General features: G+C 39.0%; 11 protein-coding genes, 2 long non-coding RNA genes and 1 pseudogene across 19 annotated transcripts in view; 9 read left to right on the top strand and 5 right to left on the bottom strand.

Annotated features, from left to right (window-relative positions):
* Positions 1–595, top strand: part of LOC146484113 (uncharacterized) — a 2,369-nt gene extending 1,774 nt beyond the window's left edge. Inside the window, exons 1-2 of the long non-coding RNA XR_014863689.1 lie at positions 1–225; positions 275–595. The exon at positions 1–225 is cut by the window's left edge and continues 1,774 nt beyond it. This is a non-coding gene — a long non-coding RNA (uncharacterized LOC146484113). The remainder of the gene's footprint in view (positions 226–274) is intronic.
* LOC146484112 (uncharacterized) overlaps positions 1–6,023 on the top strand; it is a 13,767-nt gene extending 7,744 nt beyond the window's left edge. Inside the window, exons 3-5 of one of the 3 annotated variants that reach the window (XR_014863725.1) lie at positions 2,134–2,426; positions 4,130–5,200; positions 5,244–6,023. Coding sequence is in view for 1 of the 3 variants with exons in the window: in XM_085105433.1 (XP_084961559.1) it covers positions 2,134–2,426; positions 4,130–4,286 (450 nt within the window). In the remaining 2 variants the exon portion in view is untranslated. Of the gene's footprint in view, positions 1–2,133; positions 2,427–4,129 lie in introns of all 3 variants that reach the window. The other 2 variants (XR_014863724.1, XM_085105433.1) reach the window with 2 other exon arrangements.
* Positions 6,024–12,671: 6,648 nt separating this feature from the next.
* On the bottom strand, positions 12,672–22,036 carry LOC146484111 (uncharacterized). The gene is made up of 10 exons (XM_085105519.1): positions 21,850–22,036; positions 21,316–21,455; positions 21,022–21,205; positions 19,504–20,681; positions 18,904–18,990; positions 17,689–18,406; positions 16,969–17,118; positions 16,668–16,832; positions 15,799–16,342; positions 12,672–15,239 (listed from the first exon to the last, which is right to left on the bottom strand). Exons 2-10 carry the CDS (start codon positions 21,445–21,447, stop codon positions 14,747–14,749), a joined length of 3,651 nt encoding a protein of 1,216 aa, XP_084961645.1. The 5' UTR covers positions 21,448–21,455; positions 21,850–22,036; the 3' UTR covers positions 12,672–14,746.
* A 6,680-nt stretch (positions 22,037–28,716) lies between these two features.
* Positions 28,717–42,603, top strand: LOC146484110 (uncharacterized). Of its 2 annotated transcripts, none has more exons than XM_085105388.1 (7): positions 28,717–29,719; positions 33,683–34,579; positions 35,737–36,747; positions 37,734–38,033; positions 38,351–38,662; positions 39,171–39,461; positions 40,413–42,603. In XM_085105388.1, exons 1-7 carry the CDS (start codon positions 29,008–29,010, stop codon positions 40,499–40,501), a joined length of 3,612 nt encoding a protein of 1,203 aa, XP_084961514.1. In that variant the 5' UTR covers positions 28,717–29,007; the 3' UTR covers positions 40,502–42,603. The 2 variants fall into 2 exon arrangements, with proteins under 2 accessions (XP_084961514.1, XP_084961513.1); XM_085105387.1 differs by having other exon boundaries at positions 35,569–36,747.
* A 3,416-nt stretch (positions 42,604–46,019) lies between these two features.
* On the top strand, positions 46,020–49,768 carry LOC146484109 (uncharacterized). Its single transcript, XM_085105119.1, has 2 exons — positions 46,020–47,944; positions 48,573–49,768. The coding sequence occupies exons 1-2, from the start codon at positions 46,155–46,157 to the stop codon at positions 49,609–49,611; spliced, it is 2,829 nt and encodes a 942-aa protein (XP_084961245.1). The 5' UTR covers positions 46,020–46,154; the 3' UTR covers positions 49,612–49,768.
* Positions 49,769–50,517: 749 nt separating this feature from the next.
* On the top strand, positions 50,518–52,946 carry LOC146484108 (14 kDa phosphohistidine phosphatase-like). Its single transcript, XM_085105438.1, has 3 exons — positions 50,518–50,700; positions 50,975–51,099; positions 52,403–52,946. The coding sequence occupies exons 1-3, from the start codon at positions 50,544–50,546 to the stop codon at positions 52,496–52,498; spliced, it is 378 nt and encodes a 125-aa protein (XP_084961564.1). The 5' UTR covers positions 50,518–50,543; the 3' UTR covers positions 52,499–52,946.
* Positions 52,947–55,514: 2,568 nt separating this feature from the next.
* LOC146484105 (uncharacterized) lies at positions 55,515–79,522 on the top strand. The gene is made up of 2 exons (XR_014863728.1): positions 55,515–56,073; positions 78,244–79,522. It is a non-coding gene; the product is annotated as an uncharacterized LOC146484105 (long non-coding RNA).
* Positions 56,869–61,134, bottom strand: LOC146484107 (uncharacterized). The gene is made up of 2 exons (XM_085105431.1): positions 59,954–61,134; positions 56,869–58,136 (listed from the first exon to the last, which is right to left on the bottom strand). The coding sequence occupies exons 1-2, from the start codon at positions 60,428–60,430 to the stop codon at positions 57,849–57,851; spliced, it is 765 nt and encodes a 254-aa protein (XP_084961557.1). The 5' UTR covers positions 60,431–61,134; the 3' UTR covers positions 56,869–57,848.
* Positions 64,587–85,786, bottom strand: LOC146484104 (uncharacterized). Of its 3 annotated transcripts, none has more exons than XR_014863722.1 (4): positions 85,337–85,786; positions 82,353–82,887; positions 78,356–80,700; positions 64,587–65,236 (listed from the first exon to the last, which is right to left on the bottom strand). XR_014863722.1 is itself a non-coding variant. In XM_085105408.1 (3 exons), the coding sequence occupies exons 2-3, from the start codon at positions 82,827–82,829 to the stop codon at positions 79,651–79,653; spliced, it is 1,527 nt and encodes a 508-aa protein (XP_084961534.1). In that variant the 5' UTR covers positions 82,830–82,887; positions 85,337–85,723; the 3' UTR covers positions 78,291–79,650. The 3 variants fall into 3 exon arrangements, 1 of the variants encoding a protein (XP_084961534.1); XR_014863723.1 differs by having other exon boundaries at positions 64,587–65,230; XM_085105408.1 differs by lacking the exon at positions 64,587–65,236 and having other exon boundaries at positions 78,291–80,700; positions 85,337–85,723.
* Positions 65,874–67,768, bottom strand: LOC146484106 (uncharacterized). Its single transcript, XM_085105429.1, has one exon. It carries the CDS (start codon positions 67,065–67,067, stop codon positions 66,099–66,101), a length of 969 nt encoding a protein of 322 aa, XP_084961555.1. The 5' UTR covers positions 67,068–67,768; the 3' UTR covers positions 65,874–66,098.
* Positions 85,787–87,949: 2,163 nt separating the features above from the next.
* On the bottom strand, positions 87,950–92,767 carry LOC146484103 (uncharacterized). Its single transcript, XM_085105118.1, has 4 exons — positions 92,688–92,767; positions 91,508–91,569; positions 89,459–89,629; positions 87,950–88,105 (listed from the first exon to the last, which is right to left on the bottom strand). The coding sequence occupies exons 1-4, from the start codon at positions 92,698–92,700 to the stop codon at positions 88,040–88,042; spliced, it is 312 nt and encodes a 103-aa protein (XP_084961244.1). The 5' UTR covers positions 92,701–92,767; the 3' UTR covers positions 87,950–88,039.
* Positions 92,768–94,268: 1,501 nt separating this feature from the next.
* LOC146484101 (uncharacterized) lies at positions 94,269–132,947 on the top strand. 2 transcript variants are annotated; one of them, XM_085105386.1, is made up of 6 exons: positions 94,269–94,514; positions 126,778–127,047; positions 127,761–127,815; positions 128,875–129,090; positions 130,206–130,517; positions 132,184–132,728. In XM_085105386.1, the coding sequence occupies exons 1-6, from the start codon at positions 94,387–94,389 to the stop codon at positions 132,595–132,597; spliced, it is 1,395 nt and encodes a 464-aa protein (XP_084961512.1). In that variant the 5' UTR covers positions 94,269–94,386; the 3' UTR covers positions 132,598–132,728. The 2 variants fall into 2 exon arrangements, with proteins under 2 accessions (XP_084961512.1, XP_084961511.1); XM_085105385.1 differs by lacking the exon at positions 94,269–94,514 and adding an exon at positions 123,055–123,413 and having other exon boundaries at positions 132,184–132,947.
* LOC146484102 (uncharacterized) lies at positions 101,656–103,042 on the top strand (annotated as a pseudogene).
* A 6,532-nt stretch (positions 132,948–139,479) lies between the features above and the next one.
* LOC146484100 (glycine receptor subunit alphaZ1-like) overlaps positions 139,480–142,402 on the top strand; it is a 7,883-nt gene continuing 4,960 nt past the window's right edge. Inside the window, exons 1-3 of the mRNA XM_085105494.1 lie at positions 139,480–139,594; positions 141,787–141,854; positions 142,100–142,317. Of these exons, the coding sequence (XP_084961620.1) occupies positions 139,480–139,594; positions 141,787–141,854; positions 142,100–142,317 (401 nt within the window). The remainder of the gene's footprint in view (positions 139,595–141,786; positions 141,855–142,099; positions 142,318–142,402) is intronic.

Genomic DNA, 142,402 nt, shown 5'->3' with positions numbered 1-142,402 from the left:
GCGCCATTTTAACGCATCATGTTTTGCTGTGTTCCGCTGGATTTTGTGGGCCTCGAGAATGTCTTCCCAAGAATACGTTCCCCTTAAAACGGAACACTTAATTTCTAGCTTTCTTTTAGCGTTCCCTTTGCGTTCCCTTAGCATTTCTTAAGTGTTCCTCTTTGTGTTCCCTAAGCGTTCTAGTAATGCGTTCCCTGATAGGTTACTTCTGTCCGGTACTGTGGTGTATAAATAAATACCTTTCTTGTTGTTAGTAAACAGTAGTAGCAAGAAGAAATAAAAAGTATTCCATCTTGTATTAAAGAATGTTCCTCAATGATTAAAAGCGTTACCAAAATATTTTGCAAATGTCACGCAACCAATAAATTATTGCAATTTTTCTCTGTCAGACCCTTCACGGACTTGGTTCACCCCTAATCTCAGCTTTAGGGTGAAAGAGTGGAATAATCCCTCATGCTCCAGATTTTTGTTAACCCTCCAAATTGAGATTTTTGTTTGCCCATTTAAACTTTGTTTTTATTCAGGCTGGGTAAGCAGCAGAAGAACTGTGGTTATTAATTTGGAAAGGAAACTTCAAATGTTCTGTGAAGATGTACATGTATTGCAATAAAGAAAAAATGCATAAAAAGTAAAAACAAAAACAAATTTAGGCAAATTAAAATGAAAAGGAAAGGGCCCACCATAGCTAAGTTTGTGCCATTTTTAGGAATTGAATGCACTTCAATAATCTGTGATTACTACACTAGTTTTAAAATGGTAATTGATTACTGCTATGTCATTAGAGAGGCATTACTGTGTCTATTCAGCCTCTGCTTTCTGTTCCTTTGTCGGCTAGTGGTTGCAGTTTTTGCCCCAATGCAGTGAAGTCTCGGCAATCAACATTGGCAAAGATATATGCGTTATTGACCAAGTGTGAGGTCAAGATGGCTGTATGTTGGTCAAGTTCTTTTTTTGCGTTTACTTCTCTGTCCATAAAAATGCAAAAAAAGAATGAGGCCAATATCCAGCCATCTTGACCTAACAAGCTTGGTCAACATGGATTTATTATATTGCTTTACCTTCAAGTTAAGACTACAAGAACAAAACAAAACAGAAAATGAAACTGTTCTGCTTGGTAAGAAATTCTTCATAGCCGGCCTATGTAGGAGTTATTTTCAGTGCATTCTTGGATTAGCATGTTATCATGGAAAACAAGGAAGCCTAAATTATCTTGAGTTCTAGCTTTATAATGGCTTAAAGGGAGTATCCCAATATTGAGTACAAAAAATTAAGATTTTCACAAAGTGCGGGAAGAGTTTAACAGAATCTGGCAAACTTGCCATTTTCAGCTGATCATGCGGTGGCGTAAATAATAAACGTTTTTACACAGTTTTCGCCCTTCAATCGATAATTCTTGAATGAAACAATATATTTTAAAAATATATGCAAACATAAGCTGAAAATAGAGCGGGCAAATCAGAAAACTGGGCGAAACTTTTATAGGATTTGATTGTTTACAACAAGCAAGACGCAACTAAATTAAAAACGTGAGCTTCTTTGGCGAACTTGAGAAAAACGCTTCTGAACTGCTCTAAACACTGAATCCAACTTTCGCTACGCTATGATTTAAATACAGTCACTGCAAACCTAGCGAACTAATCAATTTAGCACTCGACTTGAGACAATAAGTTTTACAAAATCAATCTATCTAAGAGAGCAACTCACTAATTCAACTCACATTCATTGTAGCTGAAACAGAATTTTCACTACACCAGGATGATTCCATTCTCTTTCCTTTTTTTAGGTAAATGTTGAGAATTTACCCAACATTTTAGTGAGAGTTTTCCCCCAGAACAATGAGGAAATCAAAGAAAAAATTGCATTGTTACTCAGGAGTAAACTTTCGATGCCAAGCGGACGGGCAACGGGTAATCTTGAGTGGGCAAGATATCTCCATCTTGCCTGCCCGGGTAACCAATCACAGTGCAGGATTTGACTCATCTTGCCCACTTGCGGAGCCAACCATATAATAAGAGGTTTTACCGCATGCTTTGACAACGTAATAGTTTCAAACTGTACTGTGCAGTAATGTCTCCCTTAAAAGCATACTCTTCAGTCTTGAATTATTAATTATTATCATTTTTTTGTTTTCAGTCCAATACTGGTATAAAGGTATGCGATGAATTTGCTGCATGTTTCGAGGCTTTGAAGACAACTCATAGAATTGGCTATCTGGTCCTTGCCATTAAAGACAGAAAATCGATTGAAATCGAGGAAGAGGGAGCTCCATTTGTGACAAATACTGGACCCATTGAAGTGAACAAACAGGCGTACCTTGATCTCATGGAAAGGATAACACAAAGCAATGACCCAAAGTACATTTTGTTTGACTTCCAGCACAAAAAAAAAGATGGTTCACGTAGGGAGAAAATAGTTTTCATCAACTGGTAAGAATGTAAACTGAAATCACAAATTTATATAATTATGTATGTATGTATGTATGTATGTATGTATGTATGTATGTATGTATGTATGTATGTATGTATGTATGTATGTATGTATGTATGTATGTATGTATGTATGTATGTATGTATGTATGTATGTATGTATGTAAAAGAACATACCCTCAAAAATCTCTTATTTTTAACTTTGACATATAAGTTTTTTTTTTTTTTTTTTTGCATTTCCCACTGAATTTCAGGGGGTACAATACAAGGGTCACCAGTAGTCGTTTGTAAGATGGAAAATATTTTTCTCCCTCCCTTCCCCCCCCCCCTCCCCCATATGGACTCCTTTAATTGTTTTACTCAGCTAGCCCTGTTCTCTCTCAAACTTTTCAAACGGCAAAATGAACTTGCTTTGAATTTGGTGAGCTATTAGCTCAGAAGAAAAACATTAGACCTAGCTTTTTGTTTGGCTCCCTGAAGCAAAGTTTTGCTGAAGACATCATTAAGTCTTGTGAGGGAAAAAGTCTTACGGGCGTAACATGTGCCTCGTCTAATATGCTCCCTACCTAGTTCTCTTTTGAGCTAAACTGGTAATTTTCAGTTACTCAGGTTGCATATTGTGAGCTTTGCTTGAGGAGGTGACAGTCTTTGGTCGTAGAAAGTAGGTCTAAGGAGTGATTTCTAGTTGTGCAGCATGAAATTATCGGGAATTTTTGACCCGGCCAAAGACTTTTCTGATTGAAAAGGGCGCTAACCTTTCCCGTCCAAATGTGGATTTCAACATCCCGCTCAGAGCGCACTCCGAATTCACGTTGGCGCTATTAATAATTGCCAAATGTTTCACTTGTTTTGTCGGATCACAGGTCGTGTTTCATGCAGATGTCAATGTCATGTCTAATTCCAAAGAGAAGCCCGTCTTTTCTTCTCCATAGTATTCTCTGACCTTACTTTCTTGTGATGAACCGTAATTGAAGCCTTGTTGATGACTAGCATGTTCCTTCAGCATAGAAAGTCTCAGAATGTGCTTAATTTCTGTAGCCACCTTCTGGGAAATCATCTCAGATGTGGAGGTGTGTTCTCATAAATCCAGGTATAATATACCTGGATTTATGAGAACACACCTCCAGAAATATTGCTTTACAGCTGTACAGTGTGTTAGTTTTTATTATGAGATTTTCATATATATAATTATGTTTTTCATTTTCCTTTGGATTCTAAGTCAATAAGTAGAAAGTATATAAGGGTCATTAGCAGACAGTTATAAAATAAAAACAGTTTCTCTAAACCCCTCCCCTCCTCCCTTCCTGTTTTGCTCAGCTAGCCCCATTCTCTCTCAAATGTCTATAAACCGCACAACGATTTCACTTTGACTGCGTTGGAGGCTACTCACACAAACTGCATTGCAAGCTTTAATTACTCATTCCTTCTATTCAGGTTCCATTTTATGTTTTAATATAAGATTGCAGCTCCTCTGTCTTAGTACAATGTACAATTACTAGTGCATGGTGGATATGAAATGGTAGATGGCCAGTGAAACACATAGCATGGAGTTTTCCGTAATTATCCCATATCCAACAAACATGAGTAGAATATTAAAACCAAACTTGAAATATCGCTTGATTTTGTTGAATGACCAGATGAGTTAATGGTCAGGATTTCTCCAGCATGGGTTAGGTGATATCCTCTTCAATATAAATCCACAGGTGTTCTGATGACGCTCCCGCTAAAGCAAAGATGGTTCATTCTGGTACAGTAGAGGATTTAAAAAAGGCTGCCAATGGTTACCATATTTATATTCAAGCGAATGACAAGGATGAATGCAGTTACGAAGAAGTAGCTGCAAAGGTTGAAGAGAAGTAGTAACCTGTAGCGGCCTAGTAACTGGACATTTGCATGTGTTCTCGAGATACTCCTGAAACCATTGTCAGTGTATAACCTCTGTAATGTTTGGTGCAAAGGCAAGGCGCAAAAAGGATTGTACTGTAGTGTAGCAAAATTATAGCCTGAGTAAACAGGCGTCACTTTATGGTACCACCACTGGTCTCATTGCAAAAGCGTCGTCTGAGTTATGTCTGCAGAAATGTCATACTGATGATGTAATTACTTCCAAGATCTGGGTAGTGATTCTGATTGGTTGAAACAAATTTCCCTCACAGCATGCTGTGTAACGACCGTTTGCTTTTCCAAGATAGTGGAAAAGGTAAAACAGCTACATTTTTGTTGTGTCATCAGATTCTTCAAGTTGAGTGACCGTTAGACGAATATAATATTTGAAGATTGGAAAAAATGAAATATTCTCCAATTCTCTCAAAATACCGTCAAATGATTGACACCTTCGGTTCAGGAAACTGGAGTGTATTTTATTTATTCCAATCTTTAAGGCATATTTAGTCTTTTAGGGGTTGTTTATTTTGAGGAATCTTCAATGAGATAACAGGAAGTTGTCGAAGATTTTCTTTTCCGCGATATTGAAAACCAGGAATTAATGTAATGTAATGTAATGCTGTAATGGTGACTGTAATTTTTTTGCCATTATGTTCTCGTGCTCGTCTTGTCCCACCTCGACTAGCTTTGTGGCTATTTGCGGGACAAGCCCCTTATGTAATCGGAATTTATAAAATGAATTGTTGTTGTTGTCTTAATACATGTGCACCGCATGGGAATTTTATTTCAACCAATCAGAATTAATTGCATCATCAGTATGGCATGTCTCCAGATATTACTCGGACATTGCTTTCTCTGGGAGACCATGGTGGCACTGCCAAACGGTGACTGTTTACTCACGCTAGCGAAATATGAAATAAAATATGAAACAAGGTATTGCAACAGTTGCAGGAAGTGGAATGGAATTGATTTCTACAGTTTAAAATTTTTTCAACATAATATGATTTAAAACTCGCTTTGATCTCCCTGGCAACAATGCTCTGTATGCATGTTTCTGTCTCGTCCCAGTCCTCTTTCAGTCACCTGTGAGGCCTGGCTGCTGTAGCATGCCTGTAGAGCATATTAGATTGATTGGTGATAAAACAAGAGGCAAAATCTTTTTTACAGTGTTACACCAGCTATAAAGTGATCTCGTACCCAGAGTCCTCAGGCTTTTTGGTCAGCAGGTGGGTGCCAGGAGAGACTCTGGGGACTTCAAAAAAATTCAAATTTTTTGATTGGCTGTTCCGGAACGGTTTCCATTCACTGCAGGAATCCTGCGGTAACAAAATTCGAAGTCCCCAGAGTCTCTCCTGGCGACTAACCGCTGGCCAAAGAGCCTGAGAACTCTGAGTATGAGATTGGCTATAAAGTAAGTGTGGAGTTACTGTTTGATTGTGTTTGACACTGATTATACTTCTTTCCTTTAACTCCGTCAGTTTCTTTTTATTGGTGTCTTCTGTTATGAAGTCATTATTGCAAACTTGTTATCCTTACCCATCTCAATAATCTATAGATGACAATTGTGTATTTTTCTTTTCAAGTTTATCAGTAGATATCACAGATAATTAGATAGGACTTGTAAGTTATTAGATGAATTGAGTGATTAATAGGTGACTGGACAATAGGATTACAATTTACATGTATTTTGAATAAATGACAACATGCAATGCACTTTGTGTTACTTTGGATTTAGAGAGGCATGTCTTCCTAAGGCTTCTGTGGTTGGGAATTGGTGTTGTGGTAACCATGTTTAGAGATATTGTCATAAAATTGCAAATAAATTAAAGGCCTCAAAATCTGGACAGGTCGTTTTTGCAGGTCACATTCCATAGTAGGAAAATGCGAGATTAGAGAGTGGATCGCGTGACCATACATTCAACCAATAGCAATCCTACCATTTTGAATGTGTTGTTGAGCGAAGACTTCACAGAACCTAGTATCTTAGAACGACCCACAGGATTGGCTGAAAAAAAATGAACAACAATGAACAATCATCATGGGGATCCTAAAAGTTACTTGCTGAGATGGATTAGACGCCTTGGCGCTGAAACAATTGAGCTGTTCTAACAAAATTAGAGGCCCTAACGAACTACGTGTTGACTGTATTTTACCACACAAAAAATTAGCACGCTTTTATTAGGGATAGACCTGTGTGGAAGAAAAGAAGGAAAGCAAACGTGTTTCATGTGTAAACCTCGGGTTAGAGACTACGAGCAGTTCCCGCGTGTCGCGACTTCTCGAGGGAAACAATTTCGTAGCGTAAATAGACTGCTCTTAGTCTACTTAAATTGCTTCGACGTCGGCCAAAAACGCATAAACAATGAAATCTTTCGTTGGAAAGGGTTTCAAACGATTTTCTCGCACTTGTTCACACCTTTTATGACCGTATTGATAGCAAGTATGTGGATCTTACGTGGGAAGGGATGGGGGGCTTTTTTTCTCTCTCCCTTCCCAATTACGCCTGAAGCAAAGAAAAACGTCTGCACACAGGCTATGAGACACGTTACCAGATACTGGGACTTTGACTACGTTAAGTAACATTACAAGTGGTTGTGACTGGCTCGGCTTTCAATGAATAATATGTAAATAGTGCAAGCTGTCAGTAAATGGAACTCTACTGAAAACGGCCCGCTTTAACAAAAACAAGACAAAAGTAAAAATCCTTTTCGTCAAGCACTTCACCATAGTTCACTGATATTCATTCAAACTCTACTGCATTTTACTTTTATCAAAAAGTAGAGGACATTGCTGAGGGTGAAGTCGTTGATAAAAGAAACCTGAGTTCCTGGCTCCGAATGGCATTGGAGTGCCAAAATTGCTACCGGAAGTGATGAAAAGCAGCTGAATTCGCAAGTTACTGTGTTATACTCAACAGACATGATCCTTCAAGGAAACAGTTCATAAAGTACCATCCAATCCCCTTTTAGCCCCTCCCTCCCTCCCCCATCACAGTAGTATTGAGGTACGGTTCAGGACACGCTCCCACCCTACCACCCCTTACCCCTGCGACGGCTTACAACTTAAACAAATAGCTGCCGAGTTGCAATCAGATATAATCAGCAACCATGAGCCCTGCATGAAGATCTCCCACCAGTCTCTTCCCAGAGGCGCTGGGGTCGTTGCTGGGGCAATCTTGTTCCCAGAGTCCGCGTAAAGGGTAACGAGATTAGAACTGGGGTCGAGAGTGTCCTCGTACCAATCCATCCTGCCCTGCGCGCAAGGACCAACACCTTACGCGAAAATACACCGACTTTTCTCCCTTGGGATTTCGAAGATCAACGAAAGTACACGGAAGAAAGGGAAAGTACTGAAGTTGCGCTTCGGCAGTCGGTACCAAAAACAAGTAGGGAGGACCACTTGTACAAACAGTAGCAAAGTGAAGCCGGATCTTTGTGTAGATCAGGATCAGCAATGTTGAATGAAACGTAAAACCAAATACAAGGCTGATCGGGCAGGTAATTTTATTGCCCAAACCAGCCTTCTTCAGGTACAAAAACAAGGTTTGAAAACCCATCAAAAATGCCGTGTGCCTAACAAATCCTTCTTATACCAAAAAAATCAAACAACTCCTCCACCGTGGAAACCAATCAAGGGGCAGTTATTAAGTGGGACTCCGTCCTAGTACTCCCTAATCTCGTACCCAGATCCCCCACGGTCAGGCGGAAGGGAGAAACCTCACATTTCGACATTCCCGAACCGACTGAGATCGGGGTACAAGATTAAGTACTCCCCCCCCCCCCGTTTACCCTAATCTTGAAGTCAGATCTCCCACGGTCAGGCGGAATTTTCACATTTCCAAAACTGCAGAGTGAGATCTGGGTACGAGATTCGCTTTCCCCTTTATACCGTATTTATTCGATTAAACGCCCTGGGCTGAGTTGTTCGAGGCATGGTTTGCGCTAACCATTGGTTAAGAGGTATTAAAACCTATAGGTTGTTATGGCATTTAACCCGGGTTAGCGCTAACCATGCTTCGAGCAACTGGGCCCTGGGCGCTTATTTAATTTTGGGCCCATGAGGATGGGCGCTTATTATTTTCCCAACGTTTTCAGCAAGCGAGGACATTTTTAGAGAATAACAAAACAAGGAATAAATAAGTTTATTTCGCTTCAACAAGCCAAAACAAAGTAAAAAAAAATAACATGAACTGAAGCCATAAACAATATAAAAGTTCACTGACTACCGTATCCAAAACTGGCCAATCATCTTACTTCACGCTGGGCTAGTACAGAAATGTTCTGTGTTGGGATGGGGTGAGGGTGGGCGCTTATTAACTTTTTGGGCTCGAAGATGAGCGGTTAATCGAATAAACACGGTACTTGCCTTCCATCTGTTGTTGCTTTTTCTATACTATGTTATTTATGTTATGTTATCTTCTGTGACGATTCAATAAATAAACAGAGGGCATGTTAGATGTTAGAGAGCGGCGCTGTTGTGGGTAAAATATCACTATTTATTTGTGATGCTACGTCACTCGACCACCCCTTATCAATCAGATTCCAGGACGTTCCTGTTTAATTTTTCTTTTCGTTTTTGGAGACAGATTTTTTTAATGCCAGGTTAATTTTCTAATGAAATCTGTTCTCAATCTAGTTAAATTTTTATGGAAAGAAACTTCAAAGGATCTTTAATTCATTCGCTCTCTGAAGGTCCTTGAGGTCACTGTAGTTTTTTCTTCAGTCTTCTGGACAGCATTCCGAGCCTCACTTCTACTTTGCCTGCCCGTGGACACGCTAGCTAACAGCCAAAAGACGGCAGTACGGTCGCCGAATTAACTTCGGTAAGAGATATAGTCCTTTCTTGTTTTAGTCAGTGTTATTTTTAACAGGACCAAATATACAGTTCTCTTAGCAGGATATCATAATTGAAATCTTGACCATTGTATAGGCTGATGTATACAAAGAGAAACAAACTGTGCTTCAAGACAGAACTAGTTGTTCCGCTTGAAGCTTGCACTGGATTGCGCATGCTGACAAACTTAAAACATCCTAGATATCATCCACAAATTCAATGGGAATTTTGTTTGGTTAAAATCACATCCTTAAATCATGGTTTACATGAACAATAACTTTTCAGCTGGGCATCCAACGGATCATTTCGTTTGAGACCTCAATCGCCTCGCGTTTAGTTGTTATAAACACTTAAAATTTTGATGGGCGCGGAGCGTTACCACAAAGTTTCTCAATTTCCCAACACTGGAAAATTCAACTTTTTTTGTTTTGGGAGTAAGCTAGCATTTTCGGCTAGCTGTAAGCCAGCCAACAGCAGCTGAGAATTCGAGGGGTAAGATTCTGTTCCCCAAATTTTTTTTTGGACTTTAATTTTCATATCCATCTGATCCATTTGGCATTGAAATACATAAGCCAACCTTCTGTTGCATCGCACAGTGGTTAGGTCTTATGTTTGGTTGTTTGTCTAGTTTTGTGTACTTGAGGAAAATTATTTGGTTGTGCTCATACCAAAAAGAAGGCTATAAAACGTCTAACAGCGCTCCCAGGGCGAGCAGTTCGTGTGATACTGACTTCGAGCACTGACCGTCAATTTTACGCTGCACTCAGTATCATCTGTAATCCACTGGATTATCTTTGTAGCCTTAAAAATTGAACAAAACTACACAAACCAACATCGAAGCTCGCCAGCTGAAAAATTTTAGGATTGCAATAGATTCTCTGGCTTCCCAGGTTTTTCTTTATAAAGTTAATTTAATTTTTAAAAAATGTTATCAACAGCTCGGCCATTGTTATGTCTGGGTCAATTCCAAAAGCGATCATCCCCCCCCCCGGGCAAACCCCCGGGCATTTGACTTTTTTAAAAATGCCTGATCAAATTCCCCTCCATAGGGGCCGATTTCTAGGTCAAATGCCCCACTGGTTGGGGCTGAAAAGTCATCGTGTTGGTTTTTTTTTTTGTATTCGCTAGCTCTGTTTATATAAAAATTAACGAAATTCATACATTAATAAATTTAAAACAATTTATTATTGAAGATAATGCATAACATCACATATGAAACTCAACTAACAGAGAGTTTAACGATATATGTACCGATACTCGCTTTTCTTTTATATTAAATGTACATGAAGTTTGCTAATACGTGTGATAACAAGAACAATGATAAAAAACACTATGTTATGAAACCTAGACATGCCAACAAGTCGAGCTTCGAACGCCGAGCAAAGGGAGAACGAAGCTTGGGCATACCACTGAAAATGAGAAGCGAAGGGCAATATGTAACCCCGCCATGCCAAAAACAATCTTAGATATATTTGTTGGAACGCTTCTCTATGGTAGTATTAAATGGCTTACTACATTAAAAACTGTTTGACGCAAAATATACGAGTAAATTCTGGCTGTGAATAAAGCATTCCGACAATTTATGCGACCGCTGACCAGCATTTTTTCGATGGGTCAAATGCCCGATGGGTCGGGTTTCTATTCGCGTCAAATGCCCCACTAAAGAGGAGGTTGGACAGCAGCGCGCAAGTGATCATGGGACGAAACGTTGGTTGCATTCATTTGAGCCCAGATGCCGAAGAGGTCAGAGCTCCGCCAAGTGAGAAAATGGACGCGATCGAAACTCAAGAGGCACAGGCCGATTTATTTGCCAATTCAAACCAAATCTATCTGCACTGCTGCGACGTGGGAAATTGCTTCACTGTAACCGTCCCAAGTTTGCCATTTCTGACAATCAATGGGCTTTTTGCGCATTTCAGCTTCTTTGAATCGCCATCGGAAAGAAGGATGTGCATTGTACCATTAAGCGAACCATTGCTTAGGAAAGTAGAAGGGCTGAAGTCGCCAGCAGTTGTGAACGTTAAATCTAGCGTTATTTTCGAGGTAAGTTATTTGTTTCTGTTCGCGGAAGCCATATTTTCGGGTTACGAGATGTTGTGATGTACCGCCATTATCACGCGCAAGGTCGACGTTGTGCTAGTATTGTTCGATGTCTTGTCTGTTCCGGTAGTGTTCATATGTTTCAAATAAACCGTAAACTTGATATATTTCCGTATTAATGTAAGTATTCAAAGTTTTTAAAAATATAATCTAGAACTTTTAACCAGTCCTGTTGTGCTGCATGATTTCTAACAAGATACGAGGAATATGTGTTAGAAATCTTTCATTGTATTGCATTGTTTAAAGCTGAGATGCCTATGTCAGCTTTTGTTTTTCGTTTCCAGTTCGACCCCGAGGAGAGTGACGAGGAAAATATGTTGCTTATATGGAATTTTGAAGTGGACAAAGTTTTGTCTCAAACTGCCAATTCACAGCCTCCAAAGGTACCAGAAGAGACCCTGCCAGTGGCTCCATTGTTGGATTTGGAGAAATTATCTGCTAAATGCAACTGTGTCTCATTTCCGGAGACAAATGGCATATTTTTCGGTCAAGCATGCGATGAAGAAAGCCAGGATGAAGGTAAGGTTTGTCTTTTATGGAAAATGGGCAAGTACAGTTGAGTCTCTGCTAAGAGACACCTCCTGTAAGGAGACACCCCTCTCAAACGGACACTCAGACAATGTTTACCAGATAGGCCTTCTGATTACATGTGACATTCTGTAACTGGTGGAAAACCAATCCAAAACTAGGCCTGTTGTTTTACAGGTCGAGTATTGGATCCATTCTGGATTGGTTCCAGAAAGATCTTGTTAATAAACACCTGAAACAATTCCCAACAGTACCATGGAAACGAAAGCTGGTTCGCAATGGTTTCAGTCTGGTCCCATGTAAACATAGCCTCAGTCATGGTCCCAGGTCCCAATCAAATGCAATCCCTGTAGTTTCAATACCCCATAAGCGGACACCTCTCCTAAGGGTCCCCGCCTACAGGATGTTTGATACACATGTAAATGTATCACTGACAATTACAGTGTACATCAGTTGTGTGTTACAAATTGTTAGTTAACTGTGGATGTGTAAAGGGCCACTTTCTGTAATAGTCACCAGTAGTACTAATTTTCATCAATTGAAACTGAAACTAATCAATGGGATATTTACCCACAAATGTTGTCTCCCTGTGTATACTGTACATGCAAATACAGAAATCCTTGCAACCAAATTACAAATCAATCCTTCACATAAACTTTATATGGGACTATGTTTAAATTTTGTACACCTTTAGTCTTTAGACCAGAGTTCTCAGGCTCTTTTGTCAGTCACCGGCTGGGTTAGTATAAATTGGTCATTTACAGAGCAACAGCCGATAAAAAATTCCACATATATTCAAACAAATTTGGTTTGTACATCTCCTAACTCATAATAATTTGTATTGATTTGCATATCAATTAATAAAATTTTGTAAACTTTTAGGCCCAGACGAACAAACTACAAGCAGTCCTCCATGCAGTGACTTCGAGTCAAGTCAAAGCTCATATGGTGGCAGCGAAAGTGGTGGAAGTGATGATGAAAGTGTGCAGCACAAATTGGGATTTAAGTGTATTGGTGCTGCACATGAGAAGCCACGTCAAGCCTTTCTGAAAGTAGCAGAAAGAAAACTGCACAAAGACAAGTGTCTAGTCCAAGTGAAATTACGCCCAGAACCAACAAATGAAAGAGACAACAACGCAATAGCAATTGACATGGATTTTGGCACTGGCTGGTTTCACATCGGATATATTGCCAGCGAACTGACAAAGTTCCTTCATCCACTTTTAGAAAAAGGAAAAATTTTAGATGTTTCAGTTGAGCACATCTATTTCAGAGTGTTTTTTGCAAAGATAGGATATTACCCTTTAATTTCAATTACAAGGAGAGGGCAATGGGAGAAATATGTTGTGCATCGGTGCCGCAGTGCAATATGAGCAATAGTTTAAAAGAATTAATGTAAAAAAAAGAATTTCTTCCTAGAATTTTCTAGACTACTAGTAGTCCCTAGCCTGTGTAGCAAGCGCTTGAGCAGTGCGTGAGCGCAAAGCATGATTACAAGCACAGGGCCACGCATGGAAACAAAAAAAAATTCAAAAGCACTGCTTGAGCACCAGTTGTGCAGGCTAGTTCCATATAGTTATGTTCAAGTTGTCAAAGCTTTTCTCTTTATTGTGGGCAATTAAAACAAAGTCGGCAATTCTGAAGAGGGCACCAGACAGCCTTCTCAATGTCTGACTGCCTCTCTCCAGCATTGGCAATGTTTTACCATGAGCACTAGCAATACTACCTAGCATCCGAGTTATGGTTCTCACTTGTACTACAAATTATACGTGCCTTGTAAAGCCGACTATCTCTTCATGTGCAAACTGGACATGTATGCTCATGGAACCCTTTAACTTAAAAGAGATTACACATGTAGATTGCTTCTATAAGTGGTTTATTGAACCTACCTTTGTAACTCTTAAGGTGGCTCATAACAGTTTTCAAGTTTTAAATCACTACATGTATATGCGTTGAATAGTCAATGAAATAAGTCAAAGGAAATTTGTGACCAATTTTGGTAACATTCATTTGCCCTACCATTGGCAAAGTAAAAAATTCTGCTATGACATCATCTCCCATTACCATGGCAATAGTATATCTAAGTAAACAAGGCCTAGTTTGGAACTCCTGATGCTTATATCATGAAATTTAGCTTGGTGATCCGCAATTACAAAATATTATTTTCATGTTAAGAGGAAGCTATGTGCAAAGTTTAAAAAAATTATTGGGAGTGTATATTTTTCTGTTATTCGACAATTACATCCCAAGAATTTTTTTACTTTTGAACAAAGTCTCTTCTAAAGCTTCCCAAATTTAGAGCTAAATTTTGCTACATAAGCATCCGAAGCTCAAAAATAGGCCTCGTATACTTTGATATACCATTGCTATGGATGACATCATAGCACAATATTTTGGGTCACTACAAACACAGGCAAACAAATGTTTCGAAAATTTAGTAACCAATACTTGCTGACTTGTGTAGTTAACTCTCCAAAGTATACAGTGCTATAAAACATGAAAACTACAGTGAGCCACCTTAACTAATATACTTGTGTCTAGACTATTTTAATTAATATTCCGAAATAAAAATAAATATTTTAAGAATATTTTTAAAAAATCTCTCTCTCTAACGAACATTTCATTGAAGGGGAACGATCATTGACATCCCTTTTGATGCCAATTTAAAAGAATACAACAACTAGATTTCATCTCTCATCTTAAAACATACATGGGCTTTGGGAATGAAAATGTTGTCACATGATTTTGCAATATTTTAAAATGTAAATATTTGAAAATATTTAAATGAATACTTGGTGAATATTGATCAGTCTTGGAATAAAATTTTAACTCTTATGAGTTAACAATTATATCTAATATATACATGCCACTTTTATACACTACAGTCAAACTCTTATTAAGCGGTTAACTGGGTCCTTATGTCTCACATACATGACCAAAAGAAAGAACAACTTTGGGACCTTTTTGGGGTTCAACTAAGGTTCTGGTGGTGGTGGCAAATCCTCTGCTGCCTTAAAGTAGGCTGAACGGACTGTCAGCTGGCCTCTTTGGGGAATTATTGCTCTGTTGGCAACAAACACGCCTGGGTCTGCTCTCCTAGAAATCAGAACCCGGTCAAGGCGTTCTCCACCTGCAGATGGTCGGTTGAAAGATGGCTGAAATCCAGGATTGTACCGCTCGTTCACCCCAGTGTAGTGATAAAAGGGCAAATCTGGATCACACTTCTTGGTGTACTCCAACATAACTTTTGGGAATGCATCATGAAAAGCCTTTTCATCGAAGATTAGGCCCAGAAGCTCATGCAAAAAAGCAAAAATCCCCTCAACATCATCGGTAGAGCCAGCTCTGGGATGTTCTGGTGGAAGCCCTTTCTCCTGCCCATAGCGCCGTCTGAATTCCTGGCTCTCTATGTTTGTGGTTAATGCCACAATCACCTCTCTTGTCAACCCCTGGATTCTTTTGATAGGCCTACGACAAAAAACACTAATTTATTAAAAGTTCATCAACAATTACTGTCAAAGTAAGTCTGCTCACAGACCCTGTATTTTCTCTTACAATCATGAAGCACGCAAGCGAAAATAAAAACCCCAGAGATAAACCAGCGGGAATGCAAGGGGTGAGAGAGGGGTTGTTCTTACCACTCCCCTTGTGCTCCATCCTCACACTTGCATGTTCAGCTAAAAGGATAGACTATCAATCACATGCTTATCATGAACAGAAGCTTCTGATTCAATCCTTAATGCAAGACACAAACTGTCCCCTCCCCTCCTACAGCAAAATAAAAAACTTAACAAAATATAAATGTATCCACAACTTGATATCTGCAAATTGTTTTCACAATGAAGTAAGGAGAACAAAAATTATTTGTACACTTCATTTTAACAAAACAAAGGGCTGTAGGACCGGAAAATGGATACTGATAGTGTATTAAAACTCCGGTTGTAATTAATAATTCCTCAGGCGCTTATTTGCTTATACTGCATACTTTTGATCTCAATGTAAAATTTCTCAGGAAACGTTAATGAACCTGTTGGGATCCAAAGTTGAATAGTCCTTGTTTTCTTTGTACCATGGCATCCAGTCTTCCAGGATAAAGTCCAACATAGCAATGTTGTACTTCTTTCTTGTTTCTTCATCTAGTCCCCGGCCATCACTTGCTTTGTGCCAGTTTGCAATTACTTCAATAACCCGCCCCTCCTCTGGGTGGCCATTGTTCTTACACCAGTCAGCTACGGCTGTTGACAACAACTTTTCAGCATCAGAAACACTTTGTTTCCTTTTGCCAGTCAAGGCTGTATAGGTTAGACCAGTGTGTTGGTCATTCATGGCCCCAACAAATGCTGTCATGTCAACATTTGGTATGTTTCCCATCCTAAAGCAGGCGGCGATCCTCTTGAGAACATGGTTGTGGTCTTCTCGCTCGTGCTGTGGCTCGCCAGACTCATCCTCCTCTGGAACATATAAATGTTCCTTGAAGTTCACCCCTGTTGCCATGAAATCAGCAACCTTCTTTCTGAAGAGGTATATAGCCATCAACGATTTCAAACAATCTGACTTTGTCTCGGTTTTCCCTAAAAATTAGAAACATTCTAAAATTCAATATATTTAGCAAACTAAAAATTATTCAGGCAAAAGTAGCATAGATTAGGTTCTCACATGTATTTTCTCAAATTAGAATCCCATCAATTGCATGCAAATGCCCCATGGAATGTGAACCTGTTAATAATTTAAATCAGGGCTGAGGAGGGGGGGAAGCTGTTTCAAGTCTGTGTGCCCAAGTAAACTGAATGTGTGGCCAAAGTTGCTCATTTTGGTGTTGAAGCTTAGTTTCAGATTTAGTTTCCCTACATGGGAGGTGTTACATGTGGCTAAATGCAATTTAGGCTAAGTTCATACCTGGTACCCATGAACAAGGATCATAATCATCTGGAAACTTATTTTTGCGCAGACGTTTTAAAGCTTCTTCAAATGTGCAACCATCACTTTCCATGGAATCTGCAATCCAAACCACATCTTCCAATGGGACTGCTGGATGGTGCCTGGTTGGGTAAATTTCATTTCCTGGAATTGTAATAGCAGAGTAACATCATAAATATTAATCACTGGAAACAATTTAATAAAACATCACAAAGTATTATGTTTTAATGAATTAATGATCAAGTATCTATAGACATCAGGATATAAGTATTCTACACACCTGTACGGATTGGTGTCAAAAATGACTGTATTTGTCTTGATGGTGTCGACCGTGCCTCAGCTTTAGAATCCATAATCAGCTGTATCACTGACACTGGCCTGTGAGTACCTTGAGTCCGCAGAGAGTTGAACTCACCATCTGTCACAAATCCTACCAACAAGTTAAATTCTGGTTACACATTAACATGCGAAAAGCAGGATATAGAGCTTCACAAAAATTTTGACCTTCCCAACTACAAACCTGTCATCTAGAGGGTGCAAAATGTATAGTTAGTGTCATCATTTTAATAGCAGAACTCTTTTTAAGAAGCTGAATTCAAAGCATTGATGTCCTGAATTAATCTCACATTGCCTTACAGGGATTGGTTAATACACAGATAGCTACATATATAAATAGACACCTAAATCGAAAAAGGTTGCTGTCAATAATTGGTGTTTGGTCATTCATTACACCTGTAGCCTCTTCTACTAATAGCCCGAGGTTCAACACAAACCACAAAACATGCCATCTTAGATCTTGGGAGTATGATGTGGGCATACTGCGATCCATGACAGCTGTCGCACACACAGCGCCGCCAAGCACTATTCTTCCCTAAGAATGCACTGTGAGTAATGAGTGACCAAACACCAATTGACAGCAACAACCTTTTTTGATTTAGGTGTACATCAGTAGACTTTCTTATATGCATAAAATCTAATAATTTATATATATGACACATACCAACAGTCGTCATCCCACATTCTTTCATTGCATTTCGCAGCTCTTCTTTTAATTCCCGTGCCTTGGCATCGGTGATACTCTTGTACTTGACTACACGAACTGGTATGGCATATGGCTTAAAGTTCCTTAATTCATCACTCAGCATGAATAGCAGAAGGTGTGATGCAGCTTCCCGTTTCTTTGTGCTCAAGCCTTTGATGTACGGTTCCATTTCTTTCTTGAGTGCCGCCACATCAGCCTGAATATTCCCTCTCTCGCCATGGCCATCGATCCTTTCTGAAATCGCATGGATAGATGTTTGGATTTCATCACTTTTCTCCAGCAATTTGGCGTAGCCTTCTACATCCCACGCTAAGGCAAAGAGGGAATCTTCTGCAACATTCAGCAGCCTTCTCTTGGACTCGTATGTTTGTTTGGCTTTGTTGTGTCCCTCAACAAGAAATGCTCTTTCACCCACCATCTTCTCTGCCTGCTTCTCTAAATCAGCTTTAATTGATGCATATGACTTTCTTTGTTTTACTGCTATACCACGTACAAACTGCAGGTACTGAATATATTCATCATGTCTCCTCTTAAGGTCTCCATCACCCCAGTCCACATCACCAGACCACTCGTTCCTCATTGATTCACGGAGCCCAACTTGGATATCTGTTCCGTCAGCTTTTATCCACCAACGAGCACTTGGGTGGATTTCTTTTAAGTGCTTTAATGCTGCCATCTACAATAAAGTTCAACATTTTACTGTGAATAAGTACTAAGTTTCCTTATCATCAAATCAGCTTTTATGCAGAACGCAATTTGTTTATGACCAGTAGGAATAAGCCGGGTTGTATATTTTGATTGTGTTGTTCCAGAAAATATCCATACTCCCCCTACAGAGGGGTTTTTGGTTTGTTAATCACACACTCCTCTGGAAATTCCAGTTTAGCTTCATGCTGTCCTATGGCTTTTCAAGCGTCCTTCTTCTCCAGTGACCCCCTGTGGGGTGAGTATGGATATTTCCTGAGACCACACATTTGTAGTATTAGTTATTAGTATAATTTTTGCATTGCTAAGCTGAACCATTATATGCAGCACATTAATTAATATTCTCCATGTTTTGCTCAATTTTTATCAAGTTATTTTTAAGTCCAACACTCAAAATTGAACTAAAACAATGATTCAAATCTTTGTATTAAATGGATCTGTGAAAATAAACATTCATGCAACTTTTACCTGAATTTCACAGTCCTTAGAGTAACTGGTTTTTTCTACCATTCTTCGTATGGTCCTTGCGGATGGTCCAGCAATATTGACTTTGGCCTAAAATGATTAATCATACCAGACGGGTGAGTAGCATTCATATCAGTACTACTTTTATTTAAGGGTATGTTTAAAACTGTTTTGTAGGCCATCAGAAAAGAAGAATGAGAATCTTAAGATTGTGTAGTTCCAGAAAATATCAATCAGTACCCACAACAAGGAAGGTCTCGGGAAATTCTGAGGTGGAGTATGGGGGAGGCTCAAAATCCAAAAACCTTAAAAATGAAAAGTATGAAGATAAACAGCAATTTCTGTAGAGGCAGGAGGGGAGGGGGTCAAACCAAAAAAACTTTCATGGGAGGCATAAGTGTACTTTCTGGAATTCAACATTAGTTCTATGCCACATATTTCCCACAACAATAACAATTTATGCCCTGATTAAAAAAAATTGAATTACTGTCTCAATTATCCTGAAATCCATGATGAAATGAACACTAGCAGGGAGAATATTGTGTTAAAACTGGGGCTGGACACGCATATTATTATATACATTTACAGCAACAAAAATCTTACATTTAGAGGATTCCTGTCTCTACTTGACATATTACAAGAGCTGGGGCGAATACCATGCATCTCTTCCAGCTCTGGTAAGGTCAAGGAAGCTCCTTCCTGTTCTCTTCTGTCTGCGTCATTCATTGAAGTCCACAAATGAGATGTCACATTTCTTGATGTCAGATCTGGAGTCTCCACAGCAACAGCCAATGGCATCTGTTCTGTAGTGCTTGTTGTTGGAGTCTCCACAGCAACAGCGGGTGGCATCTGCTCTGGAGTGCTTGTTGTTGGTGTCTCCACAGCAACAGTGGGTGACATCTGTTTTGTAGTGCTTGTTGTTGGAGTCTCCACAGCAACAGTGGGTGGCATCTGCTCTGGAGTGCTTGTTGTTGGTGTCTCCACAGCAACAGTGAGTGGCATCTGTTCTGGAGTGCTTGTTGTTGGCTGCAGCAAGTCACTGCAGTCAGATCCAAATGTCTGCTGCAATGCTGCTGTTAAAATATCTGTGGTTTGGGTCAACTGGGGCAAGTCATCTTCAATGTCAGTATATGACCACATTGGCCCGCTATGTAGTGCAGCCCACTTGTTTCCAAACAAGGTATACATCGTCTGATACCAAGATTTGTAATCAGCTGGTGCTTCCAAATTGGCGGTGTTGTCAGAGGCAAAAAACCTCAGGTTGTGTGCAATCAACCCAAAAGGCATACGGGATAGGGGCATCCGAGGAGTGTTTTCACCAGGCCGCAACTCCCCAAAACAACGTGAAGCATGATACATGACATTGTTCTTTCCATTGATAAAAAGAACTTTCATGGCATTTCCAAGGAGGGGCAATAAATCAGATGGTACATAGGAGCTGTTAAGTTCTGGATGAAAATCTAGAATTAACCATTTTTTGAACAGATGCACCATGAGTTGTTGTCGCTGTCTCACAGTCAATTCAGTGAAACCTGAAGAGATGACATCCATCACAGAGCCAGGGAGTCTCCGCTCCTGTATGTTCCTTAGTGGAGAGAAGGCCAATAAAGGTGAATCTGCAGTTGGCAAAGTAGCACCTTGCTGTCTTGGTGTACCTGTGGTTACATCTGCGGGACACAATTCGTCATCAAAGTAATTGACTCCATACACTTCCTCTGCATCACTTATACTGACAAACTTTGCTTTCAGGTAGCGACGCACCTTGTCCCTACAGGCATTCCCTTAAAATGAAATGAGTTTTTCAACATTAGTAATTTGGAGAAAACTGCTCATCAATAACACTCTAGACATTGTTTCCAGTAATGTTTTGTTTTATATAGGAGTATATAAAAATAATGCCTGTGAGTGTAGGCATGGAACAGGTACTACAGAGACCTGTCTAAAATAATAGTGAAGTTTAACCTGTACATGCTTATATTGTCAAATCAATATTGTTTTTCAGGTATGCAATATCAGCAGTATCATAAATTAATTCTGACATGCAAATTTTAACACTTATGGAACACTGCTATAAATGTATAGTGACATCCCAACAACACTAAATGCGGATTTCATACTTACAACTTCGCCTACATCCACCACTGCGCTGCACTATGGCATCTGCACAATTGTCCCAGAAGTCTTGCCTCTTGTGCACTGGCCAAACATCAGTATTTCCTCCATCCTCACTGGGTGTATGATACAATGCAACAAATTCGACCAAAGCACGGACCTCAGTGTCACTCCACTTACTATCATGCAGTGGCTAAAAAAGATAAATTAAATAAAAAGTTGTAATTAGAAATTATGACAAACCATTTTTTGTAATGCAGTCACTGAAATAATAATCACTTTTATTGGTGTGTTACTACTCACCGGTGGTTTTGATCCTGATTGGAACAAGGTTTTCCTTGAACTTGAAGGCACTTTCGCTCTTTGTTTTGTTGGTGGCTTCCCTGGTGTCTGGCCACTTGGTGGTGCATGTCCCCGCTTTGAGCGGTTATCCATGACAAAATCTATGCATAATAAACAAAAATCTTTCATCAAAATAACAACGAACACAAAAAACATAACAATAAAATAATACAGCTAATATTCCTCTGAACAAAGCGCGTACTGCTTTCCACGTGTCTGCTGTTAAAATATCACACCTCGAGCAATCTACTAATTAATTTCACGAATTTCAACTAGAAATATCTCAGAAACGGTTACGGGGGCGAGGGGGGGCGAGCACTTAGAAATAAAGCCCAGATATCGATCTTACAAGAAATGTAAAAAGTAAAGCCAGTAACTGAGTGAAACGCGAAAGAGAGCTATTTGAAAATGTGACACTTAAAACGACGTAAATGAGCAACCACAGTTCGCAGCCTCGTCAACACATGATGAAAATAATACTGAAAATCAACTCACCTTTAAAATTTCTACACCATCATGAAGCTAATGCTTTCAGCTACCCAGTGCTGTCGTTTGCAACCGATAATTTTCCAAAAAACGGGGAAAAAAGCGAAATTAATACCACGTTCCGAGCTTTGGAATATTTTTCACGCTATCCGCCATGACCTCGCTGAGCGACGAACGTGATTGGTCAAAATTGACACGTGATCGGTGTCCAACCTCCTCTTGCCCCACTATGTGGAGCCGAACAGGGGTCAAATGCCCGGGGGTTGCCCGGGGGGGGGATGATCGCGCTTGGAATTGACTGATACATTACGCTTGAATAAGCGCGTTGCATGCAGTCGCGCGCGTCGGCCGGTTCAAGGAGCGCTATGTAACAGGGTGATAAAGGGGTTATGCGTGACGCGTGATTTGAGCAAAAGTAAAAATAAAAAATAAATAAAATAAAAAAAAGCTCGTGACAGTAAAACGAGCCCAGTTGTAGTCGTGATCCCTGATCGTCTTGTTTTGTGAACCGTGATTCGTGAATCATGAGAAAATTTTTGTGAAAACCGAGAATCCGGCAAAAGCAACTGAGCAATGGTGAATAATACTTCTACTGTCAATAATTAAGTAAAACACTCGTTTAGAATACTTCTGCTAAGAACCTTCATTATAAAACATGTTTTATTTGTTATTTGATGTTTAATATTTTGAATGTAAAAGCCTGTTTAATATTTTAGGGGGAACATTCCTTGGAATAACGGGTCAAAAATGGTGAGTTACTGAAGCTTTATTGTTAGCAGAAGAATATTTAACAATTATTCCTCTTGCGCTTGTTGGATATGAGATGATTGGTGGCCAACGAGACTTTAACCATCTCATGTCCAACAAGCGCGAGTGGAATAATTGTTTTATTAAAAACAATCAAGAAATATTGCAAGATCTTGTTGATTCCACTTTGCAAAAACAACCTGAAAACAATTTAATGACCGCTATTTCATATACCATGGCCGCTACGCCAATCAAGTCCCTGAGTTGAATTATATACAATGATCCAGTTTTTTTAATAATTAACTCCACGGAATTGATTGGCTTAGTGGCCGTGGTATATGAGCCATTATACCATGCCCGAGAAATAGCAACCATTAAATTGTCTTCTGGTTGTTCTTGCAAAGTAAAATCAGCAGACAGTGGAACCTCGATTGAGCGACCTATAAATATAAAAGAAGTCTCCATGAATGAATCCATTTTGACGCCTTATTGCGTAGGATCATTTTAAGAAAACATTAGAAGTTTGGATTTTCTGTTAGACGTTTTCAAAGCATTTTAGTCCAAAAGTAATTTTGGGGTTTTATAATTTGACATTTTAACATCCCTTCCACATGTGCCTGTGGGGAAGTTTTTACAGTTGACAACTCCATGATCTGTAAACTAGGAGGTTTCGTCATTCAGCGTCACAATGAGCTCAGAGATCTGGAGGCTGAACTCCTGAGTACAGTTTGCAGTGACGTTGAGACTGAGCCAGTCCTCCTAGACATCTCTGGAGAACAGTTAAGAAGAGGATCCAACAAAGCACAAGATGCAAGATTGAATATCCATGCTCGTGGGTTCTGGGAGCAACGACGATCGGCATTCTTTGATGTAAGGGTTTGCCACCCCAATGCTGAATCGTATAAGGACCTGGAGCCGCAACAGATCTATCGTACGCATGAGAATGAGAAAAAGCGCCTGTACTCAAGGAGAGTTCTCGACATTTAGCATGGAACATTTACACCTTTGGTCTTCACTTCAACCGGCGGAATGGGCAATGAATGGTTGAGATACCATAATCGATTAGCGGAGCTTATTGCTATCAAGAAAGGGGAGCAATATGCCAAAACCATGTCATGGGTCAGAAGCCGAATTTCATTCGCACTGTTAAGATCTGCACTCGTCTGTCTTAAAGGTTCTAGGACATTACGAAGAATTCAACGTGACATCAAGAACGCGGACATGGACATTGAAACTGCAGAAGGGGCCATTTGAGAGATGCGTATTTTGTTTATTTTTTTTTTCTTTTCTTTTTATCAAGTGGAACTGATTTTAAAATGCCGAATTTCATTTTTTTTAAAAACTTCATGACATTTGGTTTTTTTTCTTTTTCTTTACAAAAACATTATTGCTTGGAAATATTATCTTTCTTTTTAATCGAAATGAATTGTGAATAGGTTTCTTAATAGCTTTTTTTATATACTTTTAACTTGTAAATAGCAATTTGTGTGGAATATTTTAATAAAGAATTATATTATTTATTCTAAAAATATTAAAAAAATTATTATTATTAATAAATAATAATAATAATAATATTAATAATAATAATTCAAACATATTTATACAGGATGGCTGCATCAGTTTTAAGAGGAAAACTGCTATCAATGCAGGTCCTGTTGAAAAAAAATAAAATAAAAGCTCTAGCTATGCCCCTGGATAAATATTGAATTAAATAAATAAATAAATAAATAAATAAAATATTCTAGGATAGTAACATTAAAAGGAAGTTTCAAACACTTAAACATTCTAAGTGTTGGTCCGGCCGGAGTTCGATCCCTAGCCGTAGCAGTCGTTTCTGTTTCCTTCAAGCACGAAAGACGCGCGAGGGCATTGGCGCAAAAAGGAGCAAAAAAGTAGGAGCGGTGGGGAGGGTCAAAAGGAGCCAAAAAGTAGGAGCGCTCCTACTTTTGTGCTTCTTTTTGCCCCAATGCCCTCGCGCGTCTTTCGTGCTTAAAGGAAACAGAAACGACTGCCACGCAGGCTATTCGATCCCGCGACCTCCCCGCTCAACAGTCTGCACGGTGCTTTACTTACTGAGTTAACAGGGAGGCAGTTAAATCTATATTTGTGAACTGATGGTGTATATTTGTGCAGTTTCTTCTTAATCAACTCTTCAGCTTGCATTCTGTTAACAGGGGACAGCTTAGAGCCGTATAGCTAAATTTACTGGAGATATTATCATGTCTCTCAGTTGAAGCAAAGATCGCATTGTTGGAGACCCACGGGCCAGTTGTTCGGTTTGGACGAAGGATAACCCGGCAAACATGAGCGTGATAAGAGTTTGAAAAAGCGAACGAAAGAGCCCTTTTCTGGATCAGTCCTCTTGGAAAAGCTTGTAGCGCGCTAGCTTTTTTTATGTTTAATTTCATCCCGTCTCTTTTTATAGGACTCTACTAACTGCCGCTACAAGCGGCCCTCCGAGGATGCATAACATCGTTGAGCGCTTGAGCGTGCAGGCGAAACTATGAATGCTTTTGAGTACTTCCGTAGGCCTGTGAACAGGGTCCCAGGTGGGGTATAGGGCGAAAAGAAAAATCGGCGAGCCGGGCGAGCGGAGCGCGGTATGGGGCGAGGAAGAAAGAAAGCGGTACTCTCCGAGCTCGATTTTTGTCTTCGCCCTAGACCCCACTTGGGAGCCTGTTCACAGGCTAGTACTTCTGGAGAAAATAGCTTACTTATTTTTTGGATCAAAATAACACGGCTGACTGTGCTAATAGCTGTATATAGCTTTATTTAAAGTTGGGTGACCGTGAGGCAGGTCTTCGCTGAAATCACATTAGTCAGAGATTATGATGTTTTCTTTTTTTATATATCGCATTTTTAGGTGTTCTGACAAGTGCTTGATTGACAAGAAAATGGTTCAAGCCAGCACTGCAGATGCCTTAAAAAAGCTCTTTCCAGGAATAGGCGCACACATTCAAGCAAATGACGCAGAAGAACTGGAGTATCATGAAATCGCAAAAGAAGTTGGACGAAAAAAGTGACATTGGGAACCAAATTATCATGGTGTATGCAGATTTGTATGTCATATGTAACATGAATTGAAGTCGTTTAAAGGTCATCCGAAATGCCTTTTTTGTTATCACTCTAAAATTTGTACTTTCAGTTAAAGCCTCATCTAACAGAACAAGGAAAGATAGGGTAACTCCCAGTCTCTTTCCCAGACCTTGAGGTGCTTTTAGATAAGGCGGTTAGTTTGTAAAGAAACTGTGGTGCTGCGTCGATGGGGAGCAGAAACAAATGTTTGGTTTTACCAAAAAAGTTAATTTAACTATTAATTATGTTGATAAAACCAAACATTCTTCATTATTTAGGGTCTTGGTGGCCGTTGAGCTGAATGAGTGACGTCACATTCAACCGGGCGCTGAGGGTGACTGGGGACGAGGCTGGGTCACGCCCAGGTGATACAAATTTTTCAAGGCACGCAAGGCGTGCAAATGTTTACTAAATGATTGTTCACGAAAGTATGTGATGTGGAAATATGAGAATAACTAAAACATAGTATATTGGAGTTCCGGTCTAAAATAGCCTATTAAGCCTGTTATATCCGTTCCCATGGGAAACACGAAGTGAGGGACACAACATTAGACACAATGTTAGAAGGATTTTAAAATTGGCACTGGACGCGTTTTTAATGTTAACTACAATCAAATTTCGCTTCCAAATTTGACATAGGCAAGTAATGTGTGCAGAATAGATGATATTTCTTTGTTCCGTCCGAGCAAAGAGTATAGATAAGAAGTAACAAAAAAATAACGAAAGCAAAAGAAAATTGAAGGTGCAAGAAAACAGTATTAAATAAGGGTAGAACTTGAGAGAAGTACACTGCCAAAATATAAAGGAAGATGTCCCCCACCATCCAAAGCAAGGTTGTACACCTTACGATTCTTACACAACAGAAATCTTATTTCAAACGGTAAAAGAAGTTTGCTAAAAAGATCAAATTCGTGTACGCCTCGAACCCGGTTTATTAGCTTCATATCTCCTATTCACATCCACTGGACCAAAGATGGCTAGCTGATAAAATGGTAATTTTTAAAATATTTCAGAGAATTGCCGTGACAACAAATGACAGCTAACCGTTTATAAAACAGTGCTTTAAAGCTTAATAGACCGATAGCTAAATAGTGTAGATCGATGCTAAACCCCCAAAATGGATGTTCCCCGCCTAAATGAAGCTCTATTTTCTCAGTTCTCTTCCCAACAACTGGGCTTCTGTTCTCTTCTATATATCCACTCCTTCAGCAGGGCTTATCACGATTGAGAATACTGCATTGTGTAAACATCATAAGGTGTCCAGCCTTGTTTTGGTGTATCCATTCTGGGAACAACCATCCTGTTTTTAGTTTGCTTGTTTCCAGTTTTTCTCGAATACCATCTGACTCCTCAAAACTCTTCCGACTCTTCTGGTAAAATGGGGAAAGGCGTTAAAGCACGCTTGGTCCTCTGAGGAGCCTCACTCTTAAGTGACAATTTGCTAATTTTGCCATCAGTCTGTATTTTTCGTCAAAGATAGTGGTTGCGTCATGCGAGAATCGTGGAATATGACGCGATGTTTGAGCGGCAATCCTCAGTCCAAATATATCGCAGGTACTATCAGTTTCAGTTCAGTTTCAGTTTATTTGCACTTGGATATAGTATTTAAATTGTATATACATAGTTTCCTCTACTAACTATGGTATATAGGAACATACGAATAAAACAACAAATGAAAGGAGAAAAGAAAGAAGTTCTAAGAACGGACATGCGTGCGGTGAACTAGGGTGATTTTAAAAGGTAAAAATTAAAATAGAAACTAAACAGTCTTCACGCTGTAAACGAGTTAGCTCAGTGGTATCTGCGTGGAAATCCGTTTTTAATTTTACATGTAAATTTATTTTACAAGTACAGTTACAGTTTTCAGCTAGAAAAATTAAAAGTTGTAATAAGCCGTGTTCTAAAATTTCAAGGATACCCTCCCCTCCCCGGCGGATAGTACATCTTGATGGTCACTGCCTACAGCTGGCCTATGTCACATTGCATGGTCATCGAGTCGCTTACTGAACCCCTCTTCTTTATCGGCAGCCATGTTTAATCGATCCTTTACTCCAGCCGCGCTTATGATCTTGGCACATGAGGGAAAATCAATGGGCTTAGGGCCGGCTGTGGTCTTCTGAGATGGACCGTTATTTCCGAATGATCTGACAATATATGCACACATATCATGCACTTCAACAAATAACGGTTCACTGAACACAAAAGAGGATGAATCACGAAGTCCCCTCAATACCTTACGCCCCGTCCCATTCCCTCCCCTCCCCCTGCCCATTCTACTGCAGATAATCACCCGTGGTCTTGTCGTGCGAATAATGTGACCAGTTTTATTTTATTTTATCAGCTTTATTGGACACAACAACAACAACAACAACAACAACAAAACAAAGATCAAAATAGAAATACAAGAAACAAATGGGTGGTCCAAGGGGTATTGCTCAAAGCGGGGCAACGAGATCCATGCGAGGCGCAACCACTTAACGCAACCCCGTTTACAATACATACCGCGCCACATCGTGATTAAAACTTGCACTACATATTTTTAATAGGACAAATGGAGCTTACAGTAACGCCGGAGGAGTATGCCTCCGAGTACTTAGTTTTGGCAGAGTGTTCCTCCCGGTTCCCCAAACCCTGTGGCCTCTAAAATCTTGCTTTCACCAAACAGGTTAAAATGTCTCCCAATTTTCAGACTAAAATGGCTAAAAAATTTATAGTGCGGCACTTATATAACGCGTCCTGAAAACAAAGATTAAAAAAAAAAAGAAAAGAAAAAAAAAGTCAGTCAAAATGGGGAATTTTGAATATGGGGCAGTTTATGGTTTATTTGTTGAAGTCAAAAACGACTGAAAAGGGAAGTTCTTGAACGATAGACAACAGCATCTACTGCTGTCTACACATGTGGCTTTTTGTGCAATTTTTTTTCGTACTTGTAGCAACTTATGTCGACTACGTCGCGCTCGATTTCGGGAGTATTTTAGTGCGATTTTAGCGCGATTTGTCACCGCGAAATCACAGAGATGTGAACAAATTCGAACCTTCGTGCAATTTGGCGGCGATTTGGGGAATTTGCAACAAATCGCTCCCCAGAGGCTCCCAAAATGCTCTGATTACACCTTCGATTGAGTTTACCGCAAACACAAAGTTTGAACGCGACAATAAAAGTGCGACAAAATGACGCAAAAAATAGATACTCCCGTGAAAGACTGGTAATAAGTAGGAGGGGCAATTATAAAAATGGCTGTCTCATTCTCAAGTGGCAAAACATTCCTGCTTTGAGGATTCTTGTTGACGTCGTTTCATGAATAGTTATTTACCTGGAAAGCTTGGCTGGTCATTTATACAGCCATGAACAAAGCAGACTTTGCTGTTTGCAGAATCAAAGAAAAGCTTCCCGGGAATCAGGGTTTTGCTACAAAGGGCAGTGGCTGTGTGGTCCACTGTGAAAGGCTCACATCTTCGTGGGGTTGGAAATGCAGTTATTTCATTGTAGCTCCCAGTGTGGTGCTGTGTCGAGACGATTTGGCTTCAGACAAGATCTTCGTAGCGGAATTTTTGAGCAAAGACAAACGTGGATTAGAAACATTTGAGATGAAGCAAATGACCGAAGTCAAGGACGTTGTTGGTCGGCGATTTGATGATCTTGACCAAGATCTTTATCTGACCTTTGTATCTGTTGAGCCACTCGACAAGCGCGGATTTCTGAAGAAAATGGTCAAGAAAGGCAGTCTGCAAACATTTCGACCGCTAGACTGCTATGATAGTGAAAATAAATCTACTGAAGAGCTAACCGACGGTTTGTACTGCCATGTTATTCGCGATTTATTCAGCGAGTCGACGAACTCCGCATTTTCAACTCAAACTTTCAAACTGGTGTACGAGTCAGAGACAAGGGGGTTTACTTTGCAGGATTTTAGTGGATTTGTGAAGAGTTTCAACCAAGAAATACCTCCAATTGGTGCAGTAATATTTACCAACAAAGGCGAATTCGCTGGACTTCTTCGAAATTTTGCGGACACTTGTGTGACGCCTGTCTTTTTGCCAGAAACCTCGGTAACGGGTAAGATTAGCATTTCATTTGAGATCGGCTTAAATTTTAATTTAAGCGCAGATTACTGTTACTTTCATTTGGGCATCACGGGAATATATTCCAAGTTAAATTGCCCCTAATTTTCCCAACAATTTTTAAAACCTCTTCCAATTTTAATTACTTGTTTTGGGAGTAATATAAGCTTAAAGCGTAAGCTTAATTAAATGACTATATGAGGTGAGCCTTGAAGCAATATCATTAATCACTTCTTCGTTGTGCATGATCAGTTAAACTGGTTATCAGTGCGTAAAAATTATGGAAAACTTTAAATTGGGAGATGGAACAAAATTTCTTTCCTAAACTGAATTTTGTGTATCCAATGTACAGGTGCACATCTATAGTATTCTCTGATTGGGTGACAGTGAATTTGTACATGACGCTTTGTAAACATGTTTTCTTATTGCTGGATATTTCTTCTGTAATTGTGGTTTAATGTGTACACAGCATGATGCATCATAATTGAGTTTTATTATTGTGGCTCTGTCATCGGGTCACAGAAATTTTCAAAGTTTCAATTTTCTTTTGTGTTTGCATGGGACTATGTAAATATTCCTGCCTATGCATGCATTAAATATACATGTTTTCAAATTAGCTGAGGTAATGTTGGTTGTTATCTGTCGATTTGTGTTCGTTCTGGTTATACCACTTCTCTCATAATTACGGGTAACATTTGGTGGCTTTTTTGCACTATTTTTGAAGTAAAAACTAGTTCAGCTGTTGAATTTGCTAGTCTGCATGTGTGCCTATTTTTTCCTTGTTTGGTTGCTAAAAGATAATAGCTGCCTTGTGGGGAAAATAGGACAACTGTGTATATGCGGCAGATACATTCATCCTTTGTTTGATTTCAGTTAAACAATATAAGGAAAATGCTTTGTTTAGCTTATAATAATTTACATACAAGAATTTCTGTATTATGATTGGCTACAAGTATGTCAATTTATCCCAAACTGTGAAAAAAAGTGAAGTTTTCTGGTGCAAACGATGACATTTCCAGTGCAGATCTAATTTGTTGAAATTTGTAACTTATTAACAACTAATCACATGATTTTTTTACAGTGGAACCCTGATTTTATGATCGTCAATCTAACGATATTCCCGATTTAACGAGCAACATTCTGTGTCCCGGCAAAAGTTATTTATAAATCAGGAGTTCGTTTTCAACGATATCCCGATTTAACGATATGATTTTGCTGTCCCCTTGCCATATCGTAAAATCTAGGTTCCACTGTAGTACAATTTGGCATAAATAAGCACTCAGAAATTTTTCAAAGGCTACAAATCACTCACCCTGCGGGCTTGTGCAATTTTTTTTTTGCCGTTGAAAAATTTACTCATGCTCATTTATTCCAAACTTCACTGAAAATCATGTGGTTCTCTATACTAGCAAAGATTATTTTTTGTGAAATGTAAAAACATTTCAAAAGGTTTTGATACATTTAAAAATTAACAAGGGAAAACTTGAGTTTTAGTATTAATCTGTTTTTGCAAAAAGTTTTTTATATAATGCTGTAACACTTTTAAATCATTTCCTGACTAGGATTAATTAAAGCTATTTAATTAGGACATGGGGATTTTGCTGCTGTTTCATCAAAATTACTCTGATATTGAGGAATATATACACTTTATCATGAGCAAGATGCTCACCCAACACCAAAAACAAGGTTTTTTGTGAATTCTCGAGGAAAGAACAGGCCTTAATTAATAGTTATATGGCATGGTTAAATTCTTATGCCGGAAAAACCCCTTGGTGATCTGGGATTTTGCTTTGTTCAGACTGTAGCCTGCGTAGCAGTCGTTTCCGTTTCCTTCAAGCCAAGCGGGGCAAGTGCGCGAGGGCATTTGGCAAAAAGGAGCAAAAAAAGTAGGAGCGAGGGGGGGGGGGGGGGGGAAGGAAAGGAAACGCCTGCCGCTGAGCCCAGACATTTTACCGAACACCGTTTGTCAGCGAACGGGAGGCAATGATGCATTACCATTGACCAATCGTCTGTCAATCAAACTCATAGACCAAAACGACATCTGGTTAACCGTTTATCAAAGATGAAGTTACGGCCGAGGTGGAAAAGAACTCTCTCTTGAGTGTCCTTTCGATTTTGAGTTTGCTTTGCTTTGGAAACGGCTAAACTACTTTCGCAGGGAGATACGTTAATTCAGTTGAAACCGGAAAGCGAGAGCGAATGTCTATTAATAACATCAAACAAAATCAAAATTCTCGGTCACACTCAAAATATAGTTTTCATTGCGCTTTGGTTTGTTGGTAGGTATTATCATCTCAACAAACATGGTGTCATTCGTTTTTCGAAATCCTGCCGGAATTTTTAAAAATTCAAGAAAATTTGTTCTGGCTGTCGGCGGTCTCAAAGACACGAAAAGCTGAAAGCAAAATTGGCTAGTCTGAAAGCTTGTTTCGCGTACGAACAAAGAAATTTTTAGCCAAACTCTGTAATCATAAATAGATTGAAGAGGGCTCAAGTAAATACTTTGCAAGAAAATTTCAGTTCTAACCACGGTCTGAAAAGGAAGTTTTCAATATTTAGAATGACTCTGTATTACAAGCTACGCGAAGTACAAAATTTTCCTGGAAACGCGAGGAAGTATTTTAGTCATGTGGGACAAGCTCATTCTGTCTTTAATTCCAGCTGTAAACAAATGATTTGATGTTCTAAAACATAAGTAAAATTTGTCTTGGGTAATTTATCTACGCTTTGTTCGAGCGTCGCAGTTCGAGAAAATCTTCTAAAATACCACAACTTGAAGTAAACAAGTTGCCCGCTGCGATTCTGCATGTTTTCGCTCAGATTTACCAGAAGTTAAAAATGATTGGTTCTCATGTGACATTTGAATTGACAGTGTAGGCCCCAAGGGAGCCAAGCCATTTGGGGGCGTTCGGTAAAAAGTCTGGGTGCAGCGGCAGGCGTTTCCTTCCCTTCCCCGCCCCTCCCCCCCGCTCCTACTTTTTTTGCTCCTTTTTGCCGAATGCCCTCGCGCGCTTGCCCCGCTTGGCTTGAAGGAAATGGAAACGACTGCTTCGCAGGCTATTCAGACTGTTCCAAATTTTACTGAACTTTACTTTCTGCGATCTTCTGAGATGGTCGGGGGCTGGACATAAATCGGAAAAATCGGGATCACTTAGAACTATTTCCCCAACACATCTTAGATTTCTTCAGTGCCTGCCGATTATTCCTGACATGTGAAAATGTAGATTCTAACTGTTTCCAAGGGAATGACAAAATGGCAAGTCTTTTCCCTGTTTCACTAACAGTCCAGTAATGACAACATCTGCGACTTTCAGGAAACAGTCAAATTGTCTGTCGTCTGAAACTTTCCTGAAATATAAAATCCTGGCTTAAAATGTTTTACAGAACAAGAATGGTAATTTTTAACCAAAAAAAATTTGGAGACAGTACTATTTTTAGCTTCCCATTGTTTGGATTTTTGGCTTTTTAAAATGTTACTGAAAATAGCTGACCTGGTCCCCGGCTTTAAGGTCAGGTCTTTGCTATGCAGAAGCCAGTGCCACAAGAAGAGTAACCTATTATAATATAAGCAAACAAGTTTATTATTTTAGGCTCACTTCTGTGTACTGATTAATATCCAACTACAAAAACTGTGAACACTAAGAATTGTTATTTCTGGAATGTTTATTGTTCTGTGACCGAGCAGAGGTAAAATCAAACCACAAAAAAGATCACAAATCACAAAAACAACTAATTATTATAATAAAGCTCCTGCTACAGCTTGCAGTTTCTTCCTCTCGCATCTGATTGGTTTTCTTTCCACACCACATTAAACATTCCAAAATATTTATAGTGTTATCATATGTTCTCAACCCTTTCAAAGGATCAGTATACTTAACAACTTTTAAATTTTACTGTAAATTGTGTCCAGAGTTTTGTCTGGAGTGTAAAGTAATTTTTATCTTGTCTTATTTTTAAGAGAATGGCCAAGGAGACGTGGTACCTTTGTTAAATAATAGAGATGATGTCCATGCTGCAGATGACGAAGGTTTTACAGAACCAGAAGTTGACTTGGGAGAAGAAAGACATGCCAATGGTGATGCCCTTCATGAGATTGAGTCAACTGATAATCTTAACAAAGTTGAAGTAAATTCAGAAGATCTCATTTTGCAAGGAAATAACATACTGCCATCTTCAGAGTATTTCCCCAGTGAGTCTGAATTCACAAACCCTACACCACCTGAAACTCCTTTTATTGAGAGTGACAGTTTGTACCATGTCCATGGTGAGGTAAAACAGAAGGAAAGTGATAAAACAAACATAACACAAGATGGCAGTAATGCAATTCATCACATCAAACAATATCCGGACAGTAACAGAGTTGAGAAAGTTGAAACTGAAAATCTCCTGATGTCTTCAGATAGCACCACTAACGGTGAGTGTGATTTTGAAGAAGGGGGGTCAAACTTTCCTGAAAAGACAGGGGGAAGTCCTCATGAAGTAGGAGAAAGTCAGGGGGAGGAAATATGTTCCAAAGAGGCTGATGAACATCCTGATGTGACAGGAGAGGGATCCAGTAAGACACAAGGGATCCATAAGACAGGTGGAAGTCCTGCAGACAGAACAGAAGAAGGTCCAGATGAAACAGAAGGCCTGGGCAATCATAATGGCAGGCTTGATGAGGCAGGAATAGGTGCCAGCGAGACTGAAAAAGAAGCCAATGAGACTGACTCTGTTGAGGAAGACAGTCCAGAGCTGGCATCAGAGCATAACAAAGCAGGAGAACCTGGTGTAATGGGAGAGGGTCCTGATGTTAGAGGAGAAGAAGCTCCTTGTAGTACAGAGGAAGTTTCATCTCAGGTGGAAGAAAGCCCAGGTGAGGTCGAAGAAGCTCCCTGTAAGCTGGGTCTACAAAAGTCCTGATAGTGTAGCTTTTGGGTCAGACTCATAGAAAGACAAGCCATGTTTCATGTGTACTGAAACAGGAGATGATGTCACTTAAATGAATATACTAGACAGACAAGCTCTCCCCCACCCCCACCTTCTTGAGGCCTGATAATAGATAAGCTCCCCCAACCTTTACCTCAAGAACATAACTGTGCTTTTGCATTATTAGTAAGTAAGTAAGTAAAACCTTTATTTTGACACGATGAGTATTTAAGCTATACAGCTTGTGGGGTCGTGTAAATAATATAAAAGATACATAAACAATAACTGTAATAAAATTGTAAAGTAAAATAAGACTTATGCCTTCTTATATGTATAAACATAACATTGAAATTTACTATTTACAATAAACAAGTATTCAATAATTTTATTGATGGTATTGTATAACTGCTAAAATCATAGACCTAAAAACTCCTTTCAAGGGGGATCTATCTTCTACAGAATAAGTTAGAAAAGTCCATGTCTCTGACCAAAGTAAGTTTGTTAATCATCCTGGAGAAACTTTTCACACTATTCGCCATACGACATTCAATTGGCAAATGATTCCACAAAACTGGACCTCTATAAGACATAGAATATTGATTGAATATTGATAAGAAAACTGCAGCATTGTTTCGATATTTACCACTTTATGTAATTTATGCAAATCAATATTTTAACATTGTGCAGTTCCAGAAAATATCCATACTCCCCCTATGGAAGGTTATTTGTTTTGCACCCCCCTCTCTTCCCCCCAAGAAATTCCAGTTTAGCTTCATATGTACTTTGCTTGTAAATTTTTTACTTTTAAGACCCCCCTCCCCCTAGGAAATTCCAATGACCTCCCATGAGGTGGGTATGGATTTTTTCTGGAATTGCACATTGCCCCCATCTAAGAAATTTTTTACAGATTATTTATCATTCAAAATTTCTTTCTAGGGGGTGTTACTCCTGCACCTATGGAAATTACTGGTGGCAAAGACCTTATATGCATAGAGCGTAATGACTCTGAGATACAAGTCACAGAAAATGAGCCATGTGAAAGGCAGGACTTGACCACAACAAATCAACAGGACACTGGGGATTTATCTGTTGCATGTTTATCAGATAAGGAAGATGAGAAGATGACGGAAGCAAGCACAGGTGACTCTGTGGTAGATCAAGAATTTGCTGTCTCAGACAATGTTGATGCGTGTGCATATACAGAGAGTGAAGAGACTGATCTTACTGGAGCAAAGCCAGAATTTGGAAATGAAACGGATTTTGTCCACGCTACCATGGAAACCTATGAGGAGATTTCGCAAGGCAACAAATCTGTAGTTATCCAAGATGATCAGGAAACGTGTACATTTTCTGAAAGGACGGACAATAGCTTAAGACACAACAATTGTGATATTTCTATTTGTATTAGTCCTCCAGTTGACGATGCCATTGTAACTGAGGCCAGCGATGATGGACATTTGAACAAACACCAATATAGCGGTGAAGATATGTCTGACAAGCATCCTCTAAGAGATTCTTCATTTGAAGTTTCAGCAAGCTCAGAAACATCTGTTGGCAAAGATAATCTAGAAATGAATCCAGAAATTGAAAATGAAGCTAAAGAAGAAGAAAAAAGTGCTGTTTATATTCCGTTAAATTTGGAAAAAACTGAGGCGAACAACAATGTGGAAGTTCCATGCAATGAAATAAAAGATTTTGACAAATATGCTAAAACTGATTTTCGTGTTGACAGCATTGCAGCACATGAAGAACAATGTTCTTCAAAACCAACTGAAGCTGAAACTGTTATATCACAGAACGAATTTGAAGAAAGAGTTGAAAATGAAACTACTGTAGCTGAAATAAAGGAGAATTCTGATGTTTCGTTAGAAGAGAAGACTGCAGAAATTTACGAGAACGATGCAGGAACACACATTGGCGACCTTTCCCCTGAGAACACTGATTTCAGAAATGCTGATACCTTGGAAATGACAACTGGACAGGATTTAGGAACTGTGGTGGACACTGCCGTTGATTCTGTACAAAATGAAGCTGACATACTGTATAATAAAGAAGTGCAACCTGAGGATCAGTTATTACTTGAGAACACTATTGTTCTGCAGCGAGTTGATGCAGGTATCAGTAATGAAAAGTTGTGTTGTAATCATGCTTCATTCGTTTAAGTGTAGTGTAGCAACGAATGCAGATAACAAATGTACAGCAGACGTTTACATGTGGTTGAAATCATCCTTTGAGAAATTCTGAGAAATTCCCTCACAAATTACTGGATTGAATGTACTAATTTAAGTGCTAAAAGAGAAAACTGGTAAAAGAGAGAAAGAAAGAAGAAAAAGCTCACAGAGAAAACAGAGGAAAAAAGAGAGAAAGAAAGCATGTAAAGGGAAAACTTCAGACAACAACTGAAAAAAAAATTAATAACTTGTAGTAGATGAAGCACTAGTAAAGCCAACTTGTAAGAGATGAAGCACTAGTTAACCCAGAATCGGAAAATTTAAAACCTCGATACAGGAAACATAATATTGCCCTTTTTTTTCTACAGTAAGGTAAGTGAAAAGAAAAAAAATGCATGCCTGATGTTATACATGTAGTTGTGGGTTTGGTTGTTCACGGAAAATATACCTTTACCCAAAGGCTGTACTTTACTTAAAACCAAAAAACAACTTAAGAGCCATTTCCTCTGGTACCATACATCTATGTAGGAGTTTACCCCTCCCCTGCCTGGACCCCGCCCTTCAGCTACATGTATGATGGTACATTAGACACTCTACTATTCCCAGCAGTGACTGGCTATCATGGACCTTGGAGATTAACTCATCTCCCGTAGATGCTGTTTACTGTAATTTGCTACTCAGCTGTCTCTTAACTTTTGTTTTCTCATGCATTCCAGCTAGCACCACTAAGTCTCTGGAATGTTCATCTCACAGCCATATACAGCATAACATCACTGGATGCTTTTGTTAAAAGTTTCTCTAAAAGCTGATCTTTTCAGACAGAGTGTAGCTTTTAAATAGATTTAGATGATTTACAAACCAGGGTGTGAGGTATTGACCTTACTTAATTCTGTTGATTGTGCTGATATTTCTACTGATTTCTTTTGACAGATGCCCTTCTTACTGAGACAGTGACCAACAACCCCTATATTCTGAGAGATCTTGGAATGTGCTTGGACACTGAATACCAGTATGGTAGAGTGCCTTGTTGGAGAGATCTGGCGGAATTACTTGCCATACCCCCAGAGGCATATGAACATTGCGGTACCTTCTCAGCGACAAGTCCCACTGAAGATTTGTTTGTATTCTTGTCAGCAACAAAACCTCAGCTAACCATTGAAGAAATTAAGGAGGCCCTCAAGGAAATTCACAGGCTTGATGTAGCTCATCTACTTGACAGGAAAATCACAGGTTTGCAAGGAAATAAAACTACTGTTACATTTGTTAGAGTTCCATATGCAATGAATATTTTTCTAACACTGAGTATTAGCCAGACTACAGTTTTGCTTGATCCAGATGGATGTCAGTCAGTCAGTCAGTCAGTCAGTCAGTCAGTCAGTCAATTATCAAATAATGAGTCAATCCATGATGCAATCAACCGAATGAATGTCAATCAAATAGTCAGGACAGTGGGTCAGCCATTTGTTCAAATCATCTATCTGTAATGCAGTTTCTGTATTGTCGATAGGAAAATTTCAGCCGTTACACAAGTTTCTTGTATTCTTTAGGTGGAATTATCAGCAATGAAAGTGTTGTTGCCAGTCTTGTTGAACGAGATGATACAGACATCCTTGGAAGGATGGCGCTGAAACTTGACAGAAAGAAGACACACAACTGGAAGCATCTAGCACTGCAGCTAAACGTTCCACACCGTGTGTTAAAGAATTTTGGTTCTCATCAACGGCATAATTCATCCTTGATGCTGTTGAAGTATATCCCGATATTTGACCCTGAGTTGACCTTGGATCAGTTAAAAGGTTCCTTGGCTTCCATTGGCAGACAAGATGCTCTTACCATTCTGGAAAAAGCTGGAATTCCAGGTATTATTCTGTGACATTGTTTATTTATTTCTTATTATCTTTATCAGATGTGCAAGAACATGTTCGTAAGTCAGAATATGATAAATAGACAAGAAAAGAATGATAGTGGCCTAGGGATCCACAACCTCCACAATGCTTGGAAATGTTACAATAAAATAGAATCAAACTGAAACAGAAAATTGAAAATTGTTCTGTAACTCCACAAGCTTGATTATGAGCCCTAGTTCTATGATATACTCTGGTAACTCTCTAGTAAACTTTATTTAACAAATCCCCCCTTGTATTATTTTATTTTTATACCAGTTTTCAGTATTTGTTTATTTATTTATTTATTTATTTATTAATATTACTTTCTTGTGTTGTGTTGTGTTGTGTTAGTGCTAATTTGATTGTTCTGTGTCGTGTTTGGGTAAAGAATTAAAAAAAAATCCACAATCCTTGGCTCATGCACAACATCTAACCATTTATTTTGATTACTTAACACTCAATTTTGTTTAACTGTTTAAAGGAGATGAACCTGTGAAAGACATCCTTGATCATTCAGACCTGCTGGATCAAATAACTGGTCTGTTAAATGAAGACTCTCCTGCACCTAACTGGAGGCATTTGGCCAGAGAACTCAAAATTCCCCAGGAAAAATTTGGCAAGATCTTTGAACCCACTGAAGAAAGTCCAACAAAATTGCTGTTTAGAAGTATTGAGAATTGCGAGCCTGATTTGACATTTGAGGAACTTGTTCTAGCACTGGTGGCTATGAAAAGGCAAGATGTCCTGGATGTCCTTCAGAAATATTTTTCAAGTAAGTTGACATTTTGTCCTCTATGTTTACAAAGTTTTGTTACATGATTCATTTTATAGATCAATGCACTACTTGGTTGGCCTTTTTGTACAAGGGTTTGTTTATGAGTTTTTGTTGTTGCATGATATGGAGGGTAAGAGAGAATCTGTGTGATATCATTGTATTTTTTTGGCTAGAAATTCATTCATTCAACATTACAATAAACATTTATAGGCAAGACAGACCTGATGGGCTGTCTTAACCCTTTCCTGCCCAAGAGTGCCATATGGCACAAGACACAATAATTATGAGCTCAGTATTTGGTCAATTTGTGTGAAATTTGCACGACCAAAAGATCTTGGAAAGATCTACAAATTGAAGGCATAAAATCATGCCCCCCTCCTATATGAGACTTGATTTACCACCCCTCAAACTTTTGGATTTTTTTTCCTTTGTACGTTAAGGGTCCAGTTGATATCTTACAACAAGCAATGCACTAAAAGCTGTACATTAAGCTATAGTTTAGGGGGATGCCCAATATGTACAACGAATAGGAAAATTTTCAATGTTTTTCTTCTTTCGTTTTGGACTTTTCTCACTCTAATATGTGACCTCCTCCATCTCTGTTGGTGTGATTTATAGCACACCCCAGAAAATACCTTTTAAATGGTATATCACATGTGGTCTCCCAGTTCATAGTTAACGATTTAGAAAAATTCGACATTTCCCTCGGGCAGGAAAGGGTTAAAATCTGGGCTGGCATGTCAGATTATATCTGGCACGTTCTGAACTTCTTGTCAGGTTGTCTGAAATTGCAGTACACCTTTGAACATCACTGGCAATTTTTTTTGTCAGTTGCGCAAAAAAGATGAAATAAATCTAGCTGGATTTTTTAAAATTGGGCTTGCTCAAGTCATTTTTGTTTTGGTAGCAGTATCTAAATTGAACTGTCCCATTTTTTCTTCACTTCAGGTGATGACATTGATAAGATATTAGAGGAAAACAATCTTCTTGCACCAGTGGAGGATCAACCAGATGAGGAAACATCTAGTGTTGATTAACTCTCCTAGAAGGAAGTAAAATGCGACGGGACAAGCCTATTCAAACTACACAATCATGCTCTTTCTTCTAGTTTGTTTGTAAAACAGGGGTTAAGAAGACTTTTTCTTCTGTTTTCGAAAAATGACCTTGATCCAGGTATTTGTATGAAAACTATCTTACTAGATATTAATCCATTTCCTGTTAAGGGGGCCAAAAGGTGCTCATAATTACCCTCTGGATGTCTACCTCTCTCTTGAGAAATTAATGGTCTTTGATTCCTCTTGTGGGGTCCGCCCATCCTTTTCAAGTCTAGTAGCCTTTTGTAGAGGGTGATATTTATTATTTGCACCATCAATTAAGACTTCAAGTTATTAGCCTGGGTGAAGATGCCTTGAAAGAAGATGGAAGATGTCTGCGTGCAGGCTACAAGATGGGATCTTCGCGTTTGATTTTCCAGTACCAAAACAAACTTATTGAAACCCTCCCTTATTAATCACTGAGCTATGGGCAGGTTTACACTGTCTTATATCAAGACATGTTATCATCCTTGCAATAGCAGGCAGCGCCGAAATTAGGACAACACTTTTTTCCATCTAAATCAGCCTGTACCAATAACGTGACGAGTACAGCATGCAATAATGAACCTTTATACCACTGACTTATTTTTGTAGAAACATTTGGGTCACTCCAAAATATGAGCAGGCATCAAAGAGCCAGTTTTTGTGGCTGGCCATGGATCATGACAATCCCACTGTATTAGACTTTGGCTGGTAATAGGACATTTTCACTATGACGCCATTTTACTACAACTACCAGAATCCTTCTGGATTTTGTTTTCTTGTGCTAATTAGAGCTATTGTTGTTTGCTGTCCACTGGGATTACAAAATTTGAATTTGAAAACGAAAACGAAATGAATTCTCTTGTTGTAGTAAATTGATGCCATCATGAAAATGGCCTATTAGAACCCCTGCCTTGACCACAATAGATTTTGAAATGTGTTGGAGCAACTGACCAATAGAAACATTCCTGCTAAGATATTCAGCCGTTTTGTGAACGTTAAATGAAAGGATTCTGCACGGTCACGGCCCTTCCAACATAAATTACAACACTATTGTTATCAACTTTAAAGACGACAAGGTTTCACAACCAGTCCCTCGATTAACTATACTCATATTGGCTAGCCCTGTAAATGGTAAGCACAGCCAATCAAATTGTTGAGCGTGGATGGGAGAAAGTGTGTGTGTGTGTGTGGTGGGGGGGGGGGGAGGGGGGTGGGGTGGAGTGGGATACAAACGTTGTAAATGTGAAGAATGTGGAGTCAAATTGTGGTTGTGTAAAATGTGAGATTTTTCAAATTCCTCAACACACTGTTTGCACAGAAAATTATATTGTGTTAAATTGCAGATACATGAATTCATGTACATTAATTTATATTAGGTAATCCTGGACCAGTAGAATATGATTTAGTCCTTAAAGGGCTTATTTATAGCATATTCTTGTACATTTGATAATCAGCATGTTATTACATGTGTATATAGTGCTGTACTCAGATTGTATTAGTTGTGTAGTGAACTTTAATTTGCCAGCATAAGTTGTGTGATAGTTTTCTAGCTAGGCCAAATCACGTTATTTTTCCAACATGCCCAGCCACTAAGGGCCAATTGATGCAAATTTGATACAGAATCTTTCCATTATGCAATATAAGGGTGCGTTCGATTGACCCTATTCCGGAATAGGAATACATACAACGATGACAAGAACAAGAAGTCCCTCATAAAAGGTTTTAGGAGTTACTAGAGTACGAGACGGCTGTTAAATTCTCTTGTGTCAGCGATAGTTTGCAGAATTGGCTTCTCAAATTTCTTAAAAAGAGAAATTTAACAGTTATTCCGGAATAAGGTCAATCGAACGCATCCTAAATGTCGCAACTTAACGTCGGTTTACACGCTGTGATTTCTCGGCCTGATGGCAACGGAACACAAATCGTACGTTTATTTTGACACCTGATTTACGCCGGGTCGATTCGTGAAATGAAATTTGGCCCGATTCAGATTCAGTCAAACCGCCCCTCTCAAAGCAACCGCCAGCCCAATCGAAATTTAAAACGGAATCGGCTGTCAAAATACACCAACAAATCGTATCGTGTAGCACTGAAATCGTATGCTCTGTGTAATGCGTCCTCACAGTTTTCACTCCTCAAATATTTTTCTAGGGGTTAATAATATTTTCCCAATGAGCGTTTTTTGGCGTCAAATTATTATTGTAAAGATTGGTCAGCAATGAGGAAATAAAGCGTTCTAAAATACGTTGTTCAAGTCTTCCAATTAACTCAGTTCAGTCCTGTTTTGCTATAAATATTTATAGATTTATGATAATTTTTCTTATGCACTCATTAGCATATCCAGCCAGCTAGGAGGAGAGGGAAATGGATGTTGAGGAGGGGGGGAGCATAAAAATTTGTTAGGAACAATATCTCAATTGATTATGTATCTCTGCCATAAGCCTATCACCCTTTAAATTGAGTTTATGATAATGATCCTCCTCCTCTGGAATGCTTGCAAGCGCGTCATCCTCACAATGCCAAGAATGGGCCATTGCATTCCCGAGTTGCTTTGACCCTAATTACGAAAGCGAGGATAAGTGTTTGCATACATGAGTGAAATCCAATTTTGACGGCACTATGCACTATACACGAAGCCTCGCTTTAGTAGTGAGTTTAAAGCAACTCGGAGATGGCCCATTGCTTAAGCTCGATTTTCGCCACTCCCTCTGGTCTCAGTTTGAGTAAGGGATCTAGTTGCAAAACTTACTGGCTGCTGAAGATGAAACAAAGCGGCTCCGATCCCAGCCCTGTGTCAGAAGCATCGCATTGGAGGGTAACCGCATATCGTAGACTTAAAAAACGGAAAGAACCGGTGCTTGTGTGGTGGCATCCTTGATATCACTCCATGCTTTCTTTTGCACTTCATAGGCATATGATAGTTCTCCCGAAGAATAACCTTGTTTAAATCCTTTGGGTCTAGACATATTCTTATCTTCCTATGTGGATAGTATAGATGAAAACCACGACGTTGGTTCAATGACCTCCGAACCATTCTTTTAGCACGAAGTGCAACTTGACCTTGCCAGGGAGCGTGCTGAATAGTTTGGTGGAATCGCTAGGTCGGTTGTGATACTCAACCTCCAGTAAACTGAGGCCCTCATCTAAAACATCGGGAAACATCCCTACCACATGCTTCTTGGTAAGAGGCTCTCGTACCCAGACTCGACCAAAAAGCCAGAGGACTCTGGGTACGAGATTAGCACAGAAGAGACTTGACCATCACTTGGGTCAGGCTGCTGAATAGCGTCGGGATCTTTCATTTCAACTACAACTATTACTTCGTATGCTGATTTGCCCAAAATAGGACGACAGCACTTGCTCTGCACCAGAAGGCACAACAGCAGACAAGTAAATGATCCTCTCCAAACTTGGAGTTTCACCATCAGGACTTGGCTGGAGTAAGATGCTTGAGCTCAAAATCACCGGTCGACTTCTTATAAATATGCACAGGCAAAACGTTACAACGCACTTGGAACTTTCAGTGTCACAAGATTTAAATCAATGACTCTGGTTGGCTGAATGTTCGAAAAGTTTGAAAACTGGCAACTCATCCTCAGCATCCTCTTCCTCAAGTAATGAAACTATATCAGAGGTAGTAGAAAGGGGACAATTCTTTACAAAATGGTCCACGCAAGGCATGCCTCACGTTTACCCTTGCGCTTTGTTCTCAGAATCGACAAGGATAACGAAGTTGATTTGCAGATGGTGGTAAGTCCGACGAATTTTTTCTGAAGACTTGTTTTCTTCGACTAAGTGAACGTTGGACGGGTTGAGTTCGTTCACTGCCTTAATCTGTGCTTGAGACATCTCTGGAGCACTACATGCATCCAGAGTCTTTGTAAGTTAAAGTTCGTCTTTCAGTAGAACTTCAGTAGAACTTTATTTATTATTTCACGCAGAAGCCACTTTAATGTCCGCAATGCTGACGATAATCCTATCTCTTAGAATATCATCAGGCATGATAGCATTAACTGAAAAGCGCATTTATTAGCGATTTGGCGAAGTGCAGTTACGCCCGCGCAGCGATCAAATGATTCACAGCTGATTTAAAAGCGCGGCTACTTACTGACTTAAACGTCACCTTCTTCTTTGTTCACTTCTGAAGCGACACTGTAATGTTCCCACATCTCCTTCCACTCACTCCATTTTTTGGCGACGTTGGAGTCATTAATTCAGTTCGGTGCCGGTAGCAAGTGAAGAAAAGCCATCGATCAAGCCACTCAGCGACACCATGTAACGTTATAAATTGTAACCGAAAGACATATTGGAGAACCGGCCAAAATGCCATGGCCGATATACGTAGAAACGAACAAGCATTTACAGGTGCAAAACTACAAATTGATAAGCGAATAATTAATGACATATATTGACATAAAAGTTATTTAAACTGGAAAAATCGATTGAGGAAAAAATCCCTGGGAAAAAACTTAGACGAACACATGTATTTGGGAAAAGAAAAAGAAGAAGGTGAAAAAATAAAACCTCTGGGACCTGGATAATGCCAGCAATACAACGGCAAGGGATAACGGCATGTCACTAACGTTCGATCAGGTTCTATTTTCGTTTCGCTGGATAAACCATTCCGAGCGACCAAGCAACTGGTCATCCGGCTGGGCATGGGCCTTTAGCCCGAGAGCGCGGCGAAAATAAAATTGGACAGGATCTTCTTTGACCCGTAACTGAGTTGCACTGGGTAAATGGCAAGTCTCATGCGGCAAATCGTCACATGTCGCGAGCAGGAGCCATAATAGGGAGCTTAAGCAACGACGACGGCAATGGCAACGAAAACGTCACCCGAAAATATATCTTTATTTCATTTGTGCTACTTCGCGATTATTTCAAATCTCTCAACACTGATTTACAAAAATGGCGAACTATCCAGGAACCAAATTGGTAGGAGTGACGTACAAGTTCAGAAAGAAAATGAAAAATTCACCGTCGTGCGTTCACTTTCTCCACAAGACCTTAAATGTGGTCATTTCATGTTGTTGTTTTGCAGAGGACGGCAAAGCAATGTACCAAAATGTAAAACGCACTTGCAGAGCGATTGTGTTTGCTCATTAAACCTATTGTTTTGCGGCGTTGTCGTTGCCGTCGTCGTTGCAGGGATGGAGACTGTAACGAGATGTCATTTAGATTTATGGGCTTGTCCTCGTGTGTTGTACAAAAAAATCTATTTTTTAGAAAAATTGCGCCCCTAGTAGCTATCTAGGGTTGCGTTCGATTGACCGTATTCCGGAATAAAAATAAGCAGAATTTAGCTGTTAGATTTCTCTTTTTAAGTAAATCTGGGAAGACATTTCTGCAAACTTTGGCTGACATATGGCAATTTAAAGGCCACTTTGTAACCGAGGAATTTAAAAAACGTCTTATGAGGAATTTCATGACAGCAGCATTGTATGATTTCCTACTCCGGAATAGGGTCAATCGAACGCACTCCTTTCTCGCACTCGCGCGAGTGAGACACGCGAGATGCGTGTACCAAGCACCGAGTGTTCCTGGGCGCTAAAAACAAAATGGCAGCCGACACTTGACAACTTTGTTTCTTTGGACTGTTTTTTGTTGAATAATGGAAGAGGCTCGCCAAAGACGAGAAGCCCACTTGACAAAAAAACTTCAACTTGAAAAAAAACGGGAGGAAATTCTTCTGGAAAGAGCAAGGCTGCTTTCTCTGAAGAATGAGATAGATGGCGGGAGAGAGTCAAAAAGAACTTCTGAAACTTCGCGATCTCCTTCAGGATTGAGCGCGGCAATTCAAAGTACGAAGGACAAAATCCCTGCATTTGAAAGAAAAGTTCAAAATCTGAGAGAAAAGGACCAAGCAAGAGTGAACTTGCTGAGAAAACCGTACAATGGCGAATTGGGTATAGGCTCGTATGAACCATGGCAACTTGAAGATGTTTATTTTGTTCGCGAGTTTGTGGCGTCCTGGATAGATGAGGTGTTGGATTTTATCATAAGAGATCGCCCCAGGAGTATAGCAGAACACGAAGCCAAGAATATTGCTGAGAACTTTTTCGAGGAACTGGAAGTTGGCAGAAAAAATGATGAACTTGTTCAGCTGAGTTTAGACATCGAACGAAGCCTTCTCTCTGATGTTATTTTTGAAGCTGCTAAAGAAACAGCGAATGAAATAATGGAGTTTGGAGCTCAAACTAGGAACATGTTAGATGGTATAATGCTGGAATCGTTTGATTTACAGTCACAATCATATGGCCAGAATAGAGGTGCATTACTTGGCAATGCTCTGTCACAGATGAAGAAAGAGGCACAGAGGAAAGGGAATGTATGGGCTCACAGCCAAGCTTTCCATGCAAAGGATGGCTTACAGGCCCCTGAGATAGCAGTGGCTGATGAAGAGGACACTTTTGATGGCACATTTCTGTCCTTTCACGGCATCTCACCGTTCAATCAAATCCCTGACGAAAGCCTGCCACCAGAGCAAGTAGATTTCATAAACAAGGAATCTGAATTCTGGATGGGTAATACCATTGACCTCTCCACTCTTCCACTGCCAAGACGATACAAAGGTATCTCTTGTAGTGCATTGTCACCAAATGAATCCCTCATAGCACTAGGTACTGTTCAAGGGGACATTGTCATATGGGATTTATCACTCTATCCACCACGCATATTGCGAACCAGCCAAGGGAAAAATACAGTTATCGCACAACTTCAATGGAGTTTGGACTCTTCTCAAGTGGTCAGTGTTAATGAACATGGAACTGTTAATATCTGGTCGCTAGCTGACACTGTTTCTGTGCCTTATGAAGTCAAGTCGTTCGAACCTGTTGAGCAGAATCTTGGTTTTAAACCTTCTGCTTTAATTTCTTTGCTGACTCTTCAGCCAAGTGACTTCTTCTTTACCCAAGGTCCTTTTACAGATTCCAAAGATTTAACGAGCGAACCATCAGCTGTGGCATTCCATCCTTCTGCTTCACTTCTTGGGAAACAAAGCTATTTAATAGTTGGTTTAAGGAATGGTAACATTCTGAGACTCAAGTACATCAAGGATACATCATCCATCTTGTCCATCCCGCAAGTCCAACCAACTAATGGGACAACTCATTTCATTGGCAAAGATGTTGAGGCAGAACTTTTCAAATCACACCAGCATCGCATTGTGCTGATAAGTTTTGTAAACAACATTTCTCCCATGGTAACAGTAGACGATATGGGATTTATCAACTTGTGGGAATATTCGAATGAATCATTATCAGGATTTGGCTGGTTTGTTCCAAGCATTAAGTACCGATTGAAAATGTCAACAGTGACATATCAGCCTGCTGTGGGGGCACAAGAGAAAATAGAATTTACTGATGCAGTGAAAGGTCCAAATCGGAAACTGCATCGGCTTGGGTAATGTGATTTCCATATTTACTTTAATGAATAAATGGGGGAAGGGAGGGTGGAGGGCATTGCAGTGTCAGGTGTTGGATCAGCTGTTAATGTTGAGCATGGCCAAGTGGTTGGGGAGTTGGAGTTGTAATCCGGTGGTCCTGTGTTCAATTTCTGTTCTGACCGCTAGCTGGAGTTGATTCAACTCCTTGGCCATGCTTGTAAATAGCCAGCTGGTCTGCCTCCTGCTGACTGGAATTATTAACAGTTCGTTTTATTATCCCTGAAAAGCCCCTCAAGGTGAGAGGAAAATAATTTAAGTATATTATTATTATAGTAAATTATTATATTTTTATTATAACCCAAAAGAAGAGGTGAGATAGGCAAGGATAATTGGACCTCTGTGAAAAGCTTGTGCACAAACTCCTTCCTCTTGGTGCTCAGCATTTGGGTCAAATCCATCATAATCCACCTTTATGTGTTGGGATGATTTGAATCTTTTTGTTTGAGCATGTAGTGACAATAAAATCCCTTCTTTGGAGAGGGATGGCTTTACATTGGGTGATTCCAGAAAATTCCATACCCTATAATGAGTGGCATCTTGCCCTCCCTTGATTTTTTCCCCTTTTTAAATTTTATTTCTTTGCAGGCAAGAAGTTTCTCAAAAGCGGAGGAAGGTTCAGAGGTACATCAACTCTCTTCATCTGGAACAACCATGGAAGACAGAAGAGATGGACGAAAAAGTCACCCACATATATGCACCAAAGAACGTACCTGAATCTGGAGCCAACTTTCACTGTGTTACTTATCACTCTACGTCAGGCCTGTTGGCATCCTATACTACAAAGTTGTACAGACCCATTGAAGTGCCATGCTCACGGTTCATCTCATGCAAGGTAAACTCCTCAGGAACAAAGCTTGTGTTTATGCTGCTATTTCCTGAAGTGGAGCAACAAGAAGCTCAAGTGTCATTTGTCATTTTGAACCTTGAAGAACCCGCAGTGACGGTCAACAAGAATTACATTCAAGTTCCCATCAAGAAGAATGATTTTGTGAAGTGCCTGCATGATGGGGCATGCTCTTTTGGACTCTCGCGGGCTGTAGATGCCACAGGAAGTGAGTACATTGTGGCAAATATAAACAGCAGTGTAATAGCGATTTCTTTGACAACAGGAAATGAAGTCATGGCTAAATCAGAGCCTGGTTGGGTGGGATGTCATCTTAATGTCAAGAAAGGCCAGATCCCACCTACATCAAAAGTTCAAGTGTCTAGCACGTGCAAGGGGATGCAGGTGTTGCTGTATGCACAGCGATACAATTCCGCCATTTTATTGCAACTGAGAGACGAGAATACCCGAGAGCAGCGTATGAAAACTTACAAGGCTTTCCAGAAATGGATTCGTATTGGTGTGGATCAGGAAGATGAAAGGAACCCTGCCGCGCTACAGACAATGAGGCGGTTTTGTTGGACGTTTGAGAGGCACTCAGATGTCCATGTGGAGTGCTTTGTGGAATCTTTTGTCCGGGAACTGGTCGACGTTGCCATTCAAGCTGTGGATGGTCCATTCAGTGAGGAGCGAGTACAGGCCTTCCATGCTGAAAACATTGAGATCCCATTTTTAAGGAAGACAGCTCAGTATTTAGAGGACAACGAGGAAGGGAGTGTGTCTAACTATTCTGAAAAATGATCAAGTGGACAGATGGGAACAGGATTTAATCTTATTACCAGCTCTATGTCATAAATTTATTACTTTCCCGTAGCATATTTTTTGCTACTCAAATCATAGGTGCTTTTTTGTGATGCCACAAAAGGAAAACTGAGTCAACTAAAATAAAGTGATTTTCAGCAAATTTATTTATTCTTATATTGATTTCAAATCCCACAAAATTTGACTTTTTTTTCCACGAATTATCAGAAGCCCTGTCCAAAAACTTAAAATATATTAAAACTTTTTGAGGGTGTTGTTGATGCCTTGCCAAATTCATTCCAATTTACCAGTAAAGCCCAGCACAAAGGTTTGGTGTAACTTCTTTTTTTCTGGGGGGGGGGGGGGGGGTGGTGGTACTCCTTGGTAGTTTTGGTGGGTGTGCGGCTCAGTTCTCCAAACCCTGACCTTATTTCAGACCAAAATATGTCATTTTTTGGTTCCCTTTTCAGACCTGGCCTGTAAAATTCCTACCAATTTTCAGACCTGGTTTCTATGTGTAGAATCCATAATAATTGTTTTCAGACTTTCAGGACAAAACGGTAAAATCTATACCCAATTAATTTCAGACCAAAACGGCTCATAAACCATACCCTTTGGTGCCGAACATGCCTATATACATATCACTTATATACTTTTATAGGGGAGTCTCCTCCTCCTAGAGTGGGAAAGGGGAGGGGGGGGGGGGGGTTGGGTGGGATGAACCTGTTCCTTTTTATATAACATTTTTGACTGAAAAGGTAACCTGTTCATGTATTTTTCCGTGGATGCCGCGAGCTTGCGCTTCCTGTGGGGGAGGGTGTTTAATCGGATACTGGCCCAACCCCGGAGGGGGTGGGGGACGCGGACGCCGGGAGGCGCAATGGTTTGACTCTTCGCCAGTCGCCAGTCCCCAGTCACGATTCTCGGCCAACATGGCGGAAGGAACATCGCCGAAGTTGTCGAACGTTGCTGATGTTGAAATAGATGCCAATGGACGCTTTAAATATGTTCTCATCAAAGTCATTGATAATTCAGAGGATGCTGTTTATAAGTATATAGTGAGAGGATTTTCCTGGGCTCATTTTCACGGTAGGTTACCGATATAAAACAGACTAAAGGTCTTGTTACGTGATGTTGGTCACGGGTATCTACTGAAAGTGCTCTCTACATCAAAAACTCGAGAAGTCACTGTTTCACATTGATTTATAGAAAGGGTTTAATTGTGTCACATTTAAAGTATATTGCCTTTAATACCTGGGCTGACCTGATAGTTTCACTTAGTTTTGTGATAGATCGAATCAGCTGTAACTTATATTTTCCCGTTACTTTAGCTTTATATGTTCTGTTCTTGTCAAACCATCAGCCGATATTTATGAAAAGGTGGAGACTGAACTTCATCAGATGGGACTGAAGTCTGATTGTGTTGGAGGAGGAAGAATAGAACATGACAGAAGTAACAATAAAATTCTGGTGTATGGCTACTCTATGGTGAGCTAAATTCCTTATAAATGCAACTAATATTACCAGAAAGAATATATTTTGGGGATCATAGCTATTCATTTTAAAGTTTTACCAATGTGTGGTTTCGGAAAATAACCACCCCCGTCCTCTCTTTGAACTAAGAAGGCGTTCGCAAGACATATTTCATATTTATTGCAAACAAATGTTAAGGACACTTGCTTTGGGACTGTTTGGCCATGTTACCATATGAAATGATTGCTGCTTTAATTTAAGTTATTTATGGGGGAGCAGAAAGGGTTTGACATATTTTTTGCACCATAAATTTCGAGAATGTTGTTTGCCAAGCTGTGATTTGATCAGGAAAAAAACCAAGGCAAAACTGTTGCCTTATAGGTTAATAATTTTGAAGGGTATTATTTGCACAATATCACTGAAACCCTCCTAAAAGATATTCTTTGTCTATCTCCCATCCCCCATTTATAGTTGTAAGGTTACCCGGTACCTTCAGAGGTGTCTTCAGAGGTGTCTCGCGTCCAAGGGATGTAGCGCGTCCGGTTTAAACTGTAGATACCTGAACCCTTATATCAAATTAAAGCTTATAGAGCTGGCTATCCAACTAAACCAAGAATTTTGAAATAAAATGAATTGCCGAATTTTTAGTGCTGTTTTCTCGAATAAATTTTTTCACTTGGAGGATTGAGCCATATCAAAGAGCTAAAACTCAAAAGGAATTTGTTCGTTTGCCTTCAAATTTGGACAGCAGCTAGTTTAACATATGAACAACAAAAACATGTCTGCGAATTTTTTATTTCGAAATATTTTTTCTCCAAGAGCGATTTTTGTATGATTACTCCACATTTTTTAAAACCTATTTCGAAAATGTTCTGTAACTTTTCACTGGAATTGAATATGCCAAAACGTAGACATGTTTTTTTAGCGCTTTGGGTGCGGAAACTGAGGAGCAAATTAAATTAGCGAAAAACAAAATTCGCTTTGACTTGTATCTTCTGAAAGGTGATTCGGACGCTCGCATTTAGAGGTCGTGGAAAATTCGACAATTCTTTTTATTTCAAAATTCTTGGTATCGTTTGATAGCCAGCTCTATAAGCTTTAATTTGATATAGGGGTTTGGGTATCTACAGTTTAAACTGGATGCGCTACACTGTTTGGACCCGAGACACCTCTGAACGTCCTGGGTAACCTTAACCCCCCCCCCTTCCCCCCTTCCCTGCCAACACTCTAAATTTTCAGTAACACTCTGTATCAGTATGGGGGATACGGATATCTAGTCAAAAAAAACTTGCAAAAAAATTGTTGCCCTTGTTTCTAGGGATTTGGTCGAGCAGATCATTCCATCACAGTGGAGAAACTAAAGAAAGCTTATCCAGACTATGGAAGTATTACATTCTCTAATGAAGGTTACTAGTCAAGAAGATGAATTTTATATAAATTATTAGATGGCACATACAGGATATACCATAAACCTGCCAACTATCATGCATTGGGGACTGGAGATAAAAAACATCTCATACAAACATTCCAATCCAACTCACAAATCTGGACTGCTAATAGTTCCTCAATTTAATGACATGTAAATTAAGTCAGTTCACTTAAAAAAAAATAGTCACAAACAATGCCACAAGTTGTATAGACCCCAAAATTAATTAAAACTCTTACTGATATGTGTGTTTTATAATCTTGGGAATTCTTTGGGACATGTTTGTCAAATGTTGAGAAATTGTTGACATCTTGCGAATTCTGGAAAAAGTTGCCCGCTTTAAAACCAGGGTAGTGACTTAGGACCAACACTCTTAACATTGTCTGTGATGTAACTGCTCATGTAACTGTTGGAAGTTATTGCATAGTATGAAACTTAAACTGGAATTTCCCATAGGGAAATTATTTCTGAGAAAATGAAGTTACATGATTTTCCAGGAAACTGTGTTATTTAAGATACTGGAGCCAGCTGTTACCACACCCCACTCAAAAACAAGCGATTCGGATTTCTTTCAATACCTTACCCAATTTGTTTTATTTTTTTTTTAGTTTTTGTTTTGAAATTACTGAACTGGCAGGAGTTTTTGACTGTTTAATTGTGCTTCACCAACTCATCTAGACAAAAATAATATTTAAATTATACAAAATTGGCTTCTGATTATATTAGTTTACTGTGAGGAAATAAAACAAATTCTAATTGAAACTTGAACTCCAGATTTTATATGACTGAATTTCTGTGATTTCTTATCATTTACATGTAAGTCACAGACCTATGTAACTCCCGCTTAGCTTTTGCACAGTGTACTGCAAACTATTTTTGGTGTCTCAAGTCAGCATTCATAAAGAGATCAGTCCTGAGGGTTGACCATGGCCCAGGGGATAGTGTTCTCTTGTAGTGTTTACATACAGAGGCAGGCTCCAGTGACTTGTTGCAAGGCTGTGTTCTAGGAGCAAGTCTATCTCCTCAGCTTACACACAAAAAATTTGGATTTGAGGAATTATGCAAACATGCAGCAAATCTGAGCCAGAAAAAACAAAAAGAAACACATTACAGTGCAACGTGCCTTACCTTGGCCACCCAACCAATTTTTTTCTACAAGTTAGCCATGAAATACAAAACGAAATGTTTTTATTAATAATTCGTTGTTGCGTCACTTGCCTGTTGGACTTTGCAAGGAGGCATGACCGTTAATCAAATTTGCGTATCCTGGTTGGCTAACTTGTAAAAAAAGTTTGTTGGGTGGCCACAGTAAGGCGCGTTGCACTGTAAAATGCACAATAGGTCAGTTATGCATCAAGTGCTTCCATTGTCATGAACCGATGTGGTGTGAAGAGAGCTCTGAAGCTGGTGCTAATATCATCATCATCATCATCATCATCATCATCGTCATCATCATCATTACTCAGCGCCACAAGGTACATAAGGCTGCGGTACTAATAACAGGCTAGAGAAATACATGATAGACACACGGTTTACTCATAATTAGACCTCAGCAGTTTCAGAACATGCTAATGAAACCGAACACTATCCAGTGCTCTGGGACAAGTTGAAGGTTATTGATTGTGACCCACACTGGTACACCAGTAGGGTTAAAGAGGCCATTGCAAAAGATTTTACCCTGACAACATAAACAGGGATAATGGAATTGAAATTCCAGAAGCTTGGATGCCTATGATGAAAGGAAAACAGCCGATTGGTGCCACAGCAGACCCCTGAGGTAACAGTGTCAGTTTAATTAGTATGAATAATGATAATCTCAAATCCTCCAATAAAAACCAAAATGATGATTGTAATTGGCTAGGCTGTAGTGGTCTCCCTGCCTAATAATTTTTTGTTACGTATTCAGGCATATAGAGCTGTATCTGTATTTTAGTTGGGTGAAGCTAAATAAATAAATGCACCAATCATCATCAACCATGGAGCTACTTATTTGATACACAGCCAGTCCACACCATTGCCTGATGAATACCAGCAGTTAAATAGCAGTTGAAATGTCTCAATCAACACCTATGCTACACAATTGTGAGACAACCAAGTTATTAATTTGAGTGATCAGGCTAGTAATAATAGGCACATACTAAATAGGTACTATTGGTGGCAGATCAGTGACTGGTTGAGAGGGATGAGGCCCAGAGGGCCAAAAGCTTTTGAACTCTGTTGAAACACTTAATTCACTCTGTACCCATGGGCTCTCTTGTTACACAAATTTCTGCATCCACTATTGCAAATTACTTGTAATTCAGAGGCCGGGGGAAGCTAAGTGGTACAGGCATTCAAACAACTTTAAAGAGGCTGCAATCATGTTCTCACTTTTTTCTGTCTGTTTTGAATTTGGTGAAACCAAACAGTACATTTGCCAGAGGCTTTAGGAAGCTGTAAAAAGTTCCAGAAAATGTAGCCTTAACAGAGACATTATCGTACTTGAAGTGAATGATTAAGTTGATTTACAAAGACAAGTGTGTGACAAAAACATAACTTTGAAGCTCACAGGTCATACAGGAGGTATGTCTGGCATACAGGGGGCCTTCAAACTATTTACAAATTTTCAAAGACAGGCTTGGGTTTACAGGGAGTACCATTACCCTCCAGTCATTAATGAGAAGAATGTATTAGATGGTTTATTGATGGACATAAATGGGCATAGTTTTTTCTTTCAATTGTTAACTTCAAATCATGTTCAAAAATGGGAGTGGATGACAAGCATTTTACAAAAACATTGCTGTACCATGGCCAGCAAGAGCAAAGTTTTTTTTTTCCCAGCTCTTGATCAACCTTCAAGCTTTTCACACAGAGGTATATAAACACAAGCTGAAAAAGGTGTCTGTCCCTTAGGACCAGATTATGATACTTAATCCCCCCTTAAAAATAACCAACCAACTGCTTTAAATAAGGCTAGCAGCTTTAATGTGGAGTAATGTTTGTTATTATCTGTCTCCAGTCCAGGCCACCACACAAGAAAAACAAAAACTTCCATGATTATATATTTAGCTTTATTACTTTTAGAGTGTGGTTGCTGAATACACTGAAGGTTCGTGTCTGCATATTGCACTTCTACATACTGATACATACAACTATGATTTACTGCAACTATGATTTACTTTAGTAATGGTTAAAACAACTGAGATTTAATTAAATTGATATAAAGCTTACTATTATCATTATATTTTTAAGGCAACATGTATTGTGAATTACATGTACTTGTTAACTTCTAGAACAACTGCAATGTTATTCTTAATATGGGAATATAAGGGTCCAAAGAAAGGGGGGGGGGGGGGGGGAGGTACAACCCATTTTCCAGCTTAAATTTTGCCTGATTCTTGTGAGCTTCTAACCAAAATTACACCCCGATCTCAAACCCAGTGCCTAAAATTTACAATATAATCATTATGAAATCCTAAATTATGTCAGAAAAAAGGGCAAATCCCAGGTCCCATTTTACTTCACCTGTGATCAGGTGTCTTCTTCTTTTTTTTTTTATGAAGGGAGGGAGGGTATGATCGCAGGTTACATTTTACCCCTCCTTGAATATATGTCAATATTGATAACTTCCTATCACATTAATTTTATAATTAAAAAATTATATAAAAAATAATAAGGTGTCAAAAAAAGTAGTGAAACAAGAACAAAGAACTCAACATCCTCATTACTGCAAAGTTTGAGTGAAAATGAAACTACCAAAATATTATTTACTTTTAATTCTTTTATAATAAGTCAGTAAAAAATGATTATCATGATAGTTTTTACAGTAATGCTGGTATATAAACAAATGACCAGAAATAAAAAATTCATAACTACAATAAAAAAATTATCAAGCGAAAATTAAAGTTAATAGCCGATTTGAAGAGTCAATTTCTATTCTCTACAGTCTCTACAAATTAGCATATTAACGATGGATCACAAGTTGTTAATGCGCTAATTTGCAGAGACTGTAGAGTATAGAAATCAAATCTTTGCATTAATTTATCTACTTTGCCTTGAGAGTGCCTTGAGAGATACTGCAAGCTATATCTCTGAAATTGCAGTATGACAATTCTTGGAAATCAATTTTGTCTGAAAATTTGATTAAACCTTCAAAAAACTGGAGAGGATTGAAGGTGTCATTTTATTGCAAGTACTCAGGCCTGTTAGAGAGACTCTGCAAATCCTGTGCCGTGAAGCTTATTATTAATAGAAATCTTGACAGGCGAAGGATTTTCATTTTTTGTAGACATGATAAATGGCATAAATCCAAAGTTTGTCATGGTAAATGTCCACGACGAACTGAAGGCATTCATAATTAGTTCTATACAAAAGTTGGAAAATCAAGCTAGCTGTAAGAACTGCAAGGACATAATTTCCTCCAAGTATAAGAATGAAACGGTTTCTGTTATACGCTAAATTTAAAAAAAACTTGATAAATATTTGCAAGCCACACAAGGAACACATTGAGTATGAATGTGCTTTCCACAATTTTGTTTCTTTTCTGTACCGGAAATGGGCAAAAGAACGTCGTTGACGTCATGAATAATGATATATCCACCAATTAGGACCGTTTTGTGGATGTGGGCATTGGTGATTCAATGAAAGATGTCTCTGCAAATCTGCCATCTGAGGATGCCCCGTTAGCTTCCCTTGTCTCAGCATTTGTACCATTTGAGCACACCTGGGAAGCCTGTTTGCAGGCTAAGCAACTATGAGAATCCTGCTTTTTCCAGGAGATCCATGAGACAAAGGCACCAATAAAAATATACAACAAACTGGTTTTCAGCACCTCATCTGCTGTTTCATTGCTGCTGTATGACTGCCCTGCAAAAACTATGATAACAACAAGAAACAAGACAGCCAAAAAACCAGCACCAAAAAACAAACGGGGCTGCCATAATTTATTATGGCTAGTGTCTTCTTTTTCTTTTTCAGTGAGTGTATGTAGATAGAGGTAAACTGCATACATGAAGGCAGCAAGTATAACAGAGGCTAATAGGGCAACAGTTAATCTCCATGTTGGATTAAGCATTATACCTAACATCAGCCAGCAAAAATGATAACTTATCACAATTGTACTCGTTACCACAATGGGGAAAAAAAAGTAATTTTCCCCACACACGCAAATTGAAAGATCACTATCAAAACATTTCAGGATGTAAGGAAGGCTGAAAATGTAAAGAATGATGAGGATAAGAATTAAAGGGATATCAAAGGATTCCTTAAGATTTTTCCAATGATGAATTGAAAAGACAAGAGCAAGAATTAACAATATGCCACCTAGCACAGACAATACATAACAAAGAATACATAGAGCCTATAATATGTTTTCCTTTTTTCCTTCTTCCAGACTCTTCTTGGCTGCCATCTCTCCTTCGTGCAATAGGCTGTGTTTCTTTCTTGGTTTGACCTGGCTTTTCATTCCCACGAGACATCTACTTAAGACAGGGCTACTGACAAAAACAAAACCCAGGGAAAGCCATAAAACACAAATTCTGAGGTAAAGTCCTGCTGCATCCATGCTGGGCTCATGTCCCTCAGTTATACACTTTGCAGTGTTCAATTTTGGATCGCGAATCCCTGGACTCACAGCCAGGTCTTGCAGCTGCAAAGCAAAATTAAAGCAAACTCTCTTTTAACTTTTTCACCAAGTGGTAATCAGTGTTACCGTTTTAGAAAAATTATGCTGAATTCTCACCTTCTAAGATTTAAAACTGTAAATTATGTCTACGGCAACATGTGCATGTACTTATTAATTGTTCAATTATATAGAGATATAGAGAATATCTTGGACCACAGGCCATGACCAGACCACAGTATGGCGGCCAGAGATTACGCATGGAATTCTACCACAGGTTTTGGCAGAAATTGAAAAAACTGATGTGACAGTGAACTGGGAATTCCAATTATTAAGGAGTGCTGCACATTAAGTTACAATCCTTTCAAAAAATAGTCAGAGCTCATCCCACTTCCCCTTTTCAGTGTTGCTTCAACACTTTACAACAAAACATGTTCCATTCTAACAACAGTTACAATTAAACAACATTAAGTCAACATTGAGTGGGGGAGAGGGGTGTTTCCAAAATATTTAACCCAGATAATTTGTAGCTTTCTCAAAAACGCTTTAAAGAAAAGTATGAATGGGAGGGCTCCACTGAAAACCGCCTTGGCGAGTTCCGACCCTCTCATTAAATATTATTATTATTATTACAGCGTCTTTTTTTATAATTTATTTTTACAAGATTCACCAAATTGATGCAAATCGACAAACTGACTAAAATAACCCTTTAATAGGGCTGTCAACTTTCCCGGTTTATCCGGGAGTCTCCAGATTTTGAACCGTATCTCCCGGTTGACGGAGTTTGCTGTTTGTCTTAGACTCGACTTTCTGCAGACAAGAAAATTTGAAATGACGTTGACCGTTGTTTCTGGTACTGTTTAATGTACCCCCCCCCCCCCCCCCAACTGAAACTGTGAATTTGGCCTTGATGCGACGCCTCTGTAAGGCGCTTTGTTATTGCTGGCCGGGGAAGTCATATTCTCCATATTTGAAGACGTGTGAGGTTGACAGCCCTGCTTTAACCCAAAATATCTGCAAAGAACAAATTCTCCTATCTTGTCCCCATACTTTCCTTGTAAAAGTACTGGGGAGAAGTTATTAAAATGTCAAGAAAATTGACCTTGTTGGTATCATAGTTGATTCTAATGACCTCAAGGGTTGAATAAGCATTGGATGATATTACCAGGAGAAATTTGATGCTGATCACTGTTACTGTGTTTAGGGCTTTAATAACCCCTAACAACACCTTAAAAAGTGTTAGCCCTTGAAACCCCTAACATATAACATCTAATTTATCCTTACCATATTATTATTTTATCAAGCCAGCCAGGGAAATAATTTCAGTATTATTGGAGCAAAGATAAAAACGTCTTGATTTTGAAAGAAATTGTCCCAGCTATAAGTACCATAAAAAACATATACATGAACTAAGAGATCTAGAGAACAGTGAGGATAATTTGTATTTTGATGTCAGGGTTTAAAGTCTAAAGCCAGTGTTCCAGGAAAAAGAAATGGCCTGTACGGGGAGGCTCTGCCCGAAAGGCTAGGGGTACCTTTTTCACGCTTCAGGTATATGAAAGGGTAGGGATTTCATAAGTCGAAGTATATGAAAGGATAGGGAGATCTGTCATTTAGGTATTTAAAGAGCCTTTCATTAAGATTTGGAGAGAACTGATTGAACCAGCTATTATATTGACCCCTCAAAATTCTTCAATTACTCTCTGGCTTTGACAAGTTGTCTAGAACACCGGTTTAGCTAAATTGAAATTCATAGATGGGAGGTGGATTCATACCAAAAAATGAAATCATCCGTGCATGGGACAGGCATCAATATCAACCTCGAACATCACAGTATCACATACCTCACCCAATACTCTGGTTAGAAATCCTTTGATTTTTTCTTCTCTTTCTTCCTTGCTTTCTGACACATTGCAACAAAACAGTGGAATATGTAAATTGAGATGCTGAGTGCGATGAGACACCAGAATCGATCCCAGGGATAAAAATCCAAGGACACTAGCAGGGACAGCAGCATAAAGACAGGACACACTCCAGGCATACTGAGCTGGTACAGAATCCTTGGTTTTGTTGGGTCCATACACGTTAACCAACACATGAAGTGATGATGGCTTTGATCTCCCAGGATACAGTGCATTAGAGATGTTAAAATTGTTCTCAGACTTTGATAAGTTTTGGTATACTTGCTCATAAGTAAGACTGCATGAAGTTGAATTGGTGGAGTTGATGCACTTGTTGATGATATCAGGCTGAGCCTGGGAGTTATGTTGACCAAAACTCAGCACAATGGGAACGAAAATAAAGTAAACAACCACGTACATGTTGCAACTTTTTCCTGAATTAGCTGGTTAGAAATTTTTCCCAAGTAATGTATTATGGCTACAACAAAAATTTAAAACAATATGTTAGCATATTATTTTAGTGTAAAGAACACTAAATATTACACTAAAATGAACTATTCAATAATATTATTAAGTAATTCACGCTTTTATACCAAATTCAAACATGCCCTAGGCCACTTTTTGTATTTTGTATCATTCTGTTATTATTTCTTCCACCCGAAGTTGTACTTGTGCTTAGAATATTAATTTTGTCATATAATCTGCTTACATTAATTATACAAATAAATGCATCACTGCCATACTAGCTAACTCTCTTACACAAACAGCGAGTAAAATTATTGAGTAGAGTCTGACTTAAAGGTCGTGAAGAAATCTTGCTCGGTGTGAATTAAGCGGGGATCTTCTCCTCCAAAAAGCTCATCAGAGTTTGCTCAGGATCTCTTGAACCCCTTTGACCGGGCGGGAATACATATTATGACATAATATGCGATTAACACGGTCTTTATACTGGTGTAACATTTTAAGCGACTAACTTTCGTCGGTGTTTTAGTATATAGTTAATATACCTACCCGAAATTAAGCCAGTAGTTATCGGCTTAAAATGTCACAGTATTAATGTACCGACGGAAAATAAGCCAGTAGTTACTGGCCTAAAATGTCACAGTATGTAATAAATGTAAATATACATACGGAAAATAAGCCAGTAGTTTAAAACTGGCGTAAAATGTTGCAGTATGTAATGTAAGCGGATCCAAAATCAACCGTTAGTAATCGGCTTAAAATGTTGCAGTATGTAGTGTAAGCGGTTCCAAATTCGGCCGTAAGTTATCGGCAAATGTTACAGTATGTATAGCGGTTCCAAATTCGGCCGTTATAATTAGTTACTGGCCTAAAATGTTGCATTATATAATGTAAGCGGATCCAAAATCGGCCGTTAGTTACTGGCCTAAAATGTTGCAGTATGTAATGTAAGCGGTTCCAAATTCGGCCGTTAGTTATCGGCTTAAAATGTTGCAGTATGTAATGTAGCCGGTTCCAAATTTGGCCGTCAGTTACTCAGGCCTAAAATGTTGCAGTATGTAATGTAGCGGTTCCAAATTCGGCCGTTAGTTACTGGCCTAAAATGTTGCAGTATGTAATGTAAGCGGATCCAAAATCGGACGTTAGTCACTGGCCTAAAATGTTGCAGTATGTAATGTAAGCGGATCCAAAATTGGCCGTTAGTTACTGGCCTAAAATGTTGCAGTACAGTCGAACCTCCACTAACGGCCACCTCTCTATAACGGCCACTTTTTTTTTGTCCCGGCGGACAGTCCATACATTAGCTCTTGTTTAAACCTCTCCACAACGGCCACCTCTCTACAACGGCAACGGCCACTAAAGCGCGTCCCCAACTGCCAAAATAACCTCTCGACAACGGCCAGTATACAGTTCTTTTTCATGTGTAAAAACGAACCTTGCTCGTTTCGTCTTTCTGGTTAACATTTTGATTCAAAACATTATTTACGTTTTAGTGTTTTTTATTTATATATATTATTTAAGATTAGATTGTCATTATAGGCTACAGTAAGCATGAACTTGGCACAATGAACATGTTGTACTTCACGAAAAAAAGGTGTCATATTACACCCCACCTCCCCATAACGGCCACCACTCCACAACCGCCACTTTCTTCTGTCCCCAAGGTGGCCGTTGTGGAGAGGTTTAACTGTATGTAATGTAAGCGGATCCAAAATCGGCCGTTAGTTACTGGCATAAAATGTTGCAGTTAAGAATTGGTTCATGCTTAGCGTGCGTATATCGGGTTATGGATGCACGCGAGAAGTTTGGAGAGCACGAGAGAAGCTTTTTGGGTGCTCTCCAAACTTCATAAGTGCAGCCATAACTCAGTCGAGATACGTTTTTAGCTAAAAGTATGAACCAATTTTTTTTATAACATAGTGAAAATAAAGTAAAATTTTCGTGGAAAACAGGTTTTGTTCCTGATTAATTACAAAATTTCTAAATGTGCTATACAAAAACACAAAGATAAAAGTATTTGGTCATGTCGGTTTACAGTGTGAGTAATCTTAGCGTTTCATCAAACTTCGACAAGCTCTTATAAATATACATTACTTATGTTGTTGTCTCTCTGTAAAATGCTTTTTATAACGGACATAGTGCGCGCATGCTTAAGCTTCTCTGACTTGCACACGTCATCGGATGGACGCACGGCCGTGCGTATGTTGAGAAATATACCATGATAACGCCAATAGGAATAGGCCTTATCACGGTTTTCGACGCCATTTTGACGAGTAGGCCAACACGTCTGAAATAACAGTGTTTGTATGGAAATCCGATGTCAAATAATTTTCAAAAAACTTCGCATCTGAAAAATTCATGAATTGGAAACTTTTGGCACTAGGAAAACGATTTTAAGTAAAAGAATTTGAGGGATGTAGCTGTGCCAGAAAGCGTCCAGTCGTGTTTTGAACTTTCCATACATTTGTCTGTATAGCGACCAGCCGTGAACTGCTACTAAAAATAGTTCGCGGGAAAAAAATACAGGGAAATGTATGGAAAGTTCAAAACACGACTGGACGCTTTCTGGCACAGCTAGATCCCTCCAATTTTTTTCTTTAAATCCTTTCCCTAGTTCCAAAAGTTTCCAATTCACGAATTTTTCAGAAGCGACGTTTTATGAAAATTATTTGACATCGGATTCCCATACAAACACTGTTATTTCAGACGTGTTTGCCTACCCGTCAAAATGGCGTCGAAAACCGTGATAATTAACAATTAGATTATGAGCTCGAGATTTCTATCACGCATAGAAATCGAGAGCGAATAATCTAATTGTTTTAGTATAAATCTTCTAGTCGTGCAAAACTAAGCAAGTAAATTATCTATATCCTCGTCGCAGATGCTACGAAAACGCGACGAAGTGGCCGCCATTTTGTTGAAAATCGCTACTCACTATCTATCACAGATTAGTATAAATCTACTAGTGTTCTATCACGAATGCCGTTCTCTGATTGGCTACGCTACTCGCTATCTATTCTGTGATAGATAGTGAGTAGCGGTTTTCAACAAAATGGCGGCCGCTTCGTCGCGTTTTCGAGGTGTCTACGATGAGGAAATAGATAATTTACTTGTTTAGTTTTGAACGACTAGTAGATTTATACTAAAACAATTAGATTATTCGCTCTCGATTTCTATGCGTGATAGTTGATTCGGGCTTCGCCCTCATCAACTATCACGCGATAGAAATCTCGAGCTCATAATCTAATTGTTAAATAGATAGCGAGTAGCGTAGCCAATCAGAGAACGGCATTCGTGATAGAACACTAGTAGATTTATACTAAGGCCTATTAGATTAGGATGCACACGCGCTATGTTATTACTTAGAATCGTTAAAGCTTGCTTTTGAATGCTTCATTTTACTTCCCAAATTTTGTAAGTATATACCATTCCGGGACTGTCAACTCTCCCGGATAATCCGCGAGTCTCCAGATTTTGAACCGTATCTCCCGGTCTCCAGATTTATGTATGTAATCTCCAGATTTTGAGCCATGTCTCCTGGTCTCCAGATTTTTGTCTATAATCTCCCGGATAATTGACAAAGTTTGCTATTTGTCGTAGACTCGACTTTCTGACAAGAAAATCTGAAATGTGAAGCGTTGTTTCTGGTACTGTTTAATGTACGCCCCCCCATGAATTTGGCCTTGATGCGACGCCTCTGTACGGCGATTTGCCGGGGAAGTCATGTTCTCAATATTTGAAGACGTGTGAGGTTGACAGCCCTGGACAAGACCTCAAGATTCTGTGGATTTTTTATGAATAAGTTCATCAGAATCAGCTACGCCTCGTCCGTCCAGTGAAGATATACGATGGCGAGCCATTTGGATGCAAGAAATGCTAGGATATCAACTGGATGAGGTGGCAGCCTCTTTGAAGATGCCTTGAAGCTTTAAGCTTTGATCCGACGACGTTTATTGAAAAAGCTGTAAGCATAAGCTGAAAAAGGTATCTGTCCCTGAGGACCAAATTATGATAAACCAACTGCTTAATTAAATAAGGCTTATTAAGCAGCTTTAATGTGGTGTAATGTTTGTTATTACCTGTCTCCAGTCCACAACACAAGAAAAACAAAAGCTTCCATGGTTATATATTTGGCTTTATTACTTTTAGAGTGTAGCTGTTGAATACACTGAAAGTTTTCTCTGTATATTGCACTTCTACATACTGATACATGCAACTATATGATTTACTCTAGTAATGGTTCAACAACTAAGAATTAATTAAATTGAGATAAAGCTTACTATTATCATTATTTTCTACAGCAACATGCATTGCGAATTGTTTTATAAAAATTATTACAATGTACATGTTAACTCCTAGAACAACTGCAAAGTTATACTTAATATAAAATATGAGGGTCCAAAGAAAGTTGGGGGGTGGGATACAAATCCCATTTTCCAGCTCAAATTTTAGCTCTGATCCGTGTGAGCTTCGAACCAAAATTACACCCTGATCTCAAACCCAGTGCCCAAAATTTACAACGTTATAATGATGGAATCCAATTTTCCCACCAAAAAGGGCAAATCCCAGGTCCCATTTTACTTCACCTGTGATCAGGTGTCTTCTTCTTCTTCTTTTTTTTTTTTGATGAAAAAACAGAGGCTATGATCGCAGATTACATTTTACCCGTCCTTGAATATATGTCAACTAATAATTTCGTATCACATATATAAAAAATAATAAGCTGTCAAAACAAGTAGTGAAACTGAGAACAAAGAACTCAACCTCCGCATTAACATTGCCAAGTTTGAAACTGCCAAAATATTATTTACTTTTATTGCTTTAATAAGTCATTCAAAAATAATAATCATGATAGTTATTACAATAATACTGGTTTATAAACAAGTGACCAGAAATAGAACAAGATTTAAAAAAAACTGGATAAAAAAATCATAACTACAATAAAAAAATTATCAAGCTAAAAAATCTCTAACAGGCTAGGCCTCGATTGGAGCTGGAGTCAGAAGAATCTTCAGACCCAGTGCGAATCACAAACAGAAGCATAATACTTTCATTCAAAAAAATCAAGGTTGCCATGTTTTCTTAATCTCATGTAACTTTTGGGGATTGGGAATGAACTATGTGATTAATTAATTCTTCTGCTTGCAGTTCCTGTGGAGGAAGACTAAAGACTGCAAACAGGCTTCCTGAGCTTGCTGAGATAGCAGAAACGCTGAGAGAAAGGAAGCCTGCTGGAATAACTGAGAATTGCCAATGCCACCCCTAAGAACCTCGCTGACAAATTTGCTTGTCAACTGTCAAATTTTACCAATCAGCATGTACTGGAAGTAAAGTTAATCATGTAAACAAATAATACACATGAATTGGAGTGCGCTTGAAGCCTGCGAGTGCCATGTTTCTGTAGCTATAGAACTGCAAGGACATAATTTCCTCCAAGCATATAAGTATGAAACGCTTTCTGTTGTTCAGGCTTCAGTTCTACGCTAAATTTAAAATAACTTGCATAAATATTTGCAAGCCACATAAAGAACACAATGAGTATGAATGTGCTTTCCACAATTTTGTTTCTTTTCTGTATCGGAAATGGGCAAAGACATCGACAGATGAATAACGATATATCCACCAATTAGCACCGTTGTGTCCGAATTTCGGATGTGGGCATTTGTGATTTACTGAAAGATGTCTCTGCATATCTGCCATCTGAGGATGCCCCGTTAGCTTCCCTTGTCTCAGCATTTGTACCATTTGAGCACACCTGGGAAGCCTGTTTGCAGGCTAAGCAACTATGAGAATCCTGCTTTTTCCAGGAGATCCATGAGACAAAGGCACCAATAAAAATATACAACAAACTGGTTTTCAGCACCTCATCTGCTGTTTCATTGCTGCTGTGCGACTGCCCTGCAAAAACTATGATAACAACAAGAAACAAGACAGCCAAAAAACCAGCACCAAAAAACAAACGGGGCTGCCATAATTTATTATGGCTAGTGTCTTCTTTTTCTTTTTCAGTGAGTGTATGTAGATAGAGGTAAACTGCATACATGAAGGCAGCAAGTATAACAGAGGCTAATAGGGCAACAGTTAATCCCCATGTTGGATTAAGCATTATGCCTAACATCAGCCAGCAAAAATGATAACTTATCACAATTGTACTCGTTACCACAATGGGGAAAAAAAAGTAATTTTCCCCACACACGCAAATTGAAAGATCACTATCAAAACATTTCAGTATGTAAGGAAGGCTGAATATGTAAAGAATGATGAGGAAAAGAATTAAAGGGATATCAAAGGATTCCTTACGATTTTTCCAATGATGAATTGAAAAGACAAGAGCAAGAATTAACAATATGCCACCTAGCACAGACAACACATAACAAAGAATACATAAAGCCTTTAATATGTTTTCCTTTTTTCCTTCTTCCAGACTCTTCTTGGCTGCCATCTCTCCTTCTTGCAATAGGCTGTGTTTCTTTCTTGGTTTGACCTGGTTTTTCATTCCCACGAGACATCTACTTAAGACAGGGCTACTGACTAAAACAAAACCCAGGGAAAGCCATAAAACACAAATTCTGAGGTAAAGTCCTGCTGCATCCATGCTGGGCTCATGTCCCTCAGTTATACACTTTGCAGTGTTCAATTTTGGATCGCGAATCCCTGGACTCACAGCCAGGTCTTGCAGCTGCAAAGCAAAATTAAAGCAAACTCTCTTTTAACTTTTTCACCAAGTGGTAATCAGTGTAACCGTTTTAGAAAAATTATGCTGAATTCTCACCTTCTAAGATTTAAAACTGTAAATTATGTCTACGGCAACATGTACATGTACTTATTAATTGTTAAATTATATAGAGATATAGAGAATATCTTGGACCACAGGGAACACAGGCCATGACCAGACCACAGAATGGCGGCCAGAGATTACGCATGGAATTCTACCACAGGTTTTGGCAGAAATTGAAAAAACTGATGCGACAGTAAACTGGGAATTCCAATTATTAAGAAGTGCTGCTTATTTAGTTACAATCCTCGCAAAAAAAAAAAAAAAAAAAAAAAAAAAACGTGAAACATTTTAAATAGTCAGAGCTCATCCCATTTCCCCTTTTCAGTGTTGTTTCAACACTTTACAACAAAACATGTTCCATTCTAACAACAGTTACAATTAAACAACATTAAGTCAACATTGAGTGGGGGAGAGGGGTGTTTCTAAAATATTTAACCCAGATAATTTGTAGCTTTCTCAAAAACGCTTTAAAGAAAAGTATGAATGGGAGGGCTCCACTGAAAACCGCCTTGGCGAGTTCCGACCCTCTCATTAAATATTATTATTATTATTACAGCGTCTTTTTTTATAATTTATATTTACAAGATTCACCAAATTGATGCAAATCGACAAAACTGACTAAAACAACCCTTTAATTAATTAATAGGGCTGTCAACTTTCCCGGTTTATCCGGGAGTCTCCAGATTTTGAACCGTATCTCCCGGTTGACGGAGTTTGCTGTTTGTCATATACTCGACTTTCTGCAGACAAGAAAATTTGAAATGACGTTGACCGTTGTTTCTTGTACTGTTTAATGTACCCCCCCCCCCCCCCCTTAACTGAAACTGTGAATTTGGCCTTGATGCGACGCCTCTGTAAGGCACTTTGTTATTGCTGGCCGGGGAAGTCATATTCTCCATATTTGAAGACGTGTGAGGTAGACTTTCTCAAAGTCGCTCGCTCGCTCGCTCGCTTCTCGCTCTCGCTCCGCGCTCGCTCGCTCGCTCGAGCTCTGACGATCGCGCTTCGCGCTCTCTAAGCTCGACTTTTAAGCAAGTCTAAGGTGTGAGGTTGACAGCCCTGCTTTAACCCAAAATATCTGCAAAGAACAAATTCTCCTATCTTGTCCCCATACTTTCCTTGTAAAAGTACTGGGGAGAAGTTATTAAAATGTCAAGAAAATTGACCTTGTTGGTAACATAGTTAATTCTAATGACCTCAAGGGTTGAATAAGCATTGGATGATATTACTAGGAGAAATTTGATGCTGATCAGTGTTACTGTGTTTAGGGCTTTAATAACCGCTAAAAACACCTTAAAAAGTGTTAACCCTTGAAACCCTAACATATAACATCTAATTTATCCTTACGATGATATTATTTTATCAAGCCAGCCAGGGACTTAATTTATTATTGAAGCAAAGATGAAACGTCTTGATTTCGAAAGAAAGTCTCCCAACTATAAGTACCATAAAAAACATATACATGAACTAAGAGATCTAGAGAACAGTGAGGATAATTTGCATTTTGATGTCAGGGTTTAAAGTCTAAAGCCAGTGTTCCAGAAAAGAGAAATGGCCTGTACGGGGAGGCTCTGCCCGAAAGGGGTACCTTTTTCACGCTTCAGGTAAATTAAAGGGTAGGGATTTCATAAGTCGAAGTATATGAAAGGATAGGGAGATCTGTCATTTAGGTATTTAAAGGGCCTTTCATTAAGATTTGGAGAGAACTGATTGAACCAGCTATTATATTGACCCCTCAAAATTCTTCAATTACTCTCTGGCTTTGACAAGTTGTCTAAAACACTGGCTTAGCTAAATTGAAATGAGCTTCGGGTAGGACGTGTGTTTCCGAGCTCCGTCTCTCGACAGTGGAAAAATTTGTTTTTTTGTTTAATTAACGTTCTACTGGCAGGCTATGTCGATAAAAACTAGAAGTAAGAAAGGTGAGGAAGAAATAATGAGCGCTGGAGATTCTGCACGCTTGCTGGAAAAGTTGTCAAAGAAGCTGGATGACATGAACACAACTCAAGAAAGACGCCATGAAGAATTATGCAATAAGCTCGCAGGGTTGGAACAGAAAACGTCGACGTTGGCCACTGATTTGAAGGAACTTAAAGAGGGGCTTCAGTCGTTAGAGAATGATTTGGCAGACGTGAAGCAAGACGTCGAAACTAAAGCCGACACAGCACATGTTTTGGAGCTTGAAAACAGAATTATCGATCTGCAAAATAGGTCCCGTCGCAATAACATAGTTATCTGGAATGTGCCCGAAGGCAGTGAGAAGGATACTTTCTTGGTAGAACTTGTGAAGAGGAGTCTTTTAATTGATCACATGAAGCTGGAGGGTACTGAGAATATCGAAATTATGAGGGCTCACCGTACGCCGACGGCCATTAGAAGAGATGCATTGAAGCCGCGTCCTATACATGTTTATCTTTTGAAGTATACAGACAGACAATATATTTTAGCTAACGCGGCAAAATGTCTGAAGGAAAACCAGTATGATGGTTCGTCGCTCTATATTTCGGATGATGTTACCAAGGATGTTCGGGAGCAGCGACAGAAGCTGAAAGAGAAGCATTTAAAGAATCTTCGCCAAAGAGATGATGTGCAATTTGCATACGTGGCGTGGTCAGTTCCAGCTAAGATCCTGTACAAACTTAAAGATAATCCTGGTCTAAAGGCTGTTCAATGAAGAGACTTGACTGCCAGTTGCGTTAGTTGTATTCTTTCTTCTTACGTCGGAAGTCAGGAGCCGGTCTGGAGTAGCGTAGAGAGTGCTGATTCCAGAAAGTGTGAGATTTCTTGTTTGTTTTGTTATGTGTGTTTTTGTGTCTATTGTCCGAGGCAGTACTTATATCGTATTATTTAGCCGTAAGGGATCACATTATATCTTATATATTATATGTTATGTATTTTTCAGGATATATATTACTTTTTTTTCTTTATTTATATAAATGTTTAAGATGATGTCTTTAAATGTCAGAGTAGAATTTTAGCGTTATCAATTTTGCTTAGCCTTTTGTTTTGTGTTTGTGTGTGTGTTGCATGTGTCAAGTAATGCCTGTAATTAATCTTTTTTTCAAAATGCTATGTAACGGTGTAAATAAACAAATAAACAGAAAAAAAAATAAATAAATAAATTGAAATTCATGGATGGGAGGTGGATTCATACCAAAAAATGAAACCATCCATGCATGGGACAGGCATCAATATCAACCTCGAACATCACAGTATCACATACCTCACCCAATACTCTGGTTAGAAATCCTTTGATTTTTTCTTCTCTTTCTTCCTTGCTTTCTGACACATTGCAACAAAACAGTGGAATGTGTAAATTGAGATGCTGAGTGCGATGAGACACCAGAATCGATCCCAGGGATAAAAATCCAAGGACACTAGCTGGGACAGCAGCATAAAGACAGGACACACTCCAGGCATACTGAGCTGGTACAGAATCCTTGGTTTTGTTGGGTCCATACACGTTAACCAACACATGAAGTGATGCTGGCTTTGATCTCCCAGGATACAGTGCATTAGAGATGTTAAAATTGTTCTCAGACTTTGATAAGTTTTGGTATACTTGCTCGTAAGTAAGACTGCATGAAGTTGAGTTGGTGGAGTTGATGCACTTGTTGATGATATCAGGCTGAGCCTGGGAGTTATGTTGACCAAAACTCAGCACAATGGGAACGAAAATAAAGTAAACAACCACGTACATGTTGCAACTTTTTCCTGAATTAGCTGGTTAGAAATTTTTCCCAAGTAATGTATTATGGCTACAACAAAAATTTAAAACAATATGTTAGCATATTATTTTAGTGTAAAGAACACTAAATATTACACTAAAATGAACTATTCAATAATACTATTATGTAATTCACGCTTTTATACCAAATTCAAACATGCCCTAGGCCACTTTTTGTATTTTGTATCATTCTGTTATTATTTCTTCCACCCGAAGAAGTACTTGTGCTTAGAATATTAATTTTGTCATATAATCTGCTTACATTAATTATACAAATAAATGCATCACTGCCATACTAGCTAACTCTCTTACACAAACAGCGAGTAAAATTATTGAGTAGAGTCTGACTTAAAGGTCGTGAAGAAATCTTGCTCGGTGTGAATTAAGCGGGGATCTTCTCCTCCAAAAAGCTCATCAGAGTTTGCTCAGGATCTCTTGAACCCCTTTGACCGGGCGGGAATACATATTATGACATAATATGCGATTAACACGGTCTTTATACTGGTGTAACATTTTAAGCGACTAACTTTCGTCGGTGTTTTAGTATATAGTTAATATACCTACCCGAAATTAAGCCAGTAGTTATCGGCTTAAAATGTCACAGTATTAATGTACCGACGGAAAATAAGCCAGTAGTTACTGGCCTAAAATGTCACAGTATGTAATAAATGTTAATATACATACGGAAAATAAGCCAGTAGTTTAAAACTGGCCTAAAATGTTGCAGTATGTAATGTAAGCGGATCCAAAATCAGCCGTTAGTTATCGGCTTAAAATGTTGCAGTATGTAGTGTAAGCGGTTCCAAATTCGGCCGTTAGTTATCGGCAAATGTTGCAGTATGTATAGCGGTTCCAAATTCGGCCGTTAGTTATCGGCTTAAAATGTTGCAGTATGTAATGTAGCCGGTTCCAAATTTGGCCGTCAGTTACTCAGGCCTAAAATGTTGCAGTATGTAATGTAGCGGTTCCAAATTCGGCCGTTAGTTACTGGCCTAAAATGTTGCAGTATGTAATGTAAGCGGATCCAAAATCGGCCGTTAGTCACTGGCCTAAAATGTTGCAGTATGTAATGTAAGCGGATCCAAAATTGGCCGTTAGTTACTGGCCTAAAATGTTGCAGTACAGTCGAACCTCCACTAACGGCCACCTCTCTTTAACGGCCACTTTTTTTTGTCCCGGCGGACAGTCCATACATTAGCTCTCTACAACGGCAACGGCCACTAAAGCGCGTCCCCAACTCCCAAAATAACCTCTCGACAACGGCCAGTATACAGTTCTTTTTCATGTGTAAAAACCTTTTTCTATAAACTGATGCAGTATTCGACATTTGTCTTCGGAAAATTACGTTTCTGTATCCATTTTAATGATATACGTGTTTTAATTGTGTGCCATTTATATGCTGCAGTAAGCATAAATTGTCTAGAATAATATAGCGAATGTTGCGAACCTTGCTCGTTTCGTCTTTCTGGTTAACATTTTGATTCAAAACATTATTTACGTTTTATTGTGTTTTTTATCTATATATATTAGTTAAGATTAGATTGTCATTATAGGCTACAGTAAGCATGAACTTGGCACAATGAACATGTTGTACTTCACGAAAGAAAGGTGTCATATTACACCCCTACCTCCCCATAACGGCCACCTCTCCACAACGGCCACTTTCTTTTGTCCCTAAGGTGGCCGTTGTGGAGAGGTTTAACTGTATGTAATGTAAGCGGATCCAAAATCGGCCGTTAGTTAACTGGCCTTAAATTTTGGCAGTATGTAATGTAGCGGATCCAAAATCGGCCGTTAGTTACTGGCCTAAAATGTTGCAGTTAAGAATTGGTTCATGCTTAGCGTGCGTATATCGAGTTATGGATGCACGCGAGAAGTTTGGAGAGCACGAGAGAAGCTTCTTGGGTGCTCTCCAAACTTCATAAGTGCAGCCATAACTCAGTCGAGATACGTTTAGCTAAAAGTATGAACCAATTTTTTTTATAACATAGTAAAAATAAAGTAAAATTTTCGTGGAAAACAGGTTTTGTTCCTGATTAATTACAAAATTTCTAAATGTGCTATACAAAAACACAAAGATAAAAGTATTGGGTCATGTCGGTTTACAGTGTGTGTAATCCTTGCGTTTCATTAAACTTCGATAAGCTTTTATTGCGTTCGACAAAGAACGCATTCCTAATCCAGGCGAAATCGAGATTTTTCGACTGCGTATTCATCGACACCAGTTTGGCCCCCCCGAAGAATATTATGCAGGGGCGAATGACGTCATTTCCATCAACCATGTGCTTTGTTTCTAGCGGGAGTCCTCGCGGGTAGAGTTTCATGTATTCCCTCGCGTGTTGGTGTGCGTCCTTCTTGAGTTTGATCTTCTCTTCGCGTTTGGTGTGCTTTCTCTTCGAATTATGGACTGTGCTTCCTTGCTGTGTGGACTGTTATCAGATAAGTTGCGTTGTTTACGTTTGAAGTTAGAGTTACTGGCATTTGGAATCTTGCGAAAGCTTATCGATGTTCAGTTCCTTCGTTTCAGCGGGAGTCGAGTTTCACGTTCTTGCAGCGCATTTGGTGTGCTTCCTTAGGATGGTTTCGCTGTTTAAGTTAGAAAGAAGACTTGCGGATCAGATTTAGATTTATCAACGCCTTCACGAAGTGTGTACGACTGCGAAGACACAGGAATAAGTTCGGCATAGTTTTGTTTACCCGTTTCACTACAAGAAACCAACGCTGCCTTGCGCTGACTAAATCAAGAGACAAGTTGCGTAGTTTCAGCAGTTTCAGTTTCGGAGATTTGTAGCTCGGCAAATAATTTACCTACCGAGTTTGTAAATCGGCAAATGGCCATGATTGGTGATCACCAAAGCAAAAAGTTGCCGAGTTGTGAAGGCAGCGTTGGTTTCTTGTAGTGAAACGGCCACAGTTCGGTTCCGTTTTACGGGGAGCAACTCTGCGAGACAGCCAACTTTGTTTGCGTTTTTAATATTGTTGGAGCGATGTGCGGACGTGTACGCTCAAGCTGGAAAGTGTCCGCTCTTCAAGCGTTTTCTCGGTTCCTTGCCGATTACAACCGAAAATATTGTGCGTTTTTAATCAAGGAAATGCTGTTTTCGAAGATTTGATTCAAAAGATGGAAGCATAATTGTGTGCGGCGTACTGGTTAAGCGATGTTAAATTCGATGGCGCGTGTTTCCATTTTCAGCTTGTGAAACAGCGGCCGAAAAAGTCGCAATATTTTAGTTTCGCTTCCTTCACTGTTAAAACTGGGTTAAGTGAACAAGTTATCCACCTGAGTTATCTAGTCATCTGTCAGTGGAAGGCACGGTTACAATCTGAATCAGTTGATAGAAAATGAAGAAGACGGGAAATTGCCTTTTGAGATGATCTCAATAATATTTATGCAAATTTGTAACGCTACGAAGATTTATCGCGCCGACTTTCAATGTCTCCTCAAAGGCAATGGCAATTTAACGGGCACGTTGACGTTTTCGCGGTTCCTTGCCGAATTCTACCGTAATTGTTGTGCGTTTTTAAATAAGAAAATGCTTTTTTCGAAGTTTTCATTCAAAAGATTCAAAAACAATCAAGTATAATCTCGCGTTGCGTACTGCTTGCGTAGCAAATATATTTTTATATTTTATTCTCTCATTTAGTATATTTAGCTATTTATTTATTGATTTATTTTTTATTTCTTATATAATTATCTATCTTTTGGCTCCTTTTCCTCTATTATTAAAAGGCAGATTAACGTGAAGCTCAACTCCCGCTAGAAACGAAGGAAATGAACATATCGATATGCTTTCGCAAGATTCCAAATGCCAAACAACGCATCTTACCTGATAACAGTCCACACAGCAAGGAAGCACAGTCCAGAATTCGACAAGCAAGCACACCAAACGTGAAGAGAAGGTCAAACTCGACAAGCAAGCCACCAAATATATATTATATTATAAACACTGGGTTATGGATTGATAACATTTTTTGCAATTTTAATAAACATGTGAAAAATATCTGTCACTTAATGTAATTTTCTTTTCCCAAATGGTCGAACGCATCTCGCTAATCTCTGATTATTACTAGTAAATATACATTACTTGTGTTGTTGTCTCTCTGTAAAATGCTTTTTATAACGGACATAGTGCGGGCACTATCAGACTTGCACACGTCATCGGATGGACGCACGGCCGTGCGTATGTTGAGAAATGTACCATGATAACGCCAATAGGAATTAGATTAGGATGCACGCGCGCTATGTTGTTACTTAGAATGGTTAAAGCTTGCTTTTGAATGCTTCAATTTTACTTCCCAAATTTTGTAAGTATATCCCATTGTCACAAGACCTCAAGATTCTGTGGATTTTTTTATGAATAAGTTCATCAAAATCAGCTACGCCTCGTCCGTCCAGTGAAGATATACGATGGCGAGCCATTTGGATGCAAGAAATGCTGGGATATCAACTGGATGAGGTGGCAGCCTCTTTGAAGATGCCTTTAAGCTTCAAGCTTTGATCCGACAACGTTTATTGAAAAAGCTGTAAACATAAGCTGAAAAAGGTATCTGTCCCTGAGGACCAAATAATGATAAACCAAATGCTTAATTAAATAAGGCTAGCAGCTTCAGGGCCGTACATAGCGCGGGGGCAGAGGGGGCAGCTGTCCCCGCCAGAAAAACTCAATTTGTTTCTAACATCACACTGATCACAAGAAGATCGACTAATTGACTGAAAAAATATTCCGTCGATGTGAATTTCAAATAATTATTTTACGATATTTATATCGTTTGAGGCAAAAGCCAGTACCGGTGTTCTTATGAAAATAACGATTTTGTCAGTTTGGGCTGCCGGCTATTGTTTAGAATTTTGTGTGTAAATAAAGACTGACATAATCTCGTACCCCGATCTCAGTCGTCGGTTCGGGAATGTCGAAATGTGTGGGAGATCTGGGTACGAGATTAAGACTGACAAGCCTACGCCACTTTCTGGCGCGTGTTTTAGCCTTTTTAAGGTGGCTGAACACAGTTTGCGCGATTTACAGATTCTGTAAGTGATGTTATTAAGCGCGCGCTAGGGTTGTGGTACGCAAATACGGCGGTCGATAAAGTGATCCCTCAATTTCACATGAAATGGATAATAAAGTTAAGTTTTGATCCTAAATAACTAAGTTTCTCGTTTCTGGACTCTTTTTCTTTTCTTTCCGAACAAAAAAAAAACATTTGCCAAGACCTTGCGCATGCTTTTCATCTTTGCCATGAAACCCAAATAAAGCCACGCATGCGCATTTGACCAAAAAATTGCGACTGGTTGTTTTCGTGGAAATGAACCGTTTTCTAAAGAACCGCTCATTAGAATTCTCTGAAATTTGGCATGAAAATAGTTCCCTGAAAGCGTAACTCGCTTACAAAGTGAAACCTAAATCTAACAGAGGGTATCTTCACAAAACATTAAAATGCAAAATCAATATTTTTAGGAGATCTCTCTGTCAAAATTACATGAAAATAGTGCAACTGTGTCAGTGTTTTGTGAGTTGTTCTGGATACAAAAAATGGAAAAAATCTAATGAGTTCATTTTCTAAAAATAAAGGAAACCTACTATTTATGGACGTTTAATATTTCGCTGCGTTGCCATGGAAACGGCACTTAGCTCAACAAGACTTACGAAAATACATTTTTTCTTAGTTGGTCTTACACCATATCAATTTTGAGCGTCCAGAAATACATAGTTTGCAAATAACGTCTTCTAACACCTGTACACTAAAAAACTGTATTCAGCCACCTTAAATCTAGCTTATACAAGTATGTTTTTTTTTTTCAGAGATAAATTGGTTTTAAAAGCCTGCGCTGCTCGCAAGTATTTGTAGCGGGTTTGGATTTAACCATCATATGTTCATCATCCGACAGGTCATTTGCGCCTAATAATTTTTGTGTTTCTTCTTTTGAATTCTCTTTGTTTTGAATATGACCTCTTATTCCGTGTGTTCAACGACGGTGTTTTTATGCCGCATGGGGCATTTCAGCTGGGTTTGGCTTGTCTCTTTTTTAAGTGCTTGATAGTTTTAAGTGCCTTTCTTGTTGAGATTTGTGTAATGTTAGGACAGAAATTAATCATTGCTTGTATCATGCAATGAGCTTCATTCTGTAATTGTTGCAATGCCGGGCCCGGTTATTAGTGTTTGTCACAAGGAGTTGTGTTTCTTGGCACGGCTATTTGTTTTTTTTTGGTTCACTAGTAATCGTTGTATTGTGTTATAGAGCTATGCAACGTGCCACAGTTATACTGAAAAGGCTTGAATTGTATTTAAATAACGACTGTGTTTTTGCAAATGTTTCGCTCCATTGATATAGTGCGTTTGGATTGTGGAAGCTCAGTGATTTTCTTCCTTTGTTTACAGCAGTGCATCGACTGTGTTTTAAAATGAGAGACAATATTTGCTTCAAGCTAAACAAGACGTTAACTCCATAAAAAGTCATGACAATTTAAAACAAAAAGCATCGGTGTGTTTTTTTTTTCTCTAAACGTCGTAGAGGCAACTTTCTGTGTAGGAGTGAAAGCAAAATTAATGTCCAACTAGAAACCCTGTCTGCATACGGTAGACCCCTGTGAGGGGTGTGCGGAGTTTGCCCCCACAGACAAAAAATCCTAGGTCCGGCCCTGAGCTTTAATGTGGAGTAATGTTTGTTATTACCTGTCTCCAGACCACCACACAAGCAAAACAAAAGCTTCCATGGTTATATATTTGGCTTTATTACTTTTAGAGTGTAGCTGTTGAAGACACTGAAAGTTTTCTCTGTATATTGCACTTCTACATACTGATACATGCAACTATATGATTTACTCTAGTAATGATTAAACAACTAAGAATTAATTAAATTGATATAAAGCTTACTATTATCATTATTTTCTACGGCAACATGTATTGCGAATTATTTTATAAAAATTATTACAATGTACATGTTAACTCCTAAAACAACTGCAAAGTTATACTTAATATAAAATATGAGGGTCCAAAGAAAGTGGGGGGGGGGGGGGGGGGATACAAATCCCATTTTCCAGCTCAAATTTTAGCTCTGATCCTTGTGAGCTTCTAACCAAAATTACACCCTGATCTCAAACCCAGTGCCCAAAATTTACAATGTTATAATGATGGAATCCAATTTTCCCAGCAAAAAGGGCAAATTAATCCCAGGTCCCATTTAGCTTCACCTGTGATCAGGTGTCTTCTTCTCCTTCTCCTTCTTCTTTTTTTTTTGATGAAGGAATGGAGGCTTAATGATCGCAGGTTACATTTTACCCCTCCTTAAATATATGTCAACTTATAATTTCCTATCAAATATATAAAAAAATAATAAGCTGTCAAAGCAAGTAGTGAGACTGAGAACAAAAAACTCAACCTCCGCATTATCATTGCCAAGTTTGAGTGAAAATGAAACTGCCAAAATATTATTTACTTTTTTTGCTTTAATAAGTCATTCAAAAATAATAATCATGATAGTTATTACAATAATGCTGGTTTATAAACAAGTGACCAGAAATAAAACAACATTTGAAAAAAGTGGATAAAAAAATCATAACTACAATAAAAAAATTATCAAGCTAAAAAATCTCTAACAGGCTAGGCCTACAATTGGAGCTGGAGTCAGAAGAATCTTGACAGACCCAGTGTGAATCACAAACAGAACCATAATACTTTCATTGAAAAAAATCAAGGTTGCCATGTTTTCTTAATCTCATGTAACTTTAGGGGATTGGGAATGAACTATGTGATTAATTAATTCTTCTGCTTGCAGTTTCTGTGGAGGAAGACTAAAGACTGCAAACAGGCTTCCTGAGCTTGCTCAGATAGCAGAAACGCTGAGAGAAAGGAAGCCTGTAGGAATAACTGAGAATCGCCAATGCCATCGCTAACAAATTTGCTTGTCAACTGTCAAATTTTACCAATCAGCAGGTACTGGAAGTAAAGTTAATCATGTAAACAAATAATACACATGAATTGGAGTGCGCTTGAAGCCTGTGAGTGCCATGTCGCACTTAACAACTCTGACTTAAAAAATTATGTTCATCATTGAAAGCCAAAATCGGAAACTCCAAAGGATTTTATACTGGAGATACTGCAAGCTATATCTTGGAAATTGCAGTATGACAATTCTTGGAAATCAATTTTGTCTGAAAATTTGATTAAACCTTCAAAAAGGAGAGGATTGAAGGTGTCATTTTATTGCAAGTACTCAGGCAAGCAGGAATAGTTGCAGCCAGAAATTCCAGCCTGTTAGAGAGACTCTGCAAATCCTGTGCCATGAAGCTGATTATAAAATAATCAATAACAGCAATCTTGACATGTGAAGGATTTGTAGACATGATAAATGGCCTAAATCAAAAGTTTGAATGTCGGTACAACGAACTGAAGGCATTCATAATAAATTCTATACAAAAGTTCGAAAATCAAACTTTTCCCATATTTCTGTAGCTATAGAACTGCAAGGACATAATTTCCTCCAAGCATATAAGTATGAAACGCTTTCTGTTGTTCAGGCTTCAGTTCTACGCTAAATTTAAAATAACTTGCATAAATATTTGCAAGCCACATAAAGAACACATTGAGTATGAATGTGCTTTCCACAATTTTGTTTCTTTTCTGTATCGGAAATGGGCAAAGACATCGACAGATGAATAACGATATATCCACCAATTAGCACCGTTGTGTCCGAATTTCGGATGTGGGCATTGGTGATTTACTGAAAGATGTCTCTGCATATCTGCCATCTGAGGATGCCCCGTTAGCTTCCCTTGTCTCAGCATTTGTACCATTTGAGCACACCTGGGAAGCCTGTTTGCAGGCTAAGCAACTATGAGAATCCTGCTTCTTCCAGGAGATCCATGAGACAAAGGCACCAATGAAATACAACAAACTGGTTTTCAGCACCTCATCTGCTGTTTCATTGCTGCTGTACGACTGCCCTGCAAAAACTATGATAACAACAAGAAACAAGACAGCCAAAAAACCAGCACCAAAAAACAAACGGGGCTGCCATAATTTATCATGGCTAGTGTCTTCTTTTTCTTTTTCAGTGAGTGTATGTAGATAGAGGTAAACTGCATACATGAAGGCAGCAAGTATAACAGAGGCTAATAGGGCAACAGTTAATCCCCATGTTGGATTAAGCATTATGCCTAACATCAGCCAGCAAAAATGATAACTTATCACAATTGTACTCATTACCACAATGGGGAAAAAAAAGTAATTTTCCCCACACACGCAAATTGAAAGATCACTATCAAAACATTTCAGGATGTAAGGAAGGCTGAATATGTAAAGAATGATGAGGAAAAGAATTAAAGGGATATCAAAGGATTCCTTAAGATTTTTCCAATGATGAATTGAAAAGACAAGAGCGAGAATTAACAATATGCCACCTAGCACAGACAAGACATAACAAAGAATACATAAAGCCTTTAATATGTTTTCCTTTTTTCCTTCTTCCAGACTCTTCTTGGCTGCCATCTCTCCTTCTTGCAATAGGCTGTGTTTCTTTCTTGGTTTGACCTCGTTTTTCATTCCCACAAGACATCTACTTAAGAGAGGGCTACTGACAAAAACAAAACCCAAGGAAAGCCATAAAACACAAATTCTGAGGTAAAGTCCTGCTGCATCCATGCTGGGCTCATGTCCCTCAGTTATACACTTTGCAGTGTTCAATTTTGGATCGCGAATCCCTGGACTCACAGCCAGGTCTTGCAGCTGCAAAGCAAAATTAAAGCAAACTCTCTTTTAACTTTTTCACCAAGTGGTAATCAGTGTAACAGTTTTAGAAAAATTATGCTGAATTCTCACCTTCTAAGATTTAAAACTTAAATTATGTCTACGGCAACATGTACATATACTTAATTGTTAAATATAGAGCAAATCTTGGACCACAGGGAACACAGGCCATGACCAGACCACAGAATGGCGGCCAGAGATTACGCATGGAATTCTACCACAGGTTTTGGCAGAAAATTGAAAAAACTGATGTGACAGTAAACTGGGAATTCTAATTATTAAGGAGTGCTGCTCATTTAGTTACAATCCTTGCAAAAAAACCATGAAACATTAATTTTTCAATAGTCAGAGCTCATCCCACTTCCCCTTTTCAGTGTTGTTTCAGCTACAAAACATGTTCCATTCTAGCAATAGTTACAATTATGGTACTTATAGTTGGGAGACTTTCTTTCAAAATCAAGACGTTTCATCTTTGCTCCAATAATAAATGAAATCCCTGGCTGGCTTGATAAAATACCCCGGTTAAATTATCCGGGAGTCTCCAGATTTTGACCCGTATCTCCCGGTTGACGGAGTTTCCTGTTTGCTATAGACTCGACTTTGTGACAAGAAAATTTGAAATGTTGACCGTTGTTTCTGGTACTGTTTAATGTACATTGTACGTTGCCCCCCCCCCCCCCCAACTGAAACTGTGAATTTGGCCTTGATGCGAGGCCTCTGTAAGGCGCTTTGTTATTGCTGGCCGGGGAAGTCATATTCTCCATATTTGAAGACGTGTGAGGTTGACAGCCCTGCTTTAACCCAAAATATCTGCAAAGAACAAATTCTCCTATCTTGTCCCCATACTTTCCTTGTAAAAGTACTGGGGAGAAGTCATTAAAATGTCAAGAAAATTGACCTTGTTGGTATCATAGTTAATTCTAATGACGTCAAGGGTTGAATAAACATTGCACGATATTACTAGGAGAAATTTGATGCTGATCACTGTTACTGTGTTTAGGGCTTTAATAACCCCTAAAAACACCTTAAAAAGTGTTAACCCTTGAAACCCTAACATATAACAGCTAATTTATCCTCACCATATTATTATTTTATCAAGCCAGCCAGGGACTTAATTTATTATTGGAGCAAAGATGAAACTTCTTGATTTTGAAAGGAAGTCTCCCAACTATAAGTACCATTAAAAACATGTACATGAACTAAGAGATCTAGAGAACAGTGATGATAATTTGTATTTTGATGTCAGAGTTTAAAGTCTAAAGCCTGAGTGTTCCAGAAAAGAGAAATGGCCTATACGGGGAGGCTCTGTCCGAAAGGGGTACCTTTTTCACGCTTCAGGTACATGAAAGGGTAGGAATTTCATAAGTCGAAGTATATGAAAGGATAGGGAGATCTGTCATTTAGGTATTTAAAGGGCCTTTCATTAAGATTTGGAGAGAACTGATTGAACCAGCTATTATATTGACCCCTCAAAATTCTTCAATTACTCTCTGGCTTTGACAAGTTGTCTAGAACACTGGTTTAGCTAAATTGAAATCCATAGATGGGAGGTGGATTCATACCAAAAAATGAAATCATCCATGCATGGGACAGGCATCAATATCAACCTCGAACATCACAGCATCACATACCTCACCCAATACTCTGGTTAGAAATCCTTTGATTTTTTCTTCCCTTTCTTCCTTGTTTTCTGACACATTGCAACAAAACAGTGGAATATGTAAATCGAGATGCTGAGTGCGATGAGACACCAGAATTGATCCCAGGGATAAAAATCCAAGGACACTAGCGGGGACAGCAGCATAAAGACAGGACACACTCCAGGCATACTGAGCTGGTACAGAATCCTTGGTTTTATTGGGTCCATACACGTTAACCAACACATGAAGTGATGACGCCTTTGATCTCCCAGGATACAGTGCATGAGAGATGTTAAAATTGTTCTCAGACTTTGATAAGTTTTGGTATACTTGCTCATAAGTAAGACTGCAGAAAGTTGTGTTGGTGGAGTTGATGCACTTGTTGATGATATCAGGCTGAGCCTGGGAGTTATGTTGACCAAAACTCAGCACAATGGGAACGAAAATAAAGTAAACAACCACGTACATGTTTCAACTTTTTCGTGACTTAGCTGGTTGGAAGTTTTTCCCAAGTGATGTATTATGGCTACAACAAAAATTTAAAACAATATGTTAGCATATTATTTTAGTGTAAAGAACACTGAAATATTACACTAAAATAAACTATTCAATCAAAAAGACTTCAGCGGTTGGTGCTTTCAAGAGCAATAATTATTAAGTAATTCACACTTTTATACCAAATTCAAACATGCCCCAGGCCACTTGCCTTATCTTGTATCATTCCATTATTATTTCTTCCACCTGAAGATGAAAACTAGTACTTGCAGTGCTTAGAATATTCTGTGAATAGTCTTTGATAACAAGGATCCAGATTGTTTTCTGTTTTTTGTACTTATTGCAAAAGATTTTCACACAGCCCCATACGTTAATTTTAAATGCATCACTGCCATACTAGCTAAAGGCCTCTTCATATGATCCCGGTTACCGGGATGGCTCGGTAAGCGGGATGAATTTTGCAGTCCGTTCATATGGGAAATTTCATCCCGGTTACCGAGATGAAAAGTGGTCAACGCGGTCAATCGAGTGTGACATTTACCGAACAAGCCCGGCAAGAATTTTTTCATTTTTATCGGTTCTAAAAACCTCAAAAGTATTATATCTTTATCTCGATCGCAATCTACTACGAAAAGGAATTATTTTGAACTAGAACATCTCAGAAATGAGCCGTAATAATCAAATATATCCGTTCTAAGACGCGAATGTTTGGTTATAGACTTCATCCTGGTAACCGGGATACCGTGTTCATATGAGAAAATTTTCGTCCCGGACTCCCGAGATCTTGTTCGCTGAAACCGAGATTTCGGTAACTGGGCTGGCCCGCCTTCTCATATGAACACATCGAATCTTTTACCAAAGAAATAGGAATGAGGCGAGATCTCGGTAAGCGAGCTAGCCCGGTCAACCGGGATCATATGAAGAGGCCCTAACTCTCTTACACAAACAGCGAGTACTCAATAATTATTATTGAGTAGAGTCTGACTTAAAGGCCGTGCAGAAATCTTGCTCGCAGTGTCTAAAAAGTCTAAAAAGGTCATCAGAGCTTGCTCAGGATCTCTTGAACCCCTTTGTCAGGGCTGTTGATCTTGTAATATGTTATATTAAATATGAATGGGAAATAAAGGCTTGTAACTTTGATATATACAGCTATTTCAATTAACGTTGTTAAAGACATCTTCAAATAGGCTGCCACCTCATCGCAGACATCCATTTTTGATATCTTAGCTAATATTTAATTATTTCATCCAAATGGCTCGCCATCGATCGTATATCCTCACTGGACGGACAACGCAAGGCATAGCTGATTTTGATGAACTTATTCATAAAAAAAAAATCCACAGAATCTTGACGCCTTGTCTTAGAGCTTTATATATACTTTGATTCGACATTGATTAAAATAGCTGTATACAACACATAGTAACAAGGTTTAAAGTGCTACTATGACGAAATTCGTGTCTTTCAAATCTACGCCATTTGAAAACATAAACAAGTAGTCTGTACGACAAGAAGAATGCTGTTTACTATTTTCAAATATCTCTTTTTGTTCCAGAGATATTCCAGTTTTTAAAATATGCAAATTAGCCAAGTGATGACGTCATAATATCAACCAAATTTTAATCAAATATTATGAAAAAAGATATCTCAGCCAATGTGTATCAGAAATGCTTGATTCTTTGCAGTGACATTGTTCTAGGTGCGCTCCACAATATGAGCTTATCAATTTTGTTACCATGGCAACATACTGGGTTCCAGTCCTCCCTGATACTTAAGGCTTTGCTGGCCGCAGTTGGCGTTCTGTTTTGATATTTGCCAATGGGGCCCTATCTGCATAATCCAGCAAGCGTATAAATATGTTAGGTCGAGTTCGTGGCCTTGTTAAATGTTTTTCAAGCTGAAAATCACTAAAATATTGAAATCAGGTTGGAGGGGACTCGAAAAGAGTTAGTTGCCATGGGAACCGAATTTTTTATAGCTGTAGGTGTATTGCCTTTAGAACTATTAGCCTACCAGGTTTCAATGGTCTCTGATGTAAATTGACTGAGATAGCTCTATTTATATGCTTGATGTTATATTGAGTTGATACTATGACGTCATCAGTCCTCTCATTTACATATTTTACACATTTTTCAAAGTTAAATATCTCCGGAACCAATGCAGATATTTAGAAACGGTAAACGGGGTTTTTAATCTTTCCTAGAATTCTATGTGATAAAACTTAAAATTCAAGAGGTAAAAATTTGATCACAGTAGCACTTTAAGTAAACTGTCACTATTCTGCACCTTCACTTCGGTGAATAATTCAAATTGTTAAATGTAAGACTTAAGACTCTTATCAGAGAACCGACACGAGGTGTACAACGTTTTGTCAAACGACTGCCTTTGAAAGCTCAAGAATCGAGTGAAAGTTATATAATTTCATTAGGCTTAAGTTTAAGCTTCGGCCGTGAAGCTGGACAAGGAAACTATACAGACCGTACCTTGAAGAGAAGAAATCTCCAGGAATCCTTTCTTCTTTTGATCGAATTTTTGAGAATATGCCAATGTTTATGGCAACGCGTATCCAGCGCACTGTGAGTTAGTTAGAAAATTGCATATCACTGGTCAGAAAGAGAGGGGTCAAGGCCAATGGTCAAACCTGCAGCTGAAATGCCAGATTCCACGAAAAAAAGGAAGCGAAATTCACTTCCTGTTGCATTGTTTCCTCCAGCATCTGCCCGAGAAAAAAATATTCTGCACCGTTTTCAAAATTAACCATAGCGGCAATGGACGAGTAGATGCAAGCAATCGATCATATAAAAATGCTTCTTTTTTCCGTAAAACACGAGATTTTTTGGAGTCCGCCATTTTGACCTTGAAGACAGCTCAAGTCGAGAGCAGGGGAGGGAAGGGAAGGCTGCAAACCCATGGAGGGGATGGTAGAGTACAGTATCAGTCTGCCTGCTCTTTTCAGCCTTTGTGATAAGGGGAAACAAAAAAATAAAAGTAAATTAAAACTGGACGTGTGGGAGCGGCGTGGCCTAGTGGTTGGGGCGTCGGATATTGTAATCCGCCCGGGGTTCGAGTCCTGCTCTGACTTGTCCTGTCCACTCTCTGTGGCGGGAGAAAAGAGGGACTCTCTCTTCTCCCGCAGGGCGGAGGAAGAGGCAAGAAGGAGTTCTAGGACAGGACTAGACTACGCTCTGACCACTTGGATTTGTTTTACAAGCCTTGCCTCCCACCAGCTGGGATTTTTAACATGTTTTGCTCAGTTTGTATATTTATTTCACTGATTTATAGTGTCCCCAATTAGTTCAATAGTGGTAAATACTTCGACACTTAAATGAAGTCATTTATTTATTTATTTATTCATTGAAAATTAAAATCCAGTCTTACTCACACAACTTTTAGTTGAGTAAATTCATTCTTCTTTCCCCGATTATTTCTCTGATACTTTCACCTTTCATTCTCAAATACTGTAAAAGTTGTCTATTCTTCGGGATTTTCTACAGGTTCAAATTATTCTTAAAACCGACGTTTCGACCAGTTTTACTGGTCTTCCTCAGGGTTGACATAAAACTAAAATTCAATATGGCCGATCGTTGTGTGCTTAGTATAAACCGCATAGCGGACATATCATGTCCTTATTTTTGTGAGCATTTGTACGGTGTTTTTTTTTTTTTTGTTCATAGACCTCATAAGAACAATTATGATACTTCTCACACACTTCCCAGAATTGAAAAGCACTTCCCAGGACTCAAAACACTTCCCGAGATAAAAAGTACACGCCCCAGAAGTGAAAACACTTCCCTTTTTAAAAACACGTTCCAGAATAGAAACTGAAAACACTTCCGCGTTGAACAGTCCCCCAGAAGGCCACGCAAGACGTTGAAACTGATACCGTTTGTTTTGCAAACCCGGATCAGTAAAAGATCGGACAATTTTTATACATACATTTTTTTCAGTTTGTATATACAAATTTTTGTTTTCGTCTTTTTTGCTGCCATAAGGATCAATCTCGCCGTCAATATTGGTTTCCTGGGCTTTGTACTTTGCTGAAGCTCGGTTCGCTAGGTGCACTGGGAGCAAGGTTGTTTGGATACCGTCGACTTCCGATACTAAACTCGAACCTCGTGCTGACTCGAACCAAGTTTCCTTTCCCTTTAGTTCATCTTCTTTTTGCCCTCGATAACTCGAACTCCCGATATTGTTTTCAATTTCCCTTGTAGGTTCGAGTTATCGGGAGTCGACTGTAATTCCAAAACCTGGATGCTGTACTGTTTTGCTTCAAGTAGCGGCCGATTTAACAATGTGTCAAAGCTCAACTACCTAAACCTTAGAGAGGAGAGCCTGGTCGGTGATCTCTGTTAATTGTCAGTTGAAATTTTGTCCACTGCTCGGCTAATATACCTTATACCCAACGTGTAGACATGCCTACCCACAGACACATTGGCTACGGGCACCTGAGTCTACCCATTTTTCAGAACTGAACCACCAGATGTGGAATTTCAAAAACCGAATTCCTCAAGAAAAGGAGTATTGATTTGCCAAGCTTCTCCAATATGAAGAATTTGTGAGAACTGGCCGGTCATTCACAAACTTACCAGTACGCAGGGGTCCGAACAGTTGTGACACAATCGAAAGCGCTGTGAGAGGCTTATAACCAACCGCGACGGTAAAGCCAATGGAAACGTCACTTTAAAATATAAGTTCGCTTCACTTGTACTATTCCGCGATTATTCCAATTCGTTTAACTTTAATTAATTAATTAATTAATTAATTAATTAACTTCCCTAGAGGAGAAGAAAAAAAGAACCTCTGACAGATGAGAACTCACAGAACAATAAGTTCTGTGAACAATAAGTTCTTGTCTAATGTGGCTGAACTATCCAGTGACAGAACAGGTGGGAACGGCGTTCAAGTTGAGACAGAGAATGAACAGTTTACCGTCATGTACTTACCTTGAATTAGGTCATTTCGCGTTGTTGTTTGGCCGAGCACGGCGAAGAAAAGTATCAAAACGTGCAGGTGACAGCCTTTGTTTTTCTTATTAAATCCTTGTGTTTTGTGGCGTTCTCGTTGCCGTTGTCGTATTGGCTTATTAAGTAAACTCCTTAATACGTGACTCGCCCAGGAGAGACAATTTTATTTTGAACACAAAAAGATTTATTTATATCTCTTGGTTATCTTACAAATCCTTGCTTTTAATCAATGGTCCTTTTAACATCTGTTTCGTTGCTTGCAGTTTCATTTTCAGCCTTCTTTTTATCCTGTAAATTTCAACAGCAAACAGTATTAATTGGTCAATTAAATCTGTTGACACAGTGTAAAATTCGAGAGGATACAGAGTGTTGATCAATATGCAACGATTCATCGTTAATATTAATAGAAATGATGTTGATGATGCTGATGATGATGATGATGATGATGATGGTGGACCCCCGTTAGAGGTTTAGAGTTAAGTGCAAGACCAAGCGTAGCGGAAGGGTAGCCGAGTGGACCAGTTTAAGATCCTGTATGACCTCAAGATACAAACTGGATGCTCTAAATAGAACACAGAAGGCCTGACCTTGTTGACATAGAGAATATAAAGTGCCAGACATTAGGCTTCCTTTGATATATTAATATTCATCTTCACAGTGAGAATTAGGAGATAAAAACAAAGGATACGAATAAACATGTTTATTCATTTCTGTAGTTTGTGTCCTCTATACCTCGCATTCAAGCTGAATTTTGATATTTCAGTAAAAGTATTGTATTGGATATAGCTGTACCTGGAGATTGTAGGGTACAGAGTAACGAAGGGGAATTGAGATTCAAAAGTATTAGGGTCTCGTAAGGGAGATAAAGAAGTTGTGGAAGTTATAGGACGGACAAGACATTGATCATTTCAGTGGTTCTAGCAGCTCTTGGAACAATCTCAAAATATCTGGATGATCATATGAAGAAAATTGGCGTCGGTTTACCAAGTGGGCTGAAACAGAAAAACCGTGTTGCTAGGTACGAACAGCGCTTGACTTCTAAGGCTGCAGTTAACGACTTGAACTAAGGACAGCTGGCAGACAATTAGTAATTTTAATTTCTAAAGGAAAGGATAGTAATAATGATAACAATAATGATGATAATCGGCTTTAAAACCGATCATATTCACGTTTGAAACATCATTTTGCTTATAGCAAAACATTTGTCCAAAGTTCCAGTCAAATGTCTCAGCTGGTCAAGCTTAGGGCGTTGTGATTATGGGAAGGCAAGAAATTGCTATGCAACAAGCAAGTAAAAAGAACGAGAACCCAAGAGAGGGCCAGAGGGAGTCCTCCTCTGTCCCCTCCCCCTCACAATTTGAACACCTTGGTTAAGTTCTATCTTACTCACGACTGGCTGGTCCACCGAAGTTAATTGTTCAGATTTGCCGTTACCATGACGATGGTAAGGAAAAAGGTTAGAGGTTACCAAGCAGTAGCATTGTCTTTAGCTCTACATCAGCTGTCAAGTCGCGAAATATTCTCATAGTTTTCCTCAGAGACAAGAGCTATATGAATTGACTGGTCCGCAGACTACTGTCGAGTGCTAGTTAGCTTCATTATTCAAGTAACACTAATTAATGTATAACTCATCATACCCACCTGTTTTCGCTTCCTTAACCTTCCTGAACAAGCAAGTCTTCTTTTCGTTTCCCTCCTTTTGAGAATGCGTAAGATCTGTCGAGGGTTGACATAAATAGGGGTGGTGCAGCCCTGTCCGACTTTAGCTGGTGGTAACAGCATTTTACCTCGTGAATTGACAAGCGGGACTGTCTGAAACGAAAACAAATCATGATCAAAGTGTAATTTCTAGTAACGATTAGGTCAGCTTGGGCAAGGGTTCGTACACCGTATCAAATATTAGCCGGACACTGAAGTATGCTCACAAGCCCAGTGGACTGTCAGTGTTAAGAACATCAAGGCTTCGAGGTTTCGCCGGCTGGAAGAGTGATTGCGAATCTAGTAAAGCTAAACCAGGTTTAGTACCACTTTTGGGTTCTTGTTCATAGTTTAACTATATATCAACTTTGGCTGCCTTCAAATTTGACCGAGTAGAAACAGCGCTTTTCAACAAGACAAAAATTGACCTCCTATACTCGCTAAGGTTATCATTGAACAAGCGCGTGTTGGGGACCGGATTATAGAATGAGATCAGTGAATTGCCTTTGTTGTCTTTTCGAGGTTTCAAGCATTCCAAAGATTCCTGAATAGGGCCACATCAATCTTTCAGAATTTTTAAAATGATTTTAGCATGTTTAAAAGGAAGAGAAAAGGAAGGGGAATTGATGGCCGGGATTAGTTCAGTAAAATTGGAAAAACGTCCATATTTTAAAGTGATTAAAGAGTTAAAATTGGACGGTAACAATGAACAGATAGACACCAAAGTAACCTGCTGACAACCTGCCGAGTGCTCTCACGTGACTGTCACGTAGTGGTAGACTGTTTTTTCTCTCTTAAAGTGCCTACGAAGCGAAAATTGCTTTTGTGTAGTTATAAAATTGGGACTTTAACATGTACGATTCCGACGTTTTAGAGTCCTCCTCCTTAGTCCTTTGAGCCCCCAGTGGGGCATAGGGCCGCCGTTTTAGAGTACTGGGGTAAAACTTGTAGATTTTACAAACGCTCAAAGTTGGGCTATTTTGCTTTCAAAAATGGTCAGAGGACTGGGTCGAGTTTTATATTGAATTCCAAGTTGTGACGTCACGTTGGTGCCAAAAGTTTGTTTACTTTCACTCCGTTTTTGCCGCCGAAAAGGATTGTAGAAAGAGAAAAGCATGTCTAGCGATTCTGTGAACGATCGATTCTGGCAACTCTCTTTGTTACGGACGCCAGCAACGCAATATCGCCCTCGCTGTCGCTTAGCTTTCTTCTCTTCCGCCATGATGAATTGCAATTCTTGGCACAAACGTGACGTCAGCGGTTATTGTCACCTGGCATTTTGGCCGCGCGATTCGAATACCATTTTTGAAGGTAAAATAGCCCAACTTTGAGCGCTCACAAAATCGGCAATTTTTACCCCAGCAATCTCAAACTTTGAAATCCTGTGTTTGAAAGGGTAAATTTTATAACTACCTAAAGACAATTTTCGCTTCATAGGCACTTTAATAGTTCTTAAATCACATACTATGTCATAAAGGTCCAATACTAATGCCCCTACCCCTAAATTTTGATGTAACACGCGATCTTGAAACACAATTTTGAAACATCATCGCCGAAAACAGTTTGTCTTGTTGCAGGTTGAGTTACGTTTTAGGAAGTGGTGAAAACTGTTTCCTCTCGGAGATAAATACTCCCTACAACCCCCTTCCTCAACCTCATGTGGTGGTGGCTTTAGTGCATAGCCAGACCTCTATCCAGCAGAAAAAAAAAAACTGACAATAACATATTCAAATCCCACTTTTCTCGTTTATCTAACAATGCTGGCTTCTACAAGCTGAATATTCCTGTGTCAACTCAAATTTGAAAGCCAATAAACTTTTGTCAGTGATATCTATGAGATATGTGGTGCCTTCGATAACCCCCTACCCCAGACAAGGTGGGTCCTCTTGGAAAAAAATTGTTATGACCAGTTCCCTTATAGTATGACGCAAATAATAGATCTTGTGATGGCGTCAAGCAAGGCAGGCAAGTGCTGGAAACTGTGGACGTTACCTTAGCCGTTTGAAACGCTGGTACGTTGCGTTCACTGCAGTCCGTAGTGTTCACTTTAGACTCTAAAAGGCCAAAAAAAAAAAAAAAGAAAAACACTTACGATTGGTTCATTGTGCTGTTTTGGGTATGTTTTGATTGACCAGAGTAATAAGTCTGGTCAAAAACGAAACCCAATTGGAAACCGCTCTGAGAGTTAGCCGCATGGTTTTGGATGCTAATGGTTGGCTAAATTGACGGTCACTGAATACTTGACCGGCTTTCCTCAAGCTTTATTAAGCTTTTTAAGCACGTGGCATTGATGAACAACCAATAGGCACGTTAGAGATTAAAATGTACGCGCATTATATGAATTTAACTAGAAACTGATTAGAAAAAAATATGAATACAAATTGGGTTAAAAATAAGTGTGAGGACATTCGATATTGATAATTCGAAAATACTAAGCTAAACTACAGTACATATAAATTAAAGACTAAAGAAGCTCAAGCAAGAACAGAAAGAACAATTACATTGATCCTGAATAAGGTCAAGATGCTTAAGTTCCCTGAGACGTACCCTCGTCAAAGAGCGCTTCGAAAATTTATGCCGTGAGTTTATAAACATATTTTCGAATGTACCATTAGACCCCGCAGAAAGTTTTCACGACCCGGCTACTCAAAGCAGCGTAGCAATTTTGAATTCTGAGACCATTTGTTTCAACTGATTAATTAGCACGATTATTAAGCTTAGTTAAACCCAGGCTTTTCTGTCAACTTTCAACGATTCCAGTACAATTTCTAACTAATAAAAGATTTTTCCGAAAGATTTTCGTCCTTTAGTTTTGAATTAGACTGTTGTTCACTTTTAAGCCGTTTAAGCTTAGGTACCTTGCAAAGGTAACTTTCAATCATGCAGGCGCAGTTGAATATTTTTTATAGAATCTGCGCGGTATAAATCTTATTTTATTATTATTTTATTAATCAGGCCTTTGAATAACCGGGTTCCCTCAACTCAACAATGCGGTTTCCTTTAAATTCTTATTGTCGTGAAACGCTTTTAAAAAAGGGATAGGTATTGTAAATTACAGCCACTTTTACACAAACACGCCCCGTACGTGCATCCTTTCAATGATATATTAAATAAGAGCAGTACGTATTTTTAGAAACTTATAAATGAAGAATATAGAAAAACAAAAACTGACCTTTTTCATCCATGATGATTTAATAGCGACAAAGAAAACGAGCGTCATAATTGATTGGAAGCACGCGCATAGAACGGGAGCATGCGCAATATTTTCACCGCATTGGAGCACTCTCGAGAATGTCTTTACGGTGGCCAATTCTGTTGATAAAAGCAAACATTTTCGGTGTGCAGAAGAGTCCGGGAAGGGGTAATCTTATAAGTAAGGATTTATATTATGAGTAAAACCAAATTTCATACCCAAAAATTCCGCTCTTAAACCAAAGATCGACCAAGAGCGCTGAATCCAAAAATCTAAGGTTTCAAGCTTTTTACAAGCAGTTTAGAGAAGGTAGTTATCATTATTACGAACTTTGCATCAATAAAACTATTTTCCGAAATATAAACATTATTGGCACCTCGCCTCGTAAATTTGTTGAGGTCCAAAACTCCAAACAAAAGAGTATCAGCTTATCGCAGATCGATATTCAACTCAATATCATAGCGACTTAGTCTCTTGGGAATAACGAAGATGTGCCGAATGTTACCGAAAGCACACGAAAGCGTACGGAAAGAACTACAGGAATGTGCTGACGTGTCACATGCCCGCTGCATGTCTGGCCGCAATATCTTATGGCTGTCGAAAAATAACAGCTACAAGTTAAAAATCCCAACTAGCAGGTTGTAAGCTATTTTAAGTGTTGAGAAATACATTGTACGCTACGAAGTTCGAGAATCCTGTGCTATCAGACCCTTCATCATTAAACCTTCTACCTAACTGGCACAATTCTTTATGGTGATAGCATGATGCGTATTCTGTGGATTTGTGAGTTGTCCTAATAAACCTGATGAAGACTGGTATTGGCCAGTCGAAATATCGTACACTCAAGCCTTTTCACGTTGTTTGATCAGTCCTTGCAGCAGTCCTTTTGACTTTCATTTCTATTTTTATCGATTTTGATTGATCATGATCCTGTTTGATCCAACGCAGAGCAAGATTGATCGTTTTTGCGGAAATCTCAAAAAAAATCTTCGCGGTCCGCTGGTTCAACAAAACTGAGGACTGTTTCTACCTTCCACGTTCGTTTATTTACCATCCAATGTACAATCCTTCAATCTTTCACAATCATTTAATCTCTCAATCAGATCTACACTTACAAATTGTTCCCGAGATTTCCCAAGGGCTTTATTTTGTACATTACAAGTCCATTGTACATTCTACCAAGATTAATGAAATTAAATGTCTGTCACATCCTGTATTCATGACACGATTACTGTTAACGCATTCACCCAATTCTTCCCAATTTGTCGTTTATTATTTTATTATTATTCCTTGTAACAATCAATCTCTATTTATTTGTATCTATCACCTAATTATGCAAGCGTATGTTTCACAACAATCGTTCACGGTTTTTGCAGTGGTACTTAAACCTTACTTTACATCTAGTCAAGGCCTATAGATCAATGTACGGGGTTAACATTCTTCCTCATGACAAACACGCGAAGACCACGGGCTTCCTCGGCACATTTCTATTCGCTTTTGTTGTAAACTGCTTATGTCCTTTTCTCAGAAAGTGTACATCTTTATTCGAACAATGGCTGAAGGTTTTTTGGTTATTTCTACACTTGGCTATCGTCCTTTATATTTGTTGTTCCTTTTGTTGAGCGTGTTTTCATTAAATAAGCTTGATCGCTTTTCTATAGCGGTGCTTTCTCAGCCCATGGCTCGTGATATCAAATTTGGAGACAAAGGATGCTTGCCTTTCAACGCTACTTTTTCCCGTGACTACAAAACGTTCTGTGTTAATGGTTTGAAAGAGAGCAGCGAGCCGGAGAATAACAAGGAAACGTGAGTACTATAGGTCAAGTCTTGTTCTCTTTAAATAAATAAATAAATAAATAAATAAATAAATAAATAAATAAATAAATAAATAAATAATGGTTTATTAGTCGCACCTAAAAGTGAATTACAATGTGTTTACAGAAAATTTGAAAATTTAAAATGTCTTCAGTATCAACGCTACAAAGGGACTGGGATTACAAATATGAAAAACTTTATTACAATAATTTCGGTTACTTAGAATCTTTCTACTAAAGTTTAGATATTTAACGTTTACTGAGTCTATACGATATTGCTGGGAAAAAGCTCTTTTTGAACCATTCTGTTCTACATTTAGGCAAGGATGTTTTTCTCGTATTACGTAAATTATACGATTGGCTAAAGGTGCGCGTTGGAGGTAGTTAGTGATGCAGTCGCGAATCTAGCCTGAAGGCCTGATACTCAGGCTATCGCGAATCCGGCATGGCTTGAATGTTATGCCACACCTTGAGGCAGAGCCCTTCCCTCCTGACATCAAGGCAGGTAAAACCTATCAAAACACACATCCATAGCGAGAAGAAAAAGGATGTAAAAAAAATTACAGGTGGGCCGATAATACTTTAGTTCTCTATTCCTGTCAAGTCCCCTCGACGATGCACGAAAACCTTTCCCACCCCTCCCCGGCTCTGATCCTAGCTATCCTCCGATTGTATAGTTTTTCTTTGCCTCCCCTAGGGCTCACACCCTACACGAACTGGATTCTGAGGCGCTTCTATTTTATAAACAAAATTTCCGGCTCGACCGGGTAAAATGCCAATCAGAGCGTGTAGATCATTATTCGAAATTTTCCGGAAGGAAATAAACGCGAAAGAAGGACTTGAGTTTCAAAATAAAGGAAATTAACGCGAACGTACACAAAGAAACATAATTTATTAAGACAACAGAAACAAAATTATTTTAACATTAAGTGTAAAAATCCGTAAATGGTCGTGGAATTGTCGCTAAACATGGGAATTACATAAAGGAATCTGGCCACTTTGAGCGTTCTCTGACAGAATCCATTATACCAGATCTCCACGCTAAAATGTTAGAAAAACCCCCAAGTATGCTAGTGTTGAAGTCAGCGCTAATCTTACAATGGAAAGTTGAAAAATGGTGTGAAAGTTAAAATTAATTTCAATTAGCGAAAACGCACAATGTTTTTCCCAGTGACAAAATTCGTTCTTTTTTACTGCTTTCCTACTTTTTGTAGTGTGTAACCCGCAGTTGTAAGTAATCTAGTTAATGGTATGTTTAAAGCGGTATGTATTGAATTGTAAATAGAGTCTTGTATTGTTAGTAGTGTAACTAGTAAGCACTGTATTGTAAGTAGAAAAAAACCATGTCTCCAATGTGACTTCGATAATTCTCAAAGCGTTAACCTCTCCCGTTATCATTACGATGAACCTGTTGGTTTTACTGGTGGTTAAAACAAGACGAAGTTTACAGAACTGATCTGAAAGTCCAATAAGTTCGACTCCTGCTGGGAGAACTCGGATTTTCTTTTTCAAAGTATGCCTGAAAAATTCATTTATCAAATAATCGATAGTTCTAACAGGGGTACACTGACAGGACAGACAGCTGACAAGCGCGACCAACTCTAGTCGAGGTGGTGGGTTCGATTCCAGCCGAGGTTAAAGATTTTTTCTTCGCCTCATGCGGTCTCCCTGGGGCGAACGCTCAGTGGGAAGTTCAAGAGTTCACTTTACACTACAACATACCGGCTGCAGAGTTAATTCTCCGATCCTTCATTTACATAGTCAACCTTTGTTTGTTGTCAATCAAGGCTTTCACTGTGCTGATTCTTAGCAACAACAAAAACTTGGTGAGAAATTTGTGCTTTAGAACAGCTGAGACTTGTCAAACGTTGCACTTTACGTGAGCCGAACTCAATTCAGCCAATTGTATAGAGCTTGACGTTTGATTCTATTCGGATCGGATCGACTGAGTCACTGATGATCTTCACGGCTAGCAAAACAGCGAAGAACGACTGAAGACCGACTCAGGATGAAAGAACGCCTGCGTTTCACGTGCAGAAATGAAAATTAAAACAAGTTTTGCTCTAATAAACTAACCGTTCGCCATTGTCTCTGACGAGTAATGATCGATTCCAACATAACAACAAACGTGCGCAAAGTATGCCGTTGAATAGAGAGTCTACAAGTTTGTTATATGGGCATGTTCCCTCCGAATAAGTTGGCAGAAGATCAGCAGCAGTGCTTTATGAGTTATGACGGAGCTCTCTTGTAAGGCAGCTTCAAAAACATCATACTCAGTGTAGGAATTGAAGGTCATTGAAGTTTTACCATTAAGACATTGATTTTGAGAGCAACATGCGATAAAACATCTCCGATGTTAACCGTTGCTTCCATAATCAGCCGGACAAGCTCAGAAAGGAACTAGAACAAGGCAAAAGGGTAAATTTGGATAGTTCATTTAAAATTATACAGATACTTTATTTTAAACACCTCAGAATAACGTTATAAATGTAAGAGATATCTAGACTCACGTTTACGTTAACCTTTACTTGAAAAGATGAGTACACAGATGAGTATAATGCAGAATAACTCTATCCTTGAATGCTAACGCAAAAATACTCAATTTTACTGAGAAAATGAAAACAGCAGCCGCCAAATGTAAGATAAAATTGTCACGTGGTCATTTCTGCCGTTCGCCGTTTGCCTGTAAACGTATTACTAAATCTTTCTATTATTGGCAAAAATCGACTTCTAAAACTATTATTAACAAAAAGCCTTAAGCCTCTGTAGAGCTTGTTGTAGAACTTACTATCAAAGCGCTTAAATAAAAAAGAGTTCAAAAACGGTTATTACTAGAAAAGCGGTATATTCAAAGAAACACTCAAACGTAGTTTGGGAACAGCTTTGAAAACACAGAAGCTCAGTCACTAAATCCTAATGAATCTTTTTTCCTTTTTACATTTACCACAACCTACAAATTGATTTCTATGACAAAATTTACACCACTCTCTTATGTGTGCAAACACTCATGACACAGTTTAATCGTAAGAGATTTATTTCGATGTTTTTCGCGACTTGATTCTTTAATTTACAATCAAAAATGTCTTCTAACTTGTCCCTTTACGGAAAGCTTTAGTTCGTTGCAGTTCACAATATGACCAATCAGTATGTCAACTTTACATAAGCGTTAATTTGACGCAGTCCATGCACGTAGGATCACTTTACAATTTTTTGAGGCACAATTGTCTACAAACTTTCTGACCAGTCCCTTAACATGATATTGTGTTCCAATGTGGAAGTTTGTAAGTTATGTCATTATATGAAAGTCGGATTATCGTTCTCGTTTGAGTTGTCAGCTTGTTTCCTTTTAAGGATGCTGTTTCAATTTGGCAAACTTTTGTGAACACACACCTTGACAATCAAACGCTGTTAATACCTTTGTTTTTCGTAAAGTTTAGTGGTGGAAGTATCAAAGATTATTCACACCATTATTTTATTTGTTTGCTTGTTGTCCTGAGGAAACGCAACTTTTTTTCGACTAAAATGTTCGTATGTTTCTTTGCTTTTGTGAGTCAATTAACGATTATCGATTGAAATAATTTTGGCCGCGAAAACTGGAAATATGACCATCCATTTTCGCTCATCTTTTTCGAATTTAAAACTCCGCGAAAATGAAAAGGATTAGGGTTTGTCGTACAGAATTTAAAATCAGGCATTGATTTTGTTACACGCTGCTGAGAAAAACACAGCCTCGAACAGCCGTGGTTTGGCTGTCACCTGGTCTAGAGTAAACTGCCTTGACTGACTCTAGGCCAACGTTGTCTATTGTTTGGTTGCCAGCAAACGACGGATTAATTATTAGCAGCCAATCGAATGCACTTCAATCAAGGCAGTCTGTGTAGTTGGTTCTAAGTAACAGCATAAACTTAGTGGGAAATTTGAAGTCCAAAGCAGCTGAGAAGCCTCAAATGCCGTACTTCACATGAGCCGAACTCAATCCAACCAATCAGTTATGTCGGCGTAGTTCGTCAGTAAATTCGACTGATTGTATTCGGATTAGTTGAATCGATTTTCACGGCGGGTGCAGCCGCCAAGAATAGCTGGACTTTTCGCACGCCCATCTTCACACAAGCCAAACAGAAGTAAATGCAGATTCTGAGAATTAAAATAAGGCTGACCAGTTGAATTCTGCTGAATTAATCTCTCCACGATTGATTCACTCAGCAGTTGAACTTTATAAATCCAAAATTTGGATCAACTTCAACTGTAACAAGAGGCTGTAGATAGCTTGCTATCAGGGCGCCTTTAACGTTGATATTTGTTCGTTGTATTAAGATTCTAGCAAGGGCGAAAAGCGGCTATATGATAGCAATGAGTGGTATGATATCTTAGTGTGGCAGTATCGTTAGTTAAAATCTTAGACTTATTAGGATATACCTAATATTGAAAAAGTCAATTGCTAAAATTGGCCGCGCAAGCTAATATTAAATTTCAAGAGGCTTTAATATACAAACTAAATTATCAATACTTACACGTCCCTTTCTGAAACAAAAATGTGAATTACCAAAAACAGAATAATTGACAAAAGCTTCTCCAGTCAAAGATATTTTTAGAATAAACAAAACATGCTTTCAGAAGTAAACAAAAAATAAAATTGTAACTTTATTTCCCACGTGTAAACAGGCATGTAATTTCTGCAGACACTTCAAGGCCGTTTACACAATAGCTATGGACCCTTTGAAAAGTGGTACGGTACCCATAATTTTTGTAAAATTGGTTTTGGGTCCAAAGCATGGGCAATAGGAAACATGGCTTTCGACTAAATAAAGACTACATTTATTTCAAATAAAGTTGAATTACTCACAATCAAGTAGTCTTTAGTCTTTTCTAGTCGTTACTCCCCATTTATTTCTTGTAGAATAGCCCTGATTAACAAGTAACAACGCGCCGTTTGACTCAAAACAAACTTAGCCTGCAGAGAAACGACCAGAAACGACTAAAGACTACTTGATTGTGAGTAATTGAACTTTATTTGAAATAAATGTAGTCTTTATTTAGTCGAAAGCCATGTTTCCTATTGCCCATGTCGAAAGGCGCCTATGCAGGAGCAAACACATTCACAGAACTACCATAAACCATAAATGCTGCGTTTAGCAACTACACCTTAGGAGGTAGCGCTATTTGGTAAATTTGGCAGGAAGACCTTCTTGCCACTCATGATTCGCGACTTAGCTTATAAGAGGTTGACTTATGGAAGAGTGTTATTAACATTTTTATAAAATAACATGTAGTGAGCGCTGGCTCTGACTGGTCGAAAACCGTGTTTTGTTGTTGGGCCGGTCAACCATAAGGTGTTTTAGTCTGTTGGCTTAGGTTTTTCAAGGCACACAGACTACACAGTGCCAATCGCTATAAAAAAAGTATATAATAATAATAATAATTAAAAAAACTGATCGCGTCAAAAGTAGCCGCAGTGTAAGCGGCCCTTTATCGGAAGCAGACACTTATGAACAATTTTTGCCACGAAAACTGAAAATATGATCATCTAATTTCGCTCACAAGGCTAACGTTGTCAATATTCATGATAAGTGAATATACGGTCGACTCCCCGGCGATAACTCGAAACTTCAACGGAAATTGAAAAAGGTTCGAGTCAGTCGAGAGTTGAGAACAAATGACTGGAAATAAGGGAAGAAACGGTGTTTACTACACATTTCTATTCATACAGTGTATATTTCAATCAAAGTTAATTGTCGAGAAGTGAAGTGAAAATGGAACAATATTTCTAAACTAGTAATAATCAAAGACCCAGACTCTCTCTCCTTTGTGTTGTCATCCGCCCCAGCAAAAACACCTGCGGTGGATGCCAGATGCGCGTCCCAAGATCCATCCATTCAAACAATCAACGTTGTGCCATTCAATCTCGACTCCAGTCCGTATTAGGAGTGCGTTCTTCCTTCGTCGAATGCAATTATAAATCAGAACATAACCTGACGTGAAACAAAACAAAGTAAAGCTGCAGGAGAATACTAGGTAGTCTGTGAACTTCGCAGGTTTCAAAGAGAACAACGTTGGGCTACTGCTACAGAGTTCATGCGATTTGCTTTTTTTGAGAAAAAGTCAGTTAATAAACCCTGACGCTTCTGAACTAATCTATTACTACGGAAAGGTTTCTAAGGAAAAGGAATTAAGCAGCAAAGCTCGATGAAGATACAATACATTGCAGTTGAATGAATCCTAAACCAGCAAAACCTACTGAACTGACACGTTTTATGTAAAAAAAAAAAAAAAAAAAAAACAAAGAATACACGGCTGCCTCAAAACAATTTCAATGTTTTGGACTACAGTACTGTTTGTTTTGATCTGTCACCTCTTGACAAACATGGTTCGAGTTATTGAGGGTAAAATTATATAGAAAATAACCTGAAGGGAAACGAAAATTGCTTCGAGTTAGCGGGAAGTTCGAGTTATCCAGGATTCGAGTTACCGAGGGTAAACTCGCAGCAGATGTGACGGAAATCCATGGCAAATAGATTTTTGTTCAAGTTAGCGCGAGATTTTCGAGTTATCGGGATTTAACTGTAGACAACGTTGGCCTGAAGTCAGTCAAGACAGTTCAGTCTAGACCAGTTGACAATCAAACTATGGCTGTTCGTGTTTTTTTTCTCAGCAGCGTGTAATAAAATCGAAGCCTGATTTTAAATTAGGTACGACAAACCCTAATCCCTTCCATTTTCGCGGAGTTTCCAATTGGAAAAAAAAATGTGCGAAATTAGATGGTCATATTCTCAGTTTTGCAAATCGATTTTCGTTAATCACGTACCGAAAAGCAAGCAAGCAAGCAAGTAATAAAGGTAGTACTAGTAGTTGAAGTAGTAGTAGTAGTGGTAGTAATAATAATAATAATAATAATAATAATAATAATAATAATAATAATAATAATAATAATAATAATAATAATAATAACAATAATAAGGCCAAGCTGAACAGAGTTTTGAGGTCTGCTAGCAACGCCATGCAGGATATGGGCTTACATTGGAATCCCAAGAAATGCAATGTCCTTCATGTTAAGAGGGGCACCCAAATGCAAGATGCGGTGGGGACGAAGCTGGACCACTCATCAGTGGTGTAGAGTCTCAAGCAAGGGACCAGTTATAAGTTCTTAGGAGTTCAAGAAACAGTGACACAAGATGAAAAGCTGGGCCTTGAGTGCGCAGCCAAGGTGTATCTGAAAAGGCTATCGGTGATATGGTCTAGTCCTCTGTCAGATATTAACCGAGTAAGAGCCAGCAACCAGTGCGCAATGCCAGTCCTAACCTATCTGATGTGGACTCAACACTGGCCAATCACAGAACTGCAAGTCATTGACAGAGAGGCTAGAAAGATCATCTGCGAAAACGTTGGGAAGCATCCCTTAAGCTCGACGGCGATAATGTATTTGGCAAAAGAGAAAGGAGGGGGTGGCTTGCGCTCGGTTGAGCGCGAATACAAGTTGACCAAGATCAAGGCGGCAATGAAGCTATGTCAGAACATGGATCCCTCTGTGAGGGCAGTGCAACAGTTCGAAGAGAGGGCGGTAGAGAAGGGACACACTTCACTGATGAAAGAAGCGCATAAGTTTGCCGAGGAACTGGGCATGAGCCTGTCTCTGGAGTACCCTCAACCGTCGTGTCGGTCTGTGAGCGATCCTGAGACGGAGATTAAACGGCCAAAGTTAAGGTAAAAGAACACTTCAAGAAGGCAGATATGGAGAAGCTGAAAGAGAAGATCAAAGAGGACAAGTGACACGGGCGGTTCTTGCAGGCTAGGTGGCAGGACAGCGAGTAAATCAGATTGGATGCTTTGCTTGGTTGTATGATTGGACATGTGCTCCTACCCATACCATCGCTGGGGTAGTGGAGTTGTACGAGCAGCCTACTCCACTAAGGTGTACACAGTCCACAAAACAGGTGCAGAACAGGGAAACGTCACGTGTAGACTGTGTGGGAAATCTCCTGAGACGCTTGCGCATGTGCTAGCGGGCTGCTCTTCTCTGGCCCAGTCTACTGATACCTAGAAAGACACAACGCAGTACTGAAAGTCCTCCTCTTCGAGATGAGGAGGGATCTGAGGCTAATTGATTCAGTCCCTCCCTGGTACTCGTATGCAGTGCCCAGACCAGTCTATGAGTCATCTGAGGCATTAGCGTTTTGGGATGTTCCAGTTTATGCGGAACACACCATCGTCAAGGCTAACAGAGTGGACGCTCGATTTGTGGACCACAAGAATAAGACGGTGTGGGCTGTGGAGATGTTCTGTCCGTGGATGGAGCATCAGGAAAACAAGTCCGAAGAGAAGACGGTCAAGTACGGGCCTCTGCGATTCGAGCTGAAGAAGCAGTACCCTGGCTATTACGTTGAACAATGTAACATCATCATTGACGTGTTGGGGCGGGGGGGGGGGGATGGCAGCAGGGGTTATGACGTACTGAGAAGGATGCAGAAGGCTACCATCTCGAGTTCTCTCAACATAGTGAGAACCTTCAAAGCTACCGTTAATTGACTTTTCTTGAGGGAATAGCATAGAAGCTCAATATAGTTTTAGTATTAGAGGGCTTTAGATTGTCTATAGTATTTTTATATTTTATTGCTATTATTTTTTTTAACTCAGTAGTTTTCTTTTTATAGTTCTTTCAGAGCGTATAGGTTACGCTGCGCGCCCTATGTGGTTCTATTTTGGCATCCATACGTTTATCAACTGCATATAATAATGTTCCATCAGCTTGTTCTTCTCATGCAATTAACTTATCATAACATCACCTCAATAACAAAAGGTACGAATAATCTTTTCATATTGTAGTCTTTCTCAAATAATTGACGTGTTGAAACGCTATAATGAAAGAAAAAGTAAGTTTAGTCTTTAAAATATCTTTTAACACCTCCTTCATTAAAACGTACCAAAAAGTAATTTCAAAGGTATTACGTTAAAACAGTAAAGCCTTTGACCGTCAATCCGTGCGTTCACAGAAGATTACCGCGATGAAACAGCACGCTTAAAAGGATCAAGTTGAGAAGTCACAAGAAAACGACACTGGAATCACTTACAAACAGTCACTGTAGAACCCAATATCATGGTAAACTGGCAAAACAGTTCCTCGATGAACACCACCGACTCAGCAGCCCAACTTCCTGTGGCAAACGAATACTGTACCCGATTCCAAGACGAAAATTTCTTCACAGCAACCTATGTCCCCACTGTGGCCTCGATAATCCTCAAAGCGTTAACCTCTCCCGCTATCATTACGATGAACCTGTTGGTTATAGTGGTTGTTAAAACAAGACCAAGATTACAGAATACGTACAACATTCTGTTGGCCTGCTTGGCGTCAACTGATGTTCTTGTAGGAGCTGTTACTCTGCCTGGTTTGATTGCAGGGGAGATCTATGCCATGACTGGTGGTTCAGTGGATACGTACTGTAACTTGATCGCGGAACAAATCTATCCGGTACTTTCTGGCCCCATTTTACTGTCCTTAGCCCATTTAGTGTTAATAAGCTTTGAGCGTTTTATCGCGCTAAAATATGCGTTGCGATACCACCAAATTGTAACGAAACCTCGGTTGACGATAGCTGTTGTATTTAGCTGGGTTCTAGTCGTGCTTTTTTTCCTTTCTAGGCTTTTGTCTCATTCTAAGCTTCCTCGTACTATTGCCGTTACTGTACTTTTTCTTGGCACCTTGGTAATTGCATACTGTCATTTTTCTGTTTACCTGGTCACCAGACGTCATAAAAAGCAAATTGCAGCCCAACAGATTTCCAGAGAAGCCGCTGAGAAGTTCCTAAAGGAAAAGAAAGCTTGGAAAACCACTGGCATAATTATTGGTTTTGTGATTTTGTCGTTTTTGCCACCAGTTGTATTAGACACCTGGCGATCGAGTGGTTTCGCACCAGGAGCTCTACTAGTTTTTCAGCCCTTAATTTTTTATCTCCTCTTTGTAAACTCACTTGCTAACCCGATAGTTTATTGCTTGAGATGTAAGGATATCCGTAAAGCAATGATTGCACTTATCAGAAGACAAAATGAAACTGATGACAACTTTTAAAAACTTTGTCAAAGTGAACCTCATGAAGTTTGTAAATATCTTTAATTTAAAAGTTGTGAAATGATCATATCGGGATAGTTCACCTGAAGGTAAATTGCATGAAGTTGACATATACGTTTGCTGTCATATGTTGAACTGCAACCAAAAATCAAGCTTTTCATAAAGCAAAGATTTCTTGTACTAGAGGACTGTTGTGATTATAAATTAAAGCATTAAGACGCGCTGAATAAATCGCAATATATTGCTTCTTAAATGACCGTCTGTTAAGTTTCCTTTATTCCAACGCTATGATAGAAAAAAAGCCAAAGCCATATATTTCCTCAAGGCTCAATATTAATATTCAAAATTTAAAATGTATCAATGGTTTTAAGTGAACAAGACAAATTATGGCGTGTGCTGGGGCATTGATCTAGTTAGTTTTCGCGCTTGATATTTTTTTGTAACTTTTTGCTCTCAACTTGAGTGTAGTCTGCGATTTTCTAAATGTAGTTCCGTTGTTCTTCAACAGTTCCTAAAGTTGGATTTTGAAGTTAACGAACCCTTTAATTAAGCAGCTTAGAATTTAACTAGCTTAAATATGAAGTTGTCGTTTTGATTGCTGTCATGTTATGAACTGTAACAAAGTCTAGATTTTCGTACAGCAATGAACCTCGTTCGTAGAGGCCTGTTGTTATTGTAAATTAAAGAATTGAGACTCGAAATATACTGCTCGTCCAATGACATCTCTAAACTTTCTGTTATTCCAATGCTTTTGATGGAAAACCCCCAAAAGCTTTACATTTTCTCAAGGCGTGATAATTTTGAAATATAAAAGTATTAGGGTTTTTCGTTTCGAATTTAAAATTAGGCTTTGATGGGAAAAAGATCTCGAACACCCATGGTTTGGCTGTCACCTGGTCTAGAGTAGGCTCGATTACCAGCCGCTGTTCGGGAAAATGAGCCCGCACTGATCCCCCCTCTCTTCGGGGAGGATCACAGACCGGACCCGGGAGACGGCGGAAATCGAGCCTAGGTCTAGAATTAACTGGCTTTATTAACTCTACTAGATCAACGTTGTCTATATTCAGTTTTCATGCTTGGTTATGAACAAACGACGTATTTAATCAAAAGCAACCAATTCAGTGTACTTCAAAAACTCATACATATTGAGTAGGCATGTTGTCCAATCGGCACGAAATTAATCACGTACAAGGATCCCGGTAAAATTTCTCTATACTATAGAAAGGAAATAGTTACAGTTTACAGTTTCAGAAATACTCTGATCAAGGACGGTTGTTGAAGCTATTCAAAACACTCAGAGCAGGTATTTTACTAAACACTTTGATACAACAATGCGGTTTGTATTTTAAATAGTGCTTCAATCAAGCCTCTCACTGTGTTGATTCTTAGTAACAACAAAAACTTCGTGGGAAATTTGCCAAGCAAAACAAGTGAGAAACGTCAAATGTCGCCCATCACATGAGCCTTACTCAATTTGATATGAAGTTCAGAGTATGCGAAGTTCTTCGAATTCGCTTTTTTTCAATTTCTTACTCTTTTGTAAGTTTTAACCTTCTAATGTAAGCTACTTTATAGAGACGTTCGTTAGCTTCCCCCCCCCCCCCCCAAAAAAAAAATCGACTTTGGGATTGTTGAACAAGAACGGAACCATTTTTAAAAAATCATAGAGTGCACTGATTTTCAGGGCAAAAAGTTAGGAAACAATTTAAGCGCGGAAAATGACCAGGGGCCCGTTTCTCGAAAGCCCCGGTAACTTACCGGGCCCGATAAGTGTCTTTGGTGGTAAATCTTTCTTAACAGAAGTCAATTTTTGTAAGTTTTGAATACTAAATTTTAATACCTTATAATTCTATGAAAACACTGACCAAGTACTATGTCTGTAATCTGTTTCCAGATCACTTAATATCATTGAGACATTTTAAGTTTTGAAAAGTATAAACGCAACTGAGGTCAATTTATAAAATTATTAAACCTCGATCTCTTGAAAATTAATACAAAGCTTTGGGGTGTTTTTTATCAAAGCGTTGGAATATAAAAAAAAAAAAGTTTAGAGATGGTCATTACAGGAGCAGTATATTTCGATTGATTGCGAGTCTTAATTCTTTAATTTATAATAACAACAGTTCGCTAGCACAAGAAATCATTGCTTTATGGAAAGCTACAGTTTGTTCTAGTCAATCGGTATGCGGTCAGCTTCATTTTAGCTACCTTCAGGTGAACTACCCAGATATGATCATTGCCCAACTTTCAAATTAAAGATATTTACAAACTTTATGATATGAACATGACCAACGTTTTTAAAAGTTGTCATCAGTTTCATTTTGTCTTCCTAACCTTTGCTTAGAAGTGCAATCATTGCTTTACGGATATCCTTACATCTCCAGCAATAAACTATTGGGTTAGCAAGTGAGCTTATCATCACAATGTAAGTAATAAAGGGCTGAAAAACTAGTCGAGCTCTTAGCGCGAAACCAGTGAATAGCCAGAAATCTAATGCAACTACTGGCAAAAACGACAAAATCACAAAACCAATTATTATAATGGTGGTTTTCCAAGCTTTTTTTTTCCTTAAGGAACTTTTCAGCGGCCTCTTTGGAAATCAGTTCAGTTGCAATTTGTTTTTCGTGACGTCTAGTGACCAGATAAACAGCAAAATGACAGTATGCAATTATATACTGACGTGCCAAGAGGACCGAGGGTAGGGGCAACAGCACGAGAAAGTAAAGAATGAGACAACAGTTTGCAGAGAAGATAAAGCACGACTAGAAACCAGCTAAATACAACAACTATCGTCAACTGTGGCTTTGTTGCAATTTCTTGGTATCGGAAAGGATATTTCAGTGCGATAAAACGCTCAAAACGTATTAACACTAAATGAATTAAGGTAAGTACAAGGGGTCTAAAAGACACCGGATAGATTTGACCCACGATCAAGTTACAGTACGTATCCAGTGAACCACCAGTGATGGCATAGATCTCCCCTGCAATCAAACCAGGCAGTGCCAGCAGATCAGTTGACGCCAAGCAGGCTGGGAGAATGCTGTAGGTATTCTGTAATCTTGGTCTTGTTTTAACCATCGCTATAACAGGTTCATCGTAATGATTACGGGAGAGCATGAAGCGTTGAGAATTATCGAAATCATAGTGAAGACATAGTTTGCCGTGAAGAAATTTTCGTCTTCGAATCGGGTACAGTATTCGCTTGCCACAGGAAGTTGGGCTGCTGAGTCGGTGGTGTTCATCGAGGAATTGTTTGGCCAGTTTAACATGACATTGTGTTCCACAGTTGAAGTTTGTAAGTTATGTCAGTGTCTGAAAGCTGGGTGATCGTTCTCTTGTGACTTGTCCGCTGGTTTCTTTTAATGGTGTTGTTTTATAGCGGCCAACTTTTGTGCACGTAGGGATTGACGATGAAACGCTTGACGGTTTAAACTTAATACCTTTGAAATTATTTTTTCGTAAGGTGTGGTGATGGAAGTATTAAAAGATATGCTAAAAGATTGTTCACACCTTTTTAAATTAATAGGTTTTTTTTTAAAATTATTATCATTATTTTATGTGCTTGCTTGCTTCTTTGAGAAAACACGCTTTTTTTCGACTAAGACCTTTTTGTTTTTCTTTGCCTGGTTTAGTACGTCATTAATGAATATCGATTGAAACAATTTTGCCGTGAAAATTAGAAATATGACCATCCGATTTCGCATATATTTTTCGAACAGGAAATTCCGCGAAAATTAAAAGGGTTAGGGTTTGTCGTACCGAATCCCATTTCGATTTTATTACACGCTGCTGAAAAAAAAAAAGAAACAACAACAACAACCTCGAACAGCCGTGGTTTGACTGTCACCTGGTCTAGAGTAAACTGCCTTGACTGACTCTAGGCAAACGTTGTCTATATTCACTTATCATGTTTGGTTACCAGCAAACGACGGATTTATTATTAGCGACGAATCCAATGCACTTCAATCAAGCCAATCCGTGTAGTTGATTTTTCGCAACAACTTAAGCTTGATGGGAAATTTGAGGTCTAAAACACCTGAGAAACGTCAAACGTCTTACTTCACATGAGCCGAAGTCAATCCAGCAAATTAGTTACTTCGGCGTAGTTTGTCAGTAAATTCGACTGGTTGTATTCGGATCAGTTGAATCGATTTTGACGGTGAATACAGCAGTGACTGAAAACTGATTCCGGTTCGAACAGCCATCTTCACACAAGCCAAGTAAAAGTAAATGCAGAGACTGAAAATTAAAATATATATAGCTGACCAACAACCGGATACGTTTTGCTATTTCTTTCGTATTCCAGTTGAATTCGGCCGAATTAAGCTCTCGCGATTCCAGTTGAACTGAGTTGAACTTTAGTAATCCGAAATTATGGGACGATCTAAACTGTAACAAGAAGCTGTAGATAGCTTGCTCGCAGAGCGCCTTTAACATTGGCACTTGTACGTTGTAGTTAAGTTCTAGCAAAAGGCGAAAAGCGACTACATGATACTGAAATGAGTTATATGATATCTTATTGCGGCAGTATTGTTAGTTAAAATCGTAGACATATTTGATAACTGGATATGCTTGTCGAAAGCTCTCTATCATTGCTGGATCCTTTGGGAGGGAGGGGGGGGGGGGGTGGCTTCAATAGAAAAGTGACTGGAGCGCTAGTCAGAAATTTTCAAAGTAACCCCTTTAGCGTAGAGATACCAGAATCTTGTTTTGTGGGCATGGATGACATTCATTTTCACCCATAGAAGGTACAAATTCACAAACTGGTAAAGTTTGCCATATTTTTGTCTTGCTTAGCCCTTTAGCCCCTATTATCATATAAAAAATTCTCCTATCTTGTCCCCATACGTTTGTTGTAAAAGTGCTGGCAGAAGTTATTAAAATATCAAAGAAGTTCACCTTTGGTGATCATATCCTAAATTCTCGTTACCACGGGGGGTGGGGGATAAGTATTGATATTACAAGGAGAAATTTGATACCAATCATTGTTAGGACTAAAAGGGTAAATACCACCGGTCCAAAGAAGTGCCATACCACGAATTTTAACCTCTAAAGGATGCGTTGAGGAACTACTGACTTTTTTAGTTCCGTGCATTTCATGAATTGAGAAATGTAAAAATTATTTCTTAGATAGAAGCATCTCCGCTTTTAAGATGTGAACTGGTATAGGTGTGAAGATTGAAGGCCGACTCAAGTCTGAGCTCTCGCAGATTTCCCTGATCTTAGGTCAACTCTGATTTTGATGATTTTCCCTGCTGGCCACTGATATAGAAGACAATTAAGCTATTCTTTTTTTTTTCAAACTCAAATCTTTATTACAAAAGACATAAACCATATATGAAGAATTTGAATTGCCAATTACCACTATGACTTGAAATTTCAACATAAATAAAGAGGACTTGATTTGGTAACTGTCCTGAACTTGAATAAAAAGAAAACGCAACAACTTGTGATTTGCAAAAGCAACATGAGAACTAGATGTAATTTTTTGCATCACAAGGAAATACAATGACCGGTCTGGGAAGAACAAATTAAAATTAATAAACAAAATTTAGAATGATTTCAGTTCTAAAATTGTTACATAATTTATAATTTCAGTGGTTGATCATTCTTCAGACATATCTTTTCCATTCTGAGTTCCAAAGAGATGTATCTCAATTAACATCATACTCAGTGTAGGAAATGAAGGCAATTGAAGTTTTACTAACCCAAATAAAGTTTAAGACATTGATTTTGAGAGCAATGTGCGATAAAACATCTCCGATATGTTAACCGTTGCTTCCATAAAATTATACAGATACTTTATTTTAAACACCTCACAATAACGTTTTAAATGTAAGAGATATCTAGACTCACGTTTACGGAAAATTCCCGTTAACCTTTTCTTGAAAAGATGAGTACACAGATGAGTGTAATGCAGAATAATTCTATCCTTGAATGCTAACGCAAAAATACTCAATTTTACTGAGAAAATGAAAACAGCAGCCGCCAAATGTAAGATAAAATTGTCACGTGGTCATTTCTGCCGTTCGCCGTTTGCCTGTAAACGTATTACTAAGTCTTTCTATCTTTGGCAAAAATCGACTTCTAAAACTGCTATGAATAAAGGGCCTTAAAGGAGATGTAGAGTTTGTTGCGGGGTTTTCTGTCAAAGCGCTTGAATAAAAGAGAGTTCAAAAACGGTTATTACTAGAAAAGCAGTATATTCAAAGAAACACTTAAACGTAGTTTGGGAACAGCTTTGAAAACACAGAAGCTCAGTCACTAAATCCTAATGAATCTTTTTCCTTTTTAGATTTACAACAACCTACAAATTGATTTCTATGACAAAATTTACACCACTCTCTTATGTGTGACACAGTTGACACAGTTTAATTGTAGGAGATTTATTTCGATGTTTTTCGCGACTTGATTCTTTAATTTACAATCAAAAATGTCTTCTAACTTGTCCCTTTACGGAAAGCTTTAGTTCGTTGCAGTTCATAATATGACCGATCAGTATGTCAACTTTACATAAGCGTTAATTTGACGCAGACCATGCACTTAGGATCACTCAGTTACAATTTTTTAAGGCAGAATTGTCTACAAACTTTCTGACCAGTCCCTTAACATGATATTGAGTTCCACTGTGGAAGTTTGTAAGTTATGTTAGTATCTGAAAGTTGGATTATCGTTCTCGTTTGCGTTGTCAGCTTATTTCCTTTTAAGGATGCTCTTTCACTTTGGCAAACTTTTGTGATCACACACTTTGAGAATCAAACGCTGTTAATACCTTTGTTTTTCGTAAAGTTTAGTGGTGGAAGTATCAAAGATTATTCACAGCTTTCTTAAATTAATTCTTTTTTTTAATAATTACCATTATTTTATTTGTTTGTTTGTTTGTTTCCCTGAGGAAAAACAATTTTTTTTGACTAAAATGTTCGTGTGTTTCTCTGCTTTTGTACGTCAATTAACGATTATCGATTGAAATAATTTTGGCCGCGAAAACTGGAAATATGACCATCCATTTTTGCTCATCTTTTTCGAATTTAAAACTCCGCGAAAATGAAAAGGATTAGGGTTTTTCGTACAGAATTTAAAATCAGGCATTGATTTTGTTACACGCTGCTGAGAAAAACACAGCCTCGAACAGCCCTGGTTTGACTGTCACCTGGTTTAGAGTAAACTGCCTGGACTGACTCTAGGCCAACGTTGTCTATATTCAGTTATCATGTTTGGTTACCAGCAAACGACGGATTAATTATTAGCAGCGAATCGAATACACTTCAATCAAGGCAGTCCGTGTAGTTGGTTCTAACTGACAACTAAAACTTAGTGGGAAATTTGAAGTCCAAAGCAGCTGAGAAACCTCAAATGCCGTACTTCACATGAGCCGAACTCAATCCAACCAATTAGTTATGTCGGCGTAGTTCGTCAGTAAATTCGACTGATTGTATTCGGATTAGTTGAATCGATTTTCACGGCGGGTGCAGCCGCCAAGAATAGCTGGACTTTTCGCACGCCCATCTTCACACAAGCCAAACAGAAGTAAATGCAGAAACTGAGAATTAAAATAAAGCTGACCAGTTAAATTCGGCTGAATTAATCTCTCCGCGATTGATTTACTCAGCAGTTGAACTTTATAAATCCAAAATTAAGATCAACTTCAACTGTAACAAGAGGCTGTAGATAGCTTGCTATCGGGGCGCCTTTAACGTTGATAATTGTTCGTTGTATTAAGATTCTAGCAAAGGCGAAAAGCGGCTACATGATTGCAATGAGTAGTATGATATCTTAGTGTGGCAGTATCGTTAGTTAAAATCTTAGACTTATTTGATAACTGGATATACTTAATAATGGAAACGTCAATTGCTAAAATTGGCCGCGCAAGCTAAGATTATATTTTAAGAGGCTTTAATATAAAAACTAAATTATCAATGCTTACACGTCGCTTTCTGAAACAAAAATGTGAATTACCCTGAAAAACAGAATAATTGACAAAAGCTTCTCCAGTCAAAGATTTTTTTTAGAATAAACGAAACATTCTTTTAGAAGTAAACAAAAAATAAAATTGTAACTTTATTTCCCGCGTGTAAACAGGCATGTAATTTCTGCAGACACTTCAAGGCCGTTTACACGATAGCTATGGACCCTTTAAAAAGTGGTACGATACTCATAATTTTTGTAAAATTGGTTTTGGGTCCAAAGGCGCCTATGGACCCAACACATTCACAGAACTACAAGAAAACCATAAATGCTACGTTTAGCAACTACACCTTAGGAGGTACCGCTATTTGGTAAATTTGGCAGGAAGACCCTCTTGCCACTCATGATTCGCGACTTAGCTTATAAGAGATTGACTTATGGAAGAGTTTTATTAACATTTTTATAAAATAACATGTAGTGAGCGCTGGCTCTGACCGGTCGAAAGCCGCGTTTTGTTGTTGGGCTGGTCAACCGTAAATGCTCATCAACTGTAAGGTGTTTTAGTCTGTTGGCTTAGGTTTTTCAAGGCACATAGACTACACATTGCGAATCGTTATAAAAAAGAAATTAATAATGATTAAAAAAAAACTGATCCCGTCAAAAGTAGCCGCAGTGTAAACGGCCCTTTATCGGAAGCAGACACTTATGAATAATTTTTGCCACGAAAACTGGGAATATGATCATTTGATTTCGCTCAAAAGGCTAACGTTGTCAATATTCATGATAAGTGAATATACAGTCGACTCCCCGGCGATAACTCGAAACTTCGACGGAAATTGAAAAAGGTTCGAGTTATCGAGAGTTGAGAACAAATGACTGGAAATAAAGGAAGAAACGGTGTTTACTACACATTTCTATTCATACAGTGTATATTTCAATCAAAGTTAATTGTAGAGAAGTGAAGTGAAAATGGAACAATATTTCTAAACTAGTAATAATCAAAGATTAGGGAGTGCGTTCGATGATCTCGATCCCAGACTCTCTCTCCTTTGTGTTGTCATCCGCCCCAGCAAAAACACCTGCGGTGGATGCCAGATGCGCGTCCCAAGACCCATCCATTCAAACAATCAACGTTGTGCCATTCAATCTCGACTCCAGTCCGTATTAGGAGTGCGTTCTTCCTTCGTCGAACGCAATTATAAATCAGGACATAACCTGACGTGAAACAAAACAAAGTAAAGCTGCAGGAGAATACTAGGTAGTCTGTGAACTTCGCAGGTTTCAAAGAGAACAACGTCGGGCTACTGCTACAGAGTTCATGCGATTTGCTTTTTTTGAGAAAAAGTCAGTTAATATGCCCTGACGCTTCTGCACTAATCTACTACTACGGAAAGTTTTCTAAGGAAAAGGAATTAAGCAGCAAAGCTCGATGAAGATACAATACATTGTAGTTGAATGAATCCTAAACCAGCAAAACCTACTGAACTGACACGTTTTATGTAAAAAAAAAAAAAAAAAAAAAAGACAAAGAATACACGGCTGCCTCAAAACAATTTCAATGTTTTGGACTACAGTACTGTTTGTTTTGATCTGTCACCTCTTAACAAAGATCCTTCGAGTTATTGAGGGTAAAATTATATAGAAAATAACCTGAAGGGTAACGAAAATTGCTTCGAGTTAGCGGGACGTTCGAGTTATCCAGGATTCGAGTTACCGAGGGTAAACTCGCAGCAGATGTATGACGGAAATCCATGGGAAATAGATTTTTGTTCTAGCCGTCAGCGCGAGCATTTCGAGTTATCGGGATTCAACTGTAGACAACATTGGTCTGGAGTCAGTCAAGACTGTCAGATATTAACCGAGTAAGAGCCAGCAACCAGTACGCAATGCCAGTCCTAACCTATCTGATGTGGACTCAACACCGGCCAATCACAGAACTGCGAGTCATGGACAGAGAGGCTAGAAATATCATCTGTGAAAACGGTGGGAAGCATCCCTTAAGCTCAACAGCGGTAATGTATTTGGCAAGAGAGAAAGGAGGGCGTGGCTTGCGCTCGGTTAAACGCGAATGCAAGTTGACCACGATCAAGGCGGCAATGAAGCTATGTCAGAACATGGCTCCCTCTATGAGGGCAGTGCAACAGTTCGAAGAGAGGGCGGTAGAGAAGGGACACACTTCACTGATGAAGGAAGCGCTTAAGTTTGCCGAGGAACTGGGCATGAGCCTGTCTCTGGCCGGAGTACCGTCAACCGTCGTGCCGGTCTGTGAACGATCCTGAGACGGAGATTAAAGGGCCAAAGATAAAAGAACACTTCAAGAAGGTAGATATTGAGAAGCTGAAAGAGAAGATCAAAGAGGACAAGTGGCACGGGCGGTTCTTGCAGGCTAGGTGGCAGGACAGCGAGCTAAATCAGATTGGATGCTTTGCTTGGTTGTATGATTGGACATGTGCTCCTACCCATACCATCGCTGGGGTAGTGGAGTTGTACGAGCAGCTTACGCTCACTAAGGTGTACACAGTCCACAAAACAGGTGCAGAACAGGGAAACGTCACGTGTAGACTGTGTGGGAAATCTCCTGAGACGCTTGCGCATGTGCTAGCGGGGTGCTCTGCTCTGGCCCAGTCTAAATACCAGAAAGACACAACGCAGCACTGAAAGTCCTCTTCTTCGAGATGACGAGGGATCTGAGGCTAATTGACTCAGTCCCTCCCTGATACTCGTGTGCAGTGCCCAAACCAGTCTTTGAGTCATCTGAGGCATTAGCGTTTTGGGATGTTCCAGTTTATGCGGAACACACCATCGTCAAGGCTAACAGAGGGGACGCTCGATTTGTGGACCACAAGAATAACAAGGTGTGGGCTGTGGAGATGTCCTGTCCGTGGATGGAGCATCGAGAAAAGAAGACCGAGGAGAGGACGGTCAAGTACGGGCCACTGCGATTCGAGCTGAAGAAGCAGTACCCTGCCTATTACGTTGAACAATGTAACATCATCATTGACGTGTTGGGGCGGGGGGGGGGGGGGGGGATGGTCAAGGGATGTAGACCTGACAATGAGGAAGCTCTTTGGGAGCAGGGGTTATGACGTACTTAGAAGGATGCAGAAGGCTACCATCTCGAGTTCTCTCGACATAGTGAGAACCTTCAAAGCTACCGTTAATTGACTTTCCTTGAGGGAATAGCATAGAAGCTCAATATAGTTTTAGTATTAAAGAGCTTTAGATTGTCTATAAGATTTTTATATTTTATCGCTAATTTTGTTTTAACTCAGAAGTTTCCTTTTTATAGTGCTTTCAGAGCGCATAGGTTACGCTGCGCGCCCTATGTGGTTCTATTTTGGCATCCATGCGTTTATCAACTGCATATAGTAATGTTTCATCAGCTTGTTCTTCTCATGCAATTAACTTATCATAACATCACCTCAATAAAAAAAGGTAGGAATAATCTTTTCATATTGTAGTCCTTCTCAAACAATTGACGTGTTGAAACGCTATAATGAAAGAAAAAGTAAGTTTAGTCTTTAAAATATCTTTTAACACCTCCTTCATTAAAACGGACCAAAAAGTAATTTCAAAGGTATTACGTTAAAACAGTCAAGCCTTTGACCGTCAATCCGTGCGTTCACAGAAGATTACCGCGATGAAACAGCACGCTTAAAAGTATCAAGTTGAGAAGTCACAAACACTTACAAACAGCCACTGTAGAACCCAATATCATGTTAAACTGGCAAAACAGTTCCTCGATGAACACCACCGACTCAGCAGCCCAACTTCCTGTGGCAAACGAATACTGTACCCGATTCCAAGACGAAAATTTCTTCACAGCAACCTATGTCCCCACTGTGGCTTCGATAATTCTCAAAGCGTTAACCTCTCCCGTTATCATTACGATGAACCTGTTGGTAATAGTGGTGGTTAAAACAAGACCAAGATTACAGAATATGTACAACATTCTATTGGCCTGCTTGGCGTCAACTGATGTTCTTGTAGGAGCTGTTACTCTGCCTGGTTTGATTGCAGGGGAGATCTATGCCATGACTGGTGGTTCAGTGGATACGTACTGTAACTTGATCGTGGAACAAATCTATCCGGTACTTTCTGGCCCCATTTTACTGTCCTTAGCTCATTTAGTGTTAATAAGCTTTGAGCGTTTTGTCGCGCTAAAATATGCGTTGCGATACCACCAAATTGTAACGAAACCTCGGTTGACGATAGCTGTTGTATTTTGCTGGGTTCTAGTCGTGCTTTTTTTCCTTTCTAGGCTTTTGTCTTATTCTAAGCTTCCTCGTACTATTGCCATTACTGTACTCTTTCTTGGCACCTTGGTAATTGCATACTGTCATTTTTCTGTTTACCTGGTCACCAGACGTCACAAAAAGCAAATTGCAGCCCAACAGATTTCCAGAGAAGCCGCTGAGAAGTTCCTAAAGGAAAAGAAAGCTTGGAAAACAACCAGCATAATTATTGGTTTTGTAATTTTGTCGTTTTTACCAGCAGTTGTATTAGACACCTGCCGATTGAGTGGTTTCGCACCAGGAGCTCTACTAGTTTTTCAGCCCTTAATTTATTATCTCCTCATGGTAAACTCACTTGCTAACCCGATAGTTTATTGCTTGAGATGTAAGGATATCCGTAAAGCAATGATTGCACTTATCAGAAGACAAAATGAAACTGATGACAACTTTTAAAAACTTTGTCAAAGTGAACCTCATGAAGTTTGTAAATATCTTTAATTTAAAAGTTGTGAAATGATCATATCGGGATAGTTCACCTGAAGGTAAATTGCATGAAGTTGACATATACGTTTGCTGTCATATGTTGAACTGCAACAAAATCAAGCTTTTCATAAAGCAATGATTTTTTGCACTTGAGTACTGTTGTGATTATAAATTAAAACATTAAGACGCGCTGAATAAATCGAAATATACTGCTTTTCAAAGGACCGTCTGTGAATTTTCCTTTATTCCAACGCTATGATAGAAAAAAAGCCAAAGCCATATATTTTCTCAAGGCTCAATAATAATTTTCAATGATTTTATGTGAAGAAGACAAATTATGACGTGTGCCGGGGCATTTATCAAGTTAGTTTCCGCGCTTGATATTTTTTTGTTGTTCTTCAATAGTTCCTAAAGCTGGGTTTTTTAAAGTTAACCTTAAAAATAAAGTTGACGTATTGATTGCTGTCATGTTATGAACTGTAACAAAGTCTTGCTTTTCGTACAGCAATGAAACTCGTTCGTAGAGGACTGTTGTTATTGTAAATTAAGGAATTGAGACTTGAAATCAATCGAAATATACTGCTTGTCCAATGACATCTCTGAACTTTCTGTTATTCCAATGCTTTTGATGGAAAACCCCCAAAAGCTTTACATTTTCTCAAGGCTTAATAATTTTAGAATATAAAGGTATTAGGGTTTTTCGTTCCGAATTTAAATCAGGCTTTGATGGGAAAAGATCTCGAACACCCCTGGTTTGGCTGTCACCTGGTCTAGAGTTAACTGGCTTTATTAACTCTACTAGATCAACGTTGTCTATATTCAGTTTTCATGCTTGGTTATGAACAAACGACGTATTTAATCAAAAGCAACCAATTCAGTGTACTTCAAAAACTCATACATATTGAATAGGCATGTTGTCCAATCGGCACCGATCTTTATACCCGGCCCGGTAAAATTTCTCTATACTATGGAAAGGAAATAGTTACAGTTTACCGTTTCAGTTTATTTACACTTGGATATAGTATTTACATTGTATATAGGAACATATAGTAAACATTTGCCGCTGCTCGATGAATAAACAAGTTCAGCCCTCAATGAGTAAACACGAGTTGTGTCTGACGCCGTTTCACTGTTGCCAGGCAACGGCACGGACATCTTCAACGATATATATAAATATATTTTTCGCTCGAATTCGCGCGGCTTAGCTCCGCACGGGCCGACGAGTCTATAAACCTCGCTTCGCGAGTAATAAATTCAGATTACATAAGGGGCTTGTCCTGCAAATAGCCACAAAGCTAGTCGAGACGGGACAAGACGAGCACGAGAACGTAATGGAAAAATAAATTACAGTAAATTACAAACATGCTGGAAAACAGAAAAACTTAACTTTACATAATAACGCAGATTTAGATAAGGTTACGCTTTACAGATATCCTTACATCTCCAGCAATAAACTATATGGTTAGCAAGTGAGTTTATCATGAGAAGATAATAAATTAAGGGCTGAAAAACTAGTCGAGCTCCTAGTGCGAAACCACTCAATCGCCAGAATACTTATACAACTGATGGCAAAACGACAAAATCACAAAAGCGATAATTATACCGGTGGTTTTTCAAGCTTTCTTTTCCTTTTAAGGAAACTTTTCCGCGGCTTCTCTGAAAATCTGTTCAGCTGCAATCTGCTTTTCGTGACCAGATAAACAGCAAAATGACAGTATACAATTACCAAGATGCTAAAAAGAAAAACAATACTTACAACCGAACGAGGGAATGTAGAATTAGTTAAAATTATAGAGAGAACAACTAAACACGACTAGAACCCAGCTTGACCGAGGTTTTGTTAAAATTACATGGTCGGAAAGAATATTTCAATGCGATAAAACGCTCAAAACTTATTAACAACAAATGAAATAAGGACGGTAAAATGGGGGGGGGGGGGGGGGGGGAACCAGTGGATACATTTGTTCCACGATCCAGTGGCAGCACGCATCCACTGAACCACCAGTGATGGCATAGATCTCCGTTGCAATTAAACCAGGCAGAGTGGCAGATCCTACAAGAACATCAGTTGACGCCATGGCCAAGCACGCTAATAGAATGTTGTACGTACTGTCAGTACTAGTTCGGATGTTCTACCACTGAGCTACAGGAGACTCGTGGGAGCTAAGGCCATTAAACTAGGTTCATGGGACAAACATCCTGCATACTGCTAGGATTTAAAAATCCATGAGTGGAAAATGTAAAAGAAATGTGATTTAATAAACATCATTGCATTTCTTTCTTTGTTCATCATTACACATCATGTTGATATGATATGCACAAATATTATTTATAAAAGTAAATAAAAAAATGAAATGTCCATCTAGCCACGATTTGGGAAAAATTAAACAAGCGCCTCTACTACCATAAATTTGAACTAAGCGCCCCGGGTGCTTACTGGAGGATTTACGGTATGAACGCAGTGAAGGAAGTCTACTTCCTCGACGAAACGATCAAACTACATGTATGAGTGTTTGAGGTGTGTTCGTCATATCCGTAAGTTATTTTTTAATAGTTTCTCGACGTTGCATGTAAACAAACTCTGATTTTAAGTCCGTATAATCCATTGAATTTTGATTCACGTACGCCTTGTAACTTTTCCAAGTAATTCTCTTGCATTTGGTAACGGCACTAAAAATAGCCGGTGACATACTGAAAACCGACAGACCCTTCAAAAATATATGACTCGACAGTTGCCTTAAATTTTTTGTCAACATTTGCAGAACCAATTGTTGAGAACGTTTAATTAAACAGGTCGTTCGACATTTTCGAAAGTTTTGAGATATGTTGAAAGTTTGTTGAAAGCAATGAATTCATTTTAGAGCCAACTCTTCGCAATGCCGAATTTCTGAGAAGTTTAAGCCGACTGTTGGCCCGATGTTGAAACCGTCTGCATAGCCTGAACAAAACATCGTTTTCACTTTCAACATTTGCCCAACATTTTTTCAACAATACTGTTCAAATGTTAAACTTTTTATTGTGAACGTTACCTCCGGATACAGTTTCTGTAACATCGCTTTGCCAAGCTCGTGTACCTCATCTGGCGTCTTACTGATGGTCGTGAAGAAAGGCGGTAAGATCGATTCGTACGCCTTCGTTCCGTTCAGTGGTTCCCCGGTCGGTAGTTTCTTAGTGGTGGTTTGACTTGTTTGCCATGGCTTCCATTGGAGTAAACATGAGAAAGAGGCAGCTTTGACAAGCCACTGGAGATTGAACTTGGAACGCAATGCTCCAGATTTTCTGTTTCTAAGAACCTGGTAAAAGAAAACACATCGTGATTAACTCTGTAACGGTTTGTTTCCCGCATGGGAAAATATTACTAAATGATAGCTTTTATCTAATTGTTGAGATATTATTGAGCATTTTGTCCACAGTCTCAAATGTTAGTCCACTTTGTTCGTCACTCGGGATAATAAAAAACTAAAACAGGGACTCTGATAGTTTAGTTGATGTGGTCAAAAGTCTACATACTCTGTCTACTTACTCTGTATACGAAAGCCTGAAAATAATTCAGGCTGGAATGGGATTCGAACCCATGACCCCTACAGTGTTATCGCAGTGGTCAAGGCTTCTTTTCAAGCTCAATTGTTTTCTTTTCAATTAAATCCATAACTGCGTTGATTCTCGGTCTATTCAATATTTGGTCCGCAGCTATATGTCTGAATTTTCATATATTCCACGTCACAATTTGTCCACTCTCGGAAAGAGATTATAGCCGCAAGCTGATAATAGGGCAGAGCTGAATCAATCCAACTTAAGGCTATTTCAAACGGGGCGACCTGCGTCGTTTGCAGGCGCGTAGCTAAGGTTTCGATAGGGGTGTTCGATGTGCCCCAAATCTTGCTGAGCGCCGGAGATGCTCTTACTAGGTGGGGGGGGGGGGGGGGGGTTCCGGGAACATGCTCCCCCGGAAAGTTTTGAAAATTGAGGTTCCCGGAAACCTCATTTCCTGCATTTTGAGACCCATTTTAGACAAGTCACAACTTTGTTTTACAGCAGCTTTTTAAGCTATATACATAATTTCGACGGCATAATTGTTTCAACTTAAACAAGAAAGTTCAATGTACATTCCGCGCCCTGTCAAGTTCTGATAGCTATTCGACCTGCTGATAGTCATACACCAAGCTGGAAAACTGCATCATTCTTGGGTTTAGGCCTTCGAACAAATTGACTATCTCGTCAAGATTGACAGGCATATCATATTTGATATGCATTAGAGCCAGGGCAGACAGCCTACTCTCTCCCATGGTACACCTCATGTAGTTCTCAACCTCCTCATTGTGCTTATGGAACGTTCACATTCACGAGTGGTGTGGAAGGGTGGCAGCAATTTTTCAGGAGCATGTACAGGTTGGGGAGGTCGTCGGGATCACATGCTGGTAGTGACGTAGCACACGAATCAGCAACAATTTGTCCGTCCTGAACCAAAAAAAAAAGGTTGTGGAGAGAGTAGGTCATCTTGATATTGATCCACCAAATCAGTGAGCTACTGAACATTGACCTGGGGTTTTTTTCGGGTTTATATCTCTATTTTTCTTTGGTTGATGTATTTCGACCACAGGAACTTTATTTCAAAGTTTTTCTTCCGCCATTATTGATCTGCAAAGGGGGTTCGTTTGAACCCCTCGAACCCCCCCTCCTACGCGCCTGGTTTGTGAAGTCTTACATCGTTGGTCGAGAGAAAGAAAGAACGGGCAACCGAACCATACAATGCAGCTGCAGGTCATAAGGGTCCAACGCAAAGACACGGCTTTTGAAAGGTTCAAGTCTACTGATTCCAAAGGTTCACAGGGCTACTTTTTCAGCCAAATTAAAGTTCATTTGTTAATTTAACTGACAATTTCCCGAAACTGAAATCTTTTAAAAAATCCACGCGAGTTATTAAGGAAAATTAAAATAAAAGTTGAATAACCACCTAAGTGTGATAATATCCGGGCACAGTTGTTCAAAGCCCGATTCAGGCCCCGAGCTAATCCTGGATTAACGCAAACTTTGACTCGAATTTAATTGCTAATCAATAAAGATTCTTCCAAAAGATTTTTGGCCCTCAGTTTTTACTTAGATTTTTCTTTACCTTTAGCTCGAAATTAGCCTTTAAAACCATTTTTAATGAGCGAGATAAAAGCCTCGATTAATAACTCCTAATCGTAGATTAGCGTTAATCGGCTTTCGAACAACCGGGCCCAGAATGCAAAACGGGTTCATTCGGAAGCTTCTTTAAAATCTCATTAGCAATTTTTGTTACATTCGAGTGTCATGCTTGTCAAAAATTCTCGTTGAGATAGGACGAATAAAATTTTGTCCTCATAAAACGTTCTATAAGAAATGAAAGGCTTGGACACGAGCTGCGTCCTGGACACGTCACAAACCACAGCTAAGCGCGCCAGGACCCCAAGTGAAGTAGAAAAGCAAATTTTGCGATGAGAAAAAAAAACACTCTCGTAGTCAGTGACGAGTGCTCCTGGAACAACCTTCAACTTCACAGATCGGAGACGAATCGCGATCCAGAGAGGCACAACGCCAGGACAACGGCGCACACCGTTTTCCTTTATAACCTTTCAGCCTGCATGTTGTCTAGTTTGTTCTGAGGGCTGGTAATTCAGTCTAAGCGAGCTTGTACCCACCTACCAAAGCAAAAATGTTTAAAAGTATCGTTGTTTTCCGATTTTAAAGGTTTATTAGCTTGATAATGATATATATAGTTTTCTAAAGTCCCCGCAAAGTCTGGAACAAAATGAAAATTGCTCCTTTGGATGCGACACAAATCATGCCCAAACATGACGTACCTGTCGTTCCGCAGACCCAGTCAGACTTCGCATGGTCCCATGACAGTCACGCGAATACGCTTCGCTTTACACTGTTTCCGCCGATTGGCCGTCTTCCTTCTTCAGATAGTGAACATCTTTAAGCAAGCAATGGCTGAAAGTTTCATAGTAGTTTTTAAGGCCGGTGGATATGCAGTCTATGTGCTCTTTCTTTTGCTTGGGACGTATTTACTGAATCAACTCGATCGCTACGCACTTGCAGTGTCATCTCAACCTATGGCTCGTGATATCAAATTTGGGGATAAAGGTTGCTTGCCTTACAACTCTACGTTTTCCAGTAACTACAAGAAATTCTGTGTTAACAGTCTGGGAGACAGCAGTGAGCCGGAGCGAAACCAAACAGTGTAGGTGTTCAATTTCACTTTCCTGTCTGGAACGAACTTGTACCCATTTTCATTAAGACGAACAGTCGAACATGTGCACGCACAAACTTTTAGCGGTTACCATTTGCACGTTTAATAAGAATAGGTCTTTCATGTCAATTTCATGGCGATAAAAAGTTAAAACCTACAGATTTGGTTTGGTTAAGCTGAAAATTCGTTGGAGAGCAGTGATGCAATCATTTAAACCATCCATTTGCGTGATGTGGTTCTAAATATATTGATCTTACGTAATTCCACACTAATGCGTTTTCAAAAGTATTCGTTTTCATCGCGGCGAAAACGAAGCACAACATTCTCATCCACACTAGCGTTTTTGTATCGTTTTTACCTGCTCGAAAACGATGAAAACGAGATTGCGCATGTGTTAAGGTGGCCGAACACAGTTTTTCAGTAGCATCGTGCAAGATTAACTAAGAAGGAATAAATTTTGATGTACTTCTTGTTGAGCAAGGTGCCATTGCCATGTCAACGCAGCAAGCTATTGACTGTCCACAAATAATGGTTTTCCTTAATTTTTAGAAAATACACTTGCTAGATTTTTTCCATTTTTTGTATCCAGAAAAACTCACAACATACTGACATAGTGATGCTGCTTTCATGTAATTTTAACAGAGAGATCTCCTATAAACGTTGATTTTGCACTTAAATGTTTTTTTGATTAGAAGATACCCTCTGTTAGATTTTGGTTTTTGTTTCTAGGCGAGTTACGCTTTTGGAGAACTACTGTTTTGTCAAATTTCATGAAATTCTAATGAGCTGTTCCATAGAAAACAGTTCATTTCCATTAAAAGAATCAGTCACAATTTCTTGGTCAAATGCACATGCATGGCTTTTAATTGGGTTTTCTTAGCAAAGATGAAAAGCATGCAAAAAGGCTTAGTTCTTTGTGAACTCAGTTTCTTTGTTCGGTGATAAATGAAGGATTCACAAACCAGAAACTGAGTTATTTTAAGAGCAAAACTCACCTTTGTGATCCATTTGGTATAAAATAGAAGGATCAATAGTATTTGCTTACCACAACCCTAACCTGCGCTTAATAGCACCACTAACAGAATCTGTAAAGTGGGCACAAATTGTGTTCGGCCACCTTAACCATCCTCCATCTTGGATAGACGCTCTGATTTGGACTGGAACTGATGGCGTGTGATGCTTTTTATGTCATCGTTTTCAAAAGTCTCTGTTTTTACCTGTCCACTCTAGAAATGGAGCATTTTCAAAACAATGCGTTTTCAAACATCTCCACTTTTGAAACCGTTTTCAAAAGTCTCAGTTTTCATTGGTATTTTCGGTCGTTTCAGTGTGGATGATAAGCGAAAACGTATCAAAATTAAATGTACATGTAGATGGGTCCAAAGTAGTAAAACATGCCGCATCCTGCGGAATTGGGCACGCGTAAAGTGAGGGCAGTGTTGAGGAGGGCGCCTGTTGAAAGTCTATTGGTTTCTTTGTTTTTGTTGACATAAAACTCCTCATTGGTTAGAATTAATTATCTGTCAATCAAGTAGTTGATTCATCATTCTGATTGCAATATCGCACCATTGTGAGGAGGTTGACTGGTTGTTATCAAACTAAAGCCACATGACTGAATAGAGCCCACTGTTTAGCCATCGCATGTCTCACATTTAATTTTGATTGAAAGGTGATTCCAGCATCATGAGTTTTATTTCCACTTGTTCGGTGTGATTAATGACTACTGTTTTTGTAACATTCAGGGCATTTTAGCTAGGTTTAGTTCAGCTTCTTGAACTTTAAGTTAATGTGTGATAGTTTTTTTAAACATATTTTCTTGCTGAGATTTGTTTAATTTGGAATTTAATGACTTATTGATCTGGATTATTGTTTGGCCTGAGATATCAGTGCAGAGATTTTTAATGCTAGGCCCAGCTACTAGACTGAAAGGGGGGGGGGGGGGGTGAACACAAGTTGTTAGACCCCTTAAAAGTCCAACACACCAGAATGTAACCAAGAAAAGTCCATGCTCTTTGACATAAAACTGTACAGGTGGTCCTGGTAAAATCTTTCCACCCAAGAACAGTCCACCAAAAGTTTCTACCCGGAAAAAAGTCCCCAATTATTTATTTCAAACCTGATGTACCTGAGTACCATCCAGGCCTTAGAGCCAAAACAGTATAATTCCTTGAATTCTTTGTTGTCAAATTGAGTGACGTTATGTTAACCTAAACCCAAATGCTAATCTTAACCTTAATACAGGTTGACTGCTTAATACAGGTTGCACAGAATATAAGTCAAACACAATAATTAAAATGACATTTTATAGAACATTGGGAACGTAATACATTTTGTGCACAAAAGCATCACAAAAATCACTTACTTGGTAAAAAACTGCAGCGATAAAGTGGTATTATAAAGGAGAACATCTTATACAAGTATTATGTAGACGCCTTAAAATATAACTACGACCCAGAGGACCCACGATCCTGGAAAACTCTCTGTCCGTCATGTAACGTTTCATGTAATGTGTATGTCCATCTTTATTGTTGTTTTTAATCGCCATAAAAGGCATATGTAGCCTCATCTTTTTTTTTTATTTTTAAACTCTGGGACCACTGTAATTGGCTTACTGCTGTTAGCATTTATTATACTTATTCCTTAATTTTTCTGTATCATGTAATTGGGGAAGCTAATAAAATAAAATAATAACATGGTATAGAAACGGACAGAACATTAACGTGAAGATCCTACAGTCATTTATCGTAGGTCATTAGAAATTAAATTGCCTGGCATGCTATTTGAGTGGTTTTCTTCTACAAAGTTACTGTATTAAACAGGTAGAGACAGAAGAAACAGCTCATTGGGACTTAGTAAAGGCTGAGCGCAACCGCTTAATGTGCACGGAAGGTTTTTGGTTTGCACCCCCGTCCCCCCGTACTTTGCTCCTAAAATTTTGACTTTTATTTAGACCCCCCCCCCCCTCCCCCTAGGAATTTCTGATGACCTTGCGTGGGGTGGGTATGGATTTTTCTGGAACTGCACAATAGAGGTGGCCATTAAATAGTGGTCAAAATTACCGTAATTAAGGGATGTAATGTTTGAGATTTTGACAACTGACTGCTTAATAGAGGGTGACTGCTAAATACAGTGCCGCTTAATATGGGTTCAACTATATTATTATTTGTTCTTTTTATTCCATTAATTTTGTAAGGGTTACACAGAAAAGCCTTTCTAAGTTTTTAAAAATTACTAAGAAAAACCCTTACTCCATTTTGACATAATTTTTTTAATTTTCTTACTTGACTTAAACATATAAAATTGAAGCATACATTGTACATGTACACCAGCTCAGTATCTTTTTATTGGTTTTCAGGTGTGAGATGAAACATCCCCAAAATTCAACCCAACATGTGTGTGTTTGGGATTATGATGGCACAGGAAGTGACTACCAGATCCTTGCTGGACCAGTATTTATTCTAGTGTACACCATTAGTGGCATTCCTCTTGGATTCTGTGCTGGTATTTTTCATCGCAGAAATCTTATTGTTTTCTGTCTTTTACTGTGGAGTGCTATGACGCTACTCACTGGTTTTGCAACGAAATATTGGCACTTAGTTGTAACCAGATTTGTTTTGGGAATTGGGTGAGTCAAGAGCCTGATTAGCAGTATATTTGACACCTTGAATGGTTTTAATATATCATTTGACACTTTTCCAGCATAAATTACTTCAAAACTGTCATTTTTATAGCCTTGAAAATGAAGTCATGATGACTTTGAAATGTCAGTTTTTTTCGCTTGTGGCACACCAACAGCTTCAAGCTACACCAGGGCTGTCAACCTCCCACGTCTTCAAATATGGAGAATTTGAATTCCCAGCCAGAAAAATAATGCACCTCACAGGGGCGTGCCATAAACGCTAGATTCAAAGCTTCAGCGGGGGGAGGGGGGGGATTAGTCTTTCAAGTCTATAAAACAGTACCTGAAACAACGCAAGCTAAACATTTTCATATATATTTCCCGGAAATTTGACTTATATACGACAAATAGCAAACTTCCGCAATTATCTGGGAAATTAAAGACAGAAATTTGGAGAAAGGGAGATACAGTATGTTTCAAAATCTGGAGATTACAGACATAAATCCAGAGACCGGAAGATACGGTTCAAAATCTGGAGTCTCCCGGATTATCCCGGAGAGTAAGGACAGCCCTGTTCACGTGTGAACACCCCCTGTTTTGAATGTGTATGCACTCACACACATGATAATTAATGACATGAGAAATTAAGTGCAGCAAGGACATGCAATGCAATTCAATGTAATAACCTTTTAACTATTTTTGTTGTGATTATTTTTTAGAGAGGCAGGCTGTACTCCATTTGCTACTAGCTTGATTGCTGACTATTTTCCAGAGGTATGCTGATGTATTATAGGCGTATATTCAAAGTAAAAGGCAAAGTTGTACTTCAGCCTAAGTGGCCACACAGCCAAAGCTTGGACACCTTCCATTTGCCAGTACTGGCCGGCCAAACCAGTCATTTCATGCGTGGAATTCCTAATTTGAAGACTTGGTTATATGCCAGTTCTTTGAATTTCTTTAAAAATGGTGCACTCGGCACTCCATTAATGAAATGAGCATTCCGGCAGGCCAGTTCTCAATAATGGAAAGCACCACCACCAACAACAACAACAACAATACTTTATTCCACCCCATTCCCCCCTGGTTTGTGTATTATGAAGCAACTAGAGGTATTCCTATTCCCTCCTGGATGGGATGCTGGTGAATCACAGGGTTACCCCCAGCGGTATGTCGTAGGTACCTATTTATACCCCTGAGTGAAGAGAGACAATGTGGAGCAAAGTTTCTTAATGTCCAGGGAAACAACCCAGCAATGAAGAGACCAACCAAGCCTTCAGAACCACCAACCCTCTGATCCTCGGACAGTCTGCTTGAAAGTCTTACACTCTTTCCACTGCACTACTGTGCCTTTATAGGTTCAAAATGGTAATGATATATTTCCCAATTTTTGTTTGGCCATAAGCAACCCTAAGCCTACTTAATTGTAAGTGTAATTGGCTTCAATTATAGTTTTAGGGTAACCTGGCTTATCTACAACTTTTATTGGTGCCAAAGTGTGGAATTCTTTATCGGATGAATTATGTTCAATGACAATTCTTAACAAATTTATGAATACTGTAAGAGAGCTAAATTTGTGATGTGCAGTTTTCGTATGATTCACTCTGACTAATAATCTTAAGACTTAGGACTGTTTGTTGTTTATTTATAGATATAGTTAGATATAGATATTTTTTTGATATTTTTGTTTTTTTATATTTTTGTATTTTTATATTTTTCTCGGCATATTATCATGACTGTATTGCTAGGGGCCTTATCAGCCTCATCAACCCAAGTTGATACTTACTTACCAGTATTTCATTTTAATTAATTTTGCTCTTTTATTCCTTCCACTAGACGTTACGAGGATCAGCCCTAGGTGTATACAACTGGGGAATCTACATTGGTTACAGTATGGCCTATGCATTTGGTAACTTCATAACAGAAGCTAACATTGATGGTAAGGGATGGAGATGGGTGTTTTGGATTGCTGCCATCCCTGGCTTTGTCTTGGGAGTCCTCATGCTTTTTACCTTAAAGGAACCAGAAAGGAGTGAGAAAGGAGATGTACAGGTATGTTAGCCCTTTAACTCTTAATATCAAAGAACAAATTCTCCAATCTTGTCTCCATACTTTTCTTATAAAAGTATTGTGGAGAAGTTATATAAAATTGACCTTGGGTGACCATATCCTTAATGTGTAGTTCCAGAAAAAATCCATACCCACCCCACGGAAGGTCATCGGTAATTCCTAGGGGGAAGGGGGTCTTAAAAGTCAAAATTTTAGAAGCAAAGTATGAAACCAAACTGGAATTTCCAAGGGGGAGCGGGGGTGCAAAACAAAAGACCTTCCGTGGGGAGAGTATGGATATTTTCTGGAGCTGCACAATTCTCATGACCTCAGGGGTTGAATAAGCATTGATATTACAAGAGGAAATTTGATGATGATCACTGTTAGGGCTTAAAGGGTTAATATGATAATCTCATGTTACTTTAACTTGAAATTTAGATCTGTAAATTGAATTAAATTAGGATGATCACTAATCCCCAATTAGCAAGGCCATCTTGGGCCTGCTAGTGCGTTTGAAATTTTCTAAAATTATTGCTTGTTGTTCCATGTTGTTGAATAAAGATTGTTATGAAGTCGCCTACGAGCCCCAGGTGACACACACAGTTGGAGCTTAGCCTGGTTCCTGCAGCACAAAACGACTAGGAGTATTTCTGCAACCTCCCTGGATGGGATGGTAGTCAGCTGCAGGGCTTAACTCCCTTTAGCTTACCTCGGTGACCGACTATCGCGCAACGCGCAATCTGATTGGCTACACAGGTGCCGTCTATCGATCGATAGATGGCAGTTTGTCAGAGTGCGCGCGATTTAGCATGCACCTCGCCAACTATCAGCCGATAGAAACCTCGGGCTCGCCGTCTAATTGTTAAATAGACCTTATGCAAGATTGGCTGACATTTTAATTTCCTTTTGTTAGCATTGTGCAGTTGCAGAAAATATCCATACTTCCACCACCGGAGGAGTTTTTTTGTTTTTGCAACCCCCCCCCCCCCCCCCCCCCCAGGAAATTCCAGTTTAGCTTTATACTTTGCTTCTAAAATCCACCGTTATACTACTGTATACTGTATGTATAGTATTCCTGTTATCACGAGTTTCACTACGTTTTACTGGCTGTTTTTCAGAGTATTGTTTTGCAAAGCAGACGAGAGCTTTTAAAAGAGAAGTTTAAACTGCTGTGCAGAACGTTCATCCGACCTTCACTGGTCATCTTGTTTCTTGCTGGCTCTATAAGAAATGCTGGAGGGTATGTGTGGGCATATAATACGCAGCCTTACTTTAACAAGTATTACCCGAATACGAATGTGGGTGAATACATGAGCTGGATTCCCCTTGTCGGCGGAAGTCTGGGCGTGGTTCTCGGAGGATTTATCTCGGATCGGCTTATGAAGAACCGAGGTTTTTATGCAAGAGTCTGGGTGCTGGTGTTTAGCCAGGTAAGATCTGCAACAAGTGTAAATCGGTGATGTTAAATCGCGTGTGATGGAGCGGTTTCCAATTGAGGGTCGTAAAACCAAAACCAAAGTAATTACTCTGGCCAATCGCGACAGATGTAAACAACACAACGAGCCAATCACAATTCGAAGCAAATACATGTAACTGGCGCCAAGCGCGGGTAAACGCGTGAAGCGAAAACATGATTGGTTTTGGTTTGGATTCCCATTGGTTGAGAAAGTGACACGTGTTTTGTTAACAATCACAGAGCGTAGTAATGCAAAACCAAAGCAAACGCGAAATTACTTTCGACACTCAATCGAAAACCGCTCTAATGTTAGAGTAAACTCGTCTGATTCTAATCCAACTTGCATTTGGTTTTCAACTCAAGCTTTCATTATTTATACCGCATTACAACTCCTACATTTCAACTTCCAACATTTGTAAGTAGTTACACTGGAAGAAACGCTATCAACTTGTAAAAAAATCAGTGTGAAAATACATGTAAGGTATATAGCTGGAATATAAGACTTCAGGTATGCACCCTGTTGAACGTTTCCTTCTCTGCTCTTACTTTGTATAAACAATTGATTGTATAAACCCCGAGTTACAATGTTTTGAACAGGTAAACATCGCATTTAGAGTTTTGCAACTTTACAGACCAAAAGAATCACATCTGAAGGCGTAGATGAAAAAGTATCAATCAGTTTTAGTCCGTTAATTATTGGTCAAATTAGTTGCTCAGGGCTTGTTCTTTTGGGGAATTTATAGCATTCGTATTCCGGTTCAGGAATAACTATAAGTAGTATATCTCTTCCCAGAGGAACGCAATTCCACCTATTTTCGTAAACCTGAAAACCTTCCCAAAGGAACGCAAATTTCTGTGATCCTGAGTCAAATGTATTTGGTTTGTTTTGCTATCGGGAGCAGAATAAACTGAATTCCTTTCTGTGAGAATAGGTCCCAACAGAGCATGAATTATCGTGTATTGCGTGTATTCCAATTCCGGAATAGTACCAATAGAACATGCCCTCAGTTTGTTCAGAATGATTTCTGTTTGTTGTGTTTAGGGCGTCTATCTCCGTGGTTTGGATGGCGTGGGTTGTTGTTGGCATCGGTTTACTATCATCCTTACTGAGTATGTCGTGCGGCGACCAGTATTAGGGAGGTTAAGCAAAGATAACGGCGACGGCAACGAAAACGTCCCTTGAAAATATAACTTCATATTATTTGTGCTACTTCGCGATTATTTCAACTCATCCGACTTCGTACAAAAACAGGGAACTACCCAGGAACCAAATTGGTAGGAGCGGCGTTCGAGTTAAGAAAGAGAATGACAAATTCACCGTCCTGTGCTCACCTTCTCCACAATATGTACCTTGAATTTGGTCATTTCACGTTGTTGTTTTGCAGAGGACGGCAAAGAAATGTACCAAAATTTAAAACGCACGTGCAGAGCGATTGTTTTTGTTCATTAAAACCTATTGTTTTACGGCGTTGTCGTTGCTGTCACCGTCGTCGTTACTTAAAGTCCTTCTTCTTAGTTTCGCTAACGCATTGTCTCTTTCAGGTTCGTTGGCAGGTACCAATTCATTTAGTAAAATCTTTGGTGCTCACTCAGTTTCGTTAATACTTCTTGTAATCGTTGTTTTTGTTTTTCTTTAATAGGTAATCGCCGCACCATTTGCTGCCGGAGCCCTGTTTCTCAAACCACCATGGGCCTTCATCAGCTTGATTCCATCCAACGTCATCGGTGAAATGTGGGTTGGCGTAACATTAACTGTAGTAGTCGAACTTGTACCCAACACAATCCGCTCACCAGCCATTGGAGGCTATCTATTCATCATCTCAATTATTGGTGGAAACATGCCATTACTCGTCCCGCCGCTAAAGAGAATCACCAGTCTGCGTACAGCACTGTACATCCTGTTTCCAGGCTTATACTTACTCAGCTCCGTGCTGTTTTTGTTGACGTTGTTCTCGTTGAAGCGTGATTTGAGGCGAGCGCAGGAGGAGGAGGATGTGATTAGGCCATTATTGCCCGAAACCCCCACTGCTGACCATCCAGGAAGACCAGTTTGAAACTGTTAGTGTTTTAAAATGTATGACACGTGAAATTGTGACTACCCCTCAGTGACTCAAAGATCCTCTGTTCAGTCTCTGGTGAAAGCTGGTTTACAGTGTGACGCAAACGCAAGCGCCAACGGTTTCATCATGAACGTATTTGGCGTGGCTTTCCAAATTATGTGAATGGACCACCGTTTACTTGCTTCGCTTGCATTAACAACTGAACGTTTACTAGCGCTAGGAATTTTTTTTTTCATTTTCTTTGTCAGCGCTTGCGGTTTCATCTGCATTTAATATTGTGGTTCACATGTTTGCTCGCTTGCGCTTCGCTTGTTCCTGTGTTTACGTCGCACCTGTGAACCAGACTTTCCAGGAAGCCAGCTGAAAGCCGCAAGCGAGCTTTAAGTTGTCTTCCGGCTTGACGCCACCATCTAATTCCGATTGGATGGTCGATCTGGACGTGAAAATACGTTAACCCAAAATGGGTCACGCTTTCGCGTGTAACATCAGCCGTAATTTATTGCACAAAGACACAGGGGCTTAGATTTGATGTCCATTTATACAGATTGAGTAAAACCGATTTTTTTACTATGTAGAAAACAGCACGAAAACAGGTGAAAACAAAATGAAAGCACGCTAATAGAAAAAACCAAGAAAAAATAATTAAATTATCAGAAAGGAATTATAAAATGAGCATTTTATAGATTGGATTCCACTTTTTGCGATGCAGAAAAAACCTCGCGAATTAGAAACCGGTAAATTAGGTTCGTTATGAACAAAGTGTTTCAATATGACGCACTAATATTTTTCATCCTCTTGGCAAAAGAGTATAAAAGAACTTTTTTTGACAGCTAAAAATCCAGCGAGTTTCTCTTGGGTGTTTTCTGGTTTGTTTGGAAAACAAGTCTTCGTCTACGCAAGTTTTTAACTAGATGCTGTTTTCCTAATATTATCGAGTTGCATATTTAGTGGAACTTGTTATTTATTCGAAGCAGTATAATAATTTCTTGTAAGTTAAACGTGGATATGTTATGAACTGAACACTGTTTCTTATAATTGCCATTTGCAAGTTTTCAGCTCAATGTATCTTCATTTGTCGCAGAAAATAATGCAAATGTGTGTCGTTAAAACGCATTATTAGATAGATCAGTTCAATTCCAATAACTCGAGCCCTCGAAACACAAACATGTTAAAATAATTGAAAATTTGTGGTAATAATGTAGTGATGCACTAGCGAGAAATTCGAGTTAACTGGGATTTAGTAAATTTATGGAGGTTCAAAGTATTGTTTAATGAGTTATTTAACTTGTCAAGATTATCCCTTTGTGAGAGGGGTGGAAGGGATATTTCAATTTTTGTAGAGGACTCCAAATGGGAGGTGAAGGAGGAGGGGGGGGGGGGGTTGGGGGCGGGGTTGTGGTAAAATGGCTCCATTCCGATCCACCGTTGATTTCCTCAAATACAGTCATCCGCCTCAGGGCATTAATGTAACACTAAGTAAAATTACTTCGCCTTTAGGAGTTAAGTTAAGTTAGACTTAAAACGTTGTTTAATTTCATGACCAGATGCCTTGTTATATTGTATTTAATCGCCGTAGTTGATGTTGCGTCTTCTAATCAATAAAGGGCTTTATTATGCAAGTCATGTTTTGAACGCCTCCGCGATTTTCTTAAAAAAAAATCAACTTGTCTCCCCACCACGACAGCCAGTCCGGGTTTTTATTCAGCCTTAGCACCTCAAATTATCAGCCAGCGATTTTATTGGGGGGGGGGGGGGGGAGGGGGGAGTACTCCCCTATATAAGCTATACAGGGAAGTGCGGTGCCAAAGGGTATTGAGTTTGGGCCGTTTTGGCCTGAATAGGGAGTAAATTTTGTATGGATTTTCCAGAAACGGGCATGCATTCTAGCGACCAGGTCTGAATAATAATAATAATAATAATAATAATAATAATAATAATAATAATAATAATAATAATAATAATAATAATAATAATAATAATCATTTCTTAAGCGCAAATTCAACTGAAGTTTTCAAAGGCGCTTTGCAAATGGTATTAATTAAACAATATATATAGTGTTAAAAAGTAAACTGTAAAAGCATAAAAATTAGATCATAAACATCATGCTAACTAATTCTGTTAAAAATTAAAAATCGTATGAAAGTTATTCTAAAGGACTAATCGAGATATGCTCTTTTAAAAAGGAGAGTCTTAAGTTTCCGTTTAAAAATGTTAAGACTGTGTTCCTTCCTGAGTTCTAGAGGTAGTCCATTCCACAATCGAGGAGCCGCAGTAGCGAAGGCTCGGTCCCCGAGGGTGGGCAGCGTTTTAACTGCCAGTGGTTTGAGCGTATAGTTATCATTGGATCTCAAACCATAACTGGAGTTCGGCTTCAATGTGATTAAGTCCCGTATATATTTTGGGGCGGTGCCATGGAGAGCCATGAAAAAAAAATTGTTTTTGCTCTGAAATAGGGGCAAGGTTTGGAGAACCAAGCTCTACACCCCCACAAAGAATTCCGAGGAATACCCCCCTTGGTACTGTAATCATTTTATCGCTCTGGTTACCCAAAAAAATCCCAGTTTTTTTCTTGCGCGCTTCGACGACTTCGCCTGGCCCTAAAAGCGCGTACTAAGCTAAGCAAGAAAAGCCGCTGTCACCAAGGGCAGTACGCTATGCATGGTTGGCGTTACAGCTGAGCTCGGCACACTAATGATCATTGCAGGACCTTGTGGTTACGTTGCGTGTTAACAGATGTTTCATAATTGTAGGGCTTGTCTAAGCTATTCGCTGACATTATGCCTCAGCAAACATGTCAGAAAGTCTTGTAACTCTGCCGGCGGACTGCGAATTCCTCAAATGCAGAGGCTTTAAACTCACTATCCGATCGCATAAAAGTGATCTTGATTTAAAGACAGCAGGGAATATATACTTTGTAGGGGAAATTAAGTACAGCATAATAAACAGTACCACGCACAGGGAGTACTGTTTAGTAGCTTTCATTTGAATGGTCACACTTTAGGATCTCGAGCCGTAGAGCTATCTTGTCCGCCGCAATCGTGGTAGTTAAAATATGTAAACTACATCCTGTTGTAACGAGAGCTCGTTGTCACACTATCTTCGCCAGTATAACACTACTGATGAGGCTCTAACTGGTCTAAGTGCAAAATGAGGTCATTTGCACTTGGAAACGTAGACGTCTGGAATACGTTTTACCGTAAAAAACCCAACGATTTCCTTGAAAGTTGAAATGAAGCCATCGCCATCCAGCTGTGGTCGTCAACTGCTGAAGTTATTAGTCCCCTCGCTTTTGAAATCCTCGTGAGCCTGTGGTGAGGCCTGGGCTTGAGCGAGTTTTCCATACTGCTGTTCACATCAGTCTCTGCAGGCCACTTTCGAGTTGCTTTAAACCTCATTATGAAAGCGAGGCTAAGTGCAAAGCTTTTCACATGGTAATTATTTTTGTTTGCATATGAACGAAAACTAATTTTCATATGAAAAGCTTTGGACTTAGCCTCGCTTTCATAATGAGGTTCAAAACAACTCGGATATGGCCTATTGATTGGAACTAACTAGGAAGCACGCCTATCATAACGGGTTTTGGATAGAAATGGAGATTGGTTTGCTCTCCCTACCTCATTCAGGCCTGGCCTCTTTACTGAACACTGTCAGGCGAATAGGTTGTTCACAAGCTACCGAGGTCATCCGTCAAGTTTCTAGAAAATCGTTCAATTCATAGAGAAACTAACAACGTTTCAACGTAACGGGAATTTTGAGTATCACCAGCAGTTATGGCCAATAGGTAATGACAGTGATCCTTTGCTAACATGAAAGGAAAATTAAGTATTTAAGGGACTCCTTGGTGTAAGAAATATAATATTTTTAGTTTCGTGTATCTCTAATTAAGATTACCAGGGTATAAATATTTTATGGTTTTGATCCCATAAGACACATTATATTTGCTCTCCCTCTTTTGAAATCAACTCCTGATTAGAAAATTACTTTTATTATTATCCCAAAAATTGTTTAAATATATCTGTAATTGATATTGCATTTCATTCTTCCCTAAAAGAGTATTGCAGTACAAAGATCCATAATTACAGCTCTGCTAGGTGTTTCATAATGATCAACTCTTTTATGTTTGGAGAGGGCAGAAAAGTGAATAATTCATAACTTTTAATTTGAATGAAAGATCAAGTAGGTCATTTAATTTAAGGCATCACAGCGTTTGCTTCAGTAGTGATTTAGCAGCTGTTGAAATCGCACCATGGACAAACTTTTCAAGTACTGTTCTTATTTTCTCTTGGTGATATTTGTTGACCTGGCCACAAGGTAAATATGTTGTGCGCGATCCAAGCGTAACAAGTGAGTCAGTAAGATGTAATTATTTTTTGCCTTTGAGTTACCTCACATGATCATTCCTAAACTGATTGTGTGGCACAGTGGAGAAGTAGTCATTCATAGTCATGTTATTTAAATTTTACCGTCACTAATTTAAGCTAGTGAATTTTGTTTACCACCAAGTAAAAAGAAAAGTATGCTCTTTAAGATATGACGTGGAAACATAAAAACTAGGAAGCTTGCAAAATTAGCTTTCCTCGTTACATTAAGAAAATACCGCGTATTTTTGCAAGAACTTTCACAAAGCCACTTTTGCAGAAAAATATAGAACAAGTCGTTGAGCAATTTGTTGCTTCAGTGATTAATTTTCTTGATGCTATAATGCGAGTGAAATTTGATTGACTCTTCAGTTTCGTAAACACCATTTTAGTTCGGATACTGAGCTCGTTTCTATTTTTTAATTGAAGAGTTTCGCCATTTCTTGGTCTTTCTTCTTTGTGTCAACATATAATAGTTTTATATGTGTTAACTTTTTATCTCGCTATACACATAACAAGTATTTTTAAGTCGGCTGTTTAGAAAATTATTTACTGAGCAGACACCGATTTTACCTTAACTCTGGAAAGGATAGAAAGTTATTGAAGAAGGAGAGCCTTGGCCTGGCGAGAAATGAGGTGAAATAAAAAAAGATCAAAAGGAAGAAAGAAAAACGAATAATTTAAATTTTGTGTTTTGAAACGGCCTCCACAGGCACGGTTCACCGCTTGAAGCTACCGTATATTAATTCTAAAGGGACACGTAATAGTTTAATTTCGACAGAATATCTTTTCGGAATTGGCCTTATACTCGGCTCAGCCTGAATCAAATTTAACCATTGTGGGGAAAAAACCAGAGTATCTTTGGGGAATTAATTCAAACGCTCGTGAAAGCGCAGTAAAACATTTATTTCTTTTGTTCTTTGACAGTCAAAAATGCTATTGCTAATGCTACTCAACTCAGTTAAAGCATCCCATGCAATAGACTAAACTTTGACAACTGTGTTAGCTTTAACAATAATCTCTTTATAAAGTTCTATAAAACGACATGGGAAAAAACTTGAAAACGGCTTTAATTAATTTTACGTATTATGCAAAATTTGCTCATTGGGTGACCCTGGTTCTGCTAAACTAAGTCCTGCTGCGCCAGTTGCATTTAATTTTGGACTTGAAAACTCATAAACATTCAAATTCTTTCACAATGATTATGCTTCTACTGTGAAGTAATAAGAGAAAGAAGAACCGAGTGAAATAATATACAATTATAATTCAATTGATAGTTTAAAGTCAAATTTCTTTAAATAGAGGCGAGGAAATTTGAGCCAAATTGTTCTGTAATTTTCACAACTTTATAAATTAAAAAAATGTATATACATACACTTTACCTAATGGAAGGTTAGGGCTAGATTATATTATGTTGCCATCTGACGAGTTTGAATTGCTTTGGTCGTTAATGGTATTGTTTGCTGAGAAGTAAAGTACTAGCTAGATGCATATGAAGAATTGGCTGACTTCTTTCTGCACTGACTGTCGTTCGCATTTTCTCAAGGTGATCAGTTCAAAGACACAAAGAAGTGCCCACTACTTCCAGAAAGTTAGTACTGACAATGAAATACTAGCATTTTTCTTATAACAGTACTGTAACTTTGTAGTAAAACGCCCTAAAGTGGCTAAATAAATTAATCCCATACCATATTAGAGGACATTCGAGCTGTTGTACGCTTCCCGCGAAACGTCCAAAATTGATCGTAGTAGTGATTCCACAATAATCTTTCGAAATTGAATAATGAAAAATTTTTGAAACTGGGATATAACTTAGAGAGTCGTATTTTCTTTAATTTCGTTGAATAAAAAATGGGGGTCACCGTGCTCGTTTAGAAGAAAAGGACCATTTATTTTCCTGCCGAGCTTAACCTCAAGGAAATCCCGCAATGTTGTGCGTGCGCGCGCTCGTGCGCGCGCTAAATGACACGAAAAATTATGCGCAGCAAGGATGCGCAATGCAATTCAGTGGAATCACCTTAATGGAAATATCTCGTTCACGTTTCAAGCAATCCAAAAACTCTATGTTCATTCCGTGAATCTATGTTGTGGGGTGTTTTGTGAATTTTTGGGTTTATTTGGGAGGAGATAGTTTTTCTAGAAGCATTGGTAAAATTAAAAGAGAAATTAGAAATATTGAAGAATAAGTGAAGTTTTAAAATTAGAATTTGTAGTTAATAATTAATAGACGGACACCAAGTTAGTCCACTAGCAACCTGGGGTGCTCTTGCATGGGTATCAACTGTCTGTTAGTGTTCCAAAAATCATTTTCTTTCTTCTATCCCTTCTTAAAACCTCTTCAAATTTCATTCAAATTTAGGTTAAGTCCCCCCTTAAGCAGTTCGTCCTCTATCAAAGCGATTAGTAATGTTCTCAGCTAACTTCGACTACAAATTTCTGTTCAAGCAGTCTACCTTGAAACCAAGAATTGCGGCCAACAACTTGTTAAAATTAAACTTATTACTGTTATAATTGATAAATGTATTATTTATTTCTCAGTAAGCAACAGCTTTCAAACTTGACCATGACAGAACGACTGGATTTACTGTTGAACAAGCCGCGTTATGATCCAAGACTCAGACCAAATTTTAACAGTAAGTGGTAACTTCTCCCCTTTCTCTTACTTTGAATTCACTCTGAACTTCATGGGAAAATTCATGTTGGCTCTTTAGCTAAGGCACAACAAACTAAGAAAGGTTGGCACGCAGTCTTCGCTTTAAAGAGTATCGACCTCCCTTATTAATAAGGATAATAAGGAGTTTGACAACCTACCAACAAACAACGGCGACGAGAACGTCACAAAACAATAGGATTTTTTTCATTAAAATGAGAAAGACAAAGGCTCTGATCTGCACGTGCGTTTTAAAGTTTGGTACATTTCTTTGCCGTATTCGGCCAAACAACAACGTGAAATGAAGAAATTCAAGGTTTCGTGGAGAGCACGTGACTGTAAATTTTTAATTCAATTTGAACGCCATTCCCGCATGCTCTGTTTACTGGATAGTTCGGCCGAACAAGTTGAAAGAATTGGAATAATCGCGAGATAATACAAGTAGCGCAGACGTTTTCGCTAGCGTTGCCAATCGCATACCCAGAGTCCTCAGGCTCTCTACTGAGTAAATACACTATAATAGGGGATACATGAAAAACCTACGGGCTCTTTGGCCAGGCAACCAACCGCTGACAATGAGCCTGAGGACTCTGGGTACGAAATTGTAGCGTTGCCGTCGTGGTTTCTTAAGGCTGGTTTCCATATGATCGCGGATCGCAGATCGCAATAAGGTCTGCGATCGTCGCGATCATATGGAAACCAGCCTTTAGATAGCACATGGTTCTATCTTCTGCGATCGTCTGCGATCACGATCGCAGGATCGCAGACGATCGCAGACCCGTTATTGCGATCTGCGATCCGCGATCATATGGAAACCAGCCTTTAAGGAGAGAACTGGAGTTTGTTTACTGACGACTTTTATTTGATAAATTCGCTTCAAAATTGACTTCAAATCTCTTGCAAGTCGCCTCGCGGCGAAAATTATACGCTTTTGCTTCTTAGGCCTGTAGAAAGACCTATCCGAATAAATTTTTTAATTAGGACAGCTTTTTGTGTGTTTTTCTATTTTTTTCTATGAAACGTGGCAACTCGGCATAATCTTGTGTAAACCGGCAAACACATGTCCTCGCAACTAGCGAATGTTACAAGAAGGTCAAATTTTTCATCGAAATGTTCGTTGATGGAACGTGACAACTGCGTAATCTTGTGTAAACAAGCGCAAGCGGAGAAAATTCGCCCATGTTACGCGAGGATCAAATTTCATCGAACGTTTTATCTTCAGGTTTGTTTTTGGGGGAAATCTTTAATTTGGAACTAGTGTATTTCATTCATTAATTAGAAATTCTATACTAACCCTTCTAGACCAAAGGAGTGCTGTTTCTTTGACTCGTTAGTTGTGCATTTTCGGACTGCACATGGGTTTGTTTATTATACCAATATGAGATTAAATTTATTGAATTTCTGGAATACACAGGGCCTGCAATCTGTTACAGTGTAAGCCTTTATGGCTTTTTTGTTAGATAAGAATGATTTATTTTCGAGTCTATGTGCGAACAATGCCACCTTTCAGGTCACATTTTATTCCCGCATGAGGTCCACGAATCCTTAGTGTAGTTTGCCAGTTGATGCGAGTACCGCTTTACGGTTACCATAATTCACTTCTGCATTCACAAGTTGGCTCACAGGAGCCTTTAATTTATCTTAAACGCCGTTACTTCTAATTCATTGTAGAAGTTGAATGAATCACAGTAATCACAAAGAAGTTCCAATAATGTAAACTTGTATTTTCAAGCGACGTTTACTTTCTTCTAGAGACGGAAGTGCCACTATCCTAGACGTTACTTAGGGTCCCCCATTGTCAACTGCCTAGTGGTGCCTTTGTTCTGACATCTGCAAATGGTTAGACTTTGTAGTCTTCTCGGATAAGGACGATAAACCGTAGGCCCCGTCTCACAACCCTTGTTTGTATATAACTCTGTGGGACGTTAAAGAACCCATTCACTGTTCGCAAAGAGTAGGGGACGTAGTTCCCGGTGTTGTGGTCTGGTCTTTGTGTGTATACTTTCATGGTGGGCGTATTTGATCATCACGTCATGTTAAAATGCGCGTTACAAGTATTTTAAAAGTATTCAGTATTCAGGGGATAGGGACAGATAAAGCTGAATGGCGTATTTATGTGTAACTACTACTTGGTTAAGCATTAGTGTAATATATGGCAATATACCTTGTTTACAGAAGAACCAGTGACCGTCACCGTAGGATTCTGGGTAGTTTCGATTGATGCCCTAAACGTGATGCACATGGTAAGAAGTTCAAGTAGATTTTTAATAACCCGAATTAACACTGAACGCGTCAAGTGCATTGTTGAGCGAGAAGCAGGAGCCGTAGACAATGAATAAATGAATCAATCGATCGATCGATCAATCAATCAATCAATCAATCAATCAATCAATCAATCAATCAATCAATCAATCAATCAATCAATCAATCAATCAATCAATCGAATCAAACAATCAATCAATTAACAAAAACACTATCATTTCAACAGGAGTTTGGGATCGACATTTTTCTTCGCCAATCCTGGACTGACCCAAGACTGGACCATGGTCTCAATGAGATACTACCCCTAAGTAACACTGTGGTGTCACAAATATGGCTGCCTGATAGCTACTTCAAAAACGCCAAGGAAGCAAATTTTCACGAGGTCACCGCCCCTAATATAATGATTACTATTGGACCAGGAGGTGTGGTAAATTATAATGCCAGGTAACGAAGAGATCAAGGCAGAATACTAATTAATATATCATAGTTATGCTAAATAAGGCGATTCTTTCATACTCCTTCTGGTCTC

This window comes from Pavona decussata, unplaced genomic scaffold (genome assembly GCF_977016875.1).
Source record: "Pavona decussata unplaced genomic scaffold, jaPavDecu1.1 SCAFFOLD_37, whole genome shotgun sequence".
Classification (NCBI taxonomy): domain Eukaryota; kingdom Metazoa; phylum Cnidaria; class Anthozoa; order Scleractinia; family Agariciidae; genus Pavona; species Pavona decussata.
Note: the sequence above shows the minus strand (reverse complement) of the source record. Positions and strands in the feature narration are given on the sequence as shown.

Coding starts and splice junctions, on each gene's coding strand:
- LOC146484111 (XM_085105519.1), bottom strand. CDS start 21,447: ATGGATAACCGCTCAAAGCGGGGACATGCACCACCAAGTGGCCAGACA. Junction 18,407..18,903: donor CTAAGGACTGTGAAATTCAG/GTAAAAGTTGCA, acceptor ACTTTATTGTAG/ATGGCAGCATTAAAGCACTT. Junction 16,833..16,968: donor TTTGACACCAATCCGTACAG/GTGTGTAGAATA, acceptor TTACAATTCCAG/GAAATGAAATTTACCCAACC.
- LOC146484110 (XM_085105387.1), top strand. CDS start 29,008: ATGAACAAAGCAGACTTTGCTGTTTGCAGAATCAAAGAAAAGCTTCCC. Junction 29,720..33,682: donor GCCAGAAACCTCGGTAACGG/GTAAGATTAGCA, acceptor CTTATTTTTAAG/AGAATGGCCAAGGAGACGTG. Junction 36,748..37,733: donor TCTGCAGCGAGTTGATGCAG/GTATCAGTAATG, acceptor TTCTTTTGACAG/ATGCCCTTCTTACTGAGACA.
- LOC146484109 (XM_085105119.1), top strand. CDS start 46,155: ATGGAAGAGGCTCGCCAAAGACGAGAAGCCCACTTGACAAAAAAACTT. Junction 47,945..48,572: donor CGGAAACTGCATCGGCTTGG/GTAATGTGATTT, acceptor ATTTCTTTGCAG/GCAAGAAGTTTCTCAAAAGC.
- LOC146484108 (XM_085105438.1), top strand. CDS start 50,544: ATGGCGGAAGGAACATCGCCGAAGTTGTCGAACGTTGCTGATGTTGAA. Junction 50,701..50,974: donor TTCCTGGGCTCATTTTCACG/GTAGGTTACCGA, acceptor TCAAACCATCAG/CCGATATTTATGAAAAGGTG. Junction 51,100..52,402: donor TGGTGTATGGCTACTCTATG/GTGAGCTAAATT, acceptor CCTTGTTTCTAG/GGATTTGGTCGAGCAGATCA.
- LOC146484107 (XM_085105431.1), bottom strand. CDS start 60,430: ATGTACGTGGTTGTTTACTTTATTTTCGTTCCCATTGTGCTGAGTTTT. Junction 58,137..59,953: donor TAACCAGAGTATTGGGTGAG/GTATGTGATACT, acceptor TTTGCTTTGCAG/CTGCAAGACCTGGCTGTGAG.
- LOC146484106 (XM_085105429.1), bottom strand. CDS start 67,067: ATGGATGCAGCAGGACTTTACCTCAGAATTTGTGTTTTATGGCTTTCC.
- LOC146484104 (XM_085105408.1), bottom strand. CDS start 82,829: ATGTACGTGGTTGTTTACTTTATTTTCGTTCCCATTGTGCTGAGTTTT. Junction 80,701..82,352: donor TAACCAGAGTATTGGGTGAG/GTATGTGATGCT, acceptor TTTGCTTTGCAG/CTGCAAGACCTGGCTGTGAG.
- LOC146484103 (XM_085105118.1), bottom strand. Junction 89,630..91,507: donor CAGCGTTTCAAACGGCTAAG/GTAACGTCCACA, acceptor TTTTCGTTTCAG/ACAGTCCCGCTTGTCAATTC. Junction 88,106..89,458: donor GGTTAAGGAAGCGAAAACAG/GTGGGTATGATG, acceptor TGAAATTTACAG/GATAAAAAGAAGGCTGAAAA.
- LOC146484101 (XM_085105385.1), top strand. CDS start 123,070: ATGACAGTCACGCGAATACGCTTCGCTTTACACTGTTTCCGCCGATTG. Junction 123,414..126,777: donor CCGGAGCGAAACCAAACAGT/GTAGGTGTTCAA, acceptor ATTGGTTTTCAG/GTGTGAGATGAAACATCCCC. Junction 129,091..130,205: donor GTGAGAAAGGAGATGTACAG/GTATGTTAGCCC, acceptor GCTGTTTTTCAG/AGTATTGTTTTGCAAAGCAG.